The sequence below is a fragment of the Agelaius phoeniceus genome, chromosome 13 (assembly GCF_051311805.1).
Source record: "Agelaius phoeniceus isolate bAgePho1 chromosome 13, bAgePho1.hap1, whole genome shotgun sequence".
NCBI lineage: Eukaryota > Metazoa > Chordata > Aves > Passeriformes > Icteridae > Agelaius > Agelaius phoeniceus.
Genome location: NC_135277.1, coordinates 7,776,301 through 7,887,463, shown reverse-complemented (window position 1 = coordinate 7,887,463; position 111,163 = coordinate 7,776,301). Strand labels below are relative to the sequence as shown.

Sequence of the window (111,163 nt, the reverse complement as noted above, 5' to 3'; positions counted from 1 at the left end):
CGCACCCTGCACGTGTGACCTTTCCCTGCACCCTGCATCCCATTCCTAGCACCCCACATCCACACCTTGCAATTTTACTTCCTAGCACCCTAATTCCCAGCACACTGCATCCCCTGCCGTGTGCTCTACATCTCATTCCTGCAGCTGTGGCCTTTCCCCTGCACCCTACATGTCCTTCCCTGCACCCCACATCATATTCTGCACCCCACCGTCCATTCTTTGCACCCTACATTTTGTCCTACACCGTACATCCCATTCCTTGCGCCCTATATGCCCTGCCTATCATCCCTACATCTGTGGCCTTTTCTCTCCCTGCATCCCCTATTCCTTTGACCCAACAACATTCCCAGCACCCTACATCCTACTCCTTGCACCTGTGGCCTTTTCCCTACACCCTACATCCATTCCTTGCACCCCACATCCCATTCCCATCCTCCTTGCACCCCACATCCCATTCCCGTCCTCCTACATCCATTCCTTGCACCCTACAATCCATTCCCTGCACCCTACATCCATTCCTTGCACCCCACATCCCATTCCCGTCCTCCTACACCCATTCCTTGCACTCCACATCCTATTCCTTGCACCCTACATCCTCTTCCTGCTCCCTACAGACCGTTATCCCACACCCTGTGCTCATGTTCGGCTCTCCACCCACTGCTCCATCCCCAACCTATCTGTGGGGTTTGGGGCTTTTAGGGTGACAAGCGCGGTGCGCGCTGGCCCCGCCACTCTGAGCGTCGCGGCCTGCTTGCACTCAGCCGCTTCTCGCGCCCCGCCTCCTTCTCCGGTTAAACTCACGGGCAAAAGGGGCACCGGGAGTGCGGTGAACCCCGTACCGGGACCGCACAGCCCCGGCACGGAGGGGAGGAGCAAAATAATAAGCACTAACACAGTGCTGTCAGCGCGACCGCGGCAGGACTCGAACCTGCAATCTTCTGATCCGAAGTCAGACGCCTTATCCATTAGGCCACGCGGCCACCCTCACTCCCGCCTCCCCGCGCGCCTTACTCAGGGAATCCCGGCGGGCCGTACCACGCGCGGGCGGGGGGCGGGACGGGACGGGACGTCACGGCGGCCGGAAGCTCCCCCGGGCGCCCCGGTTTGGATCTGCCCGCCGACCCAGGCCCCGGCGGCGCTTGCGGGAAGCAGGTGGGAACAGGGGGGAATTTGGGGGGAAACAGCTGGATGGGGGGAAACAGCTGGATGAGGGGGAGACAGCCATATGGGGGAAAACAGCTGTATGGGGGGAAATACCGGTATGAGCGAACATTTGTATAGAGGCACGGCTGGATGGGGAAAAACATCTGTATGGGGAAAACAACTGTAGGGAGGCACGGCTGGATGGGGGGAAACACCTGTATAGGGACACAGCTATATGGGGGCACAGCTATATGGGGGACATGGCTCTATGGGGACACAGCTAAATGAGATAAAATGTCTGTTTGGGAACACAGCTCTATGGGGGAAGGCTGTATGGGGGCACAGCTGTATGGGGGAAGTCTGTATGGGGCAGGGCTATATGGGGCCATAGCTGTACAGAGGAGTGCTTGACTGTACAGGACAGTGTGTGCATGGCAGTGATCAGTGCTGAGCTCACCCTTTGCCTTTCCCCTTTGCTGGGGAGCACAGGGGGAGGATGAGGCGCGTGTCCTGGATGCGCTCGGTGAGGGGCTGCAGCCCCCAGCCCCGGCGCTGCCCGTCCAGCTCCTCGGCCAGCCGCCCGCTGCCAGAGGAGCCCGGCCAGGAGCCGTCCACGGGCCAGCGGCGCATGAACCCCCTCAACATCCAGATGCTGTCCAGGAGCCTCCACGAGCAGATCTTCCGCGGCGCCCGGGTGCGCTACTCGGCGGAGGAGGTGCAGCGCAGCGTGCAGCACCTGCAGCAGCACGGGCTGTGGGGCAAGGAGACCTCCACGCTGCCCGACGTGGAGCTGCGCCTGCCCCGCATGTACGGCCGCGACATCGACGAGCACTTTCGCCTGCTGGCGCAGAAGCAGAGCCTGCCCTACCTGGAGGCGGCCGAGGAGCTGCTGCGTTGCCAGCTGCCCCCGCTGCCCGAGCGCTGGGCCTGGCGCCTGGGCTGGAGCCGCTACGGCCCCCAGGGGCAGGCGGAGCCCGTGGAGTTCCCCGAGGAGCGGGCGCTGGTGCTGGATGTGGAGGTGTGCGTGGCCGAGGGGCACTGCCCCACGCTGGCCGTGGCGGTGTCCCCGCACGCCTGGTGAGATGCGGGGCCAGGAGCGGTGCTGGGGTCACAGCAGGGCTGGGGGGGACGGTGTTGAGGGGATGGGGATGGTCCTGAGCGGAGCCTCTTCCTGCAGTCCATGCTGGCTGGCAGGGAAGGCACAACAAAGCCCCAGTGGCTCTGGGGTGTGGGGTGTGTGTCCTGCTTAGCTAGAACAGCTCTTGTGACCGTGTTCACAGGGGTCTGAGGTTGAGGGAAGAGATGAGGATCTGACTCCATGTTTCAGAAGGCTTGATTTATTATTTTATTATATATATTATATTAAAAGTATACTAGAAGAATAGAAGAAAGGATTTCATCAGAAGGCTAGCTAAGAATAGAAAAAGAAGGAATGAAGAACAAAGGTTTGTGGCTTGGACAGTGAGTCTGAGCCAGCTGATTGTGATTGGCCATTAATTAGAAACAACCACATGAGACCAGTCACAGATGCACCTGTTGCATTCCACAGCAGCAGATAATCATTGTTTACATTTTGTTCCTGAGGCCTCTCAGCTTCTCAGGAGGAAAAATCCTAAGGAAAGGATTTTTCATAAAAGATGTCTGTGACAGATAGGGATGGTCCTGAGCGGAGCCTCTTCCTGCAGTCCATGCTGGCTGGCAGGGAAGACACAACAAAGCCCCAGTGGCTCTGGGATGTGGGGTGTGTGTCCTGCTTAGCTAGAACAGCAATCCCTGGGGTTGTCACCTCCCTGGCACAGGTGGGGTCCTGTCAGCCCCGTGGCACTGTGGCTGCTCTGTGACAGTCACAGGTGCCACCTGTCCCCTGCAGGTACTCGTGGTGCAGCAGGCGGCTGCTGGAGCAGCGTTACTCCTGGTCCAGCCACCTCACCCTGGCTGACCTCATTCCCATGGAGAGCCCAGCAGGTGCCAGCTGTGCCAGCAAACAGGACTGGATAGAGAGAGTGGTGGTGGGACACAATGTGGCCTTCGACCGGGCATTCATCAAGGAGCAGTATCTTATCCAGGTAATCCACCGAGCCTTGGCTTTGTTCTGGCAGCTGCAATTTCTTACCCAGATAATCATTTGCATTGGCTCTTGAGGGTTACTTTGGCAGATGCTGTTCTGCACAGGTACCCCAGGTTTGTGCTCACTTTGTCCTGCAGAGCAGGTTTGAGGCTGGATCTCTTTAGAGGAAGATATTCTTGCACCCTTTAGGGCTGCTGGAGGCTGCAGGGTGCCAGCTGGGGATGTGGCAGGAGCCTTTGAGCAGCTGACAGCCTGCACTGGGGATGCTTTTGGCTCTCAAAAGGGGAGTGTGGGAGGCAAAGCTTCCCTTAACAAAACCAGCTTGAGCAGAGGACTTGCAGCTCCTCCAGCACATCCCCAGCCCTCTCTTTTCTCCCCCTGTGTTTATCCCAGGGCTCCAAGATGCGCTTCCTGGACACCATGAGCATGCACATGGCCATCTCGGGGCTGACGGGCTTCCAGCGCAGCCTCTGGATGGCTGCCAAGCACGGCAAGAGGAGGGGGCTGCAGCAGGTCAAGGAGCACATGAAGAAAACACGCAGCAAGGCCGAGGGGCCGGCAGTGAGTGAGGGGAGCTGAGCTGCTGGCAGTGCTGTGGGTGGCAGGGGACAGTGGGCTCCTGTGCCAGGGCTGTTTGCTGCTGTCCTGGCAGAGTGGAGCAGCTCCACTGAGTGAAGCTCTCCCAGCGCGTTTCAGATAAGGTGGCCTTGGTTGAAGCTGGAGCAGAGGCATCCTTTCCTCCTCCTGATCTTGGCTGCAGCTGGTTGTCCTCCCACAGTGTGTGACCCCCCTGTTGTCACAGGTCACCTCCTGGGACTGGGTGCACGTGGGCAGCATCAACAACCTGGCGGATGTGCATGCGCTCTACGTCGGGGGGGAGCCCCTGGAGAAGGAGGCACGGGAGCTCTTTGTCAAGGGCACCATGGCTGACATCAGGAGCAACTTCCAGGTGCAGGAGGCCATCCTACTGACAGGCAGCAGGAGCTGGAGAGGGGAGCAGGGTGGTAGTGGCTGCTGACGTAGTTTCCATTTTGCTGGGGTAGTTTCCATTTTGTGGGGTAGTTTCCATTTTGCTGGCATAGTTTCCTGCTGGGGTAGTTTCCATTTTGCTGGGGTAGTTTCCATTTTGTGGAGTAGTTTCCATTTTGCTGGGGTAGTTTCCATTTTGTGGAGTAGTTTCCATTTTGCTGGGGTAGTTTCCATTTTGCTGGCATAGTTTCCTGCTGGGGTAGTTTCCATTTTGTGGGGTAGTTTCCATGCTGGGGTAGTTTCCATTTTGCTGCCCTCGCTTGCAGCACTGGGTGTGCGTGGGGCTGTGGCCTGCTCTGTGTTCCTGCAGCCCCAATGCCTTGCCCTGTGCTGGCACAGGGGTGGCTGCTTTGCCTGCTCTCACCTGCTGCTGTCCCTCCCCAGGACCTGGTGTCATACTGTGCCCGTGATGTCCAGGCCACCCATGAGGTGTTTCAAGAGCAGCTGCCACTGTTTATGGAGAGGTGAGAGCTGCCAGGTTCTGGCTGGTGGTGGCCAAGGGGGCTGTGGGCTTGGTGGGCAGTGGGGAGGGGAAGAGCATCGAGGGTTGTATGAAGCTGGGAAGCTCTAGATGAAGACACATTTATGTCTGTTGTAGCCTGGTGCTTCCAGGGCCTGTCCCCTCTGGCAGATTTTAACCTTGCTGCTTTGGGGTCCAGGTGCCCCCACCCTGTCACGTTTGCAGGGATGCTGGAGATGGGAGTGTCCTACCTGCCAGTCAATGGGAATTGGAACAGGTACCTGGATGATGCTCAGGGTATTTATGAGGAGCTGCAGAAGGAGATGAAGAAGTCCCTGATGAACCTGGCCAATGATGCCTGCCAGCTGCTGCACGAGCACAGGTACCCTGGGCTGGGGCTGCAGGAAGGAGCTCAGGCACCAGCTGGTCCTTGGGGGGCTGTGGGTGGCTGTGAGGGACAGGAGCAAAGCTGTGACAATGGTGTGTCATCAGGTACAAGGATGACCCTTGGCTCTGGGATCTCGAGTGGGACACGCAGGAGTTTAAGCAAAAGAAGAATCCAGAGAAGAAGAAGAAGAAGAAGAAAGGTCAGGATGGGAGCAGCCCAGTTTCCCCAGCAGCAATGGAAGCAAAAGAGTCAGCCCAGGAGTGGCAGGAGGGTGAGCACAGGGGATCCCTGGGGATGAGGGATGCTCCAGGGCTGCCTTCCCAGGGGTGGACAAGGTTTGCTTGTGCTGCAGGGTGAATCATTGCTGGCCTATGTCCCATGCTGCTGCATGTGGTGGGGGATGGTTTGGTGTCCCTGTCCCCAGAAGGGTGGCACAGAGGGCCCTTTGCAAGCCAGTTCTCCTTGCCCCACCAGACCCTGGTCCCCCCAGTGAGGAAGAGGAGCTGAAGGTCTCTGCGAGCCAGCTCTGTCTGGAGCGCCTGAAGGAGACGGTCACGCTGCAACCCAAGAGACTCCAGCACCTGCCAGGCCACCCGGGGTGAGTTGGGCACCCTGTGTGTCCCCAGGGCTGTCCCTGCACTTTCTGACCCACCCTGCTGCTCCCCATGCCCAGCTGGTACCGCAAGCTGTGCCCACGGCTGGAGGAGGAGGGCTGGGTGCCTGGGCCCAGCCTCATCAGCCTGCAGATGAGGGTGACCCCAAAGCTGATGCGCCTGGCCTGGGATGGATTCCCCCTGCACTACTCAGAGAAGCATGGCTGGGGATACCTGGTGCCAGGACGGCAGGACAATTTGCCAGCTGCCCCTGGAGAGACCGATGGCCCCTCCTGCCCACACAGGTGAGAGGGATGGGATGGGGTGCTGGGCTGGGAGCTGCCCCAAAGGGGTATTTGGGAGCTCCCTGGCCCTCTGCCCAGGTGCTGCCCCAGAGCCTTTGTGGGTGCACCAGCCCTGCCCTCTCCTCTGCCAGGGTGATTGAGAACCTGTACAGGCAGCACTGCCTGGAGAAGGGCAAGGAGCAGCCCCCGGGGCTGGAGGCAGCTGTGGAGGACGAGCTGCTGGGGATGGACAGCAGCACAATCTGGCAGAAGGTGAAGGAAGGGATGGAGGGTTCCCTGGTGGGAGGGAGGTGTGGGGCTGTGCTTCCTCCTGTGTGCAGGCAGTAACCAGCCCTGTGTGCAGCCCCAGGGGCTGCAAGCAAGAAATTCCCTTTAATAAGGGTTGCGGGAGGATTGGTGTTTGATCTGGCTCCCCCACAGATGGAGGAGCTGAGCCGGATTGAGGTGGATCCAGAGGAGAAAATGAACAAAGCAGACCAGAGCCTGGTGCTGGTAAGGGGAATTTCCTGTGGAATGGGGTGGTGGATTGGTCTCTCCTTGATTTCCCCCTCCTGTTCCTGACATTGCCTCACTTTGCTGGTCTCAGGAGGAGATGGAAGAGCTGAGGTGCACAGAGAGGAAGAGCAAGCCCTCGTTCCACCATGGCAATGGTCCCTACAACGATGTCAACATCCCTGGGTGCTGGTTCTTCAAGCTGCCTCACAAGGCAAGTTGGGGCTCCTGAGGCTCTTCCTATGCCCACAGTGCTGCTGGGACCCACATGATCTCATCCCATGGGATTGGGTGGGGGAAATCCATCTCTGTAGCTGGGACAGGAGGATGCACAGAGCTTTGCTGATGTGGAGTGGAGGCTTGCCAAGCCCTGACACCTCTTTTGCTGCTAAAGGATGGGAATGATAACAACGTGGGAAGCCCTTTTGCCAAGGATTTCCTGCCCCAGATGGAGGACGGCACCCTGCGGGCTGCTGTGGGCCGCACCCACGGGACAAGAGCCCTCGAGATTAACAAAATGATCTCATTCTGGAGGAATGCTCACAAGAGGATCAGGTGAGCAGCTGCTTTCATGGTCACACCTCTGTGGGTGGAGGCAGGGGTGTTTGTGTGGATGCACAGGGGCTCAGCATCTCACCTGCCACGTGTCCCCTCAGTTCCCAGATGGTGGTGTGGCTGAAGAAGGGGGAGCTGCCTCGTGTGGTGACCAGGTACAGTACCCAAACCCAGACTGTTCCCTTTACCCTGCACCAGGAGGGCTCTTGCAGGGTGATGCTCATCCTTGCCTCTGTCCCAGGCATCCTGACTACAACGAGGAGGAGAGTTATGGGGCCATCCTGCCGCAGGTGGTGACTGCAGGCACTGTCACCCGCCGGGCCGTGGAACCCACCTGGCTGACAGCCAGCAACGCCCGGGTATGGCCACGCTTGGATCCTTGCAGGGGCGTTTGGGGGCTCCCTCTGTGTTTTGGACTGATGGGAGGTGCTTGGCTTGGAATAGGGGTTGGATATGGATGCTGGGATTTGGGGTAGCAGGGTCAGAGCTGGGGTCCTCTTGCTGATGTGCTTTCATGTGGGAGAAAGGAAGGAGTCAGCAGGGGCTCTGGAGCTTCAGGATGTGGTGAAAGGGGAAGAAAACACCAGCATATACCAATACCAATTTCTGTCTTTTCTCAAGCTCCCTTTCTTCTCTGCTGGAGCGTGGGTGATGTCCACATGAGTTAAACTCAGTTTGACATTGAGAGCAAAACTTAGGGGTGTATGGGGATAGAATATAAGAAAATAAAGACAGTGTAGAAAGTAATCTTACCCCTAAGGAGCTGCAGCTGGGCCAATTAGCAAAGATTAGGAACAGGGCTGACTTTACAGGCCACAGCTGTAACCAATGAGAAGAAGAGTGCTCTAAAAGAGTGGGTTGGCTGGTTGGGAGGGGAACTGGAGTCAGTTGGCTGCTTTGTGAAGAAGAAAGAATCAGTGCTCTGAGGAGCTGCCCATGAGAAACACCAAGAAAGTATGAAACTTTTGTGATAAGGAGACAACAGTATGGAAGCCCTGCAGTAAGATGACAACACAGGGGCACAGGGAGTGCTGTGCCAGCATACTGTGGCTGTGGGAAGGCTGCTCCTGTGCCAGGAGAGGGATGTGCTGACCCGGCCATCGTGTCCTGCAGGCCGACAGGGTGGGCAGTGAGCTGAAGGCCATGGTGCAGGTGCCGCCTGGCTACTCGCTGGTGGGAGCAGACGTGGATTCCCAGGAGCTGTGGATCGCGGCGGTGCTGGGCGAGGCGCAGTTCGCTGGCATGCACGGTGAGCCGGGGCTTTGCAGGGCAGAGGGCGATCCCTGATCCTCATCCCGATCCCGCTGGGCATCCAACCCCTGCTCCCCTCCCGCAGGCTGCACGGCCTTCGGCTGGATGACCCTGCAGGGCAAGAAGAGCAACGGCACGGACCTGCACAGCAAGACGGCCGCCACCGTGGGCATCAGCCGGGAGCACGCCAAGGTCTTCAACTACGGGCGCATCTACGGGGCAGGGCAGCCCTTCGCCGAGCGGCTGCTGATGCAGTTCAACCACCGGCTCACGCCGCAGCAGGCGCGGGACAAGGCCCAGCAGATGTACGCCGTCACCAAGGGCATCCGCAGGTAGGTGCAGCCTGGGCAGGGCTGGGGGCGGTGTTCCAGCCAGAGGAGCTGCGTTACTCGCTCTCCCCTGCAGGTTTCATCTCTCTGAGGAGGGGGAGTGGCTGCTGACGAAGCTGGAGCTGGCTGTGGATAGGGCGGAGGATGGATCAGTGTCGGCCCAGGATGTCCAGCGGCTCCAGAGAGAAGCCATGAAAGGGTGAGATGGTCTGACCCTGCTCGGCTCTGTGGCTTTGGGATGTGAGGGGGAGAGGGCTGCAGCCTGATGGGCAGAGAGGAGAGATGGGGCTGGATAGTCCTGGTCCGCCCTTCCTGCTCCTCCGGGGCCAAGGAGGTTTGATTTGGGGGCCGTCAGCCTCACCCACTTTCCCAGTGAACAGTTAGCAGGGTCTCATCCTGCTGCCCCAAACCAGGAGGGAGTGTTTGAGGGTCTCAAATGGGGACCTGCAGCCCGCTCCCACTCTTCCAGCAAACCTCCCTTCTGCCCCACAGGTCCCGGTGGGAGAAGAAGTGGAATGTGGTGGAGCAAAGAGTGTGGGCTGGAGGCACTGAGTCTGAGATGTTCAACAAGCTGGAAAGCATTGCCTTATCCCCCTCCCCACAGACCCCAGTGCTGGGCTGTCACATCAGCAGGGCCCTGGAGCCTGCCATGGTCAAGGGGGAGGTAAGGATGCAGCTCTGGGATGCTGAGATTTTGGCTTTGCTTATATATTCTGAAATGGGTACCTGATGTTCAGCCCCTCTTAGATTCCTGGATGCCCACTAGGCTCTTGTGCCATTTGGGAAACCCATTGTGCCTTTATCTCCATGCCACCCAGAAAACCCAACCACCCTGAGTTTAACAGATTTCTCCCATGTACAGGTACCATGCCCTTGACTGCAGTACTCTCTTACTGTCCATCTCTTTCCTTTCACCAGTTTGTGACCAGCAGGGTGAACTGGGTGGTGCAGAGCTCAGCTGTGGACTACCTGCACCTCATGCTGGTTGCCATGAAGTGGCTGTTTGAGGAGTTTGACATCAACGGGCGCTTCTGCATCAGCATCCACGACGAGGTGCGGTACCTGGTCCAGCACCAGGATCGCTACCGGGCTGCCCTGGCCCTGCAGATCACCAACCTCCTCACAAGGTGAGCTGGGATGGCTCTGCTGTCTCCTGGGCAGCAGCAGCTGTGACTCCAGAGTGGGACAGGCAAGCCCCAGGGGCTGGGGTTGGCTTTGCCTGCAGCAAGCTGGTGCAGAGCAGTTTTCTTCTGCTCAGGGCAAGTTAGCAGCACTGGAGGCTGCAGTTCCTTCATGCTATAAATGGATCTCAGCTTTGATTTCCAGGGATAATGTGCTGACAAAAGGGTTTTTTTATCATCAGCTTTTGGCCCTGCAGGGATGGGGCCAGTCACTGGCTCTGCTGGGATGCAAGTGCATCACTTCATGCTCCCTTTGGGTCTGCAGCTGTCACATGGCAGCAGCCTTTGGGCTTGGTTGAGGAGCTGGGAGCCTGAAACTGTCCCATCCCTCATCCCCTGCTGCCTTCAGGGGACAGCAAGGGGCATGGCTCATCTCTGCTGTGAGCACCAGTGCTGTCCCCCCTCCCACAGCATGGGGTGTTCCTGCTGCTTCCCTGCCTCACAGAGAACTAAGCTTAGCCTAGGAAGCTCCTGACCTCCAAGGGCTCCCATTGATCCAGCTCTGTCCCAGCCAGCTTTGCCAAATCCCCCTCCCAGCACCGTGGGGTGTTTGGTTACACAGGAGCTGGCCAAGGTGAGCTGTTTCTCCTGTGTGGAGGCAGGAATGACACAAACAGCCTTTCTGCAGCCACAGCAGGGCAGGCACCCTGACGTTCCTGCCTTTGTGCTGGCTCCTGCGAGCACAGGGCTTCCTGCTGGGAAAATCCTGCATCTGCTCTGCCTGCCAGGGAGGATTAGCCAGCAGTGAGGGGCTAGATTCTTCCCTTTTCTTGAGGAGGCTCCATTTTTTCCAAGGAGGTGCCATGAGTGTTCCTCCCATGCTCACTATAGCAATTCTTGGCCCTCCTGCTGTCCAGGGCTTAGAAAGCACCTTGTCCCCCACCTGCTGAGTGATAATACCCTGTGAGGGGTGGCTGGCCAGTGTTTGGTAAATGTGGCTGATTGCTTTCTTGCTCTCCAGGTGCATGTTTGCCTACAAACTGGGCCTCCAGGACCTGCCACAGTCAGTGGCTTTCTTCAGTGCAGTGGATATTGACCAGTGCTTAAGGAAAGAGGTGACCATGAACTGTGTGACACCATCAAATCCCATGGGGATGGAGAAGTATGGCATCCCTCAAGGTGAGCAGTGTCCCCTGCAATCTCCTCTCCACCTGCAAGCTGCCCCTTGGCCTCTCCTCTGCATGAGCCTTCCCAGCTTAAGCAGAGCACTTGGCCTGAGTAGTCATTCCCTGAGGGCTCTGCTCACCTGTGGCACCTCATGAGCCCCTTGGTTCCTGGCACATCCTCTGACCTACAGGGCTGCCCCTCCTTCCTCAGTCCTCAAGTGTTCATGCTGCTGCTTTCCAAATATTTGTGAGTGATGAGCCAGGCCTGGCTCTGTTCTCCCACACTTTGTTTGCTTTGTGCCCCTTGGAGGAGCCCTCCTGTGCACTTTTAACACAAACCAAATTTAATTTCTTCTCTGAAAGGAAGCACCTCAGCAACCTTGTTTTGTCAATTTTGCCCTGCATACCCAAAATCTTTCATTCCTTTCTCTCCTTCCCTGCTCTCCCTTAGCCAAGCACTGTTCTGGCATTGCTGGGTGCTTCCTCAGCAGTCCCAAGGCCTCAAGTCATCCCTGTCTGCACTCAGTGTAACCCTCCAATTGCTGCAAGCAAACATTTAACTCGTGGCTGGGAAAGCAGCTCCTCCTCACTGTGCAGCAGCTCTTCCCCACAGAAGAACCTGCCCTCAAATTTGTTATTTCAGTCACTGCACACATCAGATGCTCTGCCCTTAAATAACCTTTATTAGGACTCTTACAGGCAAAGGGTGCTTTCAGAAACAGGATTTGTGCTCTGTAGGCAAAATGGGAACTTTTCACCAAGAACCAGGCAAATTAAACGAGTGCATCACAATCAGGGTCAGCAAAAACATAACAGCAAAACCAGCCTGGGCAGAGGAAGCTGTGGCCTCTCGCTGCTCAGGAGATGCACACAGCAGCTTCAACTCCAAGGCACAACAGCTCATGTTCCCAGCTCCCTACTGGTGCTGGTTTCTGCATTCTCACCACCCAAAACACAAGCTTGAATAAATTTAGGGCGTTCTGTGCTCGATGCTCTGAACTAAAGCAGATCCCAACCATCACTCTCTTGCATTGCACAGTCTGAGTGTACTGCAGGGAACTGACTGTCCCCTTGTCTTCCAGGGGAAGCACTGGATATATATCAGATAATTGAAATAACCAAAGGTTCGCTGGAGAAGCAGTGACGACACCAGAGGGCCAGGACAATTGTCCAGACCGTGTGCCAAAGCCTCCCTGTCCTTTCAGAAGCAGATCTTTTGGCAGGGACTGACTGATCCCAGCTGCTCCCTTTCCATTTTGCTGTAAGGGATATTCCTGGGGAAGATTCAAATAGCAGAGGCACTTCTGATGGCAGCAGCCAGCTTTGAAACCTGTGACAGGGGCCAGAGTCGCTCCCATGGACACAAAGGAAGAAAGCAGAAGTATCTGACAAGAGAAGCAATAAACCATCATCTCCATATCTGCAGCCTCTGAGACCAAGGAGAGTCCACCATGGAATGAGCACTGTGAGAGGAGGCAGTGGCAGCAACTCCAGTTTATTTTTTTCTCTGTCTCTTCTTTTTGGGTTCCTGGTTCTCATCTGTCTGCTCTGCTGTGCTGCTCTGGAGAGGGGAGGGAGAGAGCAGCAGTAGAGTGTGATTGTTTTTGTGTGAACAGTCTAAGGAATGGTTACCTAGAGCAAGAAGCTGTGCAGAACAGGATTTAGCTCTTTTTTTCTCACTAACAAAATGACCTGAATATGGGATACCTATCAGCCACTGAGACTTTCCCCATGGGTCACCCCCTACCCAGTTCATGCTGGAACTTAGACCACAGGCTACCAGTGGCACAGTACAGGGATGCTGTCCTGGGTTTTGGCTTGTTGAAACACTCAGGAAAATATGGACAGAAGCACCAATAAAAACCTGGACAATCAGCAGAGTAAACTGTTTATTTTTCTTAGCCAGCATGTTGCACTGCCTTCACCAGCACTGTGTAGGAGAGATGGGTCTGAGGAGAATGATGCCTTGCAGAATTTGCCCTGACAGGTCTTTATCTACAAAAACTTGCATACAAAACCACTTTGCATCGTGCTGCAAAGGTCTGATCCTAGTCAACAGTTTCACTTCCCCAAGACCAGGGAACAGAGCTGGTGCATGAAAATAAAGGCTGCTAGAGGCAGAGGGCTGGGGTGTCGGGGGTGTTCTGAGAGAAGCTGTTCTCTCCTTCCTATCAGCTTAGTATTAAAGTGAGAGCTAACCCAGGAAAGACAAGCTGTTCTGCACAACTCACAAATACAGCTGGCTTCTAAAGAGGAGGAAAGCAATCAGTAAAAGCAGCTAAATGGATGCTGACCTGGTCGTTGTGTGGCTCGTTCTCAGCATCCTCGGAGTTCCGCTCCTGCAGGGCGCTGTCCAGCACGGAGGCGTTGATGCGGAAATCCCGGGAGGTGCTCAGCTTCATGTACTGCATCAGGTTCACCTGCAGCAACCCAGGGGCAGCCAGGCAGGGGAAACATTCAGCCGTGAGCCTCTTTAGTTTCTTACCCTGCCTAGTCCCTTGAACAGCACTGGGACAGAGTCCATTGCAGTAATAATGCAGGATTGAAGCACAAAGAGGGTGAAAAAGCACCTGCCCCCGTGCAGTCCAGGGGCCCTTTACATTTTCCTAAAAGCCAAGTGATTGCCAGCTACTCTCACTCTCATGCAGGACCTTGTGGTACATTTCATGACACAGACTGGGGGAGAGTGAGGAGAGCTGGCATGAGGTTCTACTCCACCAGGAACCACAGATGTGGACTGATGTTGGCATGGGCTGGTATCAATGTGGCAACAGTTCAGCAGTATTGGGCCAGGAGCATGGGCAAGGGCTGAAAGGTCCCTACACCTTCCTAATCTGAGCATTAATAGAGACTTTAACAACAGCCCTCCACCATGCCATTGATCCCACTGTTCCACTAGGTTCAGCTGACAGAAGATCCCTCTGCTTTACATTACCTTTGACTTCTTGGAGAGATGGATAAGGAACTTCTCATACTGCTCAATTGCAAAAATCAGGTTTGGGATTGGCTTGGTCTCCCGAAGAACCTTGGCCTGAAATGTGAGAGGAATGAGATGGGTCAGATTTGGAAGGGCACAATGGCACTGTAGTGTGACATGAAGACCAGAACATTCCCAGTTTAGAAAGAGTCTTCATTAGCCTTGCCCTGTACCAGTCCTGCCCCACCCAGCAAGCTTTGCCAGCTTTGTCACTAGCTTTAAATTGACTCCCAGGATGGTTCTGCAGTGAGGCTCTCCTGTGCATTGTTTTGTGCTCTGCCTGCAGTCCACAGCCTTGACATCCCTGTCAGCAGCTCCTCTGCTCCAGCTTCCTAAGGCACCACAAGCATGAGCCATCCAAGCAAGGAGCATCCTGACGTTTCACCACATTGTTGTCCTGCTTATTCACCAGCACTGGTGTTTGTTCCCCATGGTGACAGCGTGGTGAAGGACAGGCAGATACAGCATTTCAGCCCATTTCCATACACTCAGGGAAATGCTAGGAAGATCATACTTGTGGCTTTTTTAAACCCTTAACATCACAGGAATGTCTGGGACAGCTGTCGAGACGGAGGAAATGCTGTCTGGGAGCACAAACAAAGGACATCAAGGACCAGGAACCTGCCAGCCTGCTCACTTGCTCCCAAACAAATAATCCAGTCATTTTCAACTGCTTTACTTTAGTGGAATCCACGCCTTCCTTCATCTTTAAATGTGCTGATAAAATTAAGAAACACTTTAAGAGGATGCAACATCAGTTCCAAGAAATTAGCCCAGATCTCTAATTTCATAGCTTACCCTATAGCTTACCCCAATTATCTCTAATTTCATAGCTCACCCCCAAATGGTGAAAATACCAGACAAGGCAGACTATCCAGATTGACCTTTGTTTCATGTCGATAGGATTTTAAGCTCCATTTAGTGAAGATAGCTTTTTTATTGTGGTTTTTGTTTTGGTTGTATTTTGTTTGGTTGTGCTTTTTTAGACTTTTCTCTGAAATTACAGTATATTAAATTTTGTTTTTACTTAAAGGCCAAAATGACAAATTGTCTGGTGATCTGTAAGAAGCCACCAGGTACCACAAACCTCGAGGTGTATGATCCTGCCTAGGTTCTCATGGAGTGAGTCAGTCTTACCATTACTGTGGAGACTGCAGCAGCTTCATCCTCTTTCTTCTTCTTTTTCTTCTCTTCTACAAAGCTTAAGCTCTCACTGTGGATGTTCTGAAGGAGAATGCCAAAAGATGTGTCATTAGAGGGTAAGCAGGGAAGAAAGCCCAGCCAAGAAAGGCCAGAAGTCCTTGCTCTAGCCAGCTTACAGCATTACCAGCTAGATAACAGAAAGGTAGCAATATAAGGGTAGAATTAGGTATGATCTCAAAAAAAAAAAACCAAAAAAATCAAGAAAGAAACTAATTTTGTAATTTATACAGTCAGATATGCATGCATGAGAATCTCCAGCAGTGATAGCTCTGCACACCATGACACCTTCCCCAGTATGTTGTAAAATTCCTATGGTCCTCACATAAGTACCCAGGTCCTCTCCAGGCAGATAAATCCCAGCTCCAGCACTGCAGTCTTTGGCACCCACATTACTTCACACTGTGATGACTGCAGTGTTGTTGACCTTTATTTGCCATTGTGGTTAACAGCAGTATTAATCTCATCCAAAAAACCCCACATGAACAGAGGGGAAAAAAAAAAAAACAGCTAAAGCCCAGCTCCTTCCCTGCTCAAGCAGAAATCAGCATGTTCAGTCCCAATGGTGCTGAAATGTCTTATGCTATATTTGACAAAGTAAAGCTTGAACTGTGAGAAACTCAGGTCATGTCAAGAAGATTAATAATCCCCAAGAGTGCCTGTGTACTGAAGCTGATACACCACTCAGCATCAGACAGACTGCCTGTGATTCTGCCAGTTAATTTAGGCCTCACCTGTACGTAAGTAATGAATGAGTAACACTGTGGGGTCAGATGGGAGCCTGAGAGCTTCACCTGCAAAGGAGCAGACAGAGAGGCTGCTGTTACTCCTAACTCAAGGCAATGAGCCATTTCCCCAGAAATTTGCTCACACTCACCAGCTTTTCCAGTCTTCCTGGGATGGTGTTGGAGCTGCTGCGGCAAGCCTGGATATACTGCAAGGAAAACAGGAGTTTCTTCTAGGTGTGCTGTGCCCACCCTGTGTCCAGCTGGAGCTCGAAGCAGCTCACACAATGGCACAGTGGGGAGGGCAGGATTAGCACAGATATCCTCCCCAGTGGTTTGTTACACCCCAAATGCCATGTCTGCATTCCAGAGCTGTGAGAGGAGAGCTCTGGGGCAGTCACCACTGGTCTCAAAGGAGCTCCACAGGCCTGTGGAGTTTCATGGCCCAGTTCCCCCAGGTCCTGCTTCAGGGAATGGGAATGAGTGGCAAGGGCAGGGCTGGTGAGCACTGTGAGAACACTGTGAGTGCCCTTCATTGTGCACACAGTTGTGCAGAGGAACCCACAGCACACACTGGAAATAGCAACTCCAAGCCATGCAAAGCCAAATTCAGCTAGAGAGAAGCTTTCCTTTTATCTCCACTGGTACAACTATCACTGCTCAGAAAGGGCACGAAACTGAGGGCATGAAAGCCAGCAGAACAAGGGCTCAACTCCTTCAAGAGATCAACAGGCTAGTCCTGAGCATAGCTGCTGCCAGGGGTCACTGAGAGCTTGCTGCAGCAGATGGGGAGAAGGTTTTTAGCTCAGGGGCAGCCCACAGTCAGCAGAGCACACTCACGTGTTTGATGAGGGAGGTGAGAATTGCGTATGTCTTGCTGAGGCTTCTCAGCAGTGTGTCCACACAGCTCCCTGCTGGGAGTGCAGTCTGCACCAGCTCATGATAGACTGTCAGAAGAGTTCCCAGCTGCAGAATTACACCTTTCTCCAGAGCCTGAGTTTGGTTTGATGCCTGAGAGGGGTCTTCTAGAAGAAAGAGATGAATATCTGGTGAATATATATCTAATGAATCCAGTTGTGCAGGTGGGAGGCACAAAAGACCATCTTTGTGTCTGATGCATAAAGCCCCAGCGGGGCAAGGGGAAAATAATCACTGGAGAGATTTTATGACAACACCCTTATCTTATTTTGTTCATGTGGAACCAGCTCAAGGGAGAGTTTAACCTGACCTTAGATGATGCTATCTCAAAATCCCCAAATATCTTTTTGCTCATCTTTTTGACAAAGATGTAACAGTAAGAACTGGACCACTTTCATTACCTGATGTGTCTGACCCCAGACTGGCGAGTTTCTTGATAAGCCAATCCACCTCTTCAAGGACCTTGTCCACCTGACCCAGAACCAGCAGCTGAGACAGAAACCAATAACAAAACAGATTTTTGGAGGAGTTTGGCACAACAGGAACCTGCAAGCTGCTCCAAGCACAGTAGCCTTGGACTCTGCAGGTGTCACACACATGCTGTTCTGACTCACACAGACAGTGGGGGCTGCAGTCTTGGCATTCACTACGGCAAAATGGCACCGACCCTCCACTTCTATGTCCTGGGCAGAGGAGAGAGAACAAATTCTGGTTAGACTTTAACTGCTGTCACACAGTTTGCACCAGAGATGCACTCGATTCTGACAGCACTATGAGGAAGAGCTCAGCTGCTCCTGCATCATACCTGATCTATATCTCCCAGGCAGGCGTGGATGTCTTGTGCAAGCTCCCGCAGGAGACCAACAGGGCTCTTGTAGAGAACGTGGACACTGAAGAGCAGAGACAGCAAACCCTTGCAGCAAGAAATATCCTCTGTGGGGAAGAGAAAGTGACACAGTGCCAGGTGCAGAGCTTGCCTAGCTACTTAGGAACATCAGACATCCAGTGAGGGAAAGTCTCAGATTCAGTATGGATTCAGCAGTAGGTGAAAATCCTATCAAAATACCCCAGCTACAAAAGCAAAGTTTAAAACATCAGGCATCCCTTGTAATAGTGCAAGGGGAACTATGGCCCATTGGAGCTGTTGGGTCATAGGCAAATGGTGACCAAAAGCACTGAGGAAGTGCAATACAAACCCTGGCAAGAGTACTGTCTTTCCAGAGTATAAATCCCAATTTGGGCCTAAATAACAAGGCAGAAAAGTCAAGTATGTGAGTGGCTTCCTTTCCTTCAAAAATACTAATAGTTTTAGAGATGGAGCTCCCTCTGTAAAACTTGTACTTATATCACAATGTTGTGGCAATCTGCCACAGAATGGGACCTGAATGTATCTTGACAAAGAGGTAAAACCAGGACAGAGCATGTAAGGGTCTAATGTCAGACCTGACACATCACATCTAAACATGCTCCTCAAAGCTTACTTACCAAGAGCATTTTCTTTGCAAACTTTGACTGTCCAAGTCAGGAACTGAAGGAACTATTTAAGAGGAGAAAAGATACCATGACTTTGAAACAGAATACAAAACTACTACTAATAATAAAAATCCAAGACAATGAATCATAGCAGAGGAAGATGAGTAGGGAACCCAGCTGTGCTCTGTCAAGTTCCACAAGGGACACTTAGCCTACTAACAAGTCAAAAACTGAGACCCAGGACAGGGTAATGGCTATACATCCCCTTGGACAGAGTAACAGCTCCATTTAATTTAAGGTAAATGATGACTCCAGACTTCTGGCACAGTTAGTGCAGTTCCTAGCTTGTAAAATTGGGGCACTTTAGAAAATGACTCCTTGCATGGAAGGAATTAGGCACTCAGCCAGTTTGGACTGGACACAAGTCTGCTGGCCTTTTTTGCCTCTACTCCCATGTGGAGGCCACACCACACCTAGGCTATGTTAGGAGTCCCTGCTCAGCCAAACAAATCGTTCAGGTGCCCAAAGGCAGGATCAGAATGTGCAGGAATGGGGTGGCAAGACAACTTCCTCTGAAGGGTCCTTGCAGGTGTGTGACAGGAGAGCCCTTCACAGTGTAACAGAACTGCCCCTTTGACCTGGTGTGGTGTCTAGGAGGAGCAGGGCACACATGCCAGAGCCTACAGATGCCAACCCCATCTGATAATCTCCTTCCCACACCCATGGCTATGACACCCAGCCACCATGTGAAGGCTGAGGAGTACCTGCTGTGAGGCTGGGTCCAGCAGTTTGGACAGTGTGGAGAGAACAGTGATGAGTGACTGTGTTTCCTTGGCATTGAAGTCATCTTCAGCACTGCTGAGCTGGTTCACCAGGGACCTCTGGTTAGGGGAAGGAAAACACTCCCTGAGTGTGAATATGTGTTGCATAAGCAAATAACCAGAAGCTGCAAGCAGATAAAGGGATCAGCAGCAAGGAGAATGACAAAGAGTACAAAAACAGGACTCTTCTCAAGAACAAGTGCTGATTTTTGATAGGAGTGCTTACACACAGCCTGCAGATGGTCAGTGTGACTTTTAGAATACTCAGGTAAGTTTATGCTGCACTGAAGAACCTAGAGTTCTGTAAACACACATGCACATCCAGCCACCCTAAAGAAGCTTTCCTCAGGGATCAGAAACTTCTCTGAACTGCTAGTGAATCAGTGCCACAGTTGCTATCACATACTCAACCCTGTGGTCAGGCAACAGAGAGCTAGCAGTGTTTCCTGCCAGAATCCCAAATGCTTTGGAACACTTGCAGCACACAGTGGTACTCACCTGAAACTGTCGGATCTGGAAGGCAGCTTTCTCTGTGACATTAATATCCGCTTCTTCTGCGTCACCATCAGTAATATCTGGCAGAGACAGAAAGGTGCAGAAAAAAAGCTAAATGCCAAGAGCAGAATACAGGATTTATTTCCAAAAGTGGGAAAGACTGCTCACAGCTAGAGGAGGAATACAGACTGCAGAACCACGGTGAGCTGAAAAACATGTTAAAGGCAAACTTCAAATAGATGACTGCTGTGTCAGACCCCAGCTATCCTCTGCTGACAGACTGAGAGCTCTATAAAGGCAGGTAAAATATATCTCTAGAACCTGTCTCTGGTGTGAAAATCTATGCTACTAAGCCCACCTTGTTGCTGAGAAACAAGAACCAGACCCATCTCTCCCTAGTTATGGATAAAGGGACCTGCCCACACATGGGCTGGAAGCTGGAGGGTAGAAACCAGAGCAGAATGGTACCATGTGCCTACCCAGGGCTTGCAGGAACTGGGGGATCTTGGCAGAGTACAGCTGCTGCACCGTGTTGAAGATCCGCAGCAAACCTTCCAAGCACAGAAGTGAAATGCTTTTGCCTTTCTTCTTCCCTGATTCCTCAACAACGGTGGGAATTGAAGTGTACCTCCAAAGCAGAACCCTGTGGGATGGGAGATGAGATTAACTCCAGTAAAGCTGGCTGCACAGGGCAAGAACTAGATCTACTCTTAGGATCCCATTTTTAATATAACTAAACTGGAAGGTCTTTTACCTACAGAAAATGGTAGGGAAGAAATATTTTTTAAGAAGATTTTATTTCAATGTCAGCAAAACAGCTACTGCATTCTTCCAGCAGAGCTAAATAATTTAATTCTTTCCAGGTGCCAAGGGACCTTCCAATCCCATTTCAAGTCCATCTTTTCACACTCATTTCTTCCACCCTGCTTTCCCTTTTCCTCAGACTACCCTGACCACTAGTGTCAAATCCACCAGTGACAAAAAGAGCTTTACTCGTGGCAGTTTGGTTCTGTGAAATGTCAGAATTCATTACAGGGCTCTCTATAAATAAAATCAGAAAGGTAAAGGCAGGCAAAGCAAAGTAAAGACCTGTGAAGAAAGCAAAATTGTTTGGCCCAAAGAAGACTTTTCTATTTGTAGGCAAACATAATTTTCCTGCTTCCCTAACCCCACTTCTTCCCTTTTTTGTTCCCTCTCCTTTCTTCTCATTAGTTCTGTTGCCTGCACAGATGATCTTATTCTGTTTCAATGTCCAATCACGCAAAACATGTAGCTCACATGTAGTCCTAATGACTGCAACAAAAATAGCCTCTATTATTTGGGGTGAGACACAAAACCGGCATTATGCATGGCAGGGGTAATTTGCATTTTGTGCTCTCTGCTGACTGGGCTCTGAAAAGACCCCATGCAGATATGACCTAGATTCCAAAAGACATTTACATGGTTCACATTCTTGGATTTCCAAAGGATTAGATGCATGAATGTCTTCAAGCATCTTGCAGAAGTCCTAAACAAATGATTTCTAAAGCTTGTGTCCCTCACACATCTGTTTTGTTCTGTAGCTTGAAGTGAATTTTAACTTTGCTGCATTCCAGAGGCCTCAAGAATCCAGCCTGTAATCATCTTACCTTCTCTGTGACAAAGAGTGATGAACAAGAAGTCAGAAAGAGGCTGAAAATGTTTGATGGCATTTGGTTCTTCCAGGCCAAGTTATTAAAGCTGTATCACTCACTATGGCACAGAAACTGTAGTGCCTCCACTTGATTTCTCAGGAGCACAGAAAGGCACTGACCCCAACCCAGCAACAGTATGGAACAGCTATGGACTGCATTCTCCTTTCAAAGAAGAATGAGAATCAAAAATCCCAGAAAACGCATTGCTGATGTCTCCACGTGCCACACTGACTCACTGTGTGATTTTGCAGAGGTTCTGGAACATCTTCTCTGGATTCTGTCCGTCTGGTCCGTCCGTCTGTCCCGTCTCCTCCAGCTGCTGCACCTTCTGCAGAGCCACGCTGACGGCGTAGCGCAGGAACTCCGTGCTGGAGCGCAGCACAGCCAGGCTCTCCTCGTGGCTCTGGGCATTGTCCCTGCAGGACCAGAACTGTCAGAGGACTGGGGATGCACACAGGAAGCTCAGGAATGGCCTACGAGATCCAAAATTTAATATGCATTTGCAAATAAAAGCTCTGGCTGGACTGAGGGTGGAAAAGACCTGTTGTTTTGATAGCTTTAAGTGAACATTTAGAGGGTAAGAGCTGCACCAGCCTTTTCAAGCACACTAACACATGGTTTGAATCGATGCTCTGCTCCACAGAGGACTGGACACCTTCTCACCTGAACAGAGCTGTGAGCAGAGTAGATACAAAACCCATGGACAGGAAGCTCCGTGCAGTTTTGTTGCTCAAGGCAGATTTGTTCTTTCCAGCTTTCTCCTTCAGGATTTCAGAGAGTTTGTTGTAACATGTAAACAGGCCTAGGACATCCTCAAACTTGTTCTTACTGCAATAAAATAGTATTGTAGAAAGTATTAATGGAGAAAATGCATTCTTGGATTTTCCTATTTGAAGCTTCAGCTGCCAAATTACACAGTGACACTGCCTAAATAAAGAAACCTGTTACATCTCCCTAACAGGGTATACCTCACCCAATCCTCCTCAAGCTGCTCTTCTACAAAATGTCAGATCCCATCTCCCACAACACATGACATTCCAAAGGAAAACATTCCCCAAGCTCTGTGAATGGCTGTGCCACAAGGCACTCACGCTCAGATCACTGATTCTGTGTTGGCACTACCAATGACGCTGTACTCCAAAGAGCTGGGCAAATAATAGCACAGCTAGTGCTAGAGGGTAAGATTTAATGTTTTACCTGAAATTCCCAATGTTGAAATTGTACTCAATCAGAACCTCACAAATTCCCATCACCTGAATGGCATAGATGTTGTTTTTCACACCGACACCAGAAGACAGCGAAAAATCTGCTGATTTATCCTGAGAGGTAAAGGAAACAAGTGAAAAATCTTTTTAAAAACTGACAAGAACTCGGCATCTTCTCCCACTGAGTCAAACTGAAAATCTGATTTACCAGTTCAAAGTCTTCCAACTCGCTCTTGATCATTCGTCGTGTGACAGATTCTAACATCTCTTCAAAGTTTTGCTGAAATCCCACACCCTCCTCCTCCTCCTCCTCGTCATCTTCAGCTCCTTGGCACAGACGCACAGTGCTCTTGTACCAGGCAAGGCAGTGCTGGATGCAGCAGAGCAGGTGGGCCTGGAGGAAGCAGCCACACAGTCACACTCAGCCTCTGAGCTGGAGGTCACTGGTAGCAGTGGACAGGGGCCGGACTGTTCTGGTGGGATGTACAGAGCTGTGGCTGTCTTTGTAACTGCCTTCAGTCTTGAGGATATGCCTGATTCCCAAATTGAGGGGATCAGTAATCTCACACAAAGCTGCTCAGTTCCAGCTTCAGACAGTGCTCTGTGCCTGAGCTTTTCTAGATGGGATGTAAAGACTTAACTCCCACTGCTCCCTCCACCCAGCCACCTGAGGTACTGAAGGAGATGGGAAGGGAATTTCCAAAGGGATTCTCACTCTAGCTGAAGTGTCTGTGCCCTTCCTGGGTGTGCTACTGCACACAAGCTTCCTTAGGGGAAAACAAAATGATTAATTTGAATTTGTTCTCTTGGAAATTCAACAAATCATTGAGGTTTCATCTCCAACAATTTCAAAGGAGCAAAACCAAAGGACAAATTCTTCCCCCTCCTACACACACAGACACACACACACACTGCACAACTATTTTATGTGGAATTAAGTTAAAGGAGGGAAAAAACCCCGTAGGGTGAACTCAGTGGAGGATAACAGAAGAACACTATTCCTAGAGCATTTTTCACACAGGTCCCCACAACCACTATGCTTGGGGAGCTCAAATAAATAGCCTGAGGCAGGGGTGAGATGCCCAGCTCTGTTGCTATTAAAAGAATTGCTCCAGGCTAGAAGAGGCTGAAGAGGCACAAGGTATTCAGCTCATGCAGGACAACTAGAATGCTAGTAACAGATGAGCTTGCAGCTGTGGCCAAACAATATAGCTCTTACCAGTGGTTCTTGCAGAAAGATTTGATCTCCCTGAGCCATAATACATCCCTCCAGTTTGAGTGGAGGCAGGAGGTCTGGCTGGGGCAGGTAATATTGCTTTATCTGTCACAGAAAACAAGAAATAAAAATAACCAGTTACTTGGTAACTGAGCCTCTTAGGATGTTTGAAAACAGAGCACAATCATCTTTGTACCCCATTCTAGAGAGCAAAACCTGGCACTGTGATAAGGGGACTGTACATGAGCCATGTCATCTGCTCTACTGGTGATTAAAATCCCTTCTTGAGTTGCTCCTGTAGCTCAGCCAGGACACATTAGTGCCCTAAAACAAGATTAGCTGACCACTTGCTGTTGTGTTGCCTCAACAAGTGACATCACTTGCACCCCACCTGCAGTGTTACCCCTCCTTTAAACAATGAGGATCAATAGCTGCTGCTGCCATTGAAAGTTATAGATACATAATGATGCTATAAAATTTTACACCTTTACACCAACTTACTATTAAGTGCCCTCTGTTACCCAAAAGCTGTCTTGGCTCTGTTCATGTTCTTTACCAGACCCTATACAGTCATGGGAAAGCTGGAATTAGTCAGCATGAACTCTTTGGATGATTAAAGGGAAGAAAATTACTTGTCTCAAAGAAAGCACAGCCTGTCCAATGGATTGAGGAAATGTGATTGTCTTGTTGCCATGAGCAACACTGCTGGGGGATGAGTTAATCCTCCCAGATCCTACAAGGACTTGGGTATTCTCCCGATGGGAAGACAGCAACAATAATTACTGTGTCAGCACATATCCTTGGGGAACTATGGGAGGGTAACTGCTGTGCACTGCTAAGGAACAGGGAGAGCACAAAGAACTTCTCTGGGCTCACATTTTCCACAGCACCTAAGAACTGAAGGGTTGGAAAGAGCTCCAAGAGATCCTTCCTCTTCCACCCTATGGCAGGAAATGAATTTGTCTCCAGGTGTTGACCCAGTCTGCTCTCACAGTGTAGCAGGGGTTTGAGCACCTCCTTAGGGAAGTGTCACAGCACCCAAACATGCTTCCAGAGTGAGGGAAAACAACTTCCCCAATATTTAATTGTTTGCCATACTGGTGGAAGTGCAGAATTCTGCAGCCCCACCATGGAGCAGGACTTTACCTGGGACAAAAGTGTTTCCATTATAGAGCTGGCCAGCTGGGAGTTCCTGCGAAGGACATCATAAAAACCCTGGAGACAGGAAGGAAGGACAAGTTGGCTGACACAGCAGAGAAAATGAACCACAGGCATAAGAAGTTGGCGTCATCAGACTGCAACGACACTGGCACCGCAAGGAACCATGAGGAAGTAACAATGTGCTCAGTGTAAAACTCCATACCTGGCAAAGCAAAGGCACCACAGAAAGAAGGTATGAATCAGAAAAAGTATGAATTTCCTCACAGGGGCCCTCTCACAAGCTGTATCTCCCTAGCAGCGGTGGCATCAAGCCCAGAGTGACTTTCACTGCTATTTAACACAAGCACAAGATCCAACTTCAAACTGTGAAACCCTGCTTCAAAGGCAAAACAAGCCCGTGGGGAAACTGTAGGAGGCAACAGATCCTGCAGACTGAGAAAACTCAGTGGATGGATAAAGCAAGCACAAGTTTTCTAGCAACAGTGACGAATACACCCAGAACTTGCAGCTCATCAAAGGTCAATCCAACCCAAGATAAGAAGGAAACAAAACCTCTCTGACTGGTACAGGGTGTTTTTCCTCAAGGTGGTATCCCATGGTTATAACACAGCCTAAGATATGCACCCAAAAATGGCCCTTTATAACAGGCCTATCACAACAGACCTAAGGACAGCCAAGTTTTTACAGAAACTTGGAAAGGAAGAGGAGAAAAGACAGATCCCTGATGCAGTCTCTAAGGAAGTTTCTCCATACTCTCCAGACAGGGTTTTCTTTGGAGCCCATAATTAACTCTCAACAGCTCCACATCTGCCCAGTGCCTGTTATACCACTCCTCCTCACAGGGCATCAAACATCCTTCCCATTCCCTAGGCCCTACCACAGCAAGACAGACTTTGACATATTTTTGCTCTTAAACAATGCATGAGCTGAAGAAGATACATCAACGTGTCTTTGGGTGCATAACGGTCAAAAAAACAGCAACAGAAGGAGTGAAAACATGTTACACATGTCCCATGAAGAACAAAACTGAGCTGAAAGGCTGTTTTTCACAGTAACATGGCTGTTATTTACCTGAGGCTGGAGAAGAATCAGACCACAGAAGAGCTTGTGGCTGTTTAAGAGACAGAAGAAACCATGTTTACCTCATATAACATGAGTCGAACGTCTGCTTGCTGGCTCAAACATCGCCTCAGGCTGCCCAGGATTTCTAGGCAGAAGGCCTCATTAGCTGCAGAATTATAGCAGGCATGAACATCTGCCTGGACCTGAGAAGGAACATTAGTCACGTTATACTGGTTACAATATCACAACACAGGAGCAAGGTGATAAGGGTCTGGCCCCTGAACAATCACTGAGATAGTCCTTGTGCTGCCAGGCTCCTCATCACTGTCATGGAGCAGTGGGAATGCTCCCCAGAGCACTGGTGCTGTGAGAATGGCTCTGAGAAGCAACATCTCTAGGCCAGCTTCTCTTTGCACATTGCACTTCCTAAAGCTTTCCTTACAGGAAGGAAATCCTTGCTGGATTTCCAGGACTAATCCTTACTAAAGCTGTATTTCCATTCTGGGGGAACACTTCCCTTCTGAGTTGCTTCAAACAGTGGATATTAGACACCAGCCTGTCTCACATGGGACTGCAGAACAGCACTTACCTGAGTGGCACCAATGGCCTGGCTGCACTGGGAAGAGGACAGGCTGCCCAGAACCTTAAAATTTCTTAACAGGAGCAAAAAGCCAGCAACTGCAGCTTTACGAGCATCGAGCTGCCTGGGAATTGGGACAGGAAAGAGGGTTATGTAAGGAAATGTGGAAGCAAGAAGCTCAGAAGCACATAAAATATCAACTCAGCAATGAAAAAAAGGCCACAAATACAGAGTGACTGGGCCCTGTACAACTATATTTCCCAAGAGGGTAGTACAGTCCCAAACAGTCAAGAGCTGGGCAGTTTGCTGGAAAGTCCCCTGCTCTACATTCTCAAAATATTCAATCTCCTTTCTGTCTTACAATGCTCACACTCAGGAAAAGACCAGGCCAAGACCTAAGTATTAAATATCCCTTGAAAGCTGGGAGAATGTCACAGACCTCAGAGTTGGAAAATTCCTAATAAAAACCTGGTGTTTTGCTTTATTCACAGAAACACCAAGTCTTCCATCCAGACCCTCCCTGGATGTATTTAGCTGTGGAATTGGTTTTAATTTTGCCTATGTATTTGGAGTTCCCAACAGCTTTCTGAACTTGCAAATCCCATTCATTCAGATGGGGGCTGGGATTTTTGTTACCATTCAGTGGAGCTGTGACTGTACCAGAGTTCCAGGCTAAAGGGACAGGAGATGTCACTATCCAGTTATGGGAAGAACACTGTAAGAAGACAGCCCAAAATAAAAAAATACTTCTGCTCCAAAACCATAAATGAGTTGTAGAAATTTTTTCAAAGAATCCTCTCCCCAGCTTACCTGGAAAAGATAGCTTTTTGGAGAACAAGTATCAGGGAGTCCCTCACTGACATGCTGACTTTGAGCAGAGGCTGGAAAGGAAAATAACCTTTGGAGAGAAAAGCACTAAGGCATGCCAAGCCCTTGGGGCATATGAGCTCATCTTCCTCAGGCCCATCTGGCCCTGAATTTCCAGTACTGTCATCAGTACAGTAGGAAGACCAAAACATTTTAAAATAGACAAGAAAACCCATAGAGCTGTGGCAGTGAGACACCTTAGCAGGTCAGTGAGGACACAGTGCAAGAGCTTAGGAAAATAACTAGGAAAATATCCCCAGGTTGGACAAAACAGATGAAAGCTAAAACACCAGGGCAGTATCTCAGCCCAGGCAAAGAGGAACACTGACATGGAGCTGGAAGGAGAAAAATCAATGTGACAGCTACAGCTGCTCAGCTAAACACTGTGGACTTAGTTTTCTACAGGGTGCAGCATCTGGGCATCTTCCAGATGAAAGGTCAGCACAGAGCAGTTTTGGTACTGTGCCAGACCACACCATATGCTTTTTGCTAGAGGGCACATGCAAATCCATGCTTGAAGAACAGTTCCATGTTACACCAAACAACCCACAGCAGAGAATGAAGGCTTATTTCATGAGGAGGGTTATCAGATCATGCATGTAATTGTGGCCCAGAGCTGTCACTGGAACTGAAGTAGCAAGGAGACCCATGGAGAAATGCAAAGTTTTACCTGTACTGCCCGGAGAAGCCCTTGCACTGTGTCAATGGGCAAAAAGGACAAATTGTCAAAGGTCTCTGTGACTTTGGAGGATGAAGTCTGAAGCACAAGAGGAGCAGACACAACAATATTGGACAGCAAGTCTGAAAAATAAAAGGACAAAAAGAACAGCTGATGCCAAGGGGCCAGAAAAGCCTCAGCAGAAGATGTCTGTAGAGCTAACAATTACAGACTAATCAAAGACCTTCCATGACACAGAGAGGTCACTGACAAACCGAGTCTGCTGCAGACACCAAGCACTAAAAATGCTCCCAGCCCAGCTGAACGGCCTCACCCCAGCAGAGGGCACTGAGATGCAAGGGAAGAGGCTGCAGCACTGACATCCCAGGAGCCCCAGTGGCTCCCAAGCCCAAGGACGAGGAGAAGGCAAGGCTGGGAACGTGGAACAGGCAACTGACTGATGATTCTGATTTTCTGTGCGTCAGCTGTTCCATGGCAACTGCCTGCAAACATATTTTTCACCTGTGATGAATACAAGGCAATCTGATGCAGCTGATACCTCAGTCAGAGGAGAAGGAACAACTGATTTTCTAGGCTTCAGGTCACTTCAGCAGGTGCTTCAGAAACCAAATCACATCCTGGGCTGCATCAAAAGCAGCTTGGCCAGCAGGCTGAGGGAGGGAATTCTCTCCTTCTACTCCACTTTGGTGAGAGCCCCCTTGGAGTACTGTGTCCAGCTCTGGGGTCCTCGGCACAAGCAGGACAGAGACCTGCTGGAGCAGGTCCAGAGGGGCACAAAAATGTTCAGAGGGCTGAAGCACTTCTGCTGTTGAGATGGGCTGAGAATTGGGGTTGGTCAGCCTGGAGAAGTCAACTTTGGGGAGACCTTGTTGTAGCCTTTTGGTACTCAAATGGGGTTTATAAGACAGGGACAGACTTTTTATCAGTAGCTTTGTGATAAGAATAGGGCTAATAGTTTTAAACTAAAAGAAGGTAGATTCAAAGTGGATATAAACAAGAAATTTTTTACAGTGAGGGTGGTGAAACATTGGCAGAGGTTGCCCAGAGAGGTGGTGGATGTCCCATCCCTGGAAACATTCAGGGTTAGGTTGGATGAGGCTCTGAGTAACCTGGTCTAATGGAAGATCTTCATGCTCATTACATGGCAGTGGACTAGATGACCTTCAAAGGTCCCACCCAACCCAAACCCAATTCTGTGATTCTATAATGAGTTTTGAGGAGCTGTGTTGAGACTGTCCACAGAGCAAAGCACATTTCTCTCTCTCTTTTCTGTTACCTATGAAGTGGCTGACAGGAGATGCTGCTTTTGTGAGGACTCTGTTCAGAACCTGCTCAAGAATATCACTTCTGATGGGCTCATGAACCTGAATAAGGAAGAACAATAAATAAAAACCTTTAAGATATTGCTGTACTTCACAGCACAGGCATTGTACAGTACAAAGCAAATCCAGATCTGACAGGTAAGGAAGGATGGTCACCAGAAGTCCCCTTTCAGCTAAATCCACACAGATTGATTCAGATTTCATCCCAGGACAATCAGAACCAGCACATCAAGGCACACACAGTACACTCAGAACACAACGGTTCCAGTCATCTATGGGATGAATGGGTTTCAATCCCACCTTGTCAGATTTTATTTGTACCTCTGAATTTCTCTACCATCTCTACCTCTGCAGTTTCTTGGAAACTGTAATACAGTTTATAATAATAGGGATTACACAAATACCATGACAGCTGGAACAGATTAGAATTAGATCTTCATGAGGATGGCTGGAAAGGGTCAAATAGGAGACAAAATCTAGTATTGTTTGCAAAACACTCACAATGGATATAGCAGGCAAGGTTTCGACACCATTTACCAGGATAGAATAAGAACAGAGTTGTTTTCCTCCCACAAAAAAGAAAAAAAAAAAACCTTCTCCAAAACCTACATTACCTTAAACGTTTCCAGCAGGATACTTGCTCCCAGTCTGCAAGCTTGCTGGGCTGGCATTTTTGAAAGGCCGTAATTGTTATCAGCAGCTTTTCCTCCAAAGGGCTTTTTTGGTTCATAGGATTCCATTAGGCTGAAGCCAAGATCCACCAGGCCCTGAGTAACATGGTCCCAACCAAATGCACTGAGGAAAACATGAAATAGATGAGGAAAGAAACTACTTAGTCATAGGAAAGTTTGGATTAGAGCTGAGGTAAAATCTTCTGCCGTCATTCCAGGGTCCAAAGCAGCAGTGAGAGACACTTGATGACATCAGGGAAGATGACAGCCCTCACAACCCTGTGAGTGTCCTTAGGCTGAGGGACAGGTGCTCAGCACATCTCTGCAGTCCTGGTTCTCCATGAGAATTCCTTTCCAGCCCAAAGGTTCCCTCACCACTGGGAATGACATGCCCTCAGATCTGACCTGAACATAACAGCAGGCTACAGTTGGGATGCACAGGTACCCTACTGATGTCAAGATCTTCAAGTTGGAGAAAAAGAGAAGAGGAATGCCTCCCATCAAACTAAAGGACAACTGGTGACAGACCAGAGCTATCCCACAGGATGTTTAAAGGACTAAGTAGTAAACCAGATTAAACAGTGAACCTACTCCTCATCCCTTGATCAGAACACAAACTACAGCCAGCAGCATGACTCACACTGCAGATTAGGCCCTGATCAGTTTAGTCCTTTGTACCACCAGAGCCTGAGATTTGAGGTAGAAGGAGCAGATTTATACCGCCGCATGTTGTTTGTTTTTTTTTTTTTTTAATTCGCTAATATAAAACTGGGATAAAACCTTTGGATTTTGACACTGATCCCTACCAGCACATGGTCAGAAGTATTTAGCATCCCAGAGTGTTTTAACAAAGCTGAAACTCTCCCCACTTTTAAAGCCCATTGAATGTTCTGCAGCACGTGGCAGCAACTCACCTATTTTTCACCACTTCCAGAATGACAGCAGTTATATCATATTGTTGAGGAAACAAATCCTGCAGAAACTTGGAGGCCTGAAGGAACTGCAGGTCCTTACAGCTTCTTGTGATTGATGTTTTCAAGAAATCAAATATCTGGAACATAAAATCATTACGTGTGAGGAAATGATCTTTGAAATGGGACCTGTATAGTCTTGGGTATGTTCCAGTAAGAGCACCAGCCAGACACAAGTTCCACTAGAGCCTGCCAAAAATCTTAACTCACTTCTTTGTCAGGACAAATACACCAGTCTCATTAAGTGCTTCAAGGAGGGTGACTTGCTGCCAGATGCTCTTCATGTGGCCATCACAGAGCCAAAACATTAGAAAAATAGACTGCTTTTCTTCTCATCCTACAATACCAACCCACAGGAATCACTGCCCTGGAAAATTGTGATATTGCTCTGGGGTCTTTTACAGTGCTCAGTAAAGTACAGCATACCAATGATCTAATTGCCTACCCACGAGCATCCTGAAACCATTTTAAGCCTAATTCTGATGGGACTCTGACCTAACTATGCTTTCTTTCCTTTACAGGGAGTGCAGAGTGCATCCCCATGGAAAGTCTCTGCAAGCTTATCAAGCACATACCTGCTCTTGCAGTCTGTGTTTTACAGCAACTGACAGCAGAAGAGCCACGCTGAAGGGACACAGGGCTCTACCAGGGTCCTTCTGTTGCTCAGTCTAGGAAACAGCAAGGAGCAGTGAGAAAACTTGTTATCTTTACTGAAACACCCTGGAAATTCAGGCAGCCATCAGGCACATGTCTCTTCAAACATATCACAGCACTTGCTAAAGAGAACATGACTGCAATCATAAAAATTAAATCCTTTGTCCAGATAATAAATTAAGTTTTTAAACCAGAACAGTGGCTGCTCCATCTTTGCCATACCTTCAGGTGTCTAATTAGCTCTTCACCCAGGTCCTGGTCCAGGTTGATGACAGAAACAATGTGGAGGATAACGGTGCCTTCCACGTGGCGGAGCTGGTCCAGGGGCATTGTGGCCACCTCAAGGTCCACTGACCTGTAAGTTTTACTAGAGAATAACAAGCCATCCCAAGCCAGAAATCATTCCTTATGGATGAAGAAGGATGTTCTTGTACAAGGTTTAAGTGTTCAAATTCAAGGAGCCCTGGGCAGGAGCAGTGTGACTACAAATACCCAGGTAGTAAAGAGAGGGGTGACAGAGCAAGAACTTACTCTGGAACCCTCTGTTCTTCCTTCTGTCTCTTATCCAGCTGATTGAAAAAACTGATGATTCCTTCCAAAACAGTCTTCTTACTGCCCTGCAAGGCAGGACATTACATGAAGCCATTGCAGGGCCTGCAGTATCCCAGATAACAATACTCAGTTCCCACACCTGTCACAAATCTCAGGGTATCCTTCATTTCCCTCCATAAATTGCTAAGGCTCCTCTATGGCTCATTTCCAGATTTCCAGTTTTCATACTTCTTTTGACTGCACTTATTTCTTTTGACTGCATTATAGAATAGCTGGAAGAAACTCAAGCTCTCAGGTATTCTGATTGTCTTTTTTTTTTTTTTGAAGTTGTTATTAATTAGAAAGGATCCTTTATGTTTTAATCAATTGGGAAGGCTTTCAAATTCCTAACCTTAAATCTAACAATACATTTTGGACCCAAATGACCCTCTATAACACACATATAATTTGTCTTTGGATCATTTTGGCATTAACTTGGTCACAAATGCAGCAAGGAAAGGAGCCAGATCACCCTGTTAAAGGGCAGAGATGTCCCTGGCATTCTCTGCTCTGGAGAAGAGCACAGGAGATGACACATTCCCAGTACAAGTCAGACTACAACCCAGTAGACAATCATAGTGCATGAGCTTTTATTATAGCATGCAGATCACAGAGAGTGAGCAAAACCACACTGAAAAAAACCAACCCTCTCTGCTGTCTGCTAGCTCTGTGCTCATCCCTTATTTCCCAAAGGTTTGCTTATTTTCCCACAAGGAAGACCAAGATCCTATCTTTCTCTGAGCAGTCAGCTTCTTCAGTCTAGAGAGACTTAGAGGAAACAAAACCTACTGATGTTCTGTTGTGTCCCTACAGCATGGTTTGGGAACAATCAGCATCCCTGCCAAAATCCAGACTACAGATGACTCTGGACATTTTCTTTCTGTTGGACTAAACCTGGGGGAAATCCAGCTCCCCTGAGCTTTTACCTTTGCAGAAAGCAGTAGCAGCTGATAGACCAGAGGGGGAATTTCCTGCAGGTCTAATTTGGAGAACATCCTAAGGACCTTTTCCACCACAAACTGCAGCTCCTCTCCTGATAGTGGAATATCCCTGTTGAATCAAAGATTTTTTTTTCATACATTTATTTGCCAAGGCTCACTCACACATGGAATAAAAACCATGATGCCATGCCCAGAGGTGTTTTGTATCCAAATGGATCTGGTGTGGATGCTCACTGACCAACCATCCATGGTGCTTTGCCTGGCATGGTCAGACCTCCTATTTGTACTTGCCCCAAACTGTTTATGAAATAGGACACAGACAGGACCATGGCACAAGTTGATGTTGAAGAGAAAAAGAATTACCTGAACATGTTGGCAAGATGTATTACACACCGAGGATCCCACCTAGCAAAACAAAGATATGTTGGAAGATTGAGAGCAAGCTGGATTATTATTTAGCTCTTCCCTCCTACACAATTATTCAATGTCACCATTTCCCTGTTACATTCTGATACTAAAATTAGAAGGCAGATTTCTACCAGAAATCATCAGCAGCAATCCAACCACCCACATTTCCTAAGTTCTGAACTGCCCCTTTAATAACAAATGCCAGAAAAGGAATAAAAACAAGCACTTCCTGAGACCAGTTCATGCAGCAGTCTCACAAGATCTGGGAACAGGCTGCTCCTTTGCTTTCCCAGCTAGAGAAGACACTGTCACAGAGGGCACAGATTCAAGGATGACAGGACACACAGCCCATGGGCATGCCTTTTTCCAAGCACAATGTGAAACACAGTATTTTGCCATGTATCCAAGACCTGCCAGACATACGTACTTGCTGGAGCAGAGGGTATTTATCAGCTGTTTCTTAAACTCTTCCCCATTCAGTTCACCTGAAAAAGCAAAAGTCTTAGAAGCTGATTGCAGAGGAAGGGAGGACAAGCTGCAGAGAAGGAGCTGATAGGGGTTACCTTTCCCATAAGCCAGGTTCTCCTTTGAACTGGCCAGTGCTGTGAGAACAGTGGAAAACAGCTCCAAGGATTTCCCATTGGTCAGGCTGCCTCCTTTAATGACATCCACAAACAGGCTGGCAAGCTCTGCTAATGCATGGCCTGGCAGCTGGCGGGCCTGGGAGAGCATACAACAGGAGAGAGCCTGAGGCACTACACAGAATTCCACATACACATCCAAACTGTCACCAAAACCCAGCAGAAGACAGAATTTCTTACAGGGAAATGCTCCCTTTAAGGGAAAATTCAGCCCTGAGATCTCTGTTTTGTACTGTTCTTTACAGAACAGAGCAATAAATCAAGATTATGTGATTATAGGTTTAGAGTTTTGAGCCTAAGATTAAATATCTAAAGATAATCAAGTTCACACACTGAGCCAATTGCAATACAAGCTAATTTAGCCTAGGGAAGATCCATGGAAAGGATACAACTAATTTTCCTCAGTGGCTTAGTGAAGTATCTCAATTTACATATTAAATTATACTCAGCAGAGCCCAGGAAAGCCAGCCCAAAGGAGCTTTACCTCCAGCATCAGCAGTCCTATGATTTCAGACACCTTGCCCAAATGCAGGTCACCTGACTCCACTAGTGGGACGCAGTGCTTGTAAACCTGGAGTCTCCTGAGGACACCACTTCTCTGGGAACAGGGGGAGCCTTACAGCAAGCAAAAGAGGGACAAAAGAGTGGGGAGGAAAGTTATGCAAGTAACACGTTGCTAAACGACAGGAAATCAGCAGGGATAAACTGTCACCTGGCTGCAACTTCCTATTTTACCTATCTGACAAAATAAAAAAAATAAAAAAACCAAAACAAAAACCCCAGAGAACAGGAAACAAGGTATTGGATAAAATAGTCGGCCACCGCGTTACCACATCCTGTGGTTCACTCAACTTGCACCCGGAGACCAGGAAGTGTCAAAACTTTGAGAAGAAGCAGCTGGGCAATTGGCTCTCCCCTGGCCAGCTCAGTGCTACTGCAAGGGCTCTCAAAAGCAAATTGCACTTACCACGGGCTCTTCACAACTCCAGTCCAGTTTGCTATCTCCTCACATGTATTTTGGATGTCGTGCTTGCTTGTGACAGCCCTGACCAGCGGGTTTCTTACCAGAAGTGACAATTCCCTGTGCTGCTGAGCACCCACCGGCTCGCACCAGGGCTGGGCCCGCAGCCCCCCGAGCGCAGCGCACACATCACCCACCTTTGAAGATCCCTCTCAGCAGAGCCGCCGTCTCCCTGCCCTTCAGGGCCTGCCTGGTCACCATGTCGCCCAGCTGCAAGACAAGGGGACGCTGTGAGCCCCCACCAGCCCGCGGCGCATCCCCGCTCGGCCCGCGGGCACCGCGCACCCACCTCGCCCTCCGGGAGGCTCTGCAGGGCCTCCTGCAGCCGCTCGGGGCCCTCCTCGGCCGCCAGCGACAGGATGCGCTGCGCCATGGGGCCGGGAAACACCGGGACTGCCGGGCCGCGGCTCCGGGCCCCGAAATTCCCGCCCGGAAGTGCCCGCGCGTCACCCGGGGAACAGCGCCCGCCCCCGGCGCGCTGCCCGCGGGGCCGCGGGTTCGAGTCCCGCGCGGGGAGTGTCGCTGTGTCACAGCGGGGGTCGGGCTGGGAGGGAGCGCCCTGCGTCACCTGGTCCGGCCTGTCTGCTCAAGCAGGGTCGTCCTGCGTGTGAAAAATGCGTATTTTATGATTAGCTTTTAGCAAACATTAAAATGAATATTATATGTGTTGTGTTAGAAAGTGATGCTGTATTAATTCTCTTAAGTAGTGTGTTAAATATAGTTTTAGGATGCTATGTAGGATACTTTTTTTCCTAAAGAAAGGACTCGCACTGAGATAGCAGTCACAGGACACCTAAATCTCTCAGAGTAATAGGATTTATTGCTCCATTATCAGCAGAAATGAACTTCCCACCTCGCTCAGGTAGGACAACGCCGTTAGGATTAAGAGGAAGAAGCTGATGATGACCACACAGAATCCTGTGTTTGAATGGAATTTATGCATCATGTATGAAGTGTATGAATATGCAACAAGCTATTGTTTTTAAGGGTTAATCCTCTGTTAACGAGTGTCCTTTTTCGGGCTTATGCTGCCCAGAAAAAGGTACCCGGACATCCGTAACTCTTTGTTTATATTGTCTCATATTGTCCTAATTCAAATTGTCCAAATTATTATTACTCTAATTGTATTCCTATTTTTATAACCATTTTATTACTATTAAACTTTTAAAACTTTAAAAACAAGTGATTGGCGTTTTTCACACACCCACGTGGGGTTTGAGTAAACCCCTTAATTCCGGGGGACATGTGGGGTGGCCTTGAGCGTACCAGGAGGTGTAGCCTGCCTTTAAGCAGCAGGATTTGGCCAAAGGATCCCAAGCCAGCACAGCCTGGGAGATTTCGCAAGCTCCGTGCTCACGTGGAGCTGGACTTGGTGGTGCTGAGGGTCTGACATGGGGCTGTGGGCAGGGGGATAACCAGACATGGAAGAGAGGTGCACTTAGGGCTCTGTCACACTACATCAGGGTGGGTCCCCCTTGAGACCCCTTTACCCAAAACACTCGCTTCGTGATGCCAGGGGTTGTACATGAGTCTGCAAAACCATTTCACCGTGCTGACCATGCTGGCTGGGATGCCCAGGTGCCCCAGGGATCATAGGTTCTCTCTGGCACCCCAACAGAGCATTATTGGGGAAGCATTATTTGGGAAACCCCATGCTGATGATGTACCCCTGTTATGCACTGTTTTGCACGGAGCTGCACACAAAGGTCCAACGTGCTGTAGGAGGGAGCTGAGCCTTGCACCAGGGCTAGAGAAGGGGATGGGAGGGTTGGGGGTCTCCTCAGAAGAGCAGAGCACAGTGCCTCAGGCCACAGTGGCATTGCTCAGCCTTTTGGCACAGGTCTGAGTTTTCCCTCAGCAGCACCCCAGCCTTTCATCTGGAGTCTCGTGCCTTCCTCCTCCTCCTCCTCCTCCCTCCCTCACACTGGGGTCTCAGCTCCACTTGCAGGACAGCCCTATGTGGAAACCAAATCCGTAAATCCCAGGGGCATTACAAAACATGCCTTGTGTAAGCCCCTTCAGCCCTGCTCTGGTTCTTAGCCCAGCCCTGCCACCTCCCCAAAATCCCCACCATGGTAAGAGCCTGGCCAAGCTCCTCTTCTGGGCTTGAGCACAGCTCCATCCTCTCCACATCTTCACGCAGCTCCCACAACCCTTGACCCAAAGAATCAAGGCTGCAAGGGCTCTCCTGCCCTGTGTAGCTTCAGCATGCTGGGGCATCCCAGAAAAGCCATTTTGCCATCCTGCTGCACCCACATGTGGACTGAGCTTTGTTTCTCCCACATCCCAGGGCTCTTATGGGTCTGTGGCATCTCCAGTTCCCAGAGCTCCAAGCAGTCAATCATCACTCGAGGGCATTGTAGAAATTTTGCCTGCGTCTCTTTTTTATAAAAAGTGAAAGGGGCCTTGTATGGATGCTGGTTTGGGAGGCCCCATAGGGGAGGAACTGGAGAGCCCCAGGAGCATCCTCTGCCACAGACCCATCCCCGCAGCCAGACCCTGCCCACGCAGCCGAATTCACAGCAGGACCTTGCCAGGGTTTTTGGGGCAGGAGCTGGGGAACAGACCTGTCCTGCTCACCCCGGGGAGCAGGCCGGGATGGCAGGCTGCCCACCCCCTGCCTCTGCCCCTGCCCCGTGCTAATGAGCGAGTTACACAACAAGGAGCTTTTATACTTTGTTAATCGGGTCCGGCATCCAGCCCGCCTCCCCACGCACGCTCCCGCTGGCCGTGGAGCCCCAGCTCCCTCCTTGCCTCTCCTCAGCTGCCTTTTGTAATGTTTTAATGGGGTTTCTTTCCTGGGCTGGGCTGACTTAATTGCAAAGCTGCAGTGAGTTGATGCCTTGTGACGGTCTAATCCCAACCCGGTGACTCTACAAAGCTTTCGTCCGGCTCCCTCGCTGCTCCACTCCGGCCTCGCCACCCCTGCTCCCACCTCAGCTCTGTGCACTCACCTGCTCAGGACACTTCAGCTCTTCCTGGTGAGTACCCAGGACATTTTTCAACTGAAAGAACTGCACTGAAGACCATCAATCTCACTCAACCTGGCACCTCCAGAGCTTGAATTGGTTTTGATGCCTATCCCTTCCCCAGGAGGTGGAGGGAAAGAGGAAACCCCTGGGAAATGGGTGAGCTGGAGCCAAGCATCCCTCACACAGCCAGGGCTTGGAGCTGGTGCTACAGCCAGGCAGGGGTAGGTGCTGGAGGCAGGATGAAGGCAGCCCTCGTCCTCGTGGATGGGAACAAGGTGTTTCACCCAGACTGCATTGGAAAGATGCTGAGAGGTTTATAGTCCAGCCTTGCAGCTGGTGGAGCAGTGAGACTTGAGAGTTTGGGAAATACTTTGGGGATGAATATTTATTTTGGTAATATTATTTATTTTGGTAGTAGAAATAAAAGGATGAGCTGGCTGCCTGGCCAAAGTTGGATGCTCACCTCTGCCAATGTGAAGGTGGTCTGAGACCACCTGGGTGAGGGCAGGCTGAGATGCCCCCAGCCCAAAGAGGGAAGGCAGACTGAGAAAAACATGTGAAGGTATCAGATGATCAATACAGAGATTTTTAAGCTGCTTTTGCAAACATCCCTGGTGTTTCTCCAGGCTGCTCAGCCTCCTTGGGCAGGCAGAGATGCAGGCAGTAGGTGATGGGGCTGAGGAGGATTGGGGGTGTCCTCTGGACACCCACTTCTGCCCCTACTTGTGCAAGATGTCAGGGAATGGGGCATAAGGGAGGCCATGGACACCATTTGGATCCATGCTGATTCCTCCTTCCCTCTGCCAGTGTCCTGCTGCTGACAGAAGACAGAGGACAACATGTCTGCAGTTGTGAGTACTGTCCCCACACTGCCCCATCCTCTGGGCCCTGACCATGCCCTCCCTGCAGCGCTGGCATGGGGTGCACAGGCTGCACCTCACTCCACAGTCTGTCCCTATTCCACTGCACCCCCTGGGGTGCCCGTGTGGAGCCTCTCCCCTTCCCCAGAGCTCCCAGTTGGGGCAGGGAGCTGGGGGGGCTGTCTGGGGAGCCCCCACAGCCTCTCCTCCCCGCAGACGGGCACGTTCCGGATCGTGTCGGAGGAGGAGCAGGCGCTGCGCTCCAAGCTGGAGCGCCTCACCACCAAGGACCACGGGCCCGTCTTCGGGAGGTGCGAGAAGATCCCCCCACACACCCTGCAGAAGGTGAGGCAGCTGTGGGGAACGGGGGGAAGGTGCAGCTCCTGCTCCTCAGGGGCCAGAGGAGACTCTCTGCTGGCTCCTCTTGCAAAATGTCTCCAGGCTGGGGATTGAGTGACCCTGCCCTCCCTATGCTGGGATGCTGCAAGGAGCTTTACTGTCCTCCCCCAGTTTTTGGGTGCCTCCATGATCCCCCAGTGTTCACAGGGGTCTGAGGATGAGGGAAGAGATGAGAATGTTGACTCCATGTTTCAGAAGGCTTGATTTATTATTTTATGATATATATTATATTAAAATTTTACTAAAAGAATAGAAGAAAGGATTTCATCAGAAGGCTGGCTAAGAATAGAAAAAGAAGGAATTATAACAAAGGCTTGTCTCTTGGACTGAGAGTCTGAGTTAGCTGTGATTAGTTACTAGAAACAACTGCATGAGATTAATTACAGATTTACTTGTTGCATTCTACAACAGCAGGTAATTATTGTTTACATTTTGTTTTTGAGGTTTCTCAGCTTCTCAGGAGGAAAAATTCTAAGGAAAGGACTTTTCATAAAAGATGTCTGTGACACCCCCGGGGTGTTTCAGCATGCGTGCCCATCACTGGGTGCCCTCTCTGCTCCCCCCAGGCAAAGGACGAGCTGAACGAGACGGAGGAGAAGCGGGAGGTGGCGGTGAAGGCGCTGCGGGAGCTGGTGCAGGAGCGGGCGGGCGGCGAGGACGTTTGCCAGAAGGTGGCCGAGAAGGTGCAGGAGAGGGACGACTCCTTCCTGCTCCGCTTCATCCGCGCTCGCAAGTTCGATGTGCACAGAGCCTATGACCTGCTGAAAGGTGGGGAGGGCACAGAGCCTATGCCCCGCTGAAAGGTGGGGAGGGCACAGAGCCTATGACCTGCTGAAAGGTGGGGAGGGCACAGAGCTATGCCCTGCTGAAAGGTGGGGAGAGCACAGAGCCTATGCCCTGCTGAAAGGTGGGGAGGGCACAGAGCCTATGCCCTGCTGAAAGGTGGGGAGGGCACAGAGCCTATGCCCTGCTGAAAGGTGGGGAGAGCACAGAGCCTATGCCCTGCTGAAAGGTGGGGAGGGCACAGAGCCTATGCCCTGCTGAAAGATGGGGAGGCCTCCTGGGCTGTGATGCTGGGTGGGAGTGAGGGTACACATCCCCCAGCAGCTCCCTGTCCTGTGCTGGTGCCTCCTAGCCCAGACTGGGCTGTGCTGGCAGAGCAGGAGCCTGACAGGGGAAGGGAATGAAGAAAGGGGGTAAATAGAAAAAGTCAGGGTTTGAAGAGAGGGGATGAATAGAAAAATGGGATTGAGGGGCTTGAAAGGAGCTGGGATGAGGAAGGAGATAAATGAGGGTAACACCAGGCATCCTGCAGCACCAGGACGGTCCCATTCCTTGCAAATTTACCCAAACAAAATGGAAAAAACCCTCACATTTGGTGATGCTTTTGTTCGTGCAGCCAACCCAGCTGGCTTGGGCTGCATCCCCTTGAGACCCCCATGCCCTATACATGCCCTACACTCCCCCCTCTGTACCCCTGTAAGGAGCCAGTTCTGCACCCTCCTGATGCTGCTGTGCATGGTGCCTGGGGGTCTTTTCACCCCTGGGGCATCCCTGGGGACAGGTTGGGGTGCTTGTGGCACCCTCTCCTCACACTGAGAGTGACCCATAGGGATGGAGGGGGAGCAGAAGGGCAGCCCAGAGGGTGGCTGCTGACTGGAACCTGCCTGGCTCCAGCTCTGGTCCTCTTTGTGTCAGCTTGGGGGATAATGAGTTGTAATTATCAGTGCTGGCTCTCAGACGAGCTGTTTTGTTTGCCAGCATTTTCCCAGGATGAAATTCCTTATTTTGTGCCCGCAGGGTGCCAAGAGAGGGTATATGGGGGGTTTCACCCAAAGAGAGAGGAAGGGGAGAAGGGAAATGAAGGGGGAAATTTCTTTATCTACTTGTTAAGGTGTTGGAGAGAAAGCAGGTGTGGGAAGCTCCTGGCAAGGGGAGGGATTGCACCAAGCATGCTGGGGCTGGTCTGCTGCTAAGCTTCTCTTTCCCCTTTTGCTGGAGGAGACCTGATCCATGTGGACCACAGGCAGAGCTTTCCACAGCTCTCAGGCTCTGATATCTCACCATCACCAGCCCATCCTGTCTCTGGCAGCTCTCCCAGCCTCCTGAGGCTGGGCAAGCAGCCAGTTTTCCCAATTTTTGCCTCTGCAGGCTACGTGAACTTCCGGCAGCAGTACCCCGAGCTGTTTGACAACCTGAGCCCCGAGGCCGTGCGCAGCACCATCGAGGCCGGCTACCCCGGCATCCTGGCCAGCAGGGACAAGTACGGCCGCGTGGTGATGCTCTTCAACATCGAGAACTGGGACTACGAGGAGATCACCTTCGATGAGGTGAGCCCAGCTCAGAGGCTGCTCACACAGCTGCGGTCCTGCTTATGGGCTTGTCCTGCTCGGCACTGTGAGCACAGCATCCTTACACACACACACACACACACTCAGCACAGCATCCTTACACACACACACTGTGAGCACAGCATCCTTACACACACACTGAGCACAGCATCCTTACACACACACACACTGTGAGCACAGCATCCTTACACACACACACACACACACACACACTGTGAGCACAGCATCCTTACACACACACAGTGTGAGCACAGCCTCCTTACACACACACTGTGAGCACAGCATCCTTACACACACACACACACACACACTCTGAGCACAGCATCCTTACACACACACACACACTCTGAGCACAGCATCCTTACACACACACACACTGTGAGCACAGCATCCTTACACACACACACACTCTGAGCACAGCATCCTTACACACACACACACTGTGAGCACAGCATCCTTACACACACACACACACTGAGCACAGCATCCTTACACACACACACACACACTCTGAGCACAGCATCCTTACACACACACACACACTCTGAGCACAGCATCCTTACACACACACACTCTGAGCACAGCATCCTTACACACACACTGTGAGCACAGCATCCTTACACACACACACACTGAGCACAGCATCCTTACACACACACACACGCTGTGAGCACAGCATTCTTACACACACACACTCTGAGCACAGCATCCTTACACACACACAGTGTGAGCACAGCCTCCTTACACACACACATGCTGTGAGCACAGCATCCTTACACACACACACACTGAGCACAGCCTCCTTACACACACACACACACTGAGCACAGCATCCTTACACACACACACAGTCTGAGCACAGCATCCTTACACACACACACAGTCTGAGCACAGCATCCTTACACACACACACTGAGCACAGCCTCCTTACACACACACTCTGAGCACAGCCTCCTTACACACACACATGCTGTGAGCACAGCATCCTTACACACACACTGAGCACAGCATCCTTACACACACACACTCTGAGCACAGCATCCTTACACACACACACTGAGCACAGCATCCTTACACACACACTGTGAGCACAGCATCCTTACACACACACACACACTGAGCACAGCATCCTTACACACAAGCACTCTGAGCACAGCATCCTTACACACACACACTGAGCACAGCATCCTTACACACACACACTCTGAGCACAGCATCCTTACACACACACACACACTGAGCACAGCATCCTTACACATACACACTGAGCACAGCATCCTCACACACACACACACACTGAGCACAGCATCCTTACACAGCATCCTTACATACACACACACACACACACACACACATCCACACGTGCATCTGACCAGCCATACAGGTGAAAGTTAATCTGTTGCCCTTTGAATTTATCCTTTGAGGGAGCCTGGGAGAGCATGGTTCACCTCAAAGGATGCAGTGCAAGATGCCAAATTCAGGCTGTGCATCCCCCAGCCTGTTTAACATGGGTTGAAGAAAGGCACCACAGCATTAAATCAGGGCCAGAGGAGGAAACTGAGGCATGGGGCATGGGAAGGGCTTCTTGACAAAGAGGTTCCAAGCATGAACCTCACAGCTTCTCACAGCTTCCTTTTCTGCTCAGCTCTGAATCTGGTCTCAGTGTATCACTGATCCACATCTGATGCTCATGACTTAAAAAGAATGTGGTCACCCTTTCCCTGCTCTGAAATCTGGGTGCTGGCTGTGACAAGCAGGCTGGAGTCCAACAGACCCTGGATAACACTCCATGGGACTGCTCCTGAGTACCTCCTAGGGTCTGTTGCAGGTGAGACCTCATCCAAGACCCTGCCTTCCCTCCTCCCCATTAGATTCTTCGTGCCTATTGTATTATCTTGGAGAAGCTGCTGGAGAACGAAGAGACCCAGATCAATGGGTTCTGCATCATTGAGAACTTCAAGGGCTTCACCATGCAGCAGGCATCAGGGATCAAACCCTCCGAGCTCAAGAAGATGGTGGACATGCTGCAGGTGAGGTGGCAAAGTCTGCACCCAGCAGTGGCAGAGGGGACCCTGGGGAAGCAGGGAGCTCAGAGGCAGGCCTAGCAGGGTTTGGGATCGCCACCATGCTGGAACAATGAGAAAGCATTGTGGAGAGGCTGTTCCCCACCACCCTCTCCCTGCCTTGCCAGCTAATTGGCTTAACCCTGCAAAATTTTCCCCACCCCATCTCCCTGCCTTCTCATATGCCTGACCAGAAGCAGTGCTACCACTCCTTGCAGCATCCTAGGGCATGGCCTGGAGGGCTTTCCTCATGAGCCTCTCAGCCCAGCCTGGTCCAGGCTGGATGGAAACACAGGCACTCCAGGATTTCTGCCCTTGGACCAAATGCCAAAGACACTCAGCTCCTCCCAGGGAAGGTCCTTCTCATGGGGTGGGAGCAGTGAGCTGTCTGGGAGGTTCTTCAGCTCCCTGGTACTCCTGAGGTGGGGATGGTTGATCCTCTGGGTCAGAAGAGAGAAGGGGACATGGAGCAAGGAGAGCTGTGCCAGTGCTGGTGTATCCATTGCTGCCTGCTCAGATCTGGGTAAGAGCAAAGGTAAGATCACCATCTGTAACCATCTGTGTCTGGGTTTGGGATGCCAGGACTCCTTCCCAGCGCGGTTCAAGGCCGTCCACTTCATCCACCAGCCTTGGTACTTCACCACCACCTACAACGTGGTCAAACCCTTCCTGAAGAGCAAACTGCTGGAGAGGGTGAGTGTGGGAAAGGGACCTGCAGGCAAAGGCACCTCCTTGGGTGAAACAGAGCAGTTGGGAAGAGCTGTCCTGTTCCTCTGCTGAGGCTCACTCCCATCTCCCCCAGGTCTTTGTGCACGGCGAGGAGCTGGAATCCTTCTACCAGGAGATCGATGCTGACATCTTGCCAGCAGACTTTGGTGGCAACCTGCCCAAGTACGATGGCAAAGCAACTGCAGAGAAGCTCTTTGGGCCTCGCATCGAGTCTGAGGACACAGCTCTCTAAAGCAGGAGCCTCCTAAAGCAGGAGCTCTCCCCTGTACCACAGCACCAGAGGTGGCCCTCTAACCCCACCACCTCCCTCCTGTAATGCTGGTTGAGTGACTGCTCGTGCTGAAGCAGCCTGGGTGTTTTGCTCCATGCCTGTCCCTCCTGTCCCCACTCCAGGCAGAGGGCTGTCCCTCCCTGGCACAGCATCCTTCCCTCTGGAGCTGGTGGAGAAAGGAGGCCACCAGCCCTCTCCCACAGCCTTTCCTGGAGCTGCGAGGGGAGGACACGAGAGTGTCTGCTCTGGGAAGGGAGGGCTACAGTGAGGGGGAAATAAAGTGTTTAAAGCAGAGCTCTGGTGCCTCATGGTGAGGAACAGGGGCACAGCTTTTTGGGTGCTGGCTGTTCTAAGGAGATCAGGAGTGCCAGTGTTTGGCAGGAGACCCCAGTCCCCTCATCACTGACTGCATTTTGGCACCAGGACAAAGGCATTGCCCTTCTCCATCCTCCCTGCATTCCAGATCAAGTTCTTTTCTTGCCTGAGAAAGGGCCCCCAGTTTTTCCTTATCTGCTCTAACCAGGGAAGAGAAAACAGATGCAAACAAAAATCCAACCAGGGTCCCAGGTGGAGCTGTCTCTGCCCAATTTCTGCTTGGGCAGGGAGGAGAACAGAACCTGCAGGAGCCATTGGGACTAGGAGATGGATTTCAATCACAAAACAATTGAAAGACAAGCAGCATGTACCCTCCTAAATCCTTCAAAAGCCTCAGCACGGTTGTTTCTCCTAGCACTGCACTGTGAAAGGGAGCTCATTCAGGGAAGCCCCACCAAAAGTCACCATGGAGGGCAAAGGATGGTATCTGTGCAGCAAACAAGCTGCACCTGACACTAATTACAGCTTGCTCAGGTGGGGAGGAGGGAGGCATAAGTAGCTGTCCCAGGCTAGAAAGTCTGTTCTGGGTCATGAACCAGGCATCTCCTCCAAAGAGCCAATTGAACATCCATTCCCAGACCATCTCCTCCCTCAGCCAGCAGCAGGGCTCAGAGAGGAACAAGCTCCTGGTCTCTGCCCAGGTTACCTTCTCCCTGAGCCTGGTGCCACAGTGGGTCCTGTCCCCCCTGCCAGCCCCACCTGAGTCCTTTTCATCAGCCAGATCAGCCCCCCACCCAGAGCTGGCTGAGGTGGAGGGTGCTGACAAGAGCCACAGTCAGCAGGGCACTGGCTTGGGCTCAAACCAAACAGGACAGGGCCTGCCTGGGGTTAGATGTTTGCTCCAGCCTCAGCTGCTTGGTGAGTCCATGCATGGACAGTCCCAAAGCCTGAGGTGCTGCAGGAGTCCAGAGACAGAGCAAAAGGCACTTCTCCACCTCCTTTGGCTCCTTTCTGTACCTGGAGCCATCCCAAGGAAACCACGTGTGACAACCCTGCCAGCATCAAGCCAGTGCAAACACAACAGCACAGCTTGCCTGGAAGGCAGAGCAATTGCAGCTTGTGGGAACAGAACAAGGGGAAAAAACTCATCCACAGAGACAGGAGTATCACACTGCTGCCTCTGGGGTTTGGACTGGGACAGTCACAGCTCTTGGGAGGTGCCTGTGGCTGCTCATCACTCCTGTGACAAATTGTCAGCCAGGAGCTTGCTGTGATGGGGAGACAGAGAGCAGCACAGCAGAGCTGGCAGCTGGGTGACTGAGCAAGGCAGGAAGGAGTTCTGAAGTGGATCTAACAGCTAATTCATAATGGCCAATAAATTACAGATGAAGGCCATTGTGTGCCACAGAGCACCCAGTCCAGCTGCCCCAGCAGGGCACCAGTCCCAGTTCCCCTCCACAGCTCCCTCCCTTGGGCTGTAGGTAATAAATCACACCGTGGAGAGTTGTTAGGGCAGGTGAGTAATGCTTTTGTACACCCTAGGCTCACAGATGTCACTGTCCTGGCCAGAGGTGCTGGTTTGTGTTTCTTCTGCCAGCAGCTGAAAGAGCAGGCAATGCACTTGCTCTCACATAGGGAAAAGTAGCAGATGTTCTATTCCAGTGGCAAAAAGAACTCTTTTTCTGTAGTTTCATGGCAGATATGTTTTTTAAGCTGATGCTGTACCCATTCTCCACCAGAGTGGCATCAAAGACCTCTTCTTGGCCAGAAGACAAAAAGCAACCAGGAAAGGCTTGAGCACCACTTGTATCACCTTCCCCCCAGTCAGCTCCCCAAGCTGGGCCTCAGGGAAGACTGAGAGCCTCTGCCAACATATGGAACTTCACACACAGGCACTAGGTGTAGCACTGACTTCAATAAGTCCTTTATTTTTAAATAAAGAAACCCCACTGAATCAAAGATAACAAAATTACATTTTGTTTTGCAATGACTTCCATTTTACACCACACAAGAACAAAAATTAAAGAAAAAAATCAAAGACAGTTTTATATATATTTATATATAATTTTAAAGGTAAACATCAGCAGATATAGAAAAATTGCATTGCTAGTTGCAAATCATCTCCCCTGCAGCTCTCAGCTCCAGAGAATCTGACTCAGAACATGGCAGCAGGGAGGGTGTCTCAATATACAGGCTTCTTCAGGGCAGCATTTAGAGATAGTTACAGAATAAAATTTTGCCAAATGGAAAATATTTTCATAGTCAACTGTTCACCAAGACCACTGGAAGTCACTCTGCCTGGTCTAACACAGCTGCATGAGAAAAACAAGGGCACAGGTCTCCTCTTACCAAGCTCTTTACACACCTTTTTGGCTAGGAACTTTCAGAGAAAGAGGTTGTGCTTTCTCAAGAAGAATGGCTAGAGATCTGTCACTGGAAATTACAGTCAAGCTATCATGTAACAATGAAACAATATGCCCCTTTGGAAAGCTGTTGATTTGGGCAAAGCACTAGGAATTGGTTATAACAAATACAAATGGGTTTTATTTGGCTTTTTTTTTATTTTAAAGACTTTCCAGTTGGCAGGGACCATGAGATGGGTCAACATCCCAGCAGAACTATAGTGGAGATCCAAGAAGAAAATTGTCTGTCTCCTCTCTGGTCATGCAAGAACTTTGATTACAATGGGAGCTTGTCAGTCAGACCAAAGCAAAGGGGCTTTGTGCCACCTTGTGCAGAGGTTCAGGATAACTCCAGAAACCTTTCCAGCACAGCATGGAAAGCTGACAACTGCTTTGACTCACTGATGGCACTTGTGCCTAAGCTCCCCTGACAGCTGAGGAAGCCCAGGCCAGTGTCACTGCCACTGCCAGTGAGAAGAGGGTACAGGAACAGGGCACCCTCCCTTGGGCTGGTGCTGCTCTGAGGCATTCTAAGCTTGGAGAAAAATCCTAAAGTCCTCACACCAAAAAGGGCTGTTTGCTTTTCACCTAAAAGCCATGGAAGAGACACTGCTTTGAGTCACTGTGGTTCCAGCACCTTCCCAAATGAACCAACCCACAGAAGGGTTACAGACATGGAGTATGACTCAAGGCAGAAACAAGATGTTCTTTACAACAAATGACTTGCACAGGCAGCACAAGGCTCAGGCCTTCTCTGGTCTCACAAAAAAAGATTGAAGAATTTCATTAAGCTCCAGACAAGCATAGCATTTCCAGAAAAACCTGGAAGCAATCCAGGTGACTAAACTGGCAATTAAGTCCTGAAGATGGTACTCTCTGCTCTTTGCTTTGAGATGCAGCCACTCCAGCAATTTACCTCCAGCTTTGCTGCTGGAGTGTTAACAGACAAAAACTTTGGGATTGCAGGATGACAAGTCACATATTAGGCAAAGCAAATCCTGCTTCTATGACTCAATTCCTACTGCTAAAGGAGCAGAGAGTTTAAAGTGATCCACTGCTTATATACACTGCTATTTTCAGCCTTAAAACTGACTGTAGCCAGTTGTAGGCTGCCCACAAAGGTCCTTTAAATCAGCACTCAATTGTGCCATGTGCATCACTGGTGTGCCTCAGTGTCTGAAAATTCATTCACCAAAAAGCAAAGCCCCAAAAGCTCTGACAGAGCTGTTACTGAAGTCTCTAGATATGCTGATGTCAGGGGAGGAGGAGGAAAAGGGCAAGGCACCACGTGTCAAAGGGCTGTGGTCTAGGAACTTGAGACAGACCCAGGACAGATGACACACAGGTAGCTTGGCTAAATTCAGTACTGGAGTTAATAGTTCCCAACATTTTTCCTTAATGCCCTGTCTTTGTAACCCATACCTTCATAAACAGGAACTGCAGAAAAACACTCAGGAAAAGGATTGCAAGGAAGTTCACTGTTTGCCTTTACAGTGCAACTACAACACTGCCAGACCCACCTGAAAACACCTTGATTTAGAACAATGGGACAATTAAAAATGCTGGCAGAGCTCGTGTAGTGGAAGCTGAAGTTCCTTGTGCTCAGGCAGAGCAAGTCTCAGCTGCTTATTTACCATTTTCAGATATCTCCAGAAAAATGGCAAAGGAGATGGTTGGACCAGCCTAACCATCAAAGGGTAATTGTTCTGCAACTTGCTGTCTGATTGAGAGGGTCCTCAGGGTTGATGTTCAAGTGCTACTTACATTCAGTGACGGGGAAGGTGTGTTTACCATGAAACTACCCATGGAAGAGCTCTCCTAAAGATTTTTCTAATCCCAGTTTGAAACTAAGCAGAGCACATGTCAGATTGACCAAGCTGTAATCTTGAACTGCTCTATCAGACCACACTGCAATGATCTACAAGTGCACACTTCAGCAGCCTCATGTGTTTTGACAAGAGATGAAAGACTTCACCTCTAAGACTGAAAAATTCAGACTGCATTTAAGGCTGGCTTCACTGGGCAAATAAAGACCACCTGCCCACATAACAAGAGTAGTATTGCCTTATTTTGGGAGATAAGAGTATTTCAGATTAGGACTGGACAAAGTCTGACTACTGATGCAAGTCTGACTACAAGTCTTGCTTTGAAAAAAAACTCAAATTTGTTGAGATGGAGAGAACAGGGTTTTTTTTACACTGCTTCCACCTACAGGCTTAAGCTGAAGCTCAAGCTCCAGAAACCTTGCACAAAAAAGCCACAACAAAAGTTGTCCTTCCCCACATAAGCCAGACTCAGTTAAGTCACAAGTGATTTGAACAGTTTTAGATTCAAGTGCAAAACCAGGGCAACGGAGCAAGACAGAGACCCACAGAACTTCTGTAGTGGAGAGTTTCAGAAAGTCCACAGCACTGGCCCTTCTGAAGGCTTGGGTTGTGGGGCAGGAAGGAATACTCCTCAGAAAGGCTCTCCAAGTTTAAAGAAAAATCTCAACTTGATTAGATAAAGCTACTGCTCCTGCTGCTTTGAGAACTGCCCAGTTGCTCACCTCATTTTGGGAGACTTAGACACCTAAATTTATACTGTAGCTATTTGATGTGTACATGTGTTGTTTACACTCCACTTCTGCTGAAGCGAGGAGATATTTAAGTCATACCCAATGAATATTACATGAACACTACTTAAGCAAAAAAACCTGAAATGTCTTTTATGACATACTTTAGTGATGCAGTATGAATAAGAACATAACACAGAGACAAGATATCCATCAGCTAAGAATATCCTTGCTAACTGATGCCCTAAAATAGTTCTTAAGGAACAGCCACAAGCACAGCCAAATCTTGCTGTAGCTTTACTTAGTTTCATCTTCTCTTTGAAGAAAAAAAGAAGCCCAGATTTACTGACTAGGAGAATGTGCAGACATCCACAGTTCATCGTGGATCACAGGCCAAGGTGTTTGGCCTAAGGCAAATGAAAGGAATTTCCTGATATGACAATGCATCTTTGCTACAATAGCTAATTATTGCTTTATTAAAATGAAACCCCACCTACTCAACCTACTGAAGTTCAGGGACAGGGCAGTCCAGGAGGCTTGTTCCCCAGGTTTGTTGTTACCAGACTGAAGACTTACAGCTTGTTTCACCCTTAAGCTATAAATTAAAGTGCCTGGAACACAGACCAAGGCTGAAGCAATAAAGTGCTGATGAGGGAAGTTGTGACAGGAAAAGAACTTCACTGGCACTGTGATAAAGAAACCCTATGGATGGATTAATGACTCTACAATATTGAGAGAACAAACAGTAAAAGGAAAAAAAAAAAAGATTTTTACCACTAGTTTCAGTCTCCAGATTGTCATGGGACAACTTTCCTTTAATAACTATTTTGGCACAGACCATAGCTGCCACTTGAGGGAAAAGCACAGGTGAGTAGCCAGCTTTCCTGCAAACAGCTCTCACACTTCACTTTGCACATTAAAACTGGAAGGGGATGTCTGGTTGTGGAAAAAAATTCTAGTGAGAAAGAGCCCAGTGTCTCACTGGAGCCAGTAATCCTACAGATTACACAGATCTGGAAGTAGTCAGCCATGCAAAGATGTCACTTCAGTTGCACAGGGCTGGGGACACCAGTTCCACATCAACTGTAAGGCAAGTCACCTGTCTCAAACCCACCTGATGCTCTGAAAGCTAATGGGAGGAATTTTGGTATTATTTACCCTGACATAAGGGGAGTAAATCTAAACAGATACATCCTACCCCCCACCAATTAATCCCTAAGAGAGTACAATAGCTCTCCATTAAATATTCTTTCAAGCAAATTGAGCTCACAGAAAAAATCCTGCAGATTCTTAATCATGGGTTTCCATTTGGAAGCTAGAGCCAGCTTTAAAAAGACCCAGGTCAAACAAAGAATCCAGTACTGAAAAGATAACAGTATTTAAAAAGAGGCAAAGGTGACAAGAAGGTGACTGATCAGGTCCTGAAGTGAGAACATGTTTACATAGAAACATTAACTGGCATTACAGGCTGCAGCTTTTCTCTACTTGGAGAAGCAGCATAAAGCCACCCCAATCCACTCACAGCTCAAGCATGGAAAAGTTGAATATTTTAAAAGTGATTCACTTGTGCAAGTGCATTCCTAGGTACTAAAAGGTCTCCCTTGAGATGGTGCAAAGCTGACACTACACTTGCAGTCAAGCACCTGTTTTTCCAAGCCACACTGTAGTGCCTTACAGACTGAACCACTCACTGGCTTGTGGCTTGGTACAGGGATTTTCCAGCACCCAGAGAGAGAAGAGAGCCACAGTTATCCCATCATCTACACCTAAACAAATGCTGCAGATCAAGTTTTTGACCAGCAGGTAAAGAGATTTTGACATGTGAAACTTCTGCTATATTAAAGCAAGCAGTCTTTAGCTCAGTAGCCCTGGAACAAGCTACAGACAGCAACCCAATTCTTCAAGCAGAGCAGTAAATTACAAATCCACATGACTGGATATCCAAAGAGGCTCTGACCAGATGTTAACCTCTGCTTTAACTCCATTTTGGAAAAAACACATGGTGATCAAACCCCAGCCATAGGATATCAAAGAGAATGGAAACCTGAAGCAGCAGGTGAGGGAACAAGATGTTCCCAAACAGAGATTTACTGAAGTGATCCAGAGTCTTTGGGTCGATTACTCCTGGCCAGACATAGCCTGCTCAGCATCTGAGCAGTGAGGCTTTGTCTTCTCCCACTGGCAGATGGCATTGGCATACTGCACCACGAGCTTATCCATCCAGGTAAGAGGCTCTGGGAACAGCACAGACCCCTCAAAAAATCCCAGGTGGCCTCCATGAAGGGGCAGCACATGCATGACGTTCTCTTTTTTCTCTGTAAAAGAAAAAAGGCAGAAAGTTCCAGGATAACATCTTCAAGATGACAATGAAAGCATCTTGAGTTGCCAGGACAAAGGCTGCCCAAGAGATGCTGCTGACTGGGCCCTAACAGCAATACCTGTACTGCTGTAGGAATGATCATTCTTTTACAAATGAACACCTTTAACTCACATTCCCTGGAACTAGGACTGTTTGCATCATGTCAGGCTGCACTAAGCTCTGACAGTGCATCAGCCATCTTGTTGCATGGACGGTGAAAAACTCTCTGTGCTTGCTTCTGTCTAAAAGCAGCTGGGGATAAATTCTCTGCTCACAACCTCTGACCAGGAAAAGGATGAAGCCTGCTTCCCTCCTTGTGCACCCACTCTTTGTGTGATGAAGCAGCAGCAGCTCCCTCTTCTGAGCTTCTAAGGATAATTTTCCTTTTTCCTTGTTTGAAGACAGACAGCTCAACTCCTTTCAAGGGAGATCCCAGTTCAGTGCCAAGTGACAGAGCCATGCATGCACTGTCCCCATTTCATCAGCAAAGGAGGAGTTTATCTGTGCTTCATCCAGACTGTCACAACCACCATCCTCCTACTAAATCCCAGTGAGCAATGGAGATGTGAGGAAATCTTTTCATCCAAGAATGGAACGTGCTGCTATCAACACAAGCAACAGGTGCCTGGAAGGACTGAAGTTCCTCCTGCTCAGGATTAGCCTTGTTAATTCTACCAATTGGTGACTTAAAGAGGCTTAGCACCCCTCCCACAGCATTACAGATGTAAGGAGGAAAGTCAAGCTGCTTTGAAATCAGGAATTGTGATGTGGTAAGCAAGCTGTAGGTACACAAATATGCCCAGCTGGAGGCAGCAGTTTCAGCATACCTGAAAGAGCTCTTGGAATTGAAAGAAGACTCTCATGAACAAGAGGGTCATCAGCAGCATTAACCAACAGAAGAGGAACATGGATCTGCATCAGGAAACATGACATGAAATGAAAAAACCAAACCAAAAAGGGGTTAGTATTTGAACGTCAATCTACCAACTGTAAAAGTATCTTAGCATAATTCAATTAAGATCTTATTTCAGAGTTAATTTTTTCCTCTAAGAGGCAGAGAGCAAACAGACTGAGTCCCCATTCTCAGAATTGAAAGGACTACACCCTTCTTTCATTCTGCATTGCGTTGCACATCAGGCAGCTATTGCCAGCTCTGTTATGGACACCTAAGTTAAAGTCCAGGAAAACTCCCTTGGAACATCTCCATTCTCTAGCTCAGTAGAAAAAGGAGGAACTGATCAGTTACACTTTGGCAAAACTTTGCTCAAGCATCTGCCTGTCAGTGTCCTGAGTCTCTTCCATAGAATCCAGTAAGCCTTTCTTCCTTGAAGGTGCAGGCTCCCATTTCCCACTTTATCCTCATACACTCAGAGCAGTTCAGCTGAATGTGTGGCTTTGTCTCCATCTCATGGGTGCTATCACCTGAGAGAGTTATTTGCACTTAAGAGCCCAGAGAATTTAGCCCCAGTGTTAGAGGTAGCAAGATATGAAATCCCACTCCAATATACTGCCTGATTATTTCTGAAAATCTCAGCTAAGGCATCTGCAGGTATCAACAAAAAAACCCACAGAGTATTTTCCCTCAAGTGCAAGAGCAGTCTGCTGCAAGAGCTTACCCTGTGCAAGTAATGCAGGCAACTTTCCTCTTCATAGTACTCCTTCAGTGAGCTGTAGCCATGGAATTTCCTGAAATGGACAGATTGTCATTTAATATCACCTGTTTCAGCCACTATTACTTTTAAGTGAGGACACATGCAGAAACAGAAATAATGGCTCAATTTCCATAGACAATTTTTTTAATACCCAGTCTCTTTGCAAAACCCTTTGGCAGCACATGCCTTGATGGTTTCTGTGCCTTCTCAAACATTCTGAGAGCATGGGCAAGTCAAACATGCAAACTGAGGACCAGCAGCCCCTCAGGGTGTTTCTTTTAAAACACCCCACTTCACTTAATTGTACATGTGAATGAAAGGAAGTTAGGATCTTGTTCATCTTTCCCTAAAAGTCTTTTCAAATACAAACCCAGCACAGCCTATAAACCTCAGATTTACTGAACAAGTTCCCTAGAATTCACTGTGGTTCTACTTTGCCAAATCCTTTCACACCATCCCAAACCAAGAGTTCAGTAAGCCTATATTCAAGTGCCTTTTTTTTTTTTTTTTAATATAAAGGGCAACATAGCTGTTGGTCCAAACTAAAAGGTCTCAGTGGTGGGGGACAAGCAGGGAGATTTCCCAAGGAATGTTTTTTTATAAACAGCCAACCATTCTCCTGGTTTGCCAAAAGTGTCATAGCTTTTTAGCTAACACCTTGCAGCTTTATTTTGGAAAGGGGTCAATGCCTGATACAGAACATGCCATGGTATGAACCCTGCCACCTAAAGTGCTATGTTATTGTCAAGGGCACAGGCAGTAACAGGCTACTGCTTATTAAAGCAGAGCACTTAATTAGGTGTTAGTATGACAAATAAGAAAGGTTGCATTATCTCAGCCAGCCCTATTGTGTATTGAGAAAGCAGAAGTATTTTATGGGGAGAAGACTTTTCAAACAAACAGAGTTAAGGAAATCCATGAACAGTTCTGAGCTTCTTTCCACATTGCTCTTTTTTGTTGCTAGAGCTTGGCCTCTTCCTACCTTAGTGAAGGCTGCAGGTTCAGGTGTCACTAATAAATAAATGCCTCCTGGATGATTTTAAAGAAGCTGTGACTGTAAACAGTAAATTTGTCTTCTTCCTCTCCTCTAAGTTTTCTTTAATGTGGAGGCAAGTAAGAATTTGAAGTTGTGTTCACTGTACTTCAGCAGAGTCCCACAGGCACAACAAGGGGCATGCAAGAGCAACACTGGGAAGAGAAGGTACCTGGAATTCTATAGGGGAGCAGAGAATTGCCCTTCATACCTCATAACATTATCATCAATCTGCATAAGTGATGTTGCTGTATAGAGCTTGCCCAGATCAGCTTCTGACAGGCTATGTGGCTTCTTCATGTTGTTATCTCCAAAAAGAACTTGCCTGCAAGAGTGACATCAAGAATTACATCTAAATAACACAAGGGCAGCAAAACCATGACCTGTTCAAGGACAACTGAGTTGACCAAATCTGACAAGATAAGATTAGAAGTGGGTTACATAAACATGAGGCTTCCTTGGGAGCAAGAACAGCTTGTTTGTCCACTTACCTCAGCAGCAAGACATAACAAACCCCAGAAGCCTCCTTGTAGGAAAAAATGTTTTTCTTATCTACTGAAAAACTGCATGAGGGGGCCCTCTTAAAAGAAACTTCCCACAACAGAGGGCACTAAGGGCATTTGGACTTGAGGCTACGTGTTAGAGGGAGGGCTTTTTGGCTTCAGATCAAACTGTGGGTGGTTTGGGTGAGAGCACCAGCAATGCTGGGCACAGCATCTCCTGCATCATCTGGTTCTAAAGCCCCCAGCACAGACTTCAGGCTACCACACACAGAAATTACTCAGGCTATTCCCTCAGCAGAAAGCTTTTACTATGGACACTTGTCATAGCTGGTTACTGCCCTCAGGGGAGGATGTGTTTCTTTACCAGAACAAACTTCTTCCCTAACTAACAGAACAAAAGCCACAAGTTGGAAAGGGATTTTTATTCCTTTTGAGAGGCAGCTGCAGGGCAGGCTAGGTTTGATTTGGGCAAGGTAGAGCACAAGTGATTATGGAAAAAGTTTGCTCAACACACTTCCTTTCAAATCAGCACCAGCTTTTCCTGGGTTAAGAATTTAAGTACCTTTTAATGGGAGCTTACCTAACTTCACTCATCAAATTTGTTCAAGTCATCTAAATATTTGTAAACCTGGAATGAATTACGTGGATCATCCTACACTGGCCACCCTCCTTCTACAAGTGTTTCATACTGCACAGAGTGTAAACAACAAACCAGAAGTCTCAAGTGATACATCCTCCTTCAGTGAAATAGGTCTTAAGATATTCCCCTCCTTTCCCCTCAGTCAGGCAACTTCCAATACACACATATGAGGTACTTTCTTGTCTACAAAGTACCACCGAGAACCTTTGATGGGGAAAACACCAACATGAGCATGTCACCTGTTTAGCACACAAATTTCTTTTGTTATGCAAGAGCCACGGATCAGCAAGAGCAGCACAAGGATCCTACAGCACTCCAGGAACAGCAATGTTAAAGTGTTTTGCTGGCTACATGCTCTTTCTAGAGGAACAGCTAGAAGCCAGAGCTACAGGTTTGACTATTTGCTTATTTGATATGCAGCAACTCCATACAGCAGATCTGGAAGATTAGTCCTACCTCAGGTAGGTGGCAGAACAAGAGGCTCCTTCAATAGGGAATTCTTTGGCTAGAAGTAAAACAGATGCAGAATACTCCACTTTGAAGTCTAATTGCAATGTTCTCCTGTGCATGTCTTGTTTATTCATTAAGCAAGTTTCCACAGAACACAAAAAGACAACAATGTCTTTCTTCTAACAAAATGGCCAAAGCTTGTTTGTCTATTTTACAGTATAATGAGATTGACAGGGGCTCACCTTCTCTGTTGGTTCATCTAAAGATCTACCAAGGAACTTGTGCTAAACCTGTCAGGAGTCCTATTTTAAAGGACCAGGCAGACAAATCCAATATAGCAATTGACCCAATCAATACTGTCAGTGTGAGTGATGTACTGCAGTACCTGTGAGAAAGGATGATCTTCTTCATGTTGTCTGCCATGAGGAAGTTATAAAATCTTCTGCAATGATCCCACTGCATGAAGGTTTCCTGTGCCCTAGAAAAAACACAGCAGAACAAACAAAGCTGTTAATGGAGCCCTTGAAAGATCAGATTAATACACTATTAACATCTTATGGCAGCCTGGGGGCTGTGTAAACAAACCTCCAGGCCTTCTCTGCCACAGCTTAACCTTTTCCAGGAAATGACTTCCACTTTGATGAAGTTTGTTAGTATCAGAAAACAGATCTGCAGTCTCATCTTGCACAATACAATTAGCAGTTTTGATCAGAGCATTTAAGAGCCATCAATCAAGATCTATAACACTGACAAGAGGATTTTAGTATCCCTTTGCAGAAGTTGAATGTAATTTACATAATGGGACTTTCAAGGAAAGGGCTAAAACCTGTTGCTCAACAGTGTTGTCTATTGTGTAATACAGCTCTGCAGAGGAAATAATTTGTGCAGATGTTTCCAATAAGTACAGATACTATTATTGTTTCAGTTCATTGGCAGGAACTGTAGGAATAAATACTAGTTGCAGCTGCAAGTGGCATCTGAGTTGAAGTCTTTACCCATTCTCAGAGCAGAAGAGCACTTCACAGCTTATCTGTCGTTAAAACAGAATTTAAGCCATCCAGAGTTGTGTGAGCTCTGCCAGATCCCAGCACTCCTTTGCTATGCAGGGTCATGGGCAGGTTAGAGCTTTACTCCTAGCAGGGTTTGCTGTTGCTGAGGGAACACACTATCATTTACTGAGAGACTGAAGAATGCTGGGAGCAGCTTCAGCTACTGAAGCTCTCCTACCACTTAAACATTAACATACCATGAGAACTACTGTAGATTTAGCATGACCTTCCAAGCTACAGCTTGCAAGTCCCCTACCAGGCAGGAACAAACTGTTTTCTTGTAATTAGCCATGCTGGAGAGTATGGATTAAAAAAAAAAAGAAAAATCCATTATCTTTTTGTCTAGCCAGGCTATACCTACCACATTTATGCCAGGACAGGGGAATGAAAGAAGATAGAAAAATGCACATTTCTTTCTTCACGAAAGGTTTTCCAAGCAAACCTATTAAGTTATCCCAAGATGTTTGAAGTTAAAACTACTACATTTCCCTGCAGTTCCTGTGGTGTACAGCAGTACTCCTAATATATGAAGAGCTGCAAGCATTAAAAGAACCACCCCAGGCAGCTTCCAGTGTTTTGAGGACTGCCCAGGTTTCAGAGCTGAGGTCTCTCCCCACAGCCTGGAGCTATGATGAAGATGCATTCCACAAGATCAAGAAGCAGAATCAAGCCTATGCAGGCAGAGATTAAGGAATAAGGAGACCTGTCCCTGTTTAGCCTCAGGGAACACATTCCCTAGACTGTGTTAATTCATTAAAGATCTCATTGTTCTGGCAGATCCTAGTATTGCTGCTGCTCTGGAAAGGTTTTCCTATTTGAGATCCTTGGTTCACCTTGCTCACTAAAATTTTTTCCTTTGCTTATGAAAGTTATTTGGGGAATAAATGTTGGACAAGCCAATTAAAAGAAAATGGAACTGTAAACTAACTGGTTGTGTTACCAGGGTAATCCACTTCCATGTAGCCCTGAAGGCTGAAGCCAGCTATTTTCATGTCCCAGACCAAGCCCAGGAAAGCAGTGGCTTCACCATTCTACCTGGAGGTGCTTTTTACCTCCTCCCTCCCATTTCTATAACCAGGGCACAAGGCCCTTCCTCCTCCTGCCTTTTGCTCAGTAGATGTTGCTTCCCTGCGGTTCTTCAGCTAATTAGCACTTACAGCAGATGTGAGTATTAGGAAGGGAGACACAAGAGCTGAAATCCTTCCTGCTGGCTGTCCAGTAATACAGAGCAGATGTTTTGTGGCAGGAGCTTTGCTAGGAGATGTTTACCCAGCAGGTGGAGGCAAGAGCTCAATAATCCACACAGCCCACACCATGGGGTACATTAAACTCAGGGAAAAAAAACCCAGTGAGTTGTTTTTCCACACAAATATCCAAGTGGAGAATTGTTAATCAGGTTGTCCTTGCCATGCAAGCATAACAGCATTACTCACAACAGCATTTTGGAGATCAGGAATATTGCATAATTGTAGAAGATGAACCAAGTGGACCTCAGCCAGATATTATCCCTGCAAACCTTCTCTGATGGTTGCAATTAAGGAGAGCTGGCTTCAAAAGGATGCTCTGTGCTCTATGCCAGAATCTCAGGACAGCTAAGAACATTTTACTTGAAACAAAACAGAACAGCTGTTCCTGTAGCATCTGTTCAGATTTTAAGGGTGTGAACTAGCAGCAGATTATACACTTTTTTAGCAGTAGTCACATCTGACCTCAAAAGGGATTAGATAGCAAGACTATTACAAGCATATGAAGCTTTTACTCACATCTTAGTGCTTCCAGAAAAGCTTTTTGCTTTTACCCGTAAGAGCCTGATTCATAAAAGGTGTCCTCAGACAGCTGAATAACAAACTGGTCCCTACACAGGCAGGGCATCATCAGCATCAAGAGTTCCAGGCTGTGAGGCTGAATTCCATAGCAAGCCCCTCACAGACCTGCCACAGTTTCATCATCCATATCAGCCCAAAGGATCTTGACTCAAATACCTGAGTTCTAACAGTCCCTTTTGGCTTGGAAGTAGTCCCATAGCTCAAAACTGCAGGTAAATTACTGCAGAGTCAGCTGCACCTCAGTAATTGTCCATATGTACAGACAGTAAAAACTGAAAACAGCAGCTTAGCCAGTTACAGTGTTTTAATCTCCATGACCTGTGCACATATGGAAAGGTTAAAGTGCATTAGTTGAGTCCAGTTTTCAAGTTGTGCCTGGACCCTCCACTAGTACATGCAAGTGAAGCCATCACAGCTCCTCAAGTGCCACAACCTTGCCTTCCAGGTGGGGAAACATCAATATTTTCAGGCTTAAGGGCTGTAATACTTTTCCACCCCATCTTCCCCCCTCCTATAAGACAGCTGTGAGCACCTCTCCATCCCTTGATCACCCAGCACTGTTTCAGTGACACTAAGAGGGGAGCACAGACTCACAGAGACTGTGCTGTGCCCTTCCAGTCTCCCTGGCTAAAAGCTGCCAGATGAAACTGCACACTGAGGCCAAACAAGCTATTACAAACCATGGGATATTTCTCAGAGTGATGAGACAGTGTAAACTATTGCTTGCAGACCTGGCATCAGCTCAGCAGCTGGTCAGGCTGCCCAGCCTGCCTGCTTAATTACACCAGGACTGCACAGGGAATGCCTCCTCTTCACTCTAGCCATGAGACAGCATCTCATGCACAGTGCAGAAGCTGTGAGCATGTACCTGGCCAGGTACACAAAACCTGTTTGCACTGCTGACAAAGTTTACTTGTGCTTGCAAATCAACAGAGCTTCAGGTGCTCCTTCAGGAGGGTGCCATCCTACACAGTCTGTCAGACCAGTTCAGTGCAAGAGAAACACTCATCTTCACCTTGCCCTTCCAGAGATCTGCTCCCTCCTGCAGTCCCAGAAGAGAGCAGCACAGAGAAGGCTCCAGACCCACCTGAGTGCACTGTACCCCTGGCACAAGCTGACACAGCACAGCACTCGCTCCTGGTTGGCCTGGCTCTCTCCCAGGTATTTGCACACTATGTTTCCACCCAGGCTGAAGCCCACAACAATCAGCTGGGTCTGAGGGTAGGTCTTCTTGATGTAATTCACCATGGCACCAAATTCCCAGGTGCATCCTAAAAAGAAGAACAAAATTAAAAAACATCTTCTAATATATTAAATTCTCATTTGAAGCTTCAGTTGTGTGCTTTGAATTCGGCTTCTTACCCTTTCTGACTTTTCAATAGCCTTAAGGTTTTAACAGCTCTGATTCACATGTGTTCATACATCTGTGAGTCCTGTGGAGCTTAGCTCATGCTTAGTTCTGACAGAGTGCCAAAGCAAAATGAAATTTAGTTGCTTAAAAATCATGGTGACAGTTAACGTGAAAATCAAAACACTTTGTTTCTAAAACAGCTTTAAAAAGCAGAGTCCAGCAACTCTGGGCTTGACATTACCATGCAAGAGCAGCACACATCACTACTTTCCTGAGGCAGTTTGCCACTTCTAAAGTGAAGTGAGGTTTTTGGAATGCAGCTTGCTCCTTTGTTTTTAAGCAAGATGATAGGGATCCCTAAATCCATGCTGCTGTGGGGAGGGGAAAGGAGTGGCTTGTCAGGAAGAGCTCCCAGGAGACTGCTGCAGAGCCTGACTAAGCAGGTGATCTCTGGAATCAGGGAGAGGGGTTGAAGCAGAGACATTCAACCCTTTCTAGCCAGGGAAAAGGTAAAGATACTGCAGCTCCCTGAAAGACACATGGGTATCCCCACACCAAGAGCATAGTTAAGTGTCTCTATAGAGATCTGTTCCACTGTCAGCAAACACCCACTTGCATCCCACAGGCTGCAGGCACTGAGGGATCCAGTTTCTGGCAGTGCTGACATCCTCCAACTGTTTGACAGACTTGAAGGCCTCCACACACACAACAATCTGAGTACCTACAGCTATTTCTCCTGCCTGTGAATATGGGAAAAAAGATATGGAGCAGCAGCTGCAATAGTGATGGCATTACTACACTGGTTTCAAGTGTTTATGCAGCTTGTTAACCTTCCCTTTGGATTTAAGGCTGCAAACCACAGGAGGCATTACATGAACAACAGAAATAGAACTCCAGATGTTTCTTCTTGTCCAGAGTCAGAAACTCAGCTCTATTCTGTGGAACTCATCCAGAGAGATAAATCCTAGGATTCCAGCATTCCACCCTGTACTAACCTGACACTGCTCCACTCTATCCCCACCCCAGCTGGAGCATCTTCAGCAGACATCAGACTCCAGCTTTACCTAGTTCTGGAGTAAACCCTGAGCACCAGAGCTTGTTTGCTTCAGTGGAACAGCAAGCTCCTGTCTGAGTGTTTCAGCAGGGTTTGGGCACTTCCTTTGAACACTCTTAATAAACAATCTTCAAGACAACAAATTCTGCACTGCTCCGGTTTCCTCTGGAAGAAGCCAGTGGTCAAAATACTTTAGTGTTTGACCTTCATGATTTCAGGGCAGCTCAGAAATCCAAAATTAGAAAAGCAACAGGTCAGGCTTGATATAGAGGCTGGGATTCAGTGAATCCCAAATTTAGGCTACTTGCTCCTCAGCAAGTATGCCTGGAACACAGCAAAGCTGAAAGGGCACTGAGTTATTTGGGTAGGAGGTAAAGTCTACTGGATTTGCTGGCACTTTACTTAAGAAGCAGCTCTGCCAAGTGATTTACTGTCTTACTCAAAGGAAGTGCTAGGCATTCTTTGCCCTTTCCAAGGCTATAAAGACTCAGAAAGGTATGTCTCAAGAGATGCACTACAGAATAACACCCTAAGGCCTAAAGCAAAGCTTCATGAAAGCAAACTCTTAACTTCTATCAAAACAGCAATTGCTTTAACATTAGAATTTAGTTTTCAAGACATGGTAGTCTTGCAGCCATAACAGCCCAGGGCCTCACTACAAATGAGGGTATTTGGTATTCCTGAAGTGTTTCCCAAAGAGGAGTATATTTAATAATTCTAAAACAAGCAACAAAGCATTATTATTTGCCTGCCAGACCTTGGCATCTCAAAGCACAGTATTTCTGTTTTGACAGTTTAACTGTTCAAGATAACTATTCTGTTAATCCAAAATCTAAGCAATAGCTCAGCTAACTTTAAAAAATAAAGCCTAACACTAAAAAATAAAGCCTAAAGTCTGCTAAACACAGAATTGACAGGATATCTATAGATACTTACAGTAAAGAGGGAGATGAGGGCTCAAGAGAGCTCAGGAACAAGCAGATGAGGTCACAGGCAAAGAGGCCCCATTTTACAAGGATCACATTACTCATCAAAAGGGCAATTAAGGCTGGAGTCACCCTTCACACAGTTTCAGATCATTTATTCCTTTTAATTTCTAGGTTAAGAAAGACTTCCTTATACTCAAGGTGAGAGCCATAATCATGGCAGTTAAGCACTACCCACTGCTGTAGTTTTACTGTCACATCCTGAACTTTTGCTGTTGTTGACTTGTGTTACATCCAAGAGCAAATCCTCACATGAACCCTCTAAGATATAAATGTACTTTCTGGATAGGCTGGTACAAACTCCTCTCAGGCTGTATTTTACAAAGCCTGAGAAGTGGCATTTATCCTTCAGAGACATGTTTGTTTCACATTCCATCAAACTGGCATATTCAGTATCACTAAAATCATTTGAACAGGCTCTGGGTAGGCACAAAAGGGCTTTTTTCCCCCCAAAAGATTTCTTAGAAAAAACTGCCTCCTTGATGAGAATACATGTGTAAGAGCTGGCAGAAGAGACAAAAGTGAATTTAGTATTAGTCTCCTCTCTTCCTACCATCTAAGTTCAGTTTAGTTCTTAAGAAACAGTACAAAACTGTTTTATCCCCACTGGGATACAGCAGTTCTGTTATTCTGGAGGAGGCTGATCAAACCCTAGAAGTTCCATGAGCCTGAAAATAAATTCCCCAGGTGCCATGAAGTACCTACCATAGGTGAACATCCGTGGTGAAGTGAGCTCAATGTTTGGCAGGGCTCCCAGGTGATTGAGCACAGCACATCTGTACCCATTTTTCTGGGCATAGTCAACAAAGGTGCGGATGTACTGCTTCTCACTGTGGTTAGCAATCCCCGGGCAGATCACCATCGTGACATCCTCTGTGCTCAGAGAGAGAGGGAAGTTAAGCAAATGTCACTTCATGCAAATTAAGAGAGTCAGAAGGTTTCCATTTCAGATCCGTGGGAAACCACCCACCACAAGCAAGCTAGAATTCCTACTAGTCTGCCAAAAATCCCGGATGGGACAGGAGACCAGTAGCCCTAGTGCTTCAGATGTGAAAAAGTAATTCATGCTATGGGAGATGAACAGTTTTTAACTTCAGGGAAAGCTGTGCAAACAGTTCTCCAGGCACTGCCTAGAGACCCAGAGTATATTCTTCTGTCTGAAGGACATTTTTGATGTTACACATGTTCTGCCTTCTGACAGCCTGTTGTGACTGCAATGTGTGTGGAAGCTGTGGAGCCCAGCACTCCAAGGAGATTGATTATGTTATTTCCCCCTCATTTCCCCTCTAGAGCTGGGTGTAATGCAGATCTTCCAAATGCAGCTCTGCTAAGCACAGACATTCTGATCAGCTGATATTAACCATCATCTACTTTGTGGCTAATCTAATGATATTTGATCTGCTGACACTGTTCACTAGTTTAACAAGATATCATTTCATCAACCAAGAAAGTAATTGCTGTAATTCAAGTAAGCACAGTAAATTACATTCAGGATTATCATATGCACTTCAAATTAACTGTAACTCTCTTGTGCAAAGCTCCAACATTACCAGCTCTACTACTGAATTTTTATCTCATTAGAAAAGCACTGCTCACAGCAATAAAGATAACAGTAACTGTCCTAATGCTGCAGCATTGTACCATGAAGATCTCAACACTGACAGTTTTAAAAAAGAAATCTGCTTTTTCTGAGGGCCAAATGGGAGCCATGGGCATCTGTAGATGAGGGACAGAGCACAGAATCAAGGTTAGCAGCTAGATGCAGGCAGCAGCTGTTGGACTGACCTCCAGTGCAGTGCTCAGAGCGTGGCTCAAAGAGATCAAAGGTGGCTGTTGCTCCATCAGGCATGGTCAGGTACTTGCGATGTCCATTTGGATGTGGTGATCTCACTCTCCCCATTTTTCCATAAAGAGCTGTCTGGATATGTCCACTCTTTCCCCAGATGAGGGGTGGAATGTACCTGAAAGGCAGTAATTTAATTGCTTAGCCCTGCTGTGTTAACAAGCCCTTGAGAACACATCAGCACTCCCATAACAAATCTCACCAGCTCCCAAATAGAGCAACAAATATGGAATTGTTTCTGCTCTGACTCAGCTGGCAGCAGTGATCTTTGCAGCCTTACACAAGAGGAGAGACTGTGCTGAAAAATCAGCACTTATAGCAGCAGCAGGAGCCAAACCCCAGACATTCCCTATATTGAGATGTTAGAGGAATAAATGCTTCTCACTAAATACACAGAAGCCTTGTGCCTTGGTGAGATTGAGAGTGCATGTTGCCAACCAACCAAAGTGACCTCCAGAACTGTGCAGTGCTGTAAATCTGTTTTAATTGAAACACTGAAGCCTCCTGGGTTGAGCCACATGAACTTGTGTAAGCACTTGACTGTACAAGCCAGTGGCAGAAACAACAGGATTCACACCAAGTTCCAGAAAATGGAAAGGCCCAAGACTTGATAGCTGGGACCATTTTACACAGAACTGTTTTACTAAGTTAAGTAAAGAGCACAGTACAGGTTGATTTTGCCTTTCAGAATTAGGTAAAAGTTGGGGCAGTGTTAAGAGAATCAGTCAGAACTGACCAAACTCCACTGAGTAACAAATCCCTTTCAGTAAGAGGGGTGAGTCTACCAATTACTTATGCTTATCAAGGGTATATTTAAAGCTATGTGACAAAGCAGATTGTCTCTCTTTTCCTGGCTTACAGGGTCTCAAAAAAGATATGTGAGAAACACATCTATGAGCTGGAAAGCATTAAAGGCTTAGTTATCAGATTTTTTTAGCACAAGCAGAACTGCAAGTGGTTTAACAGGAAACATACTGTGCCCTAGCACCACCACCATGTGGGCAAGTCACCTCGTCACTCAGCAAAGGAGACTGAGCCAATGCCTTGAAAAAGAGAGTTACATCAGCTCTGAACAGGAAAGCATGAATGATTTACTGTTGAGGAGAACAGCAGTCCCAAGGGACACACTTCCAATCAAAGCACTGTGCACAGACCAGGGTATCCAGAAGAAGCTTGAGAGCTTCTGACTTCACCTTGGATCCTGAGAGATTAGCAACACCCTCCCTGTTGTGTTTAGGGCTTCCTGCAATTATTCCTTTTGACTTTGAAAGAGCATATGAAGCAGAAATCGTGTTCTTCCCTGTTCTCAAAAAACCTAGGCAGCTCAGCACACAAATTTACTACTTAAGCCCATAATCCACTAGAATGTGACAGAAACCCTACCTCTGTGCTCTGACACTCCCTCTTCATACAGCTGGACCTTTCCCCATGCCAGCTCTTATGTGTCATATCTGCAACTCCCTCCTCCACCACACTCCTTAAAAATGCTTCCTATCAAATAAAAACTACTTAGGGTTGTTTAGCAAGACAAAAGCAGCAGTATGCCCTCTTTCTCCCCATTCTTCTCCCTCATCTATGAGGGGGACTTCTTACAGTCAAAGCAACATTCAAGGGCCAAGCTTCAGCATGAGTAATGTGCATGGCACTCTGATGAAGAGATTTGTAACTGCTACTGAGGCATTAGGTATATTTCTAGGCATAGTCAACAAGTTTGCACTAGAAATAAGTTTTAAAGCAGCTGAAGCTCTGAAATACATGCAAGTGTTCAGGCAGAAGCTTTTTATCTCACCAGTCTTTTTGTTTAGGCCTATCAGCCTTTAAGGAACAGACTTGTGAGGCAAAATACATCCCTAAAGTACCCAGGCTCAGGAGACTGAGCACCACAACACTTTAACAAGGAAAGGGAAGAAAGCTGCCCATATAGTACAGATCTTGTATTATCAGTGGGAAAACTAAGACAGATTTGAATTTACCTTACCAGATTGATGCAAAACCAAGCAGCTAGTAAAAATATTACTTCTGTTTACCAAGACAAGTTGCCAATCTAACTTACTACAAAACCCTGTGAAGCCTTTACAGTAAGAGTGATTCCTCTCTTTTACTGAATTCAGGTAAAATCTGTCCTCAGTTGAGGACAAGGTATCCTTATAATCTATAGCAGAATCAGACATATGATCTGCCTGTCACACTATTTCTGTTGACCCTCCATTTTGCCAATGGGCAAATCTATTTTTGAAATCTTCATGTGACTTTTAAGTCTTTTGCTGAGACAAAGTGTACAAGAACTTCCAAGAGCAAGTACTGAGCCTAATGGTGCAAGACTGCACAAGGCTGAAGGATGGGTGATCTTTTTACACAGGGTTTGTGTGGACTCTCAGCTTGCTTTTACCTACTCAAAGAAGAGAGCATGGAAAGAACTCTGCAGTCCTGAAAGTGCAGGAGTCCCCACACTGGTGAGGGAGAAAACTTGCCAGGAATTGTGCAAAAGCCTTTATCCTCTGAAAGGACGGATCAGATAGATTTTATTTAAGCCTATTATGTGAAAAGCAGTTCCAGAGACATTCCTATCCTCAACCCAGCTGAAAAAACCTAACCACTCAGTGCTGATAGCAAGAGCTAGAACAGATTGTTTCGTAGTGAAGTCAACATTCCTCCTGGCAAACAGCTGAAAAAAGATGCTTCTCCAAAACAACCATCCTGCAGGCAGAAGAGCATGTACTCAGGGCATTGTTCCTGTGGTTTACCTAAAGAAAACAAGCTCAGCAGGATGCAACACAGGGAAACACAACCATGCAAACTGAGCAACTAAGTAGTATTCAGTCTAAGGGGCATTTGAGTACTGCCCTTCACATTTTATGCTAAAACTATAATTACTGCTAAATTTAAGCATGTCCTCCAAACAAGGGCCCTTCACTCAAAAGCAGGTAGCTTTCCTCCAGCATTGATAACAAGTAGAAACAAGGGAAGCATTCAAGGACACAGCAGATTTTCAACTCCTTCCTCTCTGTCTGCTATAAACTGAAATGGTTTTGAAAAGCAGTGTACTGCAGAGATTACTCCAGCACAGCACAGAGATGGTTCAGCACATATTCCTCAGTGTCCTGTTCCAGAGAAGCTGCTCCCAGATGTACAAAAACCCAGGAACAAACACCATGTCCATAAGCAGCATTTCCACTGTTATGCAAGAGTGGCTTATGGTGACAGGAGCTGAGCAGTGAACACCAGCCAGGACCTCTTGCCAAGGCCTTCACAGGAGGACAAGGACAGCATAACACAACAACCCAGACAAGCACGTGCTGATAAAAAAAATTCCAAGGGAAAAGTTGCGTTGTACCAAAAATGGAGATTTTTATGTCTGTGAACCAAAAATGGCTTCTGAGCTTTCTCCAAACACAAAAGCCTTTAACTGATTCATTTCCCTGTTTTGGTCAGTTGCAATAGATAGCAGGCACTCTGAATAAAGACAAACATTTGAAGCAGTTATGTCTTCCAGTAACCAGCCCTGTAGCTTCCAGTAACAGGACTCTGCAACAGAAGGCAGAGAGAACAGGCCTGGGGATGGCATTTACTCATTATGGAAGGTCACTTACATGGCCCAACAAGTACAGAGTTCACTACTCTAAGTGGCTAAGTGAATTCACAGCCAGTTACATAAATCTGCTCACCATTGCTAGTGCTTGAGCTCCAAACCTGCATTCCAGCTGTGCAGCACAGCCTCACATCTTGATAGGTGGCTGCCCACAGTGTTCAAGAGCAAGACAACTCCTAGGTTTTCCCAAAAAAATTTCTCCTGGCATTTTAATATTTAAAACAATTCCAGCATGTGATTGTAGATTAAGTTTAGTGGCTCTCAGGCAGTAGATTATAATTTTAAAGCACATACATAATCCAGTATGCAGGAATTTAGGAAAGCAGCAGCTGTATAAGCAGCTCACACAAAGCACATAAAAACTGTGCTATTTTTATTAGCAGGCATCAGCATTCAGGTCCTCAAAGATGTGAAGTGGAAGTTCAGCAACAGGCTTATTTCTGGTGCATTGCTTCATTTCATCTGAGGAGATTAACACTTTAAACATTAATTCTTACATGGCCTTTACGTGCACACTGGATATTGATGGTGAGAAAACAGTCTACAAATTGTCAATGTCAGGATATTTGAAGAACTTTTGCCTGCATTACAACAGGTAAGATTATTTTCCCCTTTACAGAGCAGTTTGGAGGTATTTAAAAAATGCTTTACAAAATCAAACTTTGAGCCTTGTCCTTTATTTGCTGCTAGGGAATGCAAATTAAATTCCAATCAAGGAAACTCATATAAAAGTCTGCAGGGTTCAGCCTTCGACCCCAAATATGTAGAAAGCAGCTTTTTCTGCATCAGGTCAACCAGACTGCTCAATGTGATGAGGACGCAGCAAAAAAATTGCAACAAAAAAATTTAAGCAAGTTCTGGAGCTTCTACATTCCCTGAGTCTCAAAAAAGAAACAAACGGAGTAGAAGTGTTTGTCTGCTGCCCACAGTACCTGTGTGAAGTCAGAACTATTTAAAATTACTGACTGGCCCCTTGGCTAAACCACTTCCTTCACCATTTAAGAAGCTTTTATTTAGCAAAGTGCCCATCACACCCCTCCTCCCCCACTAAAATACAAGAAGTATTTTAGTCAAAACAAGGCATGAGGATTTACAGCACTTAGAATCTCCCTTGCTGATAAGAACTGGAGAACACAAGGCTGCTGCCAATGCCACAGCACCCAGGAAAAACTCAGACCCCCGAGGCTGCTTCCTCTGCAAGGTCAAAGCTTCAACTTACCAACAGGGAGCTGCCATTCTCCTCTACCTCTCAGCATGTTCACTTGCCAAAGCTTCAGGGGTAACACTGTTCTTCTAGTTTATTATTCTCCTGGAAGTGTTCCTCCCAGAGTAAAACACCTAGGAGTTGACAGGGATCAAACACTGCTTGCTATTAGGGGGAAGAAAAGAGCACTGAAAAGCTTGAAGACAGCTTTTCTGACTACTCATCTCCTTGCATCTAAGGGAAAAGCAGTGACAGTGTAAAAGAGTCTTCTGGTACCAGGCAGCCTGCTCACCCAGCATAGGTTGGTGTGCAAACAAAGGATAAGAAGGATGTAGACTGGATCTTTGACAGTGTTTACTAACAGGCTTGACAGTCATTTGCCTCAATCTTTGAGGAGCTTGCCTTTATTGATGATAAAAAGTGTGCAGACAGCAAGGATAATTATTTTGGATACGGATGGCACGTGCCACATCTCTACAGAAATAAAGATACCCACACTTTGTTAGAATAAACTGTAAACAGCCAAAAATGTCTAGCCTAGTACAGAAAGCACTGGCCAAATTTACCCTGATGAATCAAAGAGCCAGCACTGCATTTCTACAGGAATAAGAGCACATGAAGGACTTTCTGTACCCTTTTGAAAGGCAGGAAAAGGACACAGCTGCCACCAGCAGTTGGGCCCAAGTGCTCAAGGGCACCAATAGCTGTGCTGAATTGCAAGAGCTTCCTTATAAGAAGCAGCAATTTGAATGGAAAAGGGTCTGATTATGCTACTCTCCACTTGGTAAGCCACAGTACAGAGCTGGACAGGGTCAGAGCAATGGAAAAAGGGGTAAGAGGACATGAGCTCTAAGAAGACACATTCTCTTGCATCCCAATGTTTGGCAGATATGTAGAAAGTTTCTGGCAGTTTACAGAACTGTAAAAACCAGTACTAACATCCACAAGTACAAGGTACCTGGCACACAGCCATCTCAGGCAGTTTTACAATTCAAAGTTCTTAAATTATTCATCCACCACCACTTGGCTTACTGAATGACACCACGGTTACAATGCACTGAATTAGACCAGAGGTGAGGATTGTGCCATAAAGGGAAAATAAAGTCCAAAAGTGTTTACTCTAAGAATTTTTAAACACCTGCATAGATAGCAGAAATAAAGTTATTCTTTCTCCCTGCCAGCCTGTTTTTCATAGCAGTGCCCTCACTCCTTCCCTTCCTCCCTTAGGCAGGAACTGAACAAACCAGGTCTGAAAGTCAGCTCACAGCTATGAACATTCCTCTGCACAGAAGAATTGGTCTTAAAACAGATTTGACAACAAACCCAGTACTAATATAACAGAAGGGATTGCTGGGCTACTTATTTTGCTTTCATGGTAGAATCTGAAAAGAGCTGCTTAATCAGCTTTCCTAACACTCTGAATAATTATCAAGTAATCAAAGCCTTGCAAGATTTTTTGGTGGAGTACTGCACAAGCTGTTTTCACATAGCTTTTTCCTAATTATCCTACAAACAGTTTCATGCATAATTGCAAGAATTTAAATACATTTGTTCCCCTGTAGTCTCCAGGTGACTTTTATGCCTAAAGACAGGATTTCTTTGATTTTTTAAAAATTTCTATATTGAAAAAAAAAGTTTGTGATAACATCACTGGAATAGTAAAAATAAATAATCACATATACATCTTAGAGCTGTCTTTGCTGTAAACCCTTTCAATACCCAACAGCAATTATATTCCCAACAGTCCTGTCTTCCTTAACAGAGATATAGAGGTAAGAGGACTGAACAGCTACCTATTGACACATTTTGTTCTGGTTTGTTTCAGCTGAGTTTGCTTCCTTTTGTCATGGTTGTCTTTCAGACAATATTTTGCCCAAGAACTAGGTATTGGAGATGACTGCTACAGTTTTCAGAGAAGCTGGCAAGCCTGAGCTCAGCTGATCCAGAGAGAGCAAACAAATCAAACCTGCACACGACCAACAAAACACCAGGGTCCTGCAAGCAGCTCATCACTCTTGCAATTAATGCACAACAGATGCCTAAATACTGCTGAACATGTTTTGCATTTTCACTCTTTTGGGAATGCTTTGTTCTCCAACTGAAAGTCAATAATACAGCAGTGCTAGGAGCCTGTGCTGTGAGAACAGAGCTGAAATAGCAGGGAAATGGACTCTAAATTAGCTTACAATCCATTTCCAAAGACTAGCATGATACTAATACGCCTTCAAGGCTGGTAATCAGCTTCATGCTTGCTCCTTCAGTGACTAGGGACATGTCACACTGGAATGCAACACTGGGATGGCAACTACCTGAAGTACCAAGTTACTCAAACCTCCTCAAGGTATTTTTTAGGAAAGGAATTGCTTTGCAGTTAAAGCAGTACACATAATCAAGAATCCAAACACATTTATGTTATCACTAACCTGGAGCACATCACAGAAACCTCTCTGGGTTCCAATTTCAACAGATAATGCTTTGTTTCCTCTAAAAGTTTACAGAGCCCATGGCCTAACATCTTAAACCTTATGTAATCAAGGCACTGAACACAGCACTGCTAAAAGCCTCTCATCTCCCCTAAAATGACTATCCTTAAGTCAGCTTGACTTTTGAGATCCAAAAGGAAAGTTCATACAGCTGCACTCAGCACTTACTATATAATTGATGTACTTAGAGCTTCTAAATAGGACTTGCAAGTTTTCAAAGTGATTGCAGAAGAGAAATACTGTAATCAAAGTCCTTGTCCCTCCAAAGCCTCATGAAATTGTACTAAATGCTTGCTATTATTGGAGAATGTTCTTGGTGAAGCTAAGGGCAGCTGCACTGATTCTGGAGGTCTTGGAATGGAAGATCAGGGATCAGCCTGCTCAAATACACAGCTGACACAAGGTCAATTTGAAAGTGCATTCAACAGGCTTAGAGCTGGCCTTTGTGTCATTACTTTATTAAACTAGTTAGGGTGTGCTCTACCAGTAATAAATTTCATTAGTTTTCAATCAACTTGAAGTACTTCTGATAAGAGCAGGCACTTTAAAACTAATAGCCAACCCTGTATTCATTATAAGGGCACTGACACACCATGGAAATGTTTCCTCCTGTGAGCCCCAACAGACTCCTTCCCTAATAAAAAGCAGTACAAGATCATGAACAAGTGCTAAGTGCATCCATCCCTCCCCCATTTGCACAGTGAGCTGTTGGTGCTGCTATAGTACAACATCAGCATACAGATGATATTCTGTATCTTCTTCTATAAAGATGGACAGTGATCACTTTTTCTATGCATCTGTTGAAGATTTCACACAACAAGGCTTGGTCAAATCCAGGTACCTGAGACAAAGAAATGCTAAAAAGATTTATTTTAGTAAGAGTATACCCTGACATTCATTTGAACCCAAGTCCATGAAACACATGAGGAGGAATGGATAAGTGCAGGTCTTCTTCCTATAATACAGGTCAGCATGGAAAAAAATATACTACTTACTCTTTGGTCAGAAGTGGGCAGGATTTGAGTAGAAAGCGAGCCAAAGCAGAGTCCTGGTAAATGAGTTCAGGAGGGGCAGTGGGGCTTTTTAAATTCAAGCAGCGAACAATAACATAGAGAACAGCAGCAACTGCAGCTAGCTTCACCCCATCAAACACTGCTGGCAGCTCAGAGGTTTCCAATATTGTACTCATTTTCAGCCTGCAGATAAAAAACAACATTAAAGCTTCTAGAAATACAGTGTTGGACATGAATATCAACTGTCATGTTAAATATACAAGTAAGTTTGTCAATCAACACTGCCAGGAAATCCTACCATACCAACTTTTAAGTTGGAAGAAAATTTAGGTAGTATTGTTCTAAACACCCAGACCAACAGAAGAAAAACTGGATGATCAGCTGTGAAGGAGATTTATTCCTAATCAGTGCTGCCCTAGAACTGCACCAGTGTCTCAGGTGTCAGCAGCCAGTCAACACCTGCAGGATCTTGGCCAAGACTACCCAGGTCAAACAGAAGCTGGGTGAAAAGACAGGCTATAAAGGCACCTTGGCAGCTTTGAACAAGTGTTCCTTCACACGTGTCCAAGCCAGACTTGAAAAGGAGCACCTGAAAGAACTACTGTGTCAGCTCCTCAGCCTGAGTCTTGCAGTTCCATGAGAACACTGGTACTAAATCCTGCCTGCACTTAAGATGGCCACTTTATGTACTGGCATTATCAGCATTTCTTTTTATTCACTGCAGTTCTGCAGCTGAAGGACTAGATGAATATCTAGTCTTTCAAGGGCTTCTGAGTAAAGGAACAGAAGCAAAGAAGTATAAAAAAATATATCCTTCCAGCTTGAAATCAAATTCTCAAAGTGATCCAGCTTATTTTGAACATACAGTTTAAACAGCTGGCTGCATTTACTGTTGAAAGGACAGGTTTTTCCCTGGGTCTTTCCTAAGTAACATGGGTAACCCAGGTAAGATAAGTGACAAGCCAAGTCTTACCAATTTCAATTTTCTTCAAGCTAGAAAAAATTGCCAGTCCTCAGCAGACTTGTCACCAATCCACGTGCTGCCTGAGCTACCCTGCGGGGGGAAAGCAAATTGATTATTACTCATTAAGCTGCATTTCTTAGCTGGAAAGGATGAACACAAATTTATACAAAGGTCCCATCACAGACATGGCAAGCTATTTGTGTAGTCAGTCATAACCAACTCTGATCCATCTGCACCTGAAATCCATTGCCAGTGGACAGATTCCAGACTAGATCACTTGCCTACAGTGTATTAACTCATCTGCAATGTGCAAATGCAACTTCATGAGCAGAGAGACTCCATCTCTGCAAGACAGTGAGACATTGCACTCACAAAACCTACCAAATCTCTTCCTATTTAAAGCACTAGGATTAACAGGATACTCTTCTCAACTTTGCAATATCTACAATGTTACTGAAGTGTGAAGCCAGTCTGAAAGAAGTTTCTGCTACTTTTATTCAGGCTTAGCAAGGCAGCTCACTCCTACAGATGGAACCTTGTAAACAGTCTCTGCTTGTTCCCACACTTGCTTTTTGAGACGTTACAATATATCACACTTCAACGCAGAGGGAGCCACAGGAGGCTCAGACACAGCCACCTAATTAACACCAGTGCACATGCAAGAAGGCTTGTTACAAGAATTTGATGATGCCAATAAAAGAGAAAGCTTTCAGCCTGTGCCCATACAAGTGTAAGCAATACTTGCCATTAGAACTGCCTTCCCACAGGCACAACAAATCGATAGGGACTCGGGGCTTCCAGGAAAAGCTCCAGAACTGTCTGCTCTCTACCACAGCTGCTGCTTCCAAATGGAAAAACACTACCAGGACAGACCATACCAAAGCCTAACTCTCCTTTATAGCAGGAGTAAAGAGCCTCAGAAGTACTTTCTGTACTCAGTGTAGCTACATCAAAACCCCTTGGAAGAAAACACGTGTGACATCAGCTATTGACTAACAGCATGCTGGAAAGCTTCAAGTTTCTGCCACCACAACCATCTGCACAGCAAAACAGAATGAGGGAAGCAGAGACATTTAATCTTGGACAACTCTTCAGCTTTTCCAGGTCTGAGCAGCACAGCAGAAGTGAGAAGATGGGCCACAAAAAGCCTTCTATTCATCTGCTCAGAAGATTGCATGGGCATCATGAGAGGAGTTCCAGCACAATGTTTAGCTGCAGGAAGTTATCTCATATCTCTGCTTGGTAAGATTTCACCAACACTACCATCAGTTCTGTAGGAGACAGCAGGCAAACTACAGCAATGGCTTCACCAGGGAAGGTACAACTGGCTGAAGAGCAGACCAGGTTCCTGAACTCAAGGACAATCAGGTGCCCAAGCAAATCTCCCTCATACCAAACTCCCAGAAGTTCTGTTGACATCTTCCTATCATTGTTTTATTCAGAAAATTAAGAGGCACTAATATCTGAGACCATCCTGACACCTGGATTTTAAGCGAGCTTGCTGTTTACAACTTTCACCTTAGTGAATTTTTAAAAATAAAACTGAGCACAATTAGTCATTAGGATTTTGTACTAGTGACTCAGTCTAATTAACCCAACTAAACCATATCTTCCTGAGAATGTTCTCTCCCATATAATCTCCAGAAGACAAACACACCACATCTTTTCTGATACCTTTATATCTCATGTTAGCCTGTCACTCCCTTAAAACAGCATACAAGCTTGCCATTATGCTTTCAGAAAAATCAGCTGTTGGTAGGCAGGATTATGTTTGACACTTATGAACTAGCATTTTCCATTTTAGACAGTCTAAAACACACATTCACAGAACTTACGCCACAAACATGTGCTAGGGGTTTACGTATTTGTCAAAATCTTTACCCAAAAGCTCAGATCAGCCTGTAGATGTAACACAAAGCTGGCACTGCTTCAATTGCACAGCTTTCTGCAGTGATTATTTAAGCAGTGGATGCAGTCCATGAAGACTCCATGCTCTGTGGATTCAGCTGTGTCACTTGAGGCACTTGCTCTAAAGCCTGGTATTTCTGAAGACCTAAACACACCTGTATCAGCCAGGGCAGAGTCAAACTCTAAAATTTTAAGGGTTTAGCTTACTAAAATGGATTTGAGCTTTGCCTCTAATCACCTAGGACAAACATCTCCCTCTTTAACCAGCTGGGATGAGGTCACCTTGCTTCTGTTTTGTTAAACCCTTTTTGCAATGACCCAATAAATTTGTCTGTTTAAACAAAAAAAGATAGATAACCACAGGGTTGAGTCAGACAAATGTTAATCTAGAATCTCCTATAACTAGGTCAGCATTAATCTAAATGGACAGACATTTGGCTTTTTCCATATACAAAACATTGGATTCACTGCTGGCAGGCTAGGCAATTACCAAAAAGCACACCACTGGAAGCAATCTAGCCTGTCCATCCATCAAAGCATTTGAAATTAAGGAACCCAAGGAAGTTGAAGCTCTTGGCCTCAAGCATGTTATTGCAGAATTCTTTTTTTCTTTTCTTTTTTTTTTTTTTTAAATCACTTACAGGCATGACAGCCCCAAAGACCTGCAGACCTCTCAAGCAATGTTGTTAAATCCCAATTTTAACTGAGGGGTAACTTTAAAATCAATCACTGGACAGCAAGTGCTGGATTTGTGGTCTTTTCATTTGCCCTTTCATCACAAGAAGCTGAAAATCATGTTACAGGAAACATTTCAGCATTCCTGTTAGCAGAGTGCACTTCATCTGTCTAAGTATAATGAGAAAAAAAATCCCAAGTCTCACCCTTTCCAGACAGAAACAGACACAAGTACAACAAAAGCCAGCAGAGCTACAGCAAATTCTTTATGTGGCCTTTCAAAAACACTGGGTTTTTGGGAAATCCATCATCAAAATATTTACTTGTTCAATAAGTGAATTCCTAACTATCAACAAATCCAAAACCCGTACACATTTCAGTTTCTGGTTTCCTGTGGAGAGGAAACTTCCAGAGACAGAAGTCACTGTGACTCAACAGGGCACGCACAGGATTTGGTAGCTACCAAGCTTTACAGCTCCTCCACCCACGAAAGCAGAGTCTGACTCTTCATTCTGGAAAGGCAACACTAAAAAAGCAAAGATATTAAAGGGAGCCATTCCCACAGGATCCTCCCTCCTTTTAACAAGCCATTGAAAGCCTGGCAGACTCATTTATTTCACTGAAGCATTAGAAATGCTTGGGGCTAATGCAAGGATGCAGCTTTATGGAACACAAAGAGCAAAGGGGCTGCACTAACGAGATATGCTATTCTCCATTACATGGCCTGAAGAATCTTGAAGGAATGCCATTTCCAGGAAGGGCAGCTTGGTACAAAAGCCTCATGGATGCCTCCCCACCCCTCAGCATTCTGGCTGACTGATGCTCTCAGAGCTCAGCTGGACACCACAACACTGCAAACATGCCTGGCCAACAGTGAGTCTTTAACAATTCCCTTTCCTATTCAGTTACAGCTTACCAAGCAGAGCAATACTCTTACCCACAGGACTCAGAAGAGCCAGATAGGCCATTTCTGACAGTTTTAAGCAGGCAGACTTTGTTAACAAACATATCAGATGTTTCTCGGACTGGTTTCATATATTTTAGCATCTGTTTGGGAATAAAACTTTGAAAACGAGTATATCAGACAAGAGGAAAGCAAACCCACCCTACTTTAAAGAGTTGTGCCTAGGCAGACTGGGATCAGAAATAAGGTGGGGTTTTTTCCCCACCTTTTTAAGGAGGAAGTACGAAGTTAGTTCTTTATGGAATGTTTCCAGGAAATTAACATCTTTAACATCAGCCAAAGCTAATGACTTTTCTGATAGATACACTGCAAAACCAGAAGGTACAGGCTTGTCACTAACAGGTAGGATATTGAGATCCTCATTATGGGCAAAGGAACTTCATTAAGTAAAGGGTAAAATGTAGAGTTTTTAAAACAAAGACAAGTTTCATGCCAGCATATTACTCAAATGTCACTCCAGGAAGTGCATGGAAGTGTCACACTGCTGAGCTTTCAGCAGTTTAAATGCAGGGGATGATGTTTAGAGACCATCCAGATGAAGATGAAAACACTTGAGGAAGGCTCTGAAGCATGTGTCCTGATGGGAAAGGCTGCCAGACCAAGCACTGGAGGACAAGCTACACAAGTACAGAACCTGTGTAAGAGGACTCATGAGGAAAGCCTCAAGCTTTATTGCACAGTTCCATATCCTTTTACCCAGCAGCTCTATAAAAAGTGCCTTTGCTTTCATGGCAAAATGTTAAGTCTAAACTGCTTTGTTCCCTGAAAATTACACAGGCACAAGTATTTCAGAGCCACACCAATACTATGCCTCATCAGCTTATGCACAAAAACCAAGTCATAACACCACTTATCTTGAGACTGGCATCTATCCAGCCCAAGCTCACCCAGTGCAGAACCTCCCATTACCTTCAGTGTGGCTCAGAGAACACGTCAGAAGCAAATGCTGAGATCTTGATGCATCACTCAGTACTTCTGGCCATTTAAAAGAGCCAGCTAAGTCTCAGAGCACAGAGGGTATCATTAAGAATTAGCTGAGCACTTAAGTGCCTTAAGTTTAGGGTTAGATGTGGCCATGAGAGAAGTGCAGTCCCCAGGAGTTTGGCAAAGCCCACCACAGGTTTGTTGTCCAACACGTGACAGATTTTTTTCTCCAAAATAAAGAGGGCACACTGACATGCCCCATCATAAGGATGTTTAAAGAACACTATTTGGACAGCCTTTTGAAGTCCTCAGTGCAAATCCCTCCCTGGGCCAGGGCCATACCCAGGTCAGGATTTGGCTGGTTGGCAAGTACAGAAACCAACAAGTATTGTTTACACCCTGCTCTGAAAAAAATTCTTGGCTGGTGCCTTCATTGGAACTTGACCTTTTCATCAGTTACAAACTTGGCTCACACTAAATTCAGAGGTACTGTGAGGTTACAGGGATAAAGTTCATAGCACAAGGAACCATCAGCACAGTCAGAAAGACAGGTGCCTTGAACTAGAGCTTTTTACCTTGCCCTTGAGGAGTTCTACACCTTCAGAGCAAAAATCAAGCATCTCAGAGGGCTGGGTGTACAGCCCAAGGCAGGTTGCTAAAAAAATGCACCCAAGAATAAATCTACAGCCAAGAGGGCCAAAGGCTCTTCAGCACTCTCACTTCTCCAAGAATGTTAATTGGCAGTCAAATGAGCCTTGATATTCACTTCCTCCTAACTACAGGAACTGCCTTTGTTTCCCCACAATATCATCTTAACTAATCAGAAATAGTTCTATTTCAGGACAGGCAGCTTTTATACATTAGCTAAGGTTGCTATGTAGAGTCCTTGTTACATCACCTTATCCTGGTTCCTGTTTGTGTCAAATGGATTGAAAACCTCTGCATTAGCTTTTATTGCACACACCTCATGAACATGATTAAACCAAGACAGGAGCAGACACTGACTTCACAGAAATCAATTAATTGCAGGACTCAAATAATTACATTTGCTCAAATAACATGAACCTTTCCTTTAAGATAAGGTGCAGAGACTTGGGACTGTCTTTCCAACCACCACCTTATGTAACTACAGGTCCTTGAAGAGGTCAAGGTAACTTCTAGGTACAGAGAGAAATGTTGGTAAACACCTTTGCACAGTCTTACAGCATTAGCAGGTGTCCCTTGCCTACCACATAACTATGCCAGGGAGCAGCATTAAGCTCCAGGGAAGAAATGGAGTAAACAGACTGTACAGAACCCAAAAAACCATGCTCAGTAGCTGAGGGAATGCTGCTGGAATCAAGCCACAGAGAGCTAAGTGAGCTAATAAAAACTGCATTATAGACCAACTCTTCTCAAGGAAGTCTGCTCTATTCCTTCATTATATTTTGAAGCATCACATTGTTAAAGCCTCATTTATCCTCTGACTGCAACCCCTCCATTCCCACACTGCCACAGGGCTCAGCTGAATATACTGGAGGAACAGCTCAAAGTCCAAACACATCACAGCTGTTTGCTCAGCTAGAGGGCTGAGTAAGTGGGGAACGTGCTCCACACACAGCAGGGAGAGCCCACCTATAACAAATCACAACACAGGTAAGAGAACTTTACTTGAGAACAGTCCAGTTCAAGCAACCTGAAAACAAAAAATTGAACAGGATGAAAAGCTGAGGTGCTGTTTCACTGAGGTCTTTAAACATCTTGCTTACTTTGTTCCCCTGAAGAGGAGCTCCTCTCCACAGGGGAGCAGAAGATTTGCAGAGTCATTCTCTCACAGCCTGCCCATGACAGATAGAAGGCTTGCACTAGAGGAGTAACGTAATTCACACAAGAAACATTGAAATTGAAGCAAAAACGTTTCAGGACAGAAGAACTATACGTAAAGAGACAGGGGCTGACCAACACACAGCTACCACCACTGCTGAATACTCAGGTTCTCCCAGACTGCAACTAAAAGAGAGGTTTTAGAGCAAACAGCACTCACCAGCAATTCAACATGCAAAGAGCTACATGGCCCTCTCTCCTGCTGAACCAGAGTGACAGGCTAGGGGTATTACAGGCTCATGTTTTAGGACATTTTGTCCTTACCTCTTACAAGGAGGTTCACTGTAAATGACTGTGCATGTGCTTATTTCACTTAGTACAACCCTTCATATTCACATATGCTCAACCAACACTTCACAGAACTGGGTGTTCCAGATAAGAGAGCCAGGCTTGAATCCCCTCTGCACAAGCTTTTTGGAACCACCTGCAGCTCTATACAAAAGCATCTTTGAGGATGCTTTGAGGTAAGTTTAGAAGCAGGACAAGCTACTCTCAGCAGCAGTCAGGCTCTTCCTATGAGGAGTCTGTACTATACTTTTTGAGTACTTGATGCCCTGAATAGGGCTGTAGCTCAGTTACCTGCAAATAAGACATGAGACATTTCAGAAAAGTTCGGTGTTTCCAGGAGCTCAACCCATATGAGCAGAGGAAGTTGTCAATGTAATTTGTTTTAGTCAGACTGAACCCATGATAAGAAGAAATGAAAACATTACTCAACTGCAGACAGAGTAATAGGCAACTGTACTGGTTGGTCACTCTAGAGATACAGATAAAAATCTGTTCTCTGCCAAGCCTGGCACTGCCTTTCACTGCCATTACCTCTAAGAACTCAATGACGTCTCAAGCACCTGGTTTGTACTGAACTGCTTTGCAAAGCATTTTCAATTACTCCTGCCTGATACTGGCAGAGTAAGGCTGGCAGTCAGAGACAATCTTTATTATTAAGTCAGCTGAGGGAGCTGGAGGAAAGAGAAGCCCTTGGACGTAGAAGCCTTGCTAGAGCCAGAAAAGGCTAAGACAGCTGCCCCACAGGGCACCATCACTGCCACCCCTGTATGCTGGGCAAGGGGGACTTTGCTTCTCCACAAGAAGGGCAGTGTGCCCTTGTACACTGAAATTAAATCAACTGAAATTCAATCAATCAGCTGAGTTTGATCAGATGTTTAACTGCGTGTGAGCTTAAACTTTGCAAGATATATAGGCAGAAGAAGGGTAAATACTTGCACAGAAGATCAATTAATCTACAGCACATTAAGAACAGCAATTCAGAGCTGTAACACATCATGAAACACTCTTCCAGAGAAATTCAGAACTGCAGATGAAGACTCCAAAGTACTAACAAACCATGATTGCTTAGGCTTTTGCTGAAAAGTCCAAGTGACCAGTTTTAGGCTGGTCTTTGCACCTTTCAGTAGGAATTACAAGCAGCCAAGAACCCAGCACTTGCACTCCTACCAGAAAAATCCTGTTCTTGGTTAGCTTAATCCAAGTTCTGGTACTGCCAGAGCTGGCAGTGTGAAAGTCTGGATGAAGAGGCAAGGGATATGGAAGAAGAAAGGTAACAAGACACTGTAAATCCAGTAGCACCCAGGCATTTCACTGCTCTAAAGCAACCATTCCCTATCCTACACCAAATCCCATCTGGAATATAGCTGGAACTTAGAAAACATTTTCATTTGCCTGTGTCAAGGTCAAACAGTGTTATTTTGCCATCTTTCCTTCCCAATACTATTCTTTCAATGTGTTAATCTCTGAGTTTTCACATGGCAGGTTTAATAAAGCAGCTTTATGAAACACTAAGAGTTTAAGCTGCTATTCACTCTCTGAATAGAGAAATACATCTTTTAAAGGAAGAGAAGAACAAGTTAATTTTTAAGTTTCTTTAGAAACAGTTCTGCAAGATAGAAGGTTTTATCCACAACCTCCACATCTCTTCCACACCTAAAAAAAATTGTCTGGCACAATCTTAGGTCAGCCTCATCTTTTGTGCAGCTAATTCACTCAGTAACACAGAGGACCTCCCATGCAAAAGCACTATTTTTAAGACTAAGACAGGAGAGTGGAAGAACTCAAGCATTAGCTTGACCAAAATAAGCAATGTCTAGAATAAGAAGAATGGCTGAATGTCCTCTGATCTAAGAAGAAGCAAGAGAAGCTATTGAAACTTCTCTTGTGATATGAGAACTAAGCAAGCACCTTAGAGAGACGGTGACTCATGAAAGATAAGACAGCAACCCAAGACAAAACTCCCTGCACAGGAAATATGCATTATCAAAGAAAGCCTAAAAGCAAGATATCACAAATACAAACAACTGAACGCTCTATGGACACCACATCAGCAGGGACTAGAACATGTCATCCTAAGCAATATCATGAACATGGCTGAGCATGATAATAATTGATAAATGAGGCATGGAAGATGAACACACTGTACCAGTTAGCTGACTAACAAGCCAGGAACATTTGTTACAGAAGGACACACCAGTGCTGTGAAAGCCAAAAAGCAATCTAAGAGACTGACAGGAACCTTTATACTTGCCAGACCAGTGACAATTGTTCATCAACAATAAGAGGAAGCTGCTAGGAATTCTCTGAGGGAACCTACATGAGACTGAAAGTACAGAATGCGATCCCTCCAGCCACAACTGCGTTGATAAAGCTGCTCCTGACATAACCCTGCAATCAAGTTAGCATCAGGTGAGACATCTCAGCAGCTGTAACTCATCAATTGTGATAGACACATCGACACTTCCTGTGCTGCAGGAGACGCACAAGTTATACCTGAAGGCGCGGGATGGGGCAGAGTCCCATCACACAGAGTAACAAACAGCAGGCAACAAAACGAATTCTGAAGCTGATGCAAGATGCCGGTAGCAGGGTCAGGACCTTGGAGCGGGAGCCCCAGGGAAGAGCATTGTTTATCGGGAGCAGAATGGCCTGACAGGGGCACGATCCCCAGGCTCTCATTCACGCAGGACCATTCTCCGCTCCGCGCCCAGCTCCGATCGCATCCCTCCCCTCCCTACGAGCCCCGGGATGCGCTGCTCCCAGCGCAGCCCCTGCCCCGCACAGCCCCGCACCCCAGGCAGCCACGGAGGAAGCTGTCACCGCACCGCCACCCCCAGAGCTCCCAGCGTCGGGGAGAACCGCGAGGGGCCCGGGCCCTGACCGCCACAGCTCCACCGAGGAGCACCCCCATCGCCCCCCGGGCAACAAACACGCGAGGCCAGGCGTGCACACAGTGGGCAGGGACCGACCCGGCCGCGGGGCAGCCCTCCAGGCCGTGCCGAGAGGAACGGGAAGGAGGTTCAGCCGTTCCCAGGACCCTGCGGGAAGGCGCTGCCGGGCGCCCCCTCCTCACCTGCAGCCCCGGCCGGGCACGAGGGCCCCGCGAGCTCCTGCCACCGCTCCTGCCACCGCTCCCGCCCGTCTGCCCCGGGCCCGCCGCCCGCTGCCCTTTACCGGCCGCCCTCGCCCTCCCATTGGCCACCGCCGCGCCGCTTCCGCCCAGGCCCTCGCGTGGATTAGTCAGAATGCGAGCTGGGGGCGGGCGCTCCATCACTGACGCGCGGGTTCCATTGGCTGGAGGAGAGCGGGGGACGGGACACTGCGGGTCCAATGGCTCGGGCACCTGTCAGTCAGGCGGAGGACGGTGATTGGCGGCGGCGGCGGCCTGGGGGTGGGGCTGTGGGCAACGGAGGTGCCAGCGGTGCCGCGGCCATGACAGAGCGGGGCCTGAGGGTGCAGGGGATTGTGAGGGGTGGGGCAGCCTCAGCCTTCTCAGTTATATTTTCAGTATACCGCTGCTTCCTGCCGCCACAGTTACCGCCCGTGGTGTGGGGGATGCAGCCTGGGGAGCGGCTCTAGCTGCAGGACACGGTTGCTCCTCAGTGCCATGGAGCTCAGTGGCCGTGAGGACCAAAGATCCCTCCAGGCTGCCGATAAGCCGTGTGGTGTACCCGGTGCTGGTTTACATAATACTGCGCCTTTTACAAACAGTACCTTTGAGCCTCAGGAATGGTGGCTGGGCCCTCAGCACGCTGGGTTTGTTTATCGTGGGCCCAGCTCTGGGTGGCGAACGCTGAGAGCAGGCTTGGGCTATGCTGGCAATGGTGAAGGGTCCCTCAGAGCAGCCTTAGGCTATGCTGGCAATGGTGAAGGCTCTGCCCTGGCCCCTCAGAGTGCTCAGCGCTGTCCCACCAAGTGGGGTGTGTGACTGGGACAGCAAAATCCACTCTGAGGCAGATGGACCCTGCCTCATCTGAAAGGCACTGCGAGGAAAATAAATTATAAGATAAAAAACTGTCCCTGATGTGATGTTTATAAACCTGCTTTTTTTGTATTCTTCCAAAAGAGCCCTGCATTACGTTGTTGGTAACATCAACTGTTCTGAGCTGTGTTAATGGTTGCTTTATATAACTGGATGGAAAAATCCTTCCTCTCATTTCAGATATTTTAAATGTTTCCTCTGTTTACTGGGTGTTGGAGCTTCCTACATGGAGAAAGCTCTCAAGGAGCAAGTCACATTTTCCAGGGCGCTGTGTACGTGGAGGGATGAGTAACTGCTGTAGCCTGAGTCACAGGGAAGGAGGGAACTCTGGGTAAGGGCAGAGAGGGAAATTCTGGAATGAAGGTGGCAGAACAAACAGTACCCTCCTCTCTCAGCACTTGCTACAGGTGTGATCCCACACCACTCAGTCAAACAGAGTTGTATTCCTTATCTTTTAATTAACCTTGTGAAAATACCCAGGGTTTATGGTTGCTAAATTTGTCAGTGGCTCAGCTGGGCTGAGGTTTGGTGTCTCAAGGCAGCTATGCTTGTGATCAAGCTAACAGATAGGCTCAGCAGATAAACATCCGGTATCAGACTCAACTTTAGGTATTTGAGGAATGTGTTTGAGTTTGATTGCAGAAAATTGCAGTCCAATTGATTCCAGGTGTACCTTAGCTCTTTCACCTGATCCAGGCAGGAAAAAACAGATCCGGGCAGGAAAATAAGCCTCAAACCCGCGCTGAACCTCCAGGCAAGGCTTTTATTTTAAGTCCTTGAGACTGTTGGAGTGAGAGAAGCTCAGCTGTTAAGAAGAGAGCACTGCCAGAAAACAAAGCAAACCAAACTTGCTGCTCACTTCTTGCTGAGGAGAGGTGAACACTGAAGGGGTGGCAGCATAAATTCACAGGTGGCTGTGGCAGTGGGAGCCAGAATCCTGAGCTGTGTTCCCAAGGAGGGAAATGATGGAAAAGGTGCTGTGTCTCCAGAAAGGGAGGGAAGAACCAGTGCAGGTCGTTGGTGTTTTACTCTGGGCAGTGTTGAGGGGTTCCAGCTGCACCTTGTAGTGTGGGAGCAGGGATGTCTGGGAGGAAGCAAGCACATTTTGGGAATTCAAATTTGACTTTGGGCAGTTAACACAGCTGGTGAGCTGTGGCTTGTGAAGGAGGCTGCTGTCCCTCTGGGTGTGTGGGGAGTTGCTGTGGCCGATGTGCTGGTGGGCTCTGCAGGGTTGGTGCTGCAGCAGCCCTGGGTGCCTGTGCTGTGGGTGAAGCTCTCTGGCCCAGAGCCAGGGGCAAGGCTGTGCCACTCACAGTGAACAGGTCATACCAGAAAATGCCATCTGAGCCTGAGCCATCCCCAAAGGAACAGTGCTGGGAAGAGCTGAGCTTCATTTCCAGCCTTCTAGGGAGGGATTTAGCTGCTGCAGCCCAGCAGATATTTCTGCCTGCTGGTATTGCTGAGAGGTGGGGTGGGAGTGTCCAGGAACACCCTAATGCTTTGGAGACTGGAGGATCCCTCTCTGAGCTGTGTGGACAACTGTACATGCTGGGAACTGCAAGCACAGGAAGAATGCAGCTTTGCCTTGTGCTTTGAGCAGGCAATTACCTCTGTTCAGAGAGGCCAAAAAAAGACTAATGAAAATCCCACCTTTTTAAATGCAGCAATTGGAAAGGTACCAGGCACAGAGAACTCCACGTGCTGCTGAACCAGCCCAAGACACCCCCGTGCAACACCGTGGTGACAATTACCTTTTGTTCTTCACATCCCTCTCTCTTTTGGCTGTTGCTGCCACAACTCTGAACTGTTTTTCTGCTTCATTTCCCCATGCCCAGCTTTTCTCCTGCTCAGCAAACGTGCTGTGCACTGAAGGACTCCTGTGGACTTTGCCTGAGGAAACCTTTTTGCCAGAGGAAACATCAGGGTGTTCATCTATGGCAGTGTGTAGCAGGAGCAAAAAGGAAAACACCTCTTAGGCAGGGTTTGATTGCCAGCTGAAAATAAGCAAAGTGCCTATCAGTGACATGTGAGCACAAAAAAAGCTTTGCAGATGGAAATAAAGGCAATGCTTTTTCCTCTTCTCCTGCCTTGCCTTCCCTGCAGTGGCAGTGAGGCTTTGGCTTGTGGGCTGCAGAGCCATGCTGTTCCTGAGCCTGTCGGATCTGGAGGCACAGTGCTCTTTGGACTCTTACATATTTTCTGAAAATGGTGTCTAAAAGAGTAATGGGCACTTTGCAGAGCTCTAAATAGACCAGCCTCTGTCCTGAGGAGCTGGCAGTGTACAGAGGCAAGTGCCAGGGATGGGAGAGCGGCCGCATCATATAAACCAGCTGGGGAGGTGGCACGTGGCCCACCTGATCTGTATTTTTCCATCACATTCTCATTCAGCTGCTCCTTGCCAACTTCCAGCTCTGTCACACTCCTCAAAAGCTTCTACTCTGGGTTTATTTAGCATGCTATTTATTTCCTAATTATAGAACTGAAGTGACTGACCTCAGCCCTTCTGGGTACTGCTGTCCACCTTTTTGTCCCCTCTAGACCATAGACTCTGGTCTCCTCTAATGGCTGAAAGCCATTGCTAGAGACTTTATGACTCATTTTTTTTGTTTTTCTCCCAAACCCCAGAGGGCTCAGACTGCTTGTACAGAGAGCTTCACTGATCATTTCAGAGCAGATGGGCGATTGCATTCCCAAATTCTTTAGGCCAAAAGAGAAATGCCACTGAGCTGAGCACTTTACCATGCTGTGTTCTGCTGCTTCTGTCCACAATTTCCCAGCAGCCAGCTCACTGCTTTTATCCCACATCCAGCCACAGCTGCTGCCCAGAGGAAGAGGTTTTGAAAATCACTCCCTGGCATCAGCAGTGCTGCTGGTCCTGCTTTTGGTTGCTCCATGGCACTTGAACCCTGCCTGGCTCCACAAACAAACTCAGTGGTCTGGGAGAAGGATCCATCTTGTATCTCCCTGAAAGGAGCCTGTACCACAACACTACTGAATTTTCCAGGGAGTCTGGTTAGGTGAAATTCCTACCTTCAGGATACTTTCTGCACCAAAAGCTGCCAGGCTGAGCAGACCTGTTCTCTGCAGCTACCTCTAATGTCACCTCTAGTTCAGTTAGAGCTGTTTCTGCCCATTTCATATATTTTGAACTTAAGATACAGCTGCAGGAACCAGCTTTGGTGTGGCACCTGTCCCTAAAGCCACCTGCAGAAGCAGGGGGGGTTTTGTGCAGGGAAGGTGGCACCAGAGCAGCAGGTGTTTAGCAGGCAGTGAGAGCAGGGAGAGGAGGCATCTTTGAGGGAAAGCAGGGTGGATTCAGATAAATGGATGTACTAGAGCCAGAAGGATGTATGAGCTTCTCCTGGAGAGTTTCCAAGATGTCTTGCTGAATAAAGGAAACCACTGGTCTTCTGTTTAATCCCAAGTGGTCTGTCTGACATTTGCCACTATTGCCTCAGTGTGTTGCTGAGGTTGGAGTCTGGAAAGGCTGTGATTGTCCCACCTCAGAAAGCTGGCAAAGGAGTCTGCTAAGGCCACAGTCTTATGGTTTTTTGGTTTGTTTTTTTTCAGTGGCTGCTTGCAAAATGCTTTCTGTGGGAAAGTTTCCATAGAAGTAGTGGTGCCTGAGGACAATGCAGGGTTACAACCCTGCAAACTGAAATGCTCAGTGAACTGAACAATGGGATTAGCAGCCCCTTGTAAAAATCCAAATTTTAGTATTGCCTGAGGAATGGGGAAGGACCATTTCCTAGAGAGCAATATTCATGGGAATAAATTGAGTGGAGGTGGAAGATTGATTTTGTGCCAAAATAGAGGGAATTGGGATAGATCTGGGAGGAAGGGAGGGAGGGAGAACACAACAGTGTTGAGTACAAAAGAAATGGTTACAGTTGTGATTTGGGAGAATGAGTGATGGTGTTTGGGAGCAGAGAGGCAGAGCTCTGTTTCCTGGAGGTGTAGAAGGAAAGCAGGGGTGAGAGGAAACAGGCTTGATGCTGGTGCAGGGAGGAGGGTTGTGGGTGAGGCTGGTGGGGTCCATGGGAGCCATGGTTTGTGAGGTGGGTAGGTGCAGGAAGCTGCAAAGAGCGGTGGGATGGCTGGGATGAAAGGCTAATCCATCTGCCTGATGGCTTCCTGGAGATGCACTGGCAGTCACAGCCAAGCACTGAAAGTCTGCCACCATGGCCAGGGGTGAGCTGGGGCTGACCACCCTTTTCCATGCACCTGGAAAGCTGCAGATCAGTGTCCCAAGGAAACAAAGCAACTGCAGAGCTACTGCACTCCATTCCTCTGGCTGACCTTACCTGGCTTTGCAGGAGCAGCACTTCCCTTTGTACCATCTCTGAGTTAATGCATTGCATGGGCTGGAGGAAATAAACAGTGCTGCTGATGGTTTGTAATGACCCCATCTCCAGGCTGACTCCACCTTGGGTCATTGCGGGCTCCACCTTGCAAAACTGATGTCTCAACTTTTGGGAAATGACGTCTGATTTGCCACACGTCTCCTCAGAGCAGACCAGCTTTAACATCCTGACCTCCAGAGTTCCCATGAAATCCATCCTGGGATTTGGCAGTAATGCTGCAGGAGGATTTTGTCAGAGTTATGCGGGGAGCAGGGCTGGATGGGCGTGTGGCAGGATGGGAGGATGCGTGGCTGAGTGATGATGGTGAAGGTCGTTCCTTCCTTCCAGCTCAGGAAAGAGCTACCGCCCCGGCGGAGGCTAGAGGGTGCTGTGCTGCAGGGAATGGGTGTCCTCCTCCTTCCCTGCTCAGCATCCCTTCAGAGCCAGGTAGAAATTTGCAGGAAATGCTGCCTCTGAGCTGGGATGAAGACTAAGGTGCTGGCTGGAGTTAGGAACAACCTCCAGGGCTTTTTTTCAGACCAGAATAGTTCATTATTTAGCACCCAGAGGTGACATACAGAAAGGAAGGGTGGCTTTTCTCAGATGGGTATAAAAACAAAAAGTGGGTAAAGGGAGTGAGAAAATGAAGAACAGCTTGGAAGATAAGGAGGCTGAGTGGAATAAAAGCAGAGAATAGAAGGATGAAGAAAGAAAATAAAAGGATAAAGAAAGAAAATAGAAGATGGATGCAGAGGATCACATCCACTGCTGTGTCTAATTAAGGGCTTCAGAACTGCTGAATGATGAAAGGGAGATTTACTTGGGAGAAAAATAAAGGAGCACTTCTTGCTTGCGGCAGCTGAGGCTGCAAAGCCCCTGGCTGATGGGGCAGGATCAGCTCCTGTTTACCCAGCTGAGGTGTGGCTAATCCTGAGCACCGCAAAGAGCAGGGCTGAGGAGGGAGAAGAGGCCAGGGGGAGACGGGAGACAGGGCTGTGTTTGTACAGCAGCTGACAGGCAGCTGCAAGCCCAGGCAAAAACACAACATGCTCCTGAACAAGCAGCTCTGTGAGCCGAGGGCTGCTCCCTGGAAAGCCTGCCAGGAACCACAGGCAGCAGGAGCAAACGTGCCTCCTGCGTGGGGCTGCACGTGCTCTGCAAAACACAGCCCTGCTGCTGGCCTGCGGCTCGGGTCACTGTCCTCACAGCTGGCAGGGCTGCTCTCCTCTCCCTGCCTGCAGCAGGCAGGGCAGATGTGCAGGTGTAGCTGGAGAAGGAGGAAGCACAGGTAGATATGTTCTCAGGTCTTGCAGAAAACAGCCTGCCTAAAGGGAGAAGGTGCAGGCAGACAACAGAGGAGGGAGACTGCAAATAAGCACCATTCACAACTAAAGGGACTGTGCTTCCCTCTGGGCCGTGGGGAGGTTCTGGGGTTCTTTCAGGTGAGTGGTGTGTGCAGCACAGTGTCAAGAAGCCAGCCCTGCTCACAGAAATGAGCCACATCAGATCTTGAGGTGACCTCCATTCTGTTTTCCACCTCAGTCCTGAGGTGGGCTAGCAAGGAGTGGAAGAGAGCTTCCTAAACTGGACACAGATTACCACAGGAGCCCCTAATAACTGCTCTGGTGCTAAAGGAGGTGCTGGGCCTACATCTGTAGGTGCTTGAGGGACGTCTTAAAGGAGGTACAAACAAACCTGGCCCAGAGTATGGACCAAATGGAATGCTGTGGTAAGCTGCAAAGCCCTGTCAGGAGCTGAGGGGCTGTTGAACCCACATGTTTTAACTCTGTGTCTACTCTGGATGTCTGCAGCGAGAGTGGGCTCTCAGGGCAGCAGCCCATTGCCAGCTGGGGACATGTAGAGGGACTCAGCACTGGAGCTGCACCTGCTTTACTCTCCAAGAGCACTGGATGAATGCAGAATAGGTGGGATCTATTATTATTAACTGATCTGTGGGGCAGAACAAGGAGGTGAGAGGGAACAGTGAAATGTGAAAATGCCTGGAGGAGGAGTTGATGGCAGAAGGCAAATGGGCTCACGCTCTAATAAAGGCTCTGTTGGAGGCTGGACAAAGTAGTTGGTGTGATGGGAGATCCCACTGAGAAGGAGGGGTGATTGCAGAGGACATATGGAGTATGAACTAACAATGCCTGTTGTAAAAACATGTTGATATAAACCTGCTGGCAGGGAGGGAGAAACACTTGGGAGTCTTTACAACAAAGTGCTAGGAAAGATCCCTTGGAGGAAATTGTGAAGCAGGTAGGGGAGATGAATGGATACCCCTGCCCATCAGCCCACTCTTGTTTCTTCTAGGGAGCTCTTCACCACTCCAAACAGTGTGTATGGGAACTCTATGGAGACATCTGTGCATGTGCAGAGCTATCAGCTGGCTCCTTGCCTGGAAGTTGTTGTCGCTGCTGAGAGAGGAGGTAGCACAGCCCCAGGCAGAGTGCTCAGAGAGGACACAGCTGCCTGGCCATCCCATGGCATCCCCTGCTCCAGCCTCGTGTCCCCTTGGGTGCGTGCTGCCCCTGGGACTGGCTACGTGCGCTTCTCCATGGCGGGGCCGGACACCCTGACCAGAGCCCAGTGGGACCGTGGCGATGGCTCTGACAGATGGCTTTCATTGAGGACACATGGCTGCCTTGGAGTTGTTTTTATTTCCTTTTGAGGGAAGGAGGAGCCATGGGAGAGGAGTAACTGAGTGGCTGAGCCGGCTGTCCTGGACGCAGAGCGTGGTGCCAAACGAGCTCTTGCTGCGGTTTCCGCTGCGGCTCCGGAGGCTGCAGCCCAAGGGGCAGGAAGTGGTTGAGAAGGAGCTTCAACTGGTGTGCCAGTAGTGCAGGATCAATCCCGGATGGGAGAGAGACGGAATCATGAAGGGAAGGCTCTGATGGGTCACGGGATGAGTGGGATGTTTGGCTCTTTGCCAGCACAGGAGCTCCTGCAGCAGCTCCAGCGAAAGGCACCGGTCACCAGGAACTGCCTTCCAGAGCAGAGGTCCTACAGGAGCCAACATCCTGCATCAGTGGTCACCAACCTCTCCACCTAGGGGCACAAGTGGCTTCAGGTGGCCTCCAAGAGCTGCTTTGGCCTGGGGGAACCAAGGGAATAAGGAGCTGCTTTTGAGATGTGGTCACCCTGGATTCCCTCACAGGGTCAGGTGTGTGTGGGTGAGAGAGGAAGGTGTGCAGGGACTGATGCTTTCCTGCTACATCAGCCATGGTTGTGGTTACTGAAGTGTGTTTTAGAAGGCCACAAATATGCTTCTCTCCAGGAAGAAGAGAATCCTAGAGCTGTGGCAGTTCTCCCCTTGCCTGTGAGGTTCTGGGGGATCAGAGCAAGTGGGAGGTATGGAGAGGGTGGGACGGGCAGAGTTCAAACCTTCTCATTATGCTTCGAGATACAGAGATCAAAAGACAACTTTACAAATTAATAAGGCCTCCACCTGGGCAGAGCCTCTCTGGGCATGGATGGGCGGGAGGGGAGCGTGCAGTAATGAGCAAACAGCCTCTTCTCCACCAGCCGGTAGGACAGGTTCTGGGCTCCTGCAAACAAACCCTGTGGTCTAGCTCGTTAGAGTTCATTAGTGTTGTTCCATATTCATACAGCATTAGCACCATCAGGCCCGTGTTTAATCAGACTGTGAGCTTGCCTTAAGCCCTGCAGGCGTTGGAGGACCTTCCATCAAGCATGTGCCAGAAGCACATGCACCAAATTGGTGGCTTGAGTAAGGAAGGGTCTTGTGAGCGTCGTAACAGGGGGAGGATCAGAAACCTGCCACAGAAACCCGGGTTATCAGAGGGACCTGGATAATGAAGCTATCAAGTACACAATTTAGTGCTTTGTGTCAAGGCAGGAGCTTGCAAAGAGCTTCCTGAAAAAGAACAAAAGAGCCATGGCTTATCTTCCTGTGGTATCTGCTCAGTGCTCAGGCTGCTTGAAGCTTCTAATCCATCAGGAATTAAGCACCCTGATGTACCACGGAGCGTGGGCTCCTGTTACAGGTTGGTGCTCCCAAGCAACAGGCTGCAGAGGGACGTGGACTGTGCCCTGTCTGTCCTGGGCAGTGCTCTGAAATGAGCACCACAGGGAGCCACTGCCACAAAGGGCTTTAATCCTGGCCTGAGGTCGATGCTAATCCATCATCAGTGAGGAGACAGGTATTTCCCAGGGTAATTCCTGCTGCAGCATTTACAAATGACCTTAGGAAGTGGTGCTGTTACCACTGGCTGATGAGGCCATGTGTTAAGAGGCCAAGCCTGCATGTCTAGCTTTTGGATGGACAAAATAAAGGGAGATACGTCCTTCCCTCGAGCCCTTCCAGCCCTTGGTTTCCAATCTGCCAGATGAAGATGAAGGCAACACCTTTTCTGCTGGAGATAAGCATGGATAAATCCTTAAAGACTGCAAAGGATTCAGAGAGGGGGGTTATATAAAGGTGCTTATATTAAGTACCTTACACAGACACACCAGCTCTAAGCTGGCTATAATCTTGTTTATTTAGGTTAGAGCAAAGGACTTGAAGTTAAACTGGCTGAAATCTCATCTGAGCTCCGACAAGATCAGCAGCGGGCAGCAGAGTGAAACCAGGGGATGGTGCTGCCCTTTGCCTTCTTCCTTTCAAATCAGAAAGTTTTAGATGTCCTGAAGGGCTCTCAGTAGCCTTATGGAGCTTTCCATGCCCCAAGGACATTCAGTATCTAGGTTTTTTGATTGGTCCTGAAGATTCCTAAACACTAGCATCCCTAAGTGTACAGCCTGTGTTTAAAGAAGCTATTACCTTTTTGGTGGAAAGGGCAGAGTGTGTGGAAGCCTTTTGTTCCTCAAGAAACTAAAGAGAGGAGTCTGGCTACATGCAAGGGTTGTCCCAGCCTGTGGATGTCTTGGGCAGCTGTTGGAAACCTCGTGCTGGTAAGCCAGCAGGCAGTGACGCTGCCTGGGCTGCAGGAGGTTAGAGATGCTGGCACAAGCCCTTGGTTATCCTGTTAGAGGGATTAAGAGCAGACTGGGGCTTAATCCACAGCTGTGGTGCCACAGATCATTTCTCCTTCCCACTCAGAGTGGCTAGCACGTGTGGCAGGATGGGAGGCGTGGTCCCATGCAGCAGGAGACTTTCCCAGGACCTGTGTTGTGGCCTGAACCACAACTTTGAACTCTTAAAGAGTGGTGCCAATGAAGGATGAGGGCTACCTCTGTCAGGGATTTTTTTGGGGCTCTCAAAACTGGAGTGGGAGAGGAAAACCATGTTGCAAGGAGTGTTGTGGGAGCGTTTTGGGTGGGGAATCCCTCTGGGGTGTAATAGCTGACTTTTGAGATAGACCTAAGCCAGTGAACTCCTTTCCAGAACAGATAGTTGAAACAATTGGAGCTGCTATCCAAAACAAGATCCATTCAAGGGCTGAGCGGGGGGTGGAGGGGCATCTTTGCTTCTTGATTGTGGTGGGGAGAGGTCCTATGAGTTTCTGAGAGGGAGTGGAGGGAAGGAACGTGAAACTGCTGATATCAAAGCTGTCACTGCACATTCATCAGCCATGAGACGTGCCCTGGTCAGTTTTATGGCAGATGGGGCCTTTATGCTTGGCAAAGGGATCACCTGTGCATTGTTCACCTCTCTTGTTCACAGGAAAACACCTTTGTATAAGCTGGAAAATAAATAAGATTGCATCAGAGAAATGCATGGCCCCCATCTTCACCTATTTTCCTCTTTATCACCCCAGCTACGGGAAGCAGGCTATCTGCTATCAGCACAGCTTGGAAAGGGTTACGCACAGCAGAATCTGGCAGATCTCTCTGCAGAAGAAACCAAACCCAGTGGTAAATACTGCAATAGCAAGGCCTAAGTAGTCCCTGCAGAAGGGAGTGAAATTATGCCTGACCTTCGACCTACCCAGCTCTTTTAAGTGGAGCCATCCCTTGCAAAAACTTGGCGGCCGTAGGAGCCCGGGCGTGGTGTTTGCCTGTGGGAGCTGTCTCTGCTCCTCCTTTGTTCCCTGTCCTTGACAGGTTGTTCCTCTCTCTTCTCTGCTGCCCATGTCCAGAGCTTCCCTCTGCCCCCTGGGACAGCAGAGACGCTTCCCAAGTGTGGTTTCTTGTGGGATGCCCCTCTCCATCACATCATTCAAAGAGCCACTGGAACTTGCAAGCAGCACTGTCCCTGTGGAGAGCATTGCTCCATCTGGCCTCCACAACTCGCTTCTTAATATCCTTTCCCATGCACGCTCCTAGGACATTGGCATTCATGCCTCTGGGGACAGAAAGAAAACATTTTGCTTTCTGTTTTTAGAGAGGCTGATGCTTTTTCTGCAGCTCCCTCTGGGTCTTGCATTCTCTCTGAGACTAATCCAGGCAGTAGCCCCTCAAAAGGCCGAACAAACACCCTTGTCCTAGTTGCTTGTGCACAGCCCTGGGAACCTTGCCCTGAGCTCTCCTCCTCCTGACCTTGTTTTCCTCAGAACACCACAGCAGTAATTACCCTGAGGTTGAAGGGTTATTCGAAAGCAAGTCCTGTGTCTTGTGTGCTCCCTCCTTTCCAGCTGTTGTTTCTCCCTACACTGGAGTTAAACTCTACCTGGAGTTTTCTTTGTGTTGTTACTAATTTAGGGAAACACCAGCAGCGAGGGTGGTGGGTGTGGGTGGGAATACGTGTCCAGTTCCATGTGTTTCTCATTCTCTGGTGCACTGAGAAGTCACCAGCACAGTGGGGCAGCTGGATCTGCCACTGGATCTCTCCCTTAGGGTGCTGCTTGTGCTCTGTGTGCTCTCATGGGCACTGCATCTGACAAAAGCATTAGCTGGGCACTGGAGTGGAGGTGGGAAGACTGGTCAAAGTGCATGGCATGCAGCTGGACTGCCCAGCTCACGGGTGGCTGCGTGGCTGCATTGCCAAAGGCAGGAATGTAGCAACACTCTGCCAGAGTCAACACATAAATATGAGCAGCCCAAGTGTCTGAGGTGGGTTAGTTAATGCTGAAATGGAGGGTTTTGCAAGAAGAGATAAAATCAGCTTCACCTTTAGGAGGAGGAGGGTTTGGAGTGGATTTCCATGACAGGGTCAAATGATCCGGCATTCCTGTGCTGTGCAGTGCTCTTTTCCAAAGAATTTGCTGCTGAATATGGATTTAGCCTGAATATGCTTTAGTCTTCCAGGGCTAAATCTGTTTTTGCCTTCCAGGCCAGAGCTCCCCACAGGGCACCAGCTCCTCTCAAGTGTGTGGCTGGGCTTTTCCAGCTCTTGGTGGCCAGGCACAGCTCAAAAAGGAGCTAGTTTGTGGCCAAACCAGTGGAGCTGTGGCGCAGTGCTTTGGGCAGAAAGCTGTTATGTCACTCCCAATCCTTTTCACATATTTGCTGGACCTGGCTGCAAGCTGATTTCCTTGATGCTAGTTAGGAGGAACTCGGGAAAACCCCATGCCACTGGCATGCTGGATGACACAGGGCACTTGTGTTCACTGTCCGTCGGAGGGGAAGCCCTCTCCAGCTTTCATCCCACCCAGGGAGGGAAAAGTGGGGTTTGTGCTGCAGATCAGCTCTCCCTTTGCCAAGTGCTGGCAGCCCCCAGTACATTCCGGTCCAACTCTGCACCCTGTGCCTGCCAGCCAGGGCCAGGAGCCATGGGCACTGCCAGGCTCGGCAAGTCCCTACCGGCCACCCGAGGGACACGGGGTGAGCCAGCGGTCCCCCTCCCTGAGCATCATCAGCGTGGCCGTGCTGGCTCTCGCTTGCAGAGACACCTTGGCTGCTTTATTGCTGTACCTCCCGTGCTGCTGCAGCCCGGGGGCGCGGACCCTCGGCCGTGCTGTTCCGGGCCGGTCCCGCCCCGGGGGCGGGCGGCGGAGCACGTGGGGCCGCGCCGGGCCGGGCTGAGTCACTGCCCGCCCCGAGCCCCGCGGCGGAGCCGAGCCGAGCCGAGCGGAGCCCAGCGCAGCGCAGCGCAGCGGCTCGGGGGGAGCGCACGGCACAGCTCGGGATGAGCCGCAACATGAGCGCGGCGAGCTTGTTTCGGGTGCTGCTCGCCGTGGCGGTGGCGTTCCCGCTGCTGCTGGTCGTGTCCGGTGAGTGCCCGGCGGGACGGAGTGCCGGGGAAGCGGGGATCAGGAGTGCCGGGATCCCGGGGATCAGCGGTGCCGGGGAGCCGGGCTCAGGGGATGCGGGGTGCAGGGAAACCTGGGTGCCAGGCAGGCTGGAATGCTGTGGATCCGGAGAGGTGGGGATTTGGAGTGCAGGGTTGTCCGGTGTGCAGGGATTCCGGGGCGCGGGGCAGGCAGAGTGCAGAGAATCTGGAGTGCAGGGTTGCCTGGTGTGCAGGGGATCCGCGGTGCGGGAGAGGGTGAGTTTCAGGGGATCCAGAGTACAGGGGAGCCCGGAATGCTGGCGGTGTGGAGTGCGAGGGATCCGGGGCGCAGGGGTTGTCCGGTGTGTAGGGGGTGTGTGCGGGGAAACCCGAGATGCCCGAGATCCACGGGGCCGGGGATCCTGGGGGTGCAGGGTGAGTGGGTCCAGGCTGCGGTGCGGGTTGCAGGGCACGCAGTGCGAGTGGGACAGCGTGCAGCCCCAGGGCTGCTGCTGCTGCTGCCGGAGCGGGAATCTCGGGTCCACGGCCCCGTCCCTTCTCCCGAGGCGGGAGTCTCTCCGCCGGGCTGTCCTGTGCTTTCAGGCTCAGATAACCGTGCTCGCAATGTAAACAGCGTCCCTGGGACCGCCTGGTACGCGCCCAGCTGGCCTGGCCAGGGCAACCCCGCGGAGGAGCAGCTTCATCATAACCCCGTGGGTCATGCCTGGGGCGCTTGGCTCTGAAAGGGATGGACGAGACCAGGGAAAAGGGGAGCAAAGCTTAAGTAGAGGCTCCAGGTCAGGGACAAAGGACAGCAGGAGGGGGTGAGAAAGGCCTTGTTTATGTTTGCTCTCCCTGGATGGCTGAGGTGCCCTTTTTGCCCTCCCGAGACCTGAATTCCCCCAGCCCCGCTGGGATGAGCTGTCCCAGTATTTGGAGGATGTTATTTTTGCCTCCCAGCCAGCCTGTGGGTTCATATAAGCAAACATTTCCAAAAGCGGTGGTTGATCTTTGTTGCCTTAGTTCCTGAGTGTTCAGTCTGTGACAGCTCTGTCCTTGACTGGAGAAAAATGTGTGTGTGGAGGATGGAGATGCTGAACAGCTCTGAAACCAGGCCTGAAACAGCCCAGAAACAGGAGCATCCGAAACTGCTTGCTACAGTGGAAAAAGTGACCTGCGTGCCTCACTGCTAGGCAGGGGGCTGGCTACCAACACCCACTATGTAAGGGATTATTCCTGGGAGGGGATAAAAGGGAGTCCAGTTACTTGCAATAACTGAAGCATAAAATTTGGACCCTTCCTGTCCCAACCCTGGGAGGAGACCTTGCTGCCATGTCATACCCCAGACACTCCTGTGCTGGAGGCAGCACTGGTGCTGGGGAGCATCAGCGTGCCTGGGGAAGCAGCCGTGTCCCACTGTTAAACAAAAGTAGCTCAGTCTGTGTGGCCTTGACTGGCTGCTGGGAGAGATCTGTGGGATGGGGTGGGTGGATGTGCCCAAGACCTGTGGAGGGGTGTGGAGCAAAGGCATCCCCACTATCAGCAGGAGCCCTCTCCTCCCATGCTGTAGCTCGTGGCAGCGCATTGATGGAGCATGAGGTCATGCAGAACAGGCTGGGCAGCACAGGCAGTGATTTGAACTGGTGCCCAAGTTTTTCTGCCTCCTGAGGCTGGGCTAAGGGAGCTGCAGCATCCTTATGGAAACCTCCACCTGATGCTGGCCTGCCTGCCACCAGTGTGTACCCTACACATGTGGAGTGTCAGGAAGAGTAGGATTAACTGGAAGGAGTCCTGCTATTAAAGGACTAATGAGTAGGAGCTCATTGAGTAGTAGCTTACGCAAATGAGAACTGCGTTGTTTAGTGTTCATCTGGGCAGTGAGCCCACAGCTCATCAACTTCCACCTTCTCCAGGTCATGCAGGCAGTGAAGGGTTATTCCTAGGTCTCCACCTGGGTTCAGCCCTTGTTCTGATTTCTGCAGCGTAGCAGAGAAATGCCTGGCATCAAGGGATGTGCTGTCCTGTTTGACAAGGAGTTACTGAGGCTTTCAACCAGTCCTGTGGAAATCTGTTCTAGGTTTATGGAATGTTGCTGCCTTGCAGCTTTTAGGCAGAATAAATTGAGGGTGGGAGGAATTTCAGCCCAGCTTTTGCAATCTGATTCAGCCCAGCAATGGAGCGTAGAAGGTTGGAGGGTGCAGTGGGTTGACATCATTCACTTCCCTCCTCAACAGGACAGGGTGGGGAAAAAAAAGGAAAAGATCCAGAGTGGGTCCTTCCCATGGGCTGCAGTTATTCATTAACTGCTCTGGTGTGGGTCCCTTTCCATGAGATACAGTCCATGAGGAAGAGACTGCTCCAGCCTGGAGGTGTCTGTGGGCTGCAGTGTGGATATCTGCTCCCCATGTCCTCCACAGGCTTCAGGGAGACAGCTCTTCTCCATGGGCTGCAGTAGAATCCCTGCTCCTGGATCACTTCCTTTCCCTCCTTATTCTCTGCCGGGGGTGTTTGCAGGGCTGTTTCTCTCACATTTTTCTCACTCCTCTCCTACAGCTGCTGCACAGTGTTTTTTACTTTATCTTGGATACATTATCACAGAAGCTGTGCTGGTGATGGGCACCAGCTTTGAGCAGCAGAGGGTCTGTTCTGGCATTGGCTGGGACTGGCTGTCTCCAGCATGGGAGCAGCTCCTGTTGTCTTCTTGCTGAGCCACCTTTGCAGTGCCCTGCCACCACCACCTTGCCACAAAAACCCTACACCGTGGCAGATGCTGGAGATGGATGAACAGGCAGGGAATTTGGTGCAGCCCCACCAGCTCCCTGGGGGAACCTGCCTGTGAGCCAGGGCTGCCTCGTGGGAGCTGCTTGGAGAATGATGGAGGTCTGGCAGGCGTCCTGCAGAGATGGACCTTGTGCTTCCTCCCTGCCTGACTCCAGCATGTGGGAACTGAGGAATGCGAGCTCCCCCTACAATGATTTTTCTTTTTGGTGTTCTTACAAGTACAAACTTACATTAGCAAACCCCAGCAACAACACCAGCCCCATTCCCTTGAATCATTCTGTCCTCATGCCTGAGCGAGCCCCAGCCAGGCAACTCACATTTTCCAGCCAAGTGTCAAAAACATTTAATGCACCAAAACCTGGGTTTCCCCTGTTTTCACTTTGTCATATAGTGTCTGTTCAACCTCTTTTTTAATGTGCCAGCACAAGGCAGGTCCTTGCTGCTGGTTATGCTCCCAGTCTCAACCATTGCATTTGAATGCCAGCAGCCCTGTGCAAGGTCCAGCAGCCTGTCCCTGCCAGGTGCTCCCTTCCCTGTGGGGTTTGCAGCAGACCAGTTCCTTTGCTGGGCTGGGATGCCTTTGTGTGCATGGGGCTCTGGTGGATGGCTGCCTTAGGGATGGCTTGCAGTGACACCTGGCTTTACTTCCAGGTGACTTCTGTGATGTGAACCACTGTCAGAATGGGGGCACCTGCCTGACTGGGATTAATGAGGCCCCCTTCTTCTGCATCTGCCCTGAGGGCTATGTTGGGATTGACTGCAATGAGACAGAGAAAGGTGAGGAGCTGACCCTTTCCCAGGTGCTCCCCTTGTCCTGGCCCTGCACCACTGGGGTTCAGCCCTTCTGATGGCTGATGGACACATAGAGCACAGATCTGAGTAGGGATATGGTGATGGGATGAACTTGGGGGGAATGCAATGTCTATGGGGAGTGGAAGCCCACTGGATGCTCTTAATTTTCCACCTGTGCCTATATTACAGTTGTTTTTCCCCTTCCCCAGGGCCCTGCCACCCCAATCCTTGCCACAACAATGGTGAGTGCCAGCTGGTCCCAAACCGGGGCGACGTCTTCACTGACTACATCTGCAAGTGCCCTGCGGGGTACGATGGGGTGCACTGCCAGAACAGTGAGTACAGCGGGGGACAGGCAGGGGAAGCTTGTCCACTGACAGCTTGGGGACCCCTGGGGTAACAACTAGGGGCTGTGAGCAGCTGTGACTGCGTGGGGCACCAGGCTTACAGGGATCATGGGCTGTTCTGGAGCTTGCAGGGTGGAGGGAAGGACCATGGTGTGGGCACTGGTTGTGTCTGAACCTTGCTCTGCATCTCTGGAGGGACTTGGTGTCTCAAGTAATAACACAAGGGGTGCCTCAAGGCTCAGCCTGCTCCATGCAGGCTCCCAGCCTTGATGTGACTGTGTGTCCTGGTGCACCTGCATAGCTGCACTCTGTGGGGACACAGCATAGACAGATCCTTGGGTTAGAGCTTCAACCTGTGCCATCCTCTCTTCAGGGACCCTGCCATGGCCCTTGTTCAGGGGATGCCTCCTCCTGTTCTTGTTGCACTGAATGAGGGGGGTCTTCTCTCTGGGACTGGTTTTGGGATTGCCTTCTGAGCTCCTCCTCTCTCTCTCCCAGACAAGAACGAGTGCTCCTCCCAGCCTTGCAAAAATGGAGGCACCTGCCTGGACCTGGATGGTGACTACACCTGCAAGTGTCCTTCTCCATTCCTGGGGAAGACCTGCCACAGCCGTAAGTCTTTGGCACCAATTGTACTGAATTCCCTTTCCCTCCTGTTCCCTACTGTCTGTCCCTCATTGCCAGGAGGGATCTCACCAGCTGGTTTATGGGATCTGGAGGGTAGCTGTGGCTATCCTTGGTGCCAGCAGGCCTGGTCTCAATGGAGGGAACATCCTCAGGAAGGTGTTTTCTCCTCTCTGGAGTGCTCCAGGAAGGTCCTTTCTCCTCCAGACCTCTGTGCTGCGAGGGGAACTGATGGATGGTGTGGTTTTGGCTGAGGGATGAGGAGAAGAGGACACCTTGGGGACAGCCAGATACTAGGGCTGGCCTCCTTCTCCTGTTCTGCCTCCAAACAAGAAACAAATGACCCCTAGTTCTTCTCCCTGGTTACTGTCTCTCTTTGATCCTGATCTTCCCTCTGCCTCCAGGCTGTGCTGTTCTCCTGGGCATGGAAGGAGGAGCCATCTCTGATGCCCAGCTCTCAGCATCCTCTGTCTATTACGGCTTCCTTGGCCTCCAGCGCTGGGGGCCAGAGCTCGCCCGCCTCAACAACCACGGCATCGTCAATGCCTGGACCTCCAGCAACTACGACAAGAGCCCCTGGATCCAGGTACCTGGGGCAGGACTGGATTGCCAGCACAGAGAGCAGCCCAGCAGCCATGGCTGGTCTTGCAGTGCTGCTGTTATGTGATTTCACTGCTCCTGGTGGCAAGTGTGGAGCTAAATTGCTGCATCAAGCTGCCACCCAGGGGTATCTTGGGATGTGCCTGGAGGAGGCAAGTCCATTGGAGGAAGGTGGGACATGGCTTGATCATCCCCCTTGCTCTGCCCACCTTGGGATGCAAGGCTGGAGGGATGGAGGGCTTCCTCCCTAAAGGAGTTCCAGCACCCTGGGCAGCCCCTTTTCCTTGTCCCAGTGCCCACCCTCCCACCCAGACTTGGTGATCCTGGTGGGTGCAAGGGCTGTGTGCAGGCCATCCTCACTGCACCCCACTCATCCTCTTCTCCCCCCCGCAGGCCAACCTGCTGCGGAAGATGCGGCTGAGCGGGATCATCACGCAGGGCGCGCGCCGCGTGGGGCAGCAGGAGTTTGTCCGCGCCTACAAAGTCGCCTACAGCCTCGATGGGAAGGAGTTCACCTTCTTCAAGGATGAGAAAAAGGATGTAGACAAGGTGGGCTGCGATGCTCTGTGCAGGGGATGTCCCAGCTCCCCCCATCCAGCGGTGCTGTGGGTGCTGGAGTGGCTGTGAGCTGCATCCCTGTGTGTGGGAAAGCGCTTCTGACCTGGGGCAAAGCTGTGCTGGGAACCGATGGGAACTCTGCTAGCAGGGAGATGGCACAGGCTGTTCCAGTGCCAAGCAATACTCCCTGCCTCTGTTTAATTGACCATAATAAGCATAACCAAAGAAGCAGCCCTGCCTGATTTAGGTCATTCAGATAGTATCTTTATCACTGACATCCTGTGGGAACTGGGCTTGGTCTGGGAGTGCTACTGAGCAGCTTGGGTAGCTTGGTGATGTATCTGCAGCAAGCACCAGCTGACAGTGTCTCTCAAAGTGGGAATACTTGTAGATTGCCTACTCTCCACTTGCAGTTCTTTATGGCAAGTGTCTCCTGCTGGCCTTCTGAGCATCCAGGGAATGGTTGGGAGTTTCTGCTTTGCTTTAAAAAAAATAGAAAAATTGCTCTTGTTTCTGCAGCAGTGGAAAAAGTGCATGAAAGGCAATTTGATTCTATTTATTATGTTAAAAAGGAAGAAGTGAACCACCTCTCTGCTTGTCATGATTTGAGGAGCATTGTGGTGGTGGGAGTGGGTGTTGCTGCATGTGTGGCTCTGTGGGGGTGAGGATGAAGCAGGGAATGTTGCAAAGCTCTGTTGGGAGTGTTGGAGCTCCTCCAAGGTCCTGCACTGTTCCAGGGCACAAAAACAGAGCCCAGCTTCCCCCTCTGTGCTCTTTTGCCATTGGCAGTGCCGAGATCTCTCTGTCTGCTGTGCAAGGGATTTGCTGCAGGAGACTGTGGGAGAGCTGGGGCACTGAGCCCTGGTCACTGTTGCAGGTTTTTGAGGGGAACATGGACTATGGCACCATGAGGACCAACATGTTCAACCCTCCCATCACGGCCCAGTTCATCCGCATTTACCCCGTGATGTGCCGCCGTGCCTGCACGCTGCGCTTCGAGCTCATCGGCTGCGAGATGAACGGTAAATGCCAGTGCTGTCCCCTCAAGGGGCTGCAGGGCAGGGGGTGACACAGGGCAGGGCATCACCCCTTGGCCTGCTTCTGATCCCTCAGGACAGGGGATTTCTCAGTGCTTGCTTTTCCTCATGTTGGTGCCTGGGAATACCCAGGGGTGCGTTTGGGGAGCACAAGCCGTTAATCCCATCGGCTCAGCCCGCTCGAGCTGCATTCTCACCCTGCTAACACCTTCCCAAGGCAGGAGTTTCTACTGTGCCCCCTCCCTGTCTGAGCTGTGAACCCGCTGCTTTTCCTGCTTGAAAAGAGAGAGCTTGAAAAGCAGCAGAGGATCAAAGTCCTCTGGGAAATGGGAGGGATCATCAGCCTGAGCCCTTTCCCTGTGCCTCCTGCATTCCTGCCCTGCAGCACATCCCTGGGAACTGAGTGGGACTCGTGTGTTGGTGTGGGAGTGGGATCTTGTGGGGGCTTGGGTCCTGTCCTGCTGCTGTGTGGGTGTGGTGCCATCCGTGCTTTTGGCTGGGGATATCTTTGCGTTTCTCTTTCCACATCCTTCTCTGCTTCCTGCCAAAGCTTTCTGTATTCCAGGGCTGGGCTTGGCGGGTCTGGGCTATGGGGACATCTACTCATCCCTGCAGCAGGAGGCACTGTGAGCCAGGGAATAGCTGGGAGCTAAAAATCCCGGGAAAAGACCGCCCTGCTCATCTGCTGAGCATTTCCCTGCCTGGCTCTGGTGCCGCTCTGGGCAGTGGAATGAGAATGTGGGGATGGCTTCTAACAGGGCTGCGGGGTTGTGCTTGCAGTTGTCTCTTTCCTTTTCACTGCCTGTGTAAACTGTTGTGTTACAGTGTATTTCAACACGGCAGGTTGCTCGGAGCCTCTGGGCATGAAATCCCGCCTCATCTCCGACCAGCAGATCACAGCCTCCAGTGTCTTCAAGACCTGGGGCATCGATGCCTTTACCTGGCACCCTCATTACGCTCGCCTGGACATGACAGGCAAGACCAACGCCTGGACAGCCCTGAACAACGACCCGTCTGAGTGGCTGCAGGTGGGTCTCTGGTCTCTGTAACCTGATATCTCCTCACCAGCTCCTCAGCTGTGCCTAGGGACACCTCCTGTTTCAGGGTAGCTGGAACAGCTGGGTTGGTGTGACCAGAGCCTTGTTGTGGGTCACAAAGTCCAGCAATGCTCTCCCTGAGTGGGGATCACTGGGAGGGGTCAGGATGAGACCACAGCCACAGGTTTTAACAGCAGTCCTGGAGCTCTGGGTCAGAATCAGCCCATAGGAGCAAGGTGGTACCATATCTGCACCTTCTTGTGGAGTGCATCAAGCCTGCAGCACCCCAGTTCTGTCTCAACCCCTGAGGAAATGCCATCCCAGCCTGGAGTGACCGTCCCAACACACTGGCTGCCCAGAACACCATGTTTCTGTTTTGCAGGAAAAAAAATCAGGCTTGCTTTTCTCTTTTCAGCCTGGAATAGAAACAAATGGTTTTGAAATTTCCTTCTCAGTTTCCCTTGCTCCCCTGTTTTTGTACTTTTCACATGATTCCATGACATAATAGGACAAAGCAGTTTAGATATTTGTCCCACTTTTTATTTGGGAAATGATTAAAAGCAGCTGTCTCTCAACTCTAAATAAACCAGCTTGTTGAGCTGATGACGGGGTCAGGATGACACGCTGAGCTGGGCTATTGCACCACAGGCTGCCTGTTTGTATATAAGTGTATAGATTTACATGTGCACTCAGGATTTATGTGTATTGTATCGCTGGAATTGCCCTCCATGAGCATGAAAACAGAGCTAAATTAATGAGGCTTTCAGCTCCTTTGGTGGTTTACCCTGTAACGTGCCAGCAGCAGTAAACACAGTGTGGCAGAGTAAAGAGAATAGAAACCGTCGCGCTTAGAACCCAAATGTCACATTCTGTTAACTGCATATTTTCTCAGCCAGAATTACTTTCCAGTGGAAATGCATTTCCTCTGTGAATCCTGTATTTTTTTTGAATTGAAATTTTTTGCTGTCCTTCCCACACTGGTGTTTCCAGCAAAAAATGTGGAGGTGGCAGGGATGGGCAAGGGAGCTGAGATGGGTTTGCGCCCACTTTTGGTTGCTTTGAGTGATGCTGTGAGTGTTGAAGGATCAAATATTTCACAGTCATGTTTCATGATTTGTCTGGCATGGGGGTCAAGTGGTGTTTTCTCCATTCTTGACCCCCAGGGGCCAGCTTTTCCTGGCTGCCTCTGGAGCATGAAGGGCGCTGTAGGGTGGGAGCACTGCTCCTGCAAGGAGCTCTGACAAGCCTTGTCTCTGCCAGATTGACCTTCGGGACCAGAAGAAGGTGACAGGCATCATCACACAAGGAGCCCGTGACTTTGGGCACATCCAGTATGTGGCAGCTTACAAGGTGGCCTACAGTGACAATGGCACGTCCTGGACCCTGTACCGGGATGCCCAGACAAACAGCACCAAGGTGGGTGTGAGGAGGGCAAAGTGATTTCCCAGGGCTCAGGCATGCCATGGTGGTGGTGTTCACAGGGGTCTTAGGATGAGGGAAGAGATGAGGATCTGACTCTGTGTTTCAGAAGGCTTGATTTATTATTTATTATATATATTATATTAAAACTATACTAAAAAAAGAGAAATATTTCATCAGAAAGCTAGCTAAGAATAAAAAAAAGAAAAAAAATAACAAAAGCTTGTATCTTGGACAAAGAGTCCAAACTAGCTGATTGTGATTGGCTATTAATTAAAAACAACTACATAAGACTAATCACAGATGCACCTGTTGCATTCCACAGCAGCAAATAATTATTGTTTACATTTTGTTCCTGAGGCCTCTCAGATTCTCAGGAGAAAAAATCCTAAAAAAAGGATTTTTCATAAAAGATGTCTGTGACATGCCATGGTTGGGAGGGATGAAGGGTGGGGCTCAGGTCACAGAATCACAAAAATATGCTGAGTTGGAAGGTACCCACAAGGATCATTGAGTCCAACTCCTGGCCCTGCACAGGGCACCCCAAGAGTCACACCATGTGAGAGTGTTGTCCAAAGCCTGAGAGTGTTGTCCAAAGCCTTCTTGACCTCTGTCAATCGGTGCTGTCACCGCTGCCCTGGGGTCCTGGCAGCCCTGATAACCCACCTTTCTCCTCTAGATCTTCCACGGCAACAGTGACAACTACTCACACAAGAAGAACGTGTTCGACGTGCCCTTCTACGCCCGCTATGTGCGCATCCTGCCCGTGGCCTGGCACAACCGCATCACCCTGCGCGTGGAGCTGCTGGGCTGCGATGAGTAGGCACGGGGAGCAAGGACGGGGCTGCTCTTCCCCGCTGCCCAGCCTGCACCCTGCCTGCCCCTGCCCACTCCTGCTCTGCCCTCACACCCCCCTCTCCATGTCCCCACACTCAGGAGGCGGCCAAGAGGGCTCCCCTGCCCCGCGGTGGTGCTGGGGCTGCAGCACTGCACTTTACGGGGCCCTTGCAGGTGGGACGTGGGGATGGCTCCTGTCCTCTTGCTGCTCCAGCCAGGGCTGAAACCCCCTCCTGCAACTGGGGCTTTCTTGGGGACACCATCCTGCAAATGAGGCCTTGCTGGGGGACCCTGTCCTGCAACCAGGGCTTGGCTTTATCTTCTCAGCTAAGCCTGGGGACAAATTTTCTCCTTCTCGCTTCTGCTTCCAGCAGAGAGGCTACAGCCAGTGGCAGTCTCTTGCCTGAGCTGTGTCTTGGGGCTCAGCAGTTTTCAGGGTCTTAGGGCAGGCTCCCCTGGCTTGCAGCCTCCAATGTCCCTCCTGCTCCCTGCTTGTCTGCAAGCAGGGGCTGTAAAAATCCTCTGAAAAATCTCAGCTGTTGTCCCCTGCCCATTTTGCCAGGCTCTGAGTCTCCTTGTCTGCGATGTCAGCACCGCATAGTGCAAGTGGAGTGATGAGACACTCCTGTCAGGAGGCACCAGATCCCCACTGATGGTGGCTCTACCTGCTGGGCACTCTGGCAGGCATTGCCCATTCCCCTTCCTGGGATGCCAGCTCCAGCAGCCTCCCAGTCTCAGCATTGCCATCATCCCCAGCTTACTGCAGTTTGGCATGCCTGGCCATCCCTTGTCCTCAGAGCCCAGTGGTGACCAGGGGGACTGTGATCTGGTAGTGGGGAGAGTTGGTTTGTAGCCAGAAGAATGCAAAGAAAAGATGGGAAAGGTGGTAATTAAACCACCCAAATGCAGTGGGCAGAGGGCCGTGCCATGACCCTTTTTGTAACCTGATTTTTTTCCCTTTACATGGGGTGGAGGGGAGCCTCTTGCAATGCTCGAGCCCTCGGGATCAGCAGTAGGAGATGAGTGAGTCCCAGGTGGGAGCACGGGCAGGCTGTCCTGGGCTGGCAGCGATGCTTCCCCTGCCTGCTGGGATGTGAAGCACCCGGGGGCTGGGCTGGCAGTGGGTTTGCTTTGGCAAGGGCTGAGGGAGCCCGAGTGGGATGGCAGCGATGGCCCCACTCTGGGGTGTCTCTGACAGTATTAAAACCAGCTGAAACTTTTGGGGGTGTTGGCTTGTCTGACCTGTGCCTCCCCAAAGTCCATCTCCCAAAGTCTGTCTGGTCTGGTGATCCTCCAGGATTCCCTCCTGAGCCCCTTGACTCCTCCACCCTGGGGGGTGCTGTGCTGGCCCTGCACCTCTCCTGCCTTCACAGATCCCCCTAGCTCCCTTCCCTGCCTGAAAAACAGGGTATCTCAGGGCTTTGTGTGCATCTTTCCCACCGTCTCCACCCTGTCACAGCTGCTGGAGACTGCTCACAGCTGTCCAGGCGTGGCGGGATGGGACTTGGGGAGGGGAAGCCTCTATCAGCACCCACACCCTGTGTCTCCTCCTTTGGCTTTGATCCTGGAGTAAATCCCCCAGCTTGGAGCTAGATCGGCTCTTACACTCAAGCATGCCTCCAGGGCTGGAGGGAGCTGTGAATTTTGCAAGAGCTGCCTGTGGGGATGTTCCAAACAGAGCCTTCTTGGGAAGGGCTGGGGCATGGATGCTGCTGGAGCAGGATCTGCCTGCACTGAGGGTGTGATCCCATGTAGGGAACATTGTGGTGAACAGGACAGAGGAGCTTTGCTCATGTCCAGAATCTGCCACACTGGGAGGGGACCCCTGAAATCGGCATGAATAGCCAAGTGTCATCCATGTCTTACCACAGCTCTCTGTCCCTGCAGCTCTGGACAATCTTCCTGCACCTCCCTTGGCCACAAGTGCCCTGCTCAGCCAGGCATCTCCTCCTTGGCCTTGCCTATGGGAGCTGGGCTCTTGCCTTGCCCTGCGAGTACCAGCCGTGGGCATCAGAGGAGCTGGGGATCTGCTTGTGAAGACTGGGCTGAATTCATTGTGGCTGTGGCTGCAGCTGCTTGGTGACAAATAGCAGCCACAGATAGAGACAGGGACAGGGGGGACAGTCTGCCCAGTTCACCTCCAGACATGCCACCCTTATCATCGGGAAGCTGAGGCAGAGATAAGAGCAGTTCGCTTTGAGTCCAGCCGAGACAGCCGTGAGCCAGGGATATGGCAGGGGCTCCACGAGGAGGGTGACAGGAGCAGATGCTGCACACCAGAGTGGGGGATGCATCCTCAGCCCCCCACTGCTGCTCCCCCTGCCTATTGCTACCCCCCAAGCAAGCCCCTCTGATGGATTCTGAGCAGCTTCCCAGCCTCGTGGCATTTCCTTCATCCCCTGGAGTTGCAGGATGGGGGGATTGGGAGAGCCAGAGTGCCCTCCCTGCCATGCACAGCCCCTCAGGGCTTGTCCCTGTGCCTTGGATGCTCTTCCCGGACGTGGCTGGGTTGCTGGGACAGCAGGAAGGCCGGGATGGCCAGCAGGCTGTGGCACCCTGCTGACTGCTGCCAGCTGCTGGCAGCTGGTTCCTCAGGAAGCAGCCGTCGGGGAGAGCATCCTCTCACCACCACCCGGAAAGCCCAGCACAGATCACAAATCCTCCTCCTTCCCACCAGGAATGTGAGTGTTCCTGCTGGAATCATCCTGTGCAAGCACCATTTCATGGACAAATCTCTGCTGAGGCCACAGCAGAGCTGTCAGGTGTTGGCTTTGAGGTGGGGAAGATGGGGATGACACTTTTATGGCTCCCATTCAGCCAAATGCTCAGCCAGCCCTAGACACGTGCCCTAAACATGTGCTCCCAGGTCAGAGCTTCCCTGACCCTGCACGGCTTTGCTCAACCTGAAACCTGTGGTCACACCCAGGTACATTTCTGGGAATAGAAAACAAAAAGACAGTGAGAAGTGGGAAGGAATGAAGAAGATCACTTCTTCCTCAGGGTCTGCTGGTGGCCAGATCCTTCCTCATGCCTCTGCTCCCTAGGAGGAGATGGAGAAATCACTGCCCACGTCCACAAAAGAGTGGCCCAAGGTGAGGCAGGAGCTGGTGCTGAGAAGAGGTGCCAGAAAGCATCCCTGTCCCCTTCTCTGCTGCTGCTCCCCTGCTCAGGCTGCTGGCAGGTGCTGTGGTGCAGGCAGTGCAGGACACTGTGGGGCTTGTTCCTCGGTTCTGGAACAATGGGACAGCCATGCCAGGGAGCAGCGTGCCCCAACAGGGCTGTCTGTTTCCTGCACAGCCCGAGGGTGGAGGGAACCATCCCAACTGCTGGATCACTAGAACAACTTGGGCAAGCAGCTACAGCGGGGCACTGACAGCCAGGATGCAGCTGGGACACCATCCCACCACCTCCTCCGGCCAAGCGGCAGGGCTGGGGGTTAGCAGCGACCCTCGGCCAGGATGCAGGCAGTGCAGTGGCCCCATGCCGGAAGGTGTAATTGTGCCTGCATTGCGGGCTGCGGGTCGGGCTGCTCCGGGCAGGTGAGCAGGCGGCGCGCCCGGCCGTCACACTCCCGCGGCCGGGGCAGCCCGGCTCCGCCGCGTCCCGCCTCGGCCAGGGCTGCCAGGGCCAGGGGTGTGCAGGGAAAAAGGAGAACAAGGAAGAGCAGTGCCTCCAGACCCCGGGAAAAAGAGAACAAGGAAAAGCAGTGCCTCCAGACCCCGGGAAAAAGAGAACAAGGAAAAGCAGTGCCTCCAGACCCTGGATCCCGCAGCCATCCCTGGTCGGGGAGGGCTGGCAGGGCTGGGGGTGTGCAGGCACAAAGAAAACAAGGAAGAGCCCCCAGACCCTGGGTCCCGCAGCCATCCCTGGTCAGGGAGCGCTGGCAGGGCTAGGGGTGTGCAGGGAAAAGGAGAACAAGGAAGAGCAGTGCCTCCAGACCCCGGGAAAAAGAGAACAAGGAAAAGCAGTGCCTCCAGACCCTGGGTCCCGCAGCCACCCCTGGTGGGGGCTTCCCCCGGGGCAGCAGTGGTGCCGGCGCTGGCG

The 111,163-nt window shown here is 49.1% G+C and overlaps 5 protein-coding genes and 1 non-coding gene across 8 annotated transcripts; 3 read left to right on the top strand and 3 right to left on the bottom strand.

Annotated features, from left to right (window-relative positions):
- Nucleotides 1-907: 907 nt before the first annotated feature.
- On the bottom strand, nucleotides 908-980 carry TRNAR-UCG (transfer RNA arginine (anticodon UCG)). Its single transcript has one exon. It is a non-coding gene; the product is annotated as a tRNA-Arg (tRNA).
- Nucleotides 981-1,623: 643 nt separating this feature from the next.
- POLG (DNA polymerase gamma, catalytic subunit) lies at nucleotides 1,624-12,775 on the top strand. Its single transcript, XM_054641905.2, has 22 exons — nucleotides 1,624-2,220; nucleotides 3,014-3,209; nucleotides 3,605-3,772; nucleotides 4,014-4,160; nucleotides 4,625-4,704; nucleotides 4,900-5,082; nucleotides 5,193-5,359; nucleotides 5,563-5,686; nucleotides 5,762-5,986; nucleotides 6,118-6,238; nucleotides 6,407-6,478; nucleotides 6,573-6,692; nucleotides 6,873-7,033; nucleotides 7,135-7,188; nucleotides 7,275-7,392; nucleotides 8,147-8,282; nucleotides 8,370-8,616; nucleotides 8,690-8,812; nucleotides 9,106-9,277; nucleotides 9,532-9,740; nucleotides 10,756-10,913; nucleotides 11,983-12,775. The coding sequence occupies exons 1-22, from the start codon at nucleotides 1,640-1,642 to the stop codon at nucleotides 12,042-12,044; spliced, it is 3,624 nt and encodes a 1,207-aa protein (XP_054497880.2). The 5' UTR covers nucleotides 1,624-1,639; the 3' UTR covers nucleotides 12,045-12,775.
- On the bottom strand, nucleotides 11,566-35,672 carry FANCI (FA complementation group I). The gene is made up of 37 exons (XM_077185373.1): nucleotides 35,462-35,672; nucleotides 35,310-35,382; nucleotides 34,636-34,766; nucleotides 34,074-34,230; nucleotides 33,938-33,995; nucleotides 33,466-33,507; nucleotides 33,088-33,211; nucleotides 32,102-32,187; nucleotides 31,793-31,925; nucleotides 31,492-31,584; nucleotides 30,860-30,996; nucleotides 29,889-30,069; nucleotides 29,229-29,316; nucleotides 27,944-28,074; nucleotides 27,217-27,287; nucleotides 26,416-26,530; nucleotides 25,907-26,029; nucleotides 24,750-24,818; nucleotides 23,607-23,708; nucleotides 22,596-22,781; nucleotides 22,380-22,501; nucleotides 21,846-22,010; nucleotides 21,419-21,598; nucleotides 19,989-20,152; nucleotides 19,513-19,589; nucleotides 18,958-19,074; nucleotides 18,206-18,257; nucleotides 17,526-17,653; nucleotides 17,335-17,403; nucleotides 17,122-17,209; nucleotides 16,643-16,827; nucleotides 15,955-16,011; nucleotides 15,812-15,871; nucleotides 15,015-15,101; nucleotides 13,836-13,931; nucleotides 13,195-13,320; nucleotides 11,566-12,461 (listed from the first exon to the last, which is right to left on the bottom strand). The coding sequence occupies exons 1-37, from the start codon at nucleotides 35,543-35,545 to the stop codon at nucleotides 12,396-12,398; spliced, it is 4,023 nt and encodes a 1,340-aa protein (XP_077041488.1). The 5' UTR covers nucleotides 35,546-35,672; the 3' UTR covers nucleotides 11,566-12,395.
- Nucleotides 35,673-37,921: 2,249 nt separating this feature from the next.
- On the top strand, nucleotides 37,922-45,111 carry RLBP1 (retinaldehyde binding protein 1). The gene is made up of 8 exons (XM_054642389.2): nucleotides 37,922-38,153; nucleotides 38,952-38,995; nucleotides 39,221-39,349; nucleotides 39,970-40,171; nucleotides 41,555-41,733; nucleotides 43,626-43,784; nucleotides 44,400-44,510; nucleotides 44,620-45,111. The coding sequence occupies exons 2-8, from the start codon at nucleotides 38,984-38,986 to the stop codon at nucleotides 44,776-44,778; spliced, it is 951 nt and encodes a 316-aa protein (XP_054498364.1). The 5' UTR covers nucleotides 37,922-38,153; nucleotides 38,952-38,983; the 3' UTR covers nucleotides 44,779-45,111.
- Nucleotides 45,112-47,032: 1,921 nt separating this feature from the next.
- On the bottom strand, nucleotides 47,033-83,836 carry ABHD2 (abhydrolase domain containing 2, acylglycerol lipase). 2 transcript variants are annotated; one of them, XM_054641959.2, is made up of 12 exons: nucleotides 83,783-83,836; nucleotides 83,027-83,097; nucleotides 74,097-74,177; nucleotides 73,106-73,306; nucleotides 64,777-64,952; nucleotides 63,697-63,864; nucleotides 60,688-60,871; nucleotides 57,111-57,203; nucleotides 55,344-55,457; nucleotides 54,064-54,133; nucleotides 53,275-53,359; nucleotides 47,033-52,403 (listed from the first exon to the last, which is right to left on the bottom strand). In XM_054641959.2, exons 4-12 carry the CDS (start codon nucleotides 73,297-73,299, stop codon nucleotides 52,207-52,209), a joined length of 1,281 nt encoding a protein of 426 aa, XP_054497934.1. In that variant the 5' UTR covers nucleotides 73,300-73,306; nucleotides 74,097-74,177; nucleotides 83,027-83,097; nucleotides 83,783-83,836; the 3' UTR covers nucleotides 47,033-52,206. The 2 variants fall into 2 exon arrangements, with proteins under 2 accessions (XP_054497934.1, XP_054497933.1); XM_054641958.2 differs by lacking the exon at nucleotides 83,027-83,097.
- Nucleotides 83,837-96,793: 12,957 nt separating this feature from the next.
- Nucleotides 96,794-108,339, top strand: MFGE8 (milk fat globule EGF and factor V/VIII domain containing). Of its 2 annotated transcripts, none has more exons than XM_054642092.2 (10): nucleotides 96,794-97,088; nucleotides 100,520-100,645; nucleotides 100,870-100,995; nucleotides 101,506-101,619; nucleotides 102,036-102,217; nucleotides 102,625-102,780; nucleotides 103,667-103,811; nucleotides 104,670-104,854; nucleotides 106,124-106,279; nucleotides 106,962-108,339. In XM_054642092.2, the coding sequence occupies exons 1-10, from the start codon at nucleotides 97,004-97,006 to the stop codon at nucleotides 107,103-107,105; spliced, it is 1,419 nt and encodes a 472-aa protein (XP_054498067.2). In that variant the 5' UTR covers nucleotides 96,794-97,003; the 3' UTR covers nucleotides 107,106-108,339. The 2 variants fall into 2 exon arrangements, with proteins under 2 accessions (XP_054498067.2, XP_054498065.2); XM_054642090.2 differs by having other exon boundaries at nucleotides 96,802-97,088; nucleotides 104,652-104,854.
- The last annotated feature ends 2,824 nt before the right edge of the window (nucleotides 108,340-111,163 follow it).

Coding starts and splice junctions, on each gene's coding strand:
- RLBP1 (XM_054642389.2), top strand. Junction 41,734..43,625: donor AGGAGATCACCTTCGATGAG/GTGAGCCCAGCT, acceptor CCTCCCCATTAG/ATTCTTCGTGCCTATTGTAT. Junction 43,785..44,399: donor AGATGGTGGACATGCTGCAG/GTGAGGTGGCAA, acceptor TTGGGATGCCAG/GACTCCTTCCCAGCGCGGTT.
- MFGE8 (XM_054642090.2), top strand. CDS start 97,004: ATGAGCCGCAACATGAGCGCGGCGAGCTTGTTTCGGGTGCTGCTCGCC. Junction 97,089..100,519: donor GCTGCTGCTGGTCGTGTCCG/GTGAGTGCCCGG, acceptor CTTTACTTCCAG/GTGACTTCTGTGATGTGAAC. Junction 104,855..106,123: donor ACCCGTCTGAGTGGCTGCAG/GTGGGTCTCTGG, acceptor TGTCTCTGCCAG/ATTGACCTTCGGGACCAGAA.
- POLG (XM_054641905.2), top strand. CDS start 1,640: ATGAGGCGCGTGTCCTGGATGCGCTCGGTGAGGGGCTGCAGCCCCCAG. Junction 2,221..3,013: donor GCGGTGTCCCCGCACGCCTG/GTGAGATGCGGG, acceptor TGTCCCCTGCAG/GTACTCGTGGTGCAGCAGGC. Junction 3,773..4,013: donor GCAAGGCCGAGGGGCCGGCA/GTGAGTGAGGGG, acceptor CTGTTGTCACAG/GTCACCTCCTGGGACTGGGT.
- ABHD2 (XM_054641959.2), bottom strand. CDS start 73,299: ATGAGTACAATATTGGAAACCTCTGAGCTGCCAGCAGTGTTTGATGGG. Junction 64,953..73,105: donor TGCCCACTTCTGACCAAAGA/GTAAGTAGTATA, acceptor ACTGCCTTTCAG/GTACATTCCACCCCTCATCT. Junction 54,134..55,343: donor ATTGATGATAATGTTATGAG/GTATGAAGGGCA, acceptor TGTCCATTTCAG/GAAATTCCATGGCTACAGCT.
- FANCI (XM_077185373.1), bottom strand. CDS start 35,545: ATGGCGCAGCGCATCCTGTCGCTGGCGGCCGAGGAGGGCCCCGAGCGG. Junction 22,502..22,595: donor AGTTGGAAGACTTTGAACTG/GTAAATCAGATT, acceptor TTTACCTCTCAG/GATAAATCAGCAGATTTTTC. Junction 21,599..21,845: donor CTGCTCACAGCTCTGTTCAG/GTGAGAAGGTGT, acceptor CTGGTCCTGCAG/GGACAATGCCCAGAGCCACG.